The sequence below is a fragment of the Stegostoma tigrinum genome, chromosome X (genome assembly GCF_030684315.1).
Source record: "Stegostoma tigrinum isolate sSteTig4 chromosome X, sSteTig4.hap1, whole genome shotgun sequence".
Classification (NCBI taxonomy): domain Eukaryota; kingdom Metazoa; phylum Chordata; class Chondrichthyes; order Orectolobiformes; family Stegostomatidae; genus Stegostoma; species Stegostoma tigrinum.
The window spans coordinates 6,118,776-6,262,954 of NC_081404.1; the positions used below are offsets into that span (position 1 = coordinate 6,118,776).

The window sequence follows — 144,179 nt, forward strand, 5'->3', positions numbered from 1 at the left end:
GCTGTTCTGGGGTTCGCAGCACATGCACTGTACTAGGGCTCACTACTTACCTACCTTATGCCTGAATGTGGCACAGGTTTGGGACAGCATCTTTAACACTGCATCGAACATGGACAGCTTCAACATTGTACAATCAGCGACCATCCCCACTTCTGACCTTATGATGGAGGGAAGGTCATTGATGAAGCAGCTGAAAATGGTTAGATCTAGGACACTACCCTGAGGAACTCCTGCAGAGATATCCTGGAGCTGAGATGGCTGACCTCCAACAACCACAACCATCTTCCTATGTGTCAAGTATGACTCCAACCAGCAGAGTTTGCTCCCTAATACTCATTGATTCCAGTTTTGCTGGGGCTCCTCGATGCCACACTCAGTCTAATGCACCCCTGATGTCGAGGGCTGTCACTCTCACTTCACCTCTGGAATTCAGCTCTTCTGTCCACGTTTGAACCAAGGCTGTAATGAGGTCAGGAACTAAGTGGCTTTGGCAGAATTCAAACTCAGCATCACTCAGCAGGTTATTGATGAATAGGAGCTGCTTGAGAGCACTGTTTATGATACTTTACTGATGATCCAGAGTGCACTGATGTGCACATAATTAGCTAGGTTGGAGTTATCCCACAGTTTGTGAACAGGATGTACCAAGGCAATTTTCTGTTATTATAGGGTACATGTCAGCAGAAAGGTTTATTGGCTAAATGGTTTCCTTTTGTGCTGTACTGACTGTATGATTATAAAGTATATTTTGAAATTTGATATCTAGCCCGGCCCATGTAAATGCTTACTGTGAGAGATCTGGAAAAATCGTTCACAGTTCCACATCACTGCCCAGAGTGTGTACCACTGTTTTCCAGCTTCCTTTCTTTAAAATGTCAGCTTAGTTCCAGAAAACTTCTGCACTTACGTAAGCATTATTCAACTTTATGGAACATTTTGAAATGCTTCACAACCACTTTTTAAACGTAGTCACTGATTTTTTTTGGGAAATGTGGCAGCAAACCACGTAATAACTATCAGACGGATTTCTTCTCATTTAAATGGTGTTCAAGGCTCTTTCACGACCCCTCTAAACAGTCCGATAAGGTATTGGGTTCAATGCCTCGTTTGGAAGACAGCATCGTTACCAACTTCGATGACTCTCTCCTCCAGCCGTAGTAAATTTCGTACTCTGCCAGCCGTTTTAAAATGTCACCATGGTTTGCTGCAATTTGAAAATTTGTTGACGACCGTGTATTGAGTTTACTGTTAAAAAATGTTCCTCAAACTATCGTTCAGTCGGTATTTCACTGTTTATATCGAGTTCAAATGCATTTTTGAATGGAATGTTCCATCAGTCACTAGGGATATTTTCCAGCTTTATCTATCAGCAGTGCAGGTCTCCTTTCACAAGCAGAGTATGCGTCAGTTTTGCTCTCCTGATATTGGGTCGAAGATGGAAATTGCTCTATCGGAAAAAGTAGCAGTTGAAGCGACGTTATGGTTGTTAAACCATCTAACACTGACTGAATTGACAGGTGAAGAGTAGTCACTTGGGAAAGATAGCAGCGTAACTAACGAGGAAAGCATCTTGGGAAAAAATAGCGCAGGCAGAAATCTTAGAGTTTCTTATTTATTTACGTAATGTGGACATTCCTCATTATTTGAGTCAAACTGTGGAATTATAAAAAACAAAACCCTTTTCTGGTTCGTCACACTATTTAGTTAGAAAGCAGTCAGCCCAGCCTTCTGGCGGCTTGTGATAGGAAGGTTCGTTATGACGTCAAAGAGAGCAAGTAGGCCAGATTCCGACTGGCAAATGACTTTTGATTGACTATGTAACAGCCAATCAGCGTGATGTGTGTCCCGGCCGGTTCCCAGCGGCGCCATCTTTGATGGGTCGGACATGGCGCGCGGTGAGTGAGCAGTGAGCGCGCCCTTCCCTTTGGGTTCAGTAGCTTCTGATTTCCAGGCTTTCACTCAGCCTCTTCCGCATTGGGGAAAAGAACCTTTATTCTGAGCGCTTTTAACTTCCTTCGAGCGCAACTTGTTTCTAACTCGCACTACTGGCCTTGATTTGCGTGTCGCCATGGCCTGGGCGCTGAAGATGCCGATGCCGGATGAGGTGATTGAATCTGGGTTGGTGCAGGATTTCGATGCCAGTTTGTCTGGAATCGGTCAGGAATTGGGCGCAGGAGCCTATAGCATGAGGTATATGCTTGATATGTGCATGTAATTAGAAAACAGTGTTTCTATACAAGAAGTGTAGAACCCTACTCTCTGGGTATTGAGAGTTATATTCCATTGATCCACACCTCAATTTCCACAGGTAGAAGGGCCCGCCCGTGTTTACCAGCTCGAAACCCATTGAAACTTCAAACCCACATTACCAACATATAAGGTATGTCTACTTAAGACGGACCGTGCATGTTGGTAATGTACGTTACCTTTAAACACTGACTCCTGTATTGCCTCAGGGTTCAGCTTCCATTTCCTCCCCAGCATCTATTGTGAGATAATTTGTGCTGTTTTGCGTTAAAATACAACATGATTACCAGCCAATTGGTGCCCGATCTCGTGGGAATGGGTCATCCAAACCTGGTTCAATGAAAGCAAAATACAGCAGATACTGGAAATCTGAAACAAATAGAAAGTGCTGGAGAAATTCGGACCTAACAATATCTGTATAGAAAGCAGCATACTTAACGTTTTGAGACCAATGTGACTTCAGGACTAAATGTTAACTGTCCCTGTCTCTCTACAGATACTGCTAGACCTGTTGAGTTTCTCCAGTACTTTGTTTTTATTTTAAACCAAGTTCTGTTCTTGGTCTGCATGAACTTGTTGATCTTGGCTAGAGTTATGCTACAGTGCAGTATTCTAACTGGTTTCAGTGGACCCTGGGCTTGGGATGGGTATGGATGCTCCAGATCATTTTTCATTGACTTGTGTTGAAGAAAACAGATGTCCATGTTTTACAGAAGTATGCATGTTATTTGGCTGCAATTGCAATCTGCAAAAAAAAAGCACTTAACGTTGTGATAGCTGTTCCACCCTAAGAATTGCTACCTGGGGAGATTGTGTTGGGAATTTGATTTGGTTTGTACCACAAATTGAGTCCTAGTTACCAGCTTCGTCCCTTTTCTTGGCAACTTATCTGAGATTAAATCAGACTGTTTGAAACCTTTGTGTTGTATTGACAGATTCTGATCACACAGTCAAGCTCTGTGCTTATTTTCATCTCTTTACTATTTAGAATGCACCCCTGCATCAGCTCATCTGCTGAAACCATCATCCATGCCTTCATTACCTCCAGGTTTGACTATTTCACTGCATTACTGGCTGGTCTCAGGCTTTACCCAAAGCGCTGCTGCCCATGCCTTAACTTGCAGCGAGTTGCATTGCGTTATGTTATCACTCCTGGCAGTCACTGGCCTGCATTGTTACCTCACATTGTAACCTCTCAGTGTCTTGACTTCAAAGTTCTCCTTGATTTCAAATTATGACCTCATCCCTCCCTACCTCGGCGATTGCCTCCAGCCCTGCACCTTTGTTAGATATCTGTTGTCTTTCAATTCTGGCATCCGATTTGATTTGAACATTTGGTTTTAATTGGTCATGATTTCAATTACATAATCTCCAATTTCTAAAATTCCTCCCTGAAGGCTTCAACTAAGATGCTCCTTAAAAACTATATTTTTTTCTGCCCTAATATCATCATTTGTGGCTTTGTCAAGGTCTGTTTGGTAATCCTCTCGTTGGTGTGAATGTTGCAAAATTTTACTTGCATCTGATCATGTTGCACGGCCAGTAGAATGAATTTTAGTCTCCTGGATTTAAGTGAGCTGGTTCTTCAATGATGCAGTTTTGATATTTTCAAATAACCTGTTCGGATGAGTTGTGACTCACCTTTGCAGCAGGTGTGACCTGAACCTGGGCTTTCTGGTTCAGAGATGGGGTACAAATACTTGGCTGCAAGAGCTCTAAGATGTACTTATTTTAGTAAACGTGTTGGATATGTTATGACACACCTTTTGGAGTAGGCAGGTCTTGAACTTGGATTTTCTAGTTCACAGGTAGGAGCACTTACAGCTGTGCCACAAGAGCCCATATGACAACATTCTTAGCATGTGAATTCCTCCAGTTGCTTCACTTATTTCATGGTACTGGGGGTTTCCATTTTTCAAAGTCTAACTTGTCGGCTTACTTTGAATCTAATGCTTTAGTCTACGCAGCTCTGATCTCTGAAATGTATTATTTGAATATTGAGTCTTTATAAGTACATAGACAAGTACTTTTGGTTGCTGCATGATTTATTCTAGATGTAATTAAATCAAATTCTAGGTATAATCTGCCATTCACCATCTTAAACTGAAGCATTGTTAATAGCTTTTCATTTCTTAATTTATTTTCATCGCTACAAATGCTTTCTGTCATTTTCCCACATTTTCTTTTACTGTTCTGTGTTGAAGGCCCTTGAAGTATACTAGTTATATTAATTTTAATATAGGGGGAGATTAATTCATATGTTGCAGTTGTGAAATGCTTTGTAGTTTGTGTTTGGAGAACTGGTGAGGACACTGGGCTAAGTGGCCTCCTGTGCTGTAGCAATTCTGTGATTTATATTGACTTAAATGTCTATTAAACTGTCTGAATGAATGGGCCTCTGTCTCTTACTTTCCTATCCTTTTGATGCCACATCATGTATTTTGGTATGTAAGGAGCAGTTGATTTAAGTCTGAGTGATACTGATGCACATAGTGAATAAATCATTTATTTTCAGTTGGCATCTTTTGCATATATTCCATTACTGTTTCAATGGTACCTTTCCCAAAAAGAGTGATGGGGATATTTTCATTAAGAGGAAACTGGAGAAAATTCATGATTGTGAAAGTAATTGCCATGTATATATCCAAGATGAGGCCTTCTTCCTCTGCAGGGAAATGGTCACCTGTTATTTTGATTTGATCTTCCAGATCATCTGATACTTTGCTACAATGCATGTGTTTTGGTTATTGAGAGAACAAGCCTAATGGAGAAATCCATTGCATCACAGAGGTATTTAAGTGAGTTTTTTGATGAGTTCTGTTTGAATGGGGAAATAGGATGGAGCAAATGTGATTTAATCCACATTGCTCCTGCATCTGCTCCTAAATGCCCAAATATTTTGTATTGTCAATATTAGATGCTATGAAGACCCATTTTGATAGTCTATATACAGTATTTTTAAAAATCATTTTACCTATATGCTTCCATCTGTAATTAGTTTTATTAATTTCTCTTCCCTGTCCAAAGTTTACCGCTAAGATCAAATAGCTTTGATTTATTCATCACAATGTGCTGTATGATGCATGCTTCCTGTCTGCAAACTTTAGTGTCAAAGCTTTGAACTTCTTGTTTGAGTATGAATTTACAAGAATAAATGTTGACAATCATGACTGAACTCTTGCCCACCACAGCAAGAACATATGAAATAGGAACAGGAGAAGACCATTTGACCCCTTGAGTGTGCTTTGCCATTCAATAGGGTCATGGCTGATCCGACATACCTCACATCTGCTTTCTTGTCCTTTTCCCATAACCGTGATTCCCTGACTGATCAAGAATCTATCTAACTCTGCCAAGGTCTTACCACAGAGAGCTGCTTGGGCAGGAGTTCCAAAGACATTTAAGTATCAGAAGAAATTCCTCCTCGGCTCAGTCTTAAATTGGTGTCACTTTGTCCTGAGATGGTGCCCTTAGGTCCTAGACTCTCCCACGAGTCAAAATATCCTCCCGGCATTTTCCCTGTCAAGCCCTTAAGAATCCTGTATTTTTCAACAAGATCACCTCATTCTTCTGAACTACAGTGAGTAGAGTTCCAACTTGTTTAGCCTTTGCTCATTCAACAATGTCTCCCTACTAGGGATCATCCTAGTGAACCTTCTCTGAACTGCCTCCGATGAAATTATACCTTAAATAAAGAGACAAAACAGCTTGCAGTACTCCAGATGTGGTCTCACCAGCAGTTTTCACAGTTGCAGTAAGATTTCCCTACTCTTGTACTCCAAACCCTTTGAAATGAGGACCAACATTGTATTAGCCTTCCTGATTACCTGCTGCCCCTGTATGCTAGCTTTGTGTTTCATGCACTACTGCCTTTCTATTGCAGCTTTCTGAAGTGTTTTTCATTTAAATAATCTGTTCTTTTGTTCTCCCTTCCAAACTAAACTTTGTATTTTCCTACATTATACTCTTTGCTAACTTTTTGCCTACTTAGCTTATCAATATGTCTCTAAACTATTTGAAAATCCCTCACAACGTACCTTTTACACCTATTTTTGTGTCGTCTGCAAATTTAGACATGGTATGTTGCCATCCTTCCAGATTGTTGCTAAACTCATTTAATTACTGCAAATACATTTTGTAAGAAATGCATGTGTACCCTCTGTGGTTTAATATTCACAATAAAGGACAAGATTCAAAATTCCGCAATCATTGACTTGCATTAACTATTAATTTTTAAAGGAAACTAAGATCAGATGATTTTGGTAACCTCTGCTTCAATTGCCTATATTTTTCCTTAGTCTTGAGAGGAAATGACCAACTGGATCTGTAGAAATTCATCAAGGCTCCTTAGCCAGCTCCCTCTTACAAAATGTGACCACTACCATCTAAAATGACTCCAGTAGGTATATGGGAACACCGCCACCTGCAAGTTCCTCTTCAAGCTGCTTTCCATCCTGATTTGGAAATTCAGTGCTGTTCCTTCAATGCCCCTTGGTGACAGTCTAGGAACTCTTGCACACTTTGCAGCACTGCAGTTGTACTGACAACAAATGGACTGCAGCAATTCTGGAAGGTAGCTCACCATCACCTCAAAGGCAACTACAGGTCAGCACTAAATGCTGTCCCTAACCAGTGAGAAACTCATCCCTGAATGACTGTGTATTTTTAGTATGTGCAGACTGTGCCAGTTCACAATCTGGTTGCCTGTATAACCTAGAGTAGAAAGGTGTATATCCCTCACTCTAAGTTGTTTTTTTAATTTTTCTGCAAGACTTTGAAAGATAAGAATTTTTAATAAAAACCTCTACTCTACCAAAGCTTTGAAGCTTCAGGGTTGTTTTTAACAGGTACTGTATTGAAAGCTAAGAAACTACATAAGTTAACTTTTTCGAGGTAACTCTCTGGACTTTTTTAAACTAAAAGCTAAGTTGCCATAGTTGTACAGTGCAAAATATGCATGTGATTTTCATCAACTAATTTTTAGGAACGTTGTGCATTTTAAGATGGACACGATCTGACAATTTTTTTTTAGTAGGACTGATAATACCTTGAGGCACAGAAGGGGTTACAGGAGGAATCTGATGAATAAAACTAGATGTATGTGTTTGAAAGCAGCCAAAAGACTGTTTAGGTTTTCCTCGTGATAACAGGAACTGCAGATGCTGGAGAATCCAAGATAACGAAGTGTGGAGCTGTATGAACACAGCAGGCCACGCAGCATCTCAGGAGCACAAAAGCTGACGTTTCAGGCCTAGACCCTTCATCTGATGAAGGGTCTAGGCCCGAAACGCCAGCTTTTGTGCTCCTGAGATGCTGCTTGGCCTGCTGTGTTCATCCAGCTCCACACTTCGTTATCTTAGGTTCCAGCAGGAGGGGAAAACCTAATTACACCAAACATTGCTAGATTCTATACCTTCCTTGGCTCCAGGACACTTGGTTCCTGTGAGAATGTAAAGCAAATAAATGATCATGGCTGCTGAACTTGAGTTTTCATTTGCAAATGGGTCGAGTTGTGGAACACAGTTCTGAAAACACATTCTCTAACTCCTTGAAATAAAAACAGTCAGCCACTGAATAATAGCAGCTGTGTAAATGATGTCTTGGTATATGCAGTGGTAGTTAGCATTGCACCAACTATCTTTGAGTCACTACTGCTAGTTTAATGTATGCTAATAATACTTCTGTTTGTTGCTAATAAGTGCGGTGTATTCATGGCTACACATGAAGACTTCCTCATTGAATTATCTGCTTAATAAAGAATGAGTCACTTGATAATGGTCTTACCATCTAGAAATGCTTGACCTTGCACATGTCGTTTCCCGAAGTTGCACTTGCACAAATAATTACTTTCAACCAATGCCATTTAAATCTTGCTGATTTCTCCAAGAAGCAGGTGTACACCATTCGCTCATCTTGAGCCTGCTCTGCCATTCTAGATCATAATTGATCATCTACCTGCAATCTGACCCCACAACCAAAGATATATTTCCCTTCCCACCGTACCCCATCTGCCTTTTTTAGGGACCACTCTCTCCACGACTCCCTCGTCTGCTCCACACTCCTCACTAACCCACCACCCCTGACACCTTTCCCCGCAACTGCAGGAAGTGCTACACCCACCCCTCCACCTCCATTCAAGGCACGAAGACAGGAGTTCACCTGTACATCTGTCAATGTGGTCTACTGTATCCGCTGTTACTGATGCGGCCCCCTGTACCAAGCAGAGGCTCAGAGACCATTTGCGACAAACAGCTTCCAGTTGCAAACCATGTCAACATTCTCTCCTCCCCCACCCACCCACCCACCACACACACAGCCATCGCTGTGTCCATCCTGGGTTGCCTTCAGTGTCACATTGACACCACCCAGAAACCGTAAGCAACACCTCATGTTCCGCTTCGAGAGCCGACAGCCCAATGGCCTAAACGTGGACTTTACCAGTTATCCCCACCTCCTTGGCCTGACATAACCTGAGATGAAGGGTCTAGGCCCAAAACGTCAGCTTTTGTGCTCCTGAGATGCTGCTGGGCCTGCTGTGTTCATCCAGCCTCACATTTCACTATCTTGGATTCTCCAGCATCTGCAGTTCCCATTATCACTGAGTTTAAACATTCCTGACCAGTATTAGCGAATCTCCCTGCAAGGATATCGCCCTGGATCTACTAAACTGTAACTTGTCCTTCTTGATATAAAATATAAATACGGAGAGATGAGTGACATGTCTTCACTGTCAGCTAACAAAATATTGTACCACCTTTGCATTATGAGAGCCTCCAATAATGAATGTTATTTACAGGTAGCAACTCTTACTGGAAGGTGTTTTGTTCTCTCCACTTTAATGGAGAGTAAAATTGACAGGATTTGGATGGGGTAGTAGGAGCTGCAGATGCTGGAGAATCTGAGATGACAAGATGTAGAGCTGGATGAACACAGCAGGCCAAGCAGCATCAGAGGAGCAGGAAAGCTGATGTTTCAAGCCTAGAAGGGTCTTGGCCTGAAACGTCAGCCTTCCTGCTCCTCTGCTGCTTGGCCTGCTGTGTTCATCCGCCGCTACACCTTGTTAACTCAGGATTTGGATGGGCCTGTTTAGTAACTAATCTTATCTGTAAAAGCAGAATGTACTTTCAGCATAGGTAACCTGCCTAAAATTGGAAGTATGGAATGTCCTATCTATGCAAGTTAGCTGTTGCTGAAAATGCACTGTCCTAAACTGGTTTTTGCACTACTTGTTGAATGAACTCTGAAAGCAACTGTAATACCTTTTGCAAAAGTGACATGAGGTACATAGTTTTGACTACTTATGGGTTACTGTGAAAGGGGAAGTGGATGTTTTGGACTGTGAAAATTACTTCTGCCAAATAATGCTGATTATTGAGGAAATTGTAGGATAGTTGTGCAATTCCAGTATCTCAGTGGGTAAAACTTGTAAGACAATTGACTAAAAGTCAGTGATAATGGGAACTGCAGATGCTGGAGAATCCAAGATAACAAAGTGTGTTCGTCCTGCTCCACAATCTCCCCATCCCCCATTTCTGATGAAGGATCTAGGCCCGAAACGTCAGCTTTTGTGCTCCTGAGATGCTGCTTGGCCTGCAGTGCTCATCCAGCTCCACACTTTGTTATCTTGACTAAAAGTCATCCTGGGCCGCCTCCAGTGCCACAATGATGCCACCCGAAGGCTGCAGGAACAGCACCTCATGTTCTGCTTGGGAACCCTGCAGCCCAATGGTCTCAATGTGGATTTCACAAGCTTAAATCTCCCCATCCCCAACCTCATACCAAGACCAACCCAGCTCGCCCCACCTCCTTGACCCGTATGTCTTCCCTCCCACCTACCCATCTTTTTCCCCCCTCACTGACCAACCCCCACCCCCACTTCCTACCTACTAGCTTCATCCCCGCCTCCTCGACCTGTCTGTCTTTCCTCAACTGACCAACCCCTATCCAAACTCGCTACCTACACTCACTTTTACTGGCTCCATCCCTGCCTCCTTGACCTGTTCATCTTCAATCCACCTATCTGCTCCTTTTATCCAGCTTTCATCATCGCCTCCCCTCTATTTATTTCAGAGTATCCTTCCCCTCCTCTATTTCTGAAGAAGGGTCTAGACCTGAAACGTCAGCTTTCCTGCTCTTGTGATGCTGCCTTGCCTGCTGTGTTCATCCAGCTCTAAACCTTGTTTTCTCAGACTCCAGCATCTGATGTTCCTACTATCTCTGATGCCCTAGCTTCATATAGAAGCCTGAGCCTGATGTTGCTTAGTCATATTTGGGTTATTTATCCTCAAGCGAGTTTAAAAAATTGTTCTAAGTGGCTTAGTTGCCTTGGCCTTAGCTGTTTTTCAACCTGCTGATCCACTACAAATTCTGAAACTGCTTATCGTTGGAAGGTTTTCTTTTGCTCATTAAGTGGGGCAAATGACTACAAGTTGTGATTGGATTGACAGATCTGAATGATAATAGAGCTTGCTGAAAGACCGAGTATAGAAAATGTACAGCTAATATTGGTTAGACAGATTGAAATTTACATGTTTTGCTTTGACATTAAAACGCTAGCTCTGTTGGCAGCCTCGCTGACCAATACACTCCCCAGTGTGGAGAATTATCCTGAAGAAGCCAAATTTAAACCCATATTCCTATGCTGAATTTTGATTTCACATGGTGCAGTTAGTGTAAGGGGCCTTACAATTGATCTCCATTTTCCTGTATAGGAAGAAAGAACAACCCAGGGTCTCAGTTCTGATTGTCCTGTAGCATCTACGTGAGTGACTTGGGGACATCTCAAATGTCCTGTGTGGTTGCTTAGCTTGTAGGCCTTAGCTTGAATTGCATCTTGATTGGGTGCAGTACTGCAGTGTCTCAAAAGAGCATGAGGGAAGTAGAAACCTTTGAATGTTTAGGCAATTGGATTAATTCATTTGTCCTCTATTTTCTAGTGTAAACTTGGCTAGATTTTTAACCTGCTTTTGTCTTCTGCCAGCAAGATATTATAGAAGGCAAGTGCCAATCTGACCTTGTAGCAAATTAGCTTAATTCATTGTTTTGACTGGGAAAGCAAATAGAGGCCTTGGCTCGATGGACTGATTAAAGAACAAGAGAGCATCAATAGGAAGGGAAGATGTGTAAAAATCCAGTCATACAAACACACTATTTTGTTGGCTTCCTAAGTGCTAAAAGAATCGATTTTGCAGAGTTGGGACAGGTCATGTGGCAGTGTTAAATGGCTGAGAGCTACTTCTCCAATCAAACTTCATTTTTCCATTCTTATTGTGGCACTGGAGCTTACAATTACTCAGACCAGTTTGGACAGCGCTGATGCCATAATGGGGGCTGTCATTGTCTAAGTATTTTAAATACCCACCCTGCCCTGTGTCTTTGATTTTTCTTTTGCAGACGGAGAGGCTTTTGAGTGTGAATTTGCCTCCTGTACTAGTATTATGAACTTGGCTTGGAGGTGAAATGGAAAGAAAGGGAACCTCGTCTCCATAGTAAATCAGAGTTGCTGGATCTCGGCTGAAGTGGCGAGATCCACAGACTAGCTGTTGCAACTGGGAACCCAAAGGACTGATCTCCTTGGTTACAGTGGGTTCGAGAGGCCGGGTTGAATGTACGCTCGATTGGTGAGGTGGGCTCTGCAAAGAGTACTCCTGTTTCTCTTTGGTCTATGAATAGTTTAAGACTTGCTTTTGACTGCTGCTTTGCACAATGCTTGCATTATGGTTGGCCTGAACACAGTGAGTAATTAAACCTCTGGTGAGGTCAAAATGATCCTATGCCATGATTTACACGTTGGCTAAGATTGTTGCCCGTCTTATTTATTGCGTAATTTGCTGCTGTAAATGTTTCCACATGGAACTGTTCAAGGTTCTTCAAATTTTTTATCCACTGTAGGTTCCACTGGGTGAGCTGCGGGTGGTTAATAGCCTGTTTACGGTCTAGCGATCTGCACTGTGAAAGCCAGTTGGTTGGGGCAAGGACTTAGTGGCAGGTGGTGTTTTTTAACTGAATAGGCACTAGGAGTATCAGTCTACGTCTCTCAGACTGCATACAAAAATGCCCTTGCTGTATCATTTTTTCACCAATTTCCAGATGACTTGGATAGCTGCCAGATTTATTAGTACAAAATGTTCTTCAATCCTGGTGTCTCTTTTGCGTTGCACAATTTGTGTTGGTTTTATTACAAATGTGATTTAATGATTGCAGGGATGATAAGCTAGTTTGGTCCATGTTTAGAGGGGAAAAATGAAATGCTTAGGATGCAGAATAAAATATTCACCAACAGTTGGTTCTTAACTTAGTATGACCTCAGGAGTGTGGTGGGGTGGTGGGAGAAAGAGAGATAAGCATGTAAGATGGAGCGGGTACCACCTATAACAGTCTGTCCAAGATTTAATGGACCTAAATGAAAAATAAATGACTAGAATTTGTCTAACCAGCTGTTGGCCTGGAACTGCTGACACACAAAATGAGCAACATGTGATTTGAAGTAGCCCGAACCCAACCACTGGCTTGAGCTAGTTGGAACTAGCTTGGCTCGGAAGAGAACTAGGGAAGTGACCTAAAGTACAAGCCTTCATTTTGTGGAAGAGCCTTGAGGTAATGCTACTAGTGCTCTTGGGCCAGAGGCTGTAACAGAAGAACATAGGCTAGGTAGACAGGCCAGAGCTAATGAGGTTGAGACAACACAGTTCAGGAAGATAGAGAAAGGATAAAAATGGAGGAATTTGGGTGTGGTGCCACCAAAAACTCTGGAGGCCAACCATTGCAGCAGTGGAAGACTCTACACTGGAAAAGTGGAGACTGCCGTGGACCTATCGTGGAAGGATCATCTGACCAATGTGAACTCCTATTCTCTGGTATTAGCCTTTATATTCTGTGACTGTTCAGGGAAAGGCAGAGAAACCTTGTGGCTGTGCACATTGATTTTAATCTTGTATTAATTGTATGCTTGCTTTTAACTCATAACCAAACAGTAGGAATTGTATGTCTGTTTTAACTAAACCAATAAAGTTAAGTGTTAGCTAATACAGATTTGACTCTCACTTCTTTGTGCCCAGCCAATAACTGTGTCAAGGAAGGTAACCAGGCAACATAGCCTTTTAACCTCTGGTATTAAACACACCCAGCTGTTAGATTTGGTTGGAACTGTATGGTGGCCGTTGCTGCCTCAGAGTGGAGATTCTCATCCATGGGTTGCAAGTCCTGGTTTATTTGTTAACTCCTCAACATAAGGGGGGAGTTTCACAAGGAAAGACTGGGGATTTTTCATGTTATAAATGAGAAACTAAAGGCATTTTGAAGAGCTTTCCAGAAACTGGAAAAATGCATGATATCTTTGGGAGCGGGTGGAGAGCTATATGATTTGAGAAATAGTTCTACCTGGCATCTATAGAATGCGTGGGGTGGTAGGAATGCCTAATGTAAGAGTCTTTATATTTGTATTTAAATGATTTCAAGGGAAAGAAGAGCCTTGGAACAAAACTAAGTTTGCTGATGCAGATCCTGGGAAGAATGGTTACAAATGATTTAAAAATAGAGATGCCAGTTGTAAAGTGAAGTGGAAACTGAAGAAGCGGTTGTTAAAATATTGCCGTGGCAGCTGGGAAAGTGTCAATAGACTATTGGTAGTACTTAAAAAATCTCAAATTTGCGTTTGCCTTTATTTGTAGCCTTGCCATGGATTGTCATGGTTCCAGCGAAATTCAAACTTTTGCACTCTTTTAAAGTTTGTCCTTGCTTTTGAGGTCCAGATAAATTGACAAATTATCCAAGACCATGTTTAGTAGGCCTCTAGGTTCTCAGTCTGGTTTTAGCATCACATTAACCTTGAAATATTATCTGAAATGAAGAAGGCCAAAAGTATCAAGTCATATATTTGTAATAGGCATCTTTCCACCTAACCTCCCAAACAATTGCATGAAGATTGTAACTGTGAGCAGAACCAACTTGCTGTAAAGGAGTAATGTGTTTTTTTGCCATGGAAGCCTAATTAAGCTATTAAGATCAAAATAAGAATGAAGATACATTGGGTCCTTGATCCTGTTCTCCTCTTTGAGATCTTGGCTAGTACTACAACCCAACTCCATACAACTTTTGTTCACAAAAGTCTGCCATCCTCAAGTTCAAAATTAATAATTGCTGTAGTGTCAAATACTCTGGAAAAGCTTTATGAACTTTGACCACGAGTTGTATGAAGAAGCATTTCCTAATTTTATACCTGAAAGGTCTGGCTCTTAGTTTATAAACTCTGGTCCTCTCACCCACCTAGTCCTAGACTTCCCAATTTTGATCAAATCACCTGTAAATCTTCTCAATACCATTGAATATGACCCCAATTTGTTCAATTACTCCTTATAATTTAAACCTTGGAGAGTTGATATCATTTTAGCCAGACCTCAATTATTTCAGCTGGCTCAATGGCTTGTTTGTAATGCAGAGTGAGAGGGACGTGTTGTCTACCATCTTTCGGGTAAAAATACCTGCTTTCTACAGAATTCCAGTTGTTTGCTCCTGCCGGTTGCTGTAATCTGTGGTGATTAATAAGCAACAATGAGCCTTTACAGTTAGTGTACAGATTGCCTGTGTCTCTTGTGAGGAAGTGAGAAGGACTTGGAGAAATCCTGGTAACGTTGCAGCAATTGCTCGGGACTGGTGCTGTTGAGCTGTGGTTCTAGGTAATTGTATCAGAGATAATGGGAACTGCAGATGCTGGAGAATCTGAGATAACAAAGTGTGGAGCTGGAGGGTCAAGGCACGAAACGTCAGCTTTTGTGCTCCTCAGATGCTGCTTAGCCTGCTGTGTTCATCCAGCTCCACACTTTATCTCTGGTTCTCGGTGTTCGTATTTTTGCACCTCCATCCATAAAAGCAATGCTTTTCTTGAGCCTGAATGTGTATGTGAATGGGTTTCAGAGGTTTAGTTTTAACAAGAAGAGTTATGTCATAGAACATAGAACATTACAGCACAGTACAGGCCCTTCGGCTCTCAATGTTGTGCCGACCTGTCATACCAATCTCAAGCCCATCTAACCTACACTATTCCATGTATGTCAGTTGACAGCTTATGGTTGTGTACTGGTTGGAATAATTTATTTGAAATATTAAGTGCAGAGATTTTTTGTTTTTTTTTTAAACCTGGCCTACCCAACAGAGAAACTGGGGACTCTGAAGACTTCGAGTACTTTTTTGATAACATATTATTTTGTGTTTATCTCTGGGAATGCCAGGTTTCAATTTTCCACATGCTGCCTCAGTGAAGTGTAACACCAGCCTGTGTAAGGAAACCCTTTTTTTTAGCAGAATGGAACAGCAGAGAGGGGATTTCTGAGAGATTGCTCAAATTGTGGGATTGGAGGTCTCACGATTCTAAAGCCAACATGGAATTTCTGTTCAACTGGTAGTTGAATACATGTTTGAGCTGCCTTGACATTGCAAGCACCATAGTTTTGAGACTTTGTCCACAAACTGGACATTAATAGACACACAATGGTGAGTTCTTGTGGCATCAACCTGTCTGTTTCATCACCATCCACCATCCAGCATGCCCTGCAGTTTGCAGTCCTTCTCCATCTAAAGAACATTTTGTTTTTCTGTTCTTCCTGTCAAAGTGGGCAATCTTACATTTCACTCTCTCTGCTAAATTTTGCCTGCTTTGTTAATTTTGTGTCCCTCTGCAGATTCTTTGTATTAAAATCATATGATGTAGGCAGAGAAGTAGGCCATTCAGCCCATCAAATCTGCACCATTCAATTAGGTCAAGGCTGATCTGATAATCCTCACTCCACGTTCCTGCCTTTGTTCCATCAACCTTGCCCAAGTGATTAAATATATCTATCTCTGTCTTGAATATACTTAATGACCCAATCTCAACAGTCCTTTGTGGTAAAGAATTCCACAGGCTAGCTGCCATGTGAGAGAAGGAATTCCTCCTCAGCTATTCATTTAAATGGCTGACCCCTTCTTCTGAGGTTGTGCCCTCTGGCCCTAAACACTCCAAGGGGAAACATCTCACCATCTACCAGGTCAAGTCTCCTAAGAATCTTGTATGTTTCAACAAGATTGCCTCTTACTCTTCTCAACTCCAACGAGTACAAGCCCAAACTACTCAACCTCTCCTCATAAGCCAGTGCTTCCATACCTAGTATCAGCCTATTGAACTTGCTTCAGTGATAGTGCATCTTTTCCTTAGAAACCTGTCCTTAGTATTCCAGTTGCGCTGTACCTAGTGCCTCGTATAGTTTTAACAAGATCTTTCTATTTTTGTCTTTAATTTCAAAAGCAATGAAATATAATGTCCCTTTGCTTTCCCTATTACCTCCTGAACTTGGGTGCCAGCTTTTTGTGATTTAGGAATAAGGGCTTCTAAATTCTTCTGTAGTCTTCTGCAGCCTTTCTCCATTTTAAATAATATTTACTCCTCTGTTCTTCCTGCCAAAATACATAACTTCACATTTTCCATCTCTTCTCTTCCCCCACCCCACCACCATTATATTCTCTGTGCCAAGTTTTTCCCTATTCGCTTAACCTGTCTATATCCTGTTACAGATCTCTCTACAGACTGTTATTTTCACCAATTGCCTTCCGACCTAAGTTTGTATCATCTGCAAGTTTGGCTACAATGAATTTGCCTTCCTCTTACAAATAAGTTGCATATTGTAAATAATTATGGCCCTAGCACTAATCCCTTTAATTCTCCATTAATTGCAGGTTGCCACTCAGAAAATGATACTTTATTCCAGCTGTGTCCTTTATTAGTTAGCCAATACTCTATCCATACTAATTTACCATCTCCAACAACACCATGGACTCTTATCTGAAGTACCCTAATGTGTAGCGCCTTTATCCTCAAACTTTCTATCCTAGCTATCTTTTGTATTTCCAGTTAAATTGACTACAGTCCCTTCATCCACATCATTAATGAGGATTATAACTAGTTGAGGCCCCAGCACTGACCCTTTCAAATCATTGCAGTTTTCCAACCTGAGGCAGTGTTTTACAAGATGGAAGGCTGCCACTACCTATTTGTGTCATTTCTCTGCCCAAATCTGCAGTTTGTCTATATTCTGCTGTATGGTTTGACAATGATCCTTACTATCTGCAGCACTGCCAATGTTGGTCAGATTTGCATTGAGCATTGCCTGTGCTGTATTTGCTGCAGAGGAAGGCAATGGATTTGGGTGCGTGATTCATTGGCCCCTGTTTTCTCTGGTCCTGCTTGACCTGAGCTTTCTCACTATAATACAGCACAGGAACAGGCCCTGCGGCCCACCAAGCCTGCACTGATCGTTATTCCTTGTTTAGACTTATTGCTTATTGCCCATACGTGGTTTCTATCCCTCCTTTCACCTCCCATTCGTATGTCTATCGAGATGTGCCTTAAACATTGCCAAAGTGCCTGCTTCTACCACCTTCACTAGCAGTGCATTCAAATTGCCCACCACCTGCTGTGGAAAAATTTTCCCTGCACCCTCTTGTAGTTGACCTGTCCACCTTATCAATGCCTCGTAATTTTGTAGACCTCCTATCAGGCTGGCTTCCAACCTCCATCTTTCCAGTGAAAACAATCCAATTTGTCCTCCTAACTGAAGCCCTCAAGACCAGGCAACATCCTGGTAAACCTTCTCTGCACCCTCTCCCAAGCATCCGCATCTTTCTGGTAGTGTGGTGATCAGAACTGTGCACAATATTCCAAATGTGGCCTAACTAAAGTTTTATACAACTGTGACATAACTTGCCAACTTTTATATTCGATGCTCCAGCTAATGAAAGCAAGCATGCTATGTGCCTTTTTGACTACCTTATCTACCTGTGTTGCCACTTTCGGGGATCTGTGAACCTGTACACACTGTCAGTGCTCCTAAGGGTTCTGCCATTTGTTGTACAATTCGCATCTGAATTTGATCTTCTAAAATGTACCAGCCTGCAACGATGTACCTTATCTAGTACCTTTAAAGTCCAAGTGGACAACATCCCCTGCTCTGACCTCCATCAAACATTCTTGTCACCATCTCAAAAAAAACTGTTGTGTTGGTGAGCCATGACTCCCCACACAAACCTATCCTGCCCATTGTGACTAGTCCATTTGCTTCCAAATGTGAATAAATCCTGAGTATCTTTTCCAACAGCTTCCCCACCACTGATGTCAGGCTCACTGGCCTGTAGTTATCTAGAGTATATCTCTTTCCCTTCTTAAACGGAACAACATTGGTCAATCTCAAGCCCTCTGGAACCTTGCCTGAGTCCAAAGAGGATGCAAAGATATGTTAAGGTCCCAGCATTTTCCTTCCTTCCCACCCCATAGTATCCTGGGATAGATCCCATCTGACTCTGGGAACTTGTCTACCCTAATATATTTCAAGACACCCAGTACTTCATCCTTCGTTATGTTGACCTGCCCAAGAGTATTCACACACCTGTGCCTAACCTCAACATCCTTCATTTTCCTCTTTTGGTGAATACCAAATTAAAGTACTTATTAAGGATCTCACCCATTTCCTCTGGCTCCACACACAACCTCCCTCCTTTATCTTTGAGTACACCTACTCTTTCCCCTTAGCCACTGTCTTGCTCCTAATACAGGTATAAATGCCTTGGGATTCTAACCCTGCTGGCCAAGGATATTTCATAGCCCCTTTTATCTCTCCTAATTCCCAGTTTGAGCTCCTTCCTACTTTCTCAATATACAAGAGCCTCATCTGTTTTTAGTGTCTAGACCTTAGGTATGCTTTATTTTTAAACTGACTGACTAAACTGATAATTTTCCCCTGTCACCCAGTGTTCCCGAATCCTGCCATTTCCATTCTTCATTTTCACAGGCATGTGCCTGTCTTGCACTCAACTATCTGAAAACTTAGGGAATTATGGCCATTGTTTTCAAAATGCTTCCACATTGAAACTTTGATCACTTGGCTGCGCTCACTTCCCAACATTGGGCCCAGTATGGCCCTCTGCTTTGTTCGACTATCTATGTACTGTTTCAAAAAAACCCCCTGGATGCACCTATCAAATTGCTCCCTATCCAAACGCCCAGCACTAAGGGAGTCCCGGTCAATATGAAGAAAACTAAAATCACTGACTCCAACAACCCGAGATAACAAAGTGTGGAGCTGGATAACCCAGCAGGCCAAGCAGTGTTTTAGGAGCACAAAAGCTGACGTTTCGGGCCTACTGTGTTCATCCAGCTCCACACTTTGTTATCTTGGATTCTCCAGCATCTGCAGTTCCCATTATCTCTGATCACTCCAACAACCCTATTATTTTAACATCTTTCCAGAATCTGACTACATATCTCTTCCTCTGTCTCCTGTCAGCAACTGGGAGGTCTGTAGTTACAATCCTGAGGTGTTTGCACCTTATGTATTCCTGAGCTCTTTCCATAATGCCTCACTGTAAGATCTCTCCAGGGTGACCTCCCTCAGCACAGCTGTAATATGCTCCCTAACCAGTAATGCAATTTGCCACCTTATTTTTCTCTCTTCCTCCTCTGTCTCATTCAAAACGTAGATGTTCTGGAACGTTAAGCTGCCAATGCTGTCCCTCCTTCGACCATGTCTCTATGATAACAGCAACATCATAACTGCCTGCATTAATCCAGGTTTTATGTTCATCTGCCTTACTTGTTATACTTCTTGCAAGGAAATAAATCTCGTCCAAGCCTCGTGTTCCACTAAACTCAGCAAGCTATCCCTGACTACTCTTCCTCTTAGCTATATTTGCTTTAGTCTGAAGCACTTACTCCATCTCTATACATAGTGACTTGCTGCTCTGGTTCCCACCCCTGCCACACTAATTCAAACGCTCCCAAGTAGCACTATCAAACCTCCCTCCCAGGATATTGGTGCTCCCCCTGTTTTAGATGCAACCCATCCTTCTTGTTGAAGTCTCTTCTTTCCTGGAAGACATCTGAATGATCTACATGTCAGACGCACATGCATGCCACGTGTTTCTGTTCTTGGCCACAATAGCCCATGGCAAGTGGAGTAATCCCTGTCATTACTACCCTAGGGGTTCTGCTTTTTAGTTTGCTACTTAACTCTCTGAATTGTTATTGCAGGACCTTGTCACTCTTCCTACCTTTGCCATTTGTGCAAATATGGACAATGACTTCTGTCTGTTTACCCTCTCATTTCAGGATCCCTTGTACCTGCTCAGACATCCATGATCCTAGCACCAGGAAGGTAACGTACCATCCTGGAGTCTGTCTGTCAACCACAGAAGCGCCTGTCAGTGCCGCTGCCTATTGAACCAATAATTACTATTGCTATACTACTCTCTCTTCAGCCCTCACCCCCGCCTTTGCTTTGTCCACTGGGGTCAGCCGTGGTGCCGCTGCTCTAACGGCTGCTGCTGCTGCCACCTGACGGGTCAAATCTTCATCAGTATCCAAAATAAAAAAAATCTTTTGATGGGGAAAAGTTGAAGGAGACTCCTGCACTGAGTGCCTGCCCTGTCTAGTGGTCACCTGTCTATCTTTCTGTATCTTGTGTGTGATGGTGTTTCTGTGACATCTATCTGTGCCATGTGTGCACTCCTTAGTCTTCAACTGCTACTCAAAACAATTCACTCGTTCAGCAAGCAGCTGAAGCTGGGTGTGCTTCCTGTGGTTGTAATTATCAGGGATGTGCTGTGCCATGATTGACCATAGCGCTCAAGCAGATCACAAAACCCAATCAACTATTGTGTCTGCGTCTCTATTGGCTCTTAATTTGCGAATTAAAATTTAATTAGCTACCTCAAAATTACAATTATTACTTTCTAGCGAATAGTTCCCCCCGCCCCCAACTTTCTCTCGCTGTTTCTGAGCCCTGTGTCCTAACTGGATGATGAACTAACTGAACGAGCCCTTCAGAAAGACTGAGCCACATTTACCCTGTCATGCAGTGAGATTCCTTTACCTGCAGTAAGGGAATGAACGCATTAACACAACCTAGGACCTGACCAGTCAAAAAAAAGTGCTCCCTTTCCCCCGTGGCATCAGCAGGATGCTACCTTGGAATGGGTGGCCACTGGACCCTCGTGAAAGGAACATGGCCAAGCTGAAACTTGATAAAGATTAACCCTTCATTCCCCTGAATGGGACTGACCTTCATCTCACCTGTTTCAAACAGTCAGCCTCCAGAAGGCTTGGCCATCAGTTTTGATGTCAACCATCTTCTGTCTCGCTTGCAGGCCTCCCCATAATGGAGGTATGAAAACCAGGAGGTTGTTACCCAGTGGTCATTTCACCGTACAGATTGTTGAGAATAGAGCTGTTAGTCATCTAAAATGTGACCGAGCTAGCACAGATGTTATTGGCTCAGCATGACAGAATGCTGATGGAATAGCGTGCTTCAGGACCTCTGACTTGGTGACCTTGTTCTGCTGATATATCTAAGTCAAAGGTGGAAGCTGTTCAGTCTTTTCTGCTGCGTAGCATATGTTGTCCAGGTCTCTCCACTAGAACAGTGCTCTGCAGACCTGAAAGTGTCCTAGTTATCTGAACTTTGCTCTGATTAGTTTAGTGTTAGAAAGGCATTCTTACTCTTGTGCTGGGCTGAGAGTCATGAGGGTCCCTGTATGCACTTTCGCACTTTCTCACTTTCTCATCTTCTCTGGAAGCTGGATGATTGTTTGCCTGACTTCCATATTGAAGTTATCCCATGAAATATTGATTACTTTCCACGTTTCCATGAAACATTAAAATAGAGAGCTGCTTTTTAAAGTAATAAATGGAAGAATTTGATGAGGGGGAAATGTTCTTTTGGAAGAATTTGCTTTCATGTTGCATGTTTTAACTTAGAAAATGCCTGTTTCACAAAATAGAATAAGAGTAGTTGTTCACTTTTTAGTTGGAGGTGACAAAAAATGTTTGAGTTTTAAAAGGTGGAAAGGCATGATTGATTTGGCAGTGAGTGCCAGAGACTAGGGCCCGTTTTTTTTTTGTTTTTTTGTTCCCATGTTTGCATTAATTGGTTTGGCACAGTCAGGCAGAAAAGACAAAGCAAATTAACTTGCAGTTAAAAATGGAAATATAGAGTGAAATATTGCTATCCAATGACTAGCACTCAGCCTCTTAAAATGAGTCTTTCCTCCTGGACCATTTTAAGTCTGCTTACAAAGTAACTCTGAAACTATAAAATATAACCGCACTAAAAAACAATTAAAACTGCAGCATAATTGCTGATAAGTATAACTATTCTCCAAAGAATGTACTGCTTTGTTCAGATTTCTGTAAACTCCACATTAAAAGCAGCCAGTTGGAAAATTTGCGTACAGTCCATTGAGTTGCTTAATTATTAAGCCTATTAAAATTACCTGAGTGATCCTTGTTGGCTGCAGCTTGCTGTAGCAGGATGCTAAGTGTTTGAAATCAAAATGACGTGGATGTTTCTTCATTTGCAACAGGTTATCTATGCAACGGTAAGTGACAAATGCACAGGTGGTGCGCGAATGGCATGTGGTGTCAACTGCTTGATCCACTTAAAGAAACAGCGTAACCCCTTACTCCTGCTCTTACCCTGAATTCTCTTTCCCATTCCCTCCACCCCCCGCCACAACTGCCCATTGTTGTTTTTTTGTGTGGACCTGTCCCCCCCCCCCCCCCCCCGTTTCTGAATTTTGTTTACTGTATGTTTGGGTTAGAGATAGGAGTTGCAGTTACTTCTGTATTTGAGCAAGATAGTGCTCATTTCATCTGCCACCTTCCCTAGAAATGTTAACAGTAGTCACTAACAAATGAGCTGTTTCATTGTTAGGCGGATGGAAATGTGGCTGTTTGCCTAGGAGAGTCTATCATGTAGGATGTTTACAGTACAATTTTTGAAAGGCAATTTTGAAAAAATGTACAGATGGCTTCTTTGAAAATACTAAATTTACAATCAGTTGAATCTTTGGATCAGAACAATTTTGTAGTCTAAATAGAGACATTGATGGTCAAATCACTGGAATCTGGAAGAAAGCTGTTTTGTCATTATGCCTATGCTTGTGGCTGCCGCTTGTTTGAAACTGCCCATTCGAGCTTGTGAATCATTGGATATTAGAAGCCATGTGCAAGTTATCCATGTACTGATGTAAACTCAATCCATCAATATTTAGGAAATTGGGGATGCTTTTGTTGGAATTTGAGGTGCCTTGGGTGGGAATTTCATTGGTTGACTAAATTGTTTCAAACAAATTTTACGTTGGGAAATGTTTTTCCTAAAATATGTTCAATTTTTTTTGAGCACAGGATCTAATGAAATGAGGATCTGAAGGAAATCAGTATTAGTATGGCAATTCTATTGGGGAAATTGTCGAATAACATCACCATATGCTCATAACTGCAGAGAGTATAACTGAGTTTTGTGACTGGAAGTATTTATAGAGGATTATGATCTGCAGGTTGCATTGATCTCTCTTCCTCCCCCCCCCCCCCCCCCCCCCCAATTAATAAAACCTGTTTGCTGTTCTTAAAACTTTTCTATATTCGTGAAACATGGCATTGCTGGCTAGGTTAGTAATTATTGTCCATCCATAATTACCTTGGAGAACATTGGTGATGGAGTGCTGCTGCTTTGAGTCACTGCAGTTTCTGGTGTTGGTACTCATTGCTGCAGAGGACAGTGGAGACCAGGTCAATGAGTGTCCTCAAGACAGAGACCTTTGATTAGTCAGGAGATCAAGGGTAATGGAAGGAAGGAAGGTAGAGGAATGGGGTTGAGAAAAATATTAACTCTAATCGAATGGCGAAGTAGAGTCAATGGGCTGAACAGCCTAATTCTGCTTCTGTATCTTACGGTCTTCTGGTACATCCACATTACTGTTTGGAACTTCCAGAACTTTGACCCAGAGGCACTGAAAAAATTACACATCACGTTCTGACTTGAAATATACTGGCTTGGAGTGGAGCTTGCAAATGCTTCCATGCATTTGTTTTCCTTGTCCTTCTAGGTAATAGAAGTCACGAGAGTGGAAGGTGCGGGATTGGTGAGTTGCTGTGGTGCATTTTGTGGATGTTACACACTACTTCCATCGTTTGTCGTCATTGGGGTGTCAGTCAAGCAAGTTGTTTTGTGCTGGATTGTTAAGTTTCTCAAGTGTTGGAGCTACACCCTACGAATGACAGAATATTCCATCACACTCGTGAATTGTGCCTTCTAGATGTTGGTCGGGCCTTAGTTGGGGGCACAGGTGAGTTATTTGCCATAGAATTCACAGTCTTTAGCATGTTGTCATAGCCACAGTAGTTATGCTGGGTAATGTCAATGGGCAACAGATATATATTCTCTTGTTGGACATCATCATTGCTCAGCACTTGTATGGTGCAAACCTACTTGTGCCGTGCATCAGTCTGAGACTGGATGCTGTCTATGTCTTAGAGTCATAGAGATGTAAAGCACTTGCTGCATTTGGTTGCAGATCTGGTCTGCTGGAAGAATTTAGTTTACAGTTGATTTTCAGTGCTATAGAGCAGGGTATGGGAGCAATTTGCCAGGAATTCTGACTATTTACTATAATGCTTGCTGGCAATAGACATGGAAGGACAAGATTAGCCTTCATTCCTATACTCCAAGTGAAATAACTTGCTGGTGTTTGCATACTTGTGCTGCAGTTATCTGTGTGACTATAATGTAGAAAATGTAGGAGACGTTGCTTTCAAGAAAACAAAGAAATGAGTTGGGAAAAGGAAGTCCAGGAGGCTATAAGACTCTCTCGTATTGATTTTAAATGCTGTAGGAATGTTTTTCTCTGGGTCATATGCAGGAAATCATGCCCTGCTTTCCTGGATTCACACCCAAAACAAAAGATGATAAAATAACCACGCAGTCCCACAATTTATCTGATTTTCAGACCCAGGTTGATTGAGACCATGGACAAAGTTATTGTGCTTAGTAGGGATTACTATTTGTTATAAATAATTTATACTCTGGCTGCAGGTCAATAATGATAAAATACTGGTATAAGCCGAATAGATAAAACGTGCATATGCACTCTGGAGTGGTGCTTGCTGATCTAAACATTTCTTTCTGGCTTCCGTTTTCTGAATTCTTCCACTGATTTACAAGAGGTGTAGGGTGGCTGGTTCACTTGTAAAATGTCTCTGATTTATCATTAAAGGATGATTAAAGGTCACAGCATACAACAATTGCTGAAGGACAGATTAATTGGATTCCTTCAGGTTTAAAGTGAGTTTTATCTACAGAGAAGAGGGCGAAGCAGCCTGAATTGGTGGAACTCAATCTTTCTCTGTAACTTGTTCCCAGCTCCAAACTGTTCAGTTACAAAGGGAAACAGTCACGCAATTGTTGATGAGCAAAAGACCTTTGTCATCAGTAATTGCCATTAGTCCGTAGGCCAGACAACAACTTGACGCCATTGTGATGGGGAAGCACAATACTAATCACATTGAAAATAACTTATTGCGTGAGGAAATGGTACACCAAATCATTCAGATGGTTTCAGTATAACTTACCACATATACACACCTGTGCATTAAGTTTAGTAAAATATTTAAAGATACTGATTTTTTTTAAAAAAGCTAGTCTAGCTTGCTTCTGCATTTACTGAGTCAGATTTAATCAAATGTGCGTTATTGCAAAAACTTAGTTTGAGAAGAAGTGTGTCATAGTTGTTTGGTGGGGAAGGGGATACAAAGCTTATTTAATCTATATTAAAATAAGCCAGCAAGAAAGTATCAATGCCAGTCCGGTGCCATATCCAGATATGAGACAACCAGTTGTGTTTTTTTTAAGAAAGAACCCGTTGTCCATAAAAGAACCTAGCTTCACTTTTCTGTCCTCAGATGCTGCCAGACCTGCTGAGCTTTTTCCAGCAACTTCTGCCTTTATGTTTGGCTTCACTTTTGTTTGTTTGCAAGCTCAATGTGACAAGATGGGTGTCAAGAAAGTTTCTTATTAAATTGAAGGACCAACTGTAGTTACTGAGAAACTAAGGCAGGATTCTCTTTAAAGAATAAATTCTGGCGAGGAAATTATAATTTTAATAGAAGTCCAGATAAAAGAGACACTCTGAAACCAGACTTGGGTCATCTTGAAAAGTGCAAGAGACAGAAAAGCTTGAAGAGCCACGACCTTTAATTGTACTCTAGACAATATGCTCACAAACACAACACAAAATACAAAAAGTGGACAACTGTTAATGTCATGTGTATTGCAGTTTGTGTAAACTTGAGACTGGAACGAGAGGATATGATTCAAAAATAAGGAGTATTCCATTTACTACCGAGATCGGGGATCGTTTTACTTAAGAGTCATGCATTTGGAATTCCCTTCCCAATGTCTGATGGAGGCAGGATCATTGAGTAATTTTGGGCAGAGGTAGATTGGCTTCCTGGTCAGCCAAGAATCTGTACAGTTTTGGGGGTAGCTGGGGTTGTAGAATTGTGGTAAAGGTTACATTAACCACAATCTTAATGAACAATAGAGCAGGCTTGAGCAGCTGAATGACCTGTTCCTGCTTCTCATCTGTATGTCTCTACCTCCCCTCATAAAAAGACTGCACAAGACAGGACAAGCCTACAAATTGAATCAGCCCCCATAGTGACATTTCACTAATTCTGCTAGTTTGCTTCCCATATCTGAAGATCTATAATTGAAGTGATTGTTTAATTGGACATTTTGGGAACATGCCAAAAGATCTTTAATTTTTTGATAATCAGAGCTGGTTTATTGAGCATCAAGTGACTTGACCTGTATTTTAAAAGAATGAAAAAACTGCAAATGCTGTAAATCACAAACAAAAACAGAAATTGCTAGAAAAGCTCAGCAGATCTTGCAGCATTTGTGGAGAGAAAGGGTCGAGTGACCCTTGCTCAACTTGTGTGTATGCTTTGTTAAAGCCATTTACAATGACTTAAATGGGTTAGTGCTGGATTAGGAACTCTTGTTTTTAAAATGATAAACCCATTTCAAATATACTGCTCAAAGCTAACAATATTAGGGAAGTAGAGATGTGCAGCACAGAAACAAACCCCTTTGGTCCAGCTCGTCCATGCTGACCAAACATTCTGTATTAATTAGTCCCACTTGCCAGCATTTGGCCCATATCCCTCTAAATCCTACCTATTCATATACCCGTCCAAATGTCTTTTTAAATGTAACAGTACCAGCCTCTGCCACTTCCCGGCAGTTCATTCCATACATGCACCACCCTCTGCATTGAAATAAAAGTTGCCCCTTAGGTCCCTCTTTGTAATCTTTCCCCTCTCAGCTTAAATCAATATCCTCCAATTTTGGACTCTCCTACTCTTGGGGAAAGACCCTGGTTATTCGCCCTACCTATGTCCCTCATGATTTTGTAAACTTCTATAAGGTCACCTCTTAGCCTCCTGATAACTGTAGGGAAAATAGCCCCAGCCTATTTGACCTCTCCTGATAGTGCAAACCCTCCCAACCTGGCAACGTCTTTTGTCAATATTTTTCTGAACCCTTTCAAGTATAACAACATCCTTCCTACAGCAGGGAGACCAGAATTGAAAACAGTGGCTTGGCCACTTGTAGAACAATGTCCTGTACAGTCACAACGCTACTTCCTAACACGATGCATTGACCAATAAAAGTAAGCATACCAAACACTGCCTCCACTACTCTATTGACCTCCAACTCTCCTTTCAAGGAACTGTGAACCTGCACTCCAAGGCCTCTGCTCAGCAGGACACCAGTACATATGTCCTGCCCTGATTTGCCTTAGCAAATTGTCCACCTGCAGGCTGATGGAGAAAGTGAAGTCACATGGGGTCCAGGGCGTGCTAGCTAGATGGATAAAAAACTGGCTGGGCAACAGGAGACAGAGGGTAGTAGTAGAAGGGAGTTTCTCAAATTGGAGACCTGTGACTAGTGTTCCACAGGAATCTGTGCTGGGACCACTGTTGTTTGTGATATACGTAAATGATTTGGAGGAAGGTGTAGGTGGTCTGATCAGCAAGTTTGCAGATAACACTAAGATTGGTGGAGTAGCAGATAGTGAAGGGGACTGTCAGAGATTACAGCAGAATATAGATAGACTGGAGAGTTGGGCAGATAAACGGCAGATGGAGTTCAATCCAGGTAAATGCAAGGTGATGCATTTTGGAAGATCGAATTCAAGGGCAAACTATACAGTAAAAGGAAAAGTCCTAAGGAAAGTTGATGAACAGAGATCTGGGTGTTCAGGTCCATTGTTCCCTGACGGTGGCAACGCAGGTCAATAGGGTGGTCAAGAAGGCATATGGCATGCTTTCCTTCATCGGATGGGGTATTGAGTACAAGAGTGGCAGGTCACGTTGCAGTTGTATAGGACTTTGGTTCGGCCACATTTAGAGTACTGTGTATAGTTCTGGTCGCCACATTACCAAAAGGATGTGGATGCTTTGGAGAGGGTGCAAAGGAGGTTCACCAGGATGTTGTCTGGTATGGAAGGTGCTAGCTATGAAGAGAGGTTGAGTAGATTAGGATTATTTTCTTTAGAAAGACGGAGATTGAGGGGGTACCTGATTGTCTGCAAAATCATGAGGGGTATAGACAGGGTGGATAGCAAGAAGTCCCCCCCCCGCCAGAGTGGGGGACTCAATTACTAGGGGTCATGAACTCAAAGTGAGAGGAGAAAAATTTAAGGGAGATAAGCGTGGAAAGTTCTTTACGCAGAGGGTGATGGGTCTCTGGAACGCGTTGCCAGCGGAGGTGGTAGACGCAGACATGTTAGCGTCTTTTAAGATGTATCTGGACAGGTACATGGATGGGCAGGGAGCAAATGGACACAGACCCTTAGAAAATAGATGACAGGTTAGACAGAGGATCTCGATCGGCGAAGGGCCTGTTCCTGTGCTGTAATTTTCTTTGTTCTTATCTGAATTAAACTCTGCCACTCCTTTGCCCATCTGATCAGGGCCCTGTTGTGCTCGAGGTAACCTTCGCTGTCCACTACACCTCTAATTTTGTTGTCATCTGCAGACTTACTAACCATACCTCCTATATTCACATCTAAATCATTTATATTTTTTAAAAAATGACAAAAAGCAGTGGACCCAGCACCAAGTGTTGCAGCCTGTGACCAACGGTGTGCCTCCAGTCTGAAAAACAACCTCCCACTACCCTCTGCCTCCTACCTTTGAACCAACTTTGTATCTAAATGGCTAGCTGTCCCTATATTCCATGTGATCTATCCTTGCTAACCAGTCGACCATGAGGAACCTTGTCGGACACCTTACTGCATGCCAGATAGATGGCATCCATTGCTCTGTCCTCATCAATCCTCTTCGTTTCTTATTCAAAAAACTCAATCAAATTAGTGAGACACAATTTCCTGCACACAAAGCCATATTGACCAACCATAATCAGTCCTTGCCTTTTTAAATACAGGTAAATACTGTCCCTCCGAATCCCCTCCAACAACTTTCCAATTTTTGACATCAGGCTCACCTGTCTATAATTCCCTGGCTTTTCCTTCCCACCTTCCGTAAATAACAGCGCTATTGTCAGCTAACCTCCAGTCTTCCAGCACCATGTTAGCTAACCTCCAGTCTTCCTACGACAAATGATAATATAAATATCTCAGTAAGGGGCCCAGTAATCTCTTCCCTAGCTTCCCACAAATTTCTTGGATACACTTGATCATGACCTGGGGATTTATCCACCTTTATGCATTTTAAGATGTCCAGCACCACCATCTCTGTAATAAGGCACTTTAAGGTTGCACTATTTGTTCCCTAAGTTCTCTCGCTCACAGCTCACTGTCCTTCTCCACAGTAAACAATGATGCTATCAGAATTTTTTAAAATACTTAATAAAGATGCTGGTTGTGCTAGCTTTCAGAAGATTTGTTCAGCAACATGCCAATAAATGAGCAGCAACTTCAGCAAATAAACCACCTTTTAAAGCTAGTGTTTTTCACCTGAATTTCAAAATCTTGGCTCCATCCATTGTATATGTATTGTTTGTTGATGTTCAAATGTTGAGAGTATCAAGATTCTGAGGGCAGTAATCAAAATTGTATATTTAATTTCCTAAATTCTGTTCTAAATTTAGTGATGTCCTTGCACTGCCGATCTTCAAACAGGAAGAGTCCAACTTGCCACCAGAGAATGAGAATAAACTGTTACCCTTTCAGTATGTCCTGTGTGCTGCTACCTCTCCAGCTGTGAAACTCCATGATGAAACGCTTACGTATCTTAACCAAGGTAAGGATTAGGACAACACCATGGCTCAATTTTTGTGAATAATGCCAGTGCTGTTACTTGAACAATTTTTAAACCATATATAGTCTGATGCATTCTGGTCAAAGTATCTCGCGGCCTGCAGTGTGTAAATGCAGTTCGCTTCCAGATTATTAATTTGGATTATTGCTCTGTTTTTAATATTCCCTTTTAAGCAAATGAAACTGTTTTTTGATGTGTTCAAAAGTGAATTTGGGTTGAGCGTTCTGGTTTGTTCTGTTTTCAGGGCAGTCGTACGAAATCAGAATGCTTGATAATCGGAAAATTGGAGAGTTGCCTGAAATCAATGGCAAATATGTGAAGGTGGGTAGAGTAGAATATTGGAGCTACACTTGTTGCCTGTTTTACTTGAAAATGCCATTTTTATCATATTGGGTTAAATTAGCAAAATGTGACGTTTTGTGTTGCCATGTTTCCTGTCGGAGTTGGACTGATTTATGCGAGTTTGAAAACCAATCTGGAAGCAAATGTGTAACTGGACCTGCCTAACATGATAGGTATATGGAAAGGCATTATTAAATTAGTATTAAAGAGCAATGGCTATTAATGGTGGTTTTCTATATAAATAAGAGCTCATTAATTGTGATCCTTTGAATATTTATCAGTCTATTGAATGAGGGGGATCAGGTTGCCTGTTTGAATTAAAAATTCTACTTTTAACTGTATTTGTTACATAAAAGGTCCAAACATTCATTAACTGAGCCAAATGAATAGTTTCTGTAAATCCAGCATTGATCAACTTTTTATTGTATGACCATGTTTGAAATGCTTCTGCCTTTTCATGCCCTGGAACACAGTTTTATTAGGTGGTATATTTTGTAGAAGCTGTGGCAATACGAATGTGATGGTAAACAACTGCAGGTGGTTGGAATTGTTAATTGTCAGTGAAATGTGTTTGATTGTTATGTGGGTGTTGGGTGTTGGGCATTAACTGGGAATTCACCTGTGCCCTTGAAAATAGACATGGATGAAAACTGGTTGTTGGGTTGAGGTCTAGATTGAAATGTGTATCGTTTGTGATACATATTGCAAATATGTCGAGAGACTGGATCTAGCTCTATAGTGCAATAATTAACTTGCTGGAATATAACATGCTGCTAGAGGACAGATGCCTAAAGATGAACCCGAAATAGTTCAGACCTTCCTGCCATTCCTAAATATCCTGTACCTTTAAATATTCAGACCCATGTTGTCCTGTGGTTGTCTTCATAATAGCTACCAGATTCTATTTATTGATTTGTTTGTACTCTGTTTATATGTTTTGTTTGAAATGCTGCATGCATTAGTTGAAAAATTTTATTTTGCTTGTAACTTCTAGTCTTGTCTATTGATTTGGTCTCTGATTTGTACTATCTATCCCATTCTTTCGTGGTCTGTTTATAATTTCCTGTAGTAATACCTTACACTGACCGGGCTCTTCACTTCTTGATTTACCAAATCTTCCCAAGTTTGATCCTGTGCCCCCACTGCTTAGTTTGAAATCCTCGCTGCTGACCCAGTTACACAGTTTGCTAGAGCATTGGTCCCAGCATGGTTCAGGTAGAAACATTCCATTTCTACAGAAAGCACTATCACGGCTAATGGTGCTAGTGCCCCAGAAACCAGAACCACTTCCCTCACATCAATCTTTGAATCATGCATTGACCTCTAAATTTTATACACTTGATGCCAATTTGCATGTTCCTCAGGTAATATTCTTGAGTTTGTGACCATTTGCTTTTTAATTTGGCACCTGCTCCTTATACTGATTTATGCAGAACCTTTTCCTTTGTCCTACCAATGCCCATGGTACCTGCATGGACCACAATGACTGTATCTTTCTGCTTCTGCAAGTTCCTCTCCAGCCCTTGAGCAGATGTCCTGAACCCTGGCCTGAACTGTTGGAATCCATGTGCTGTAACTGGATACACAATACCCTTTGGGTCAAAATCCTAAAAATCCTTCCCCTTGACACTGAAGGAACGGCGATATATTTCCAAGTCAGCGTGGTGACTGGCTTGGAGAGGAACTTGGAGATCGTGGTGTTCCTATGGTTTTTTTTTTCTTTATTTATTCACAGGATGTGGGCATCGCTGGCCAGGCAGCATTCATTGCCCATCCCTAAATGCCCAAAGGGCAATTAAGAGTCAACCACGTTGCTGTGGGTCTGGAGTCACATGTAGGCCAGACCAGGTAAGGCTGGCAGTTTCCTTCCCTAAAGAACATCAGTGAACAGGTTGGGTTTTTCTGACAATCGACACTGGATTCATGGTCATCATTAGCTGCTTAATTCCAGTGATTTATTGACTTCAAATTTCATCATCTACTATGGTGGGGTTCAAACCTGGGTCCCCAGAACCTTATCTGGGTCTCTGGATTAACCGCCCAGTGATAATACCACTGGGCCATTGCCTCTCCTATGTTTCTGCTATCCTTGTCCTTGATGGGAAGGGTCTTTTCAAATTTCTGAAGCGCATCTTGTCGATGGTACACACTGCTGCTACTAAACATCAATGGTGGAGGGAATGGATGTTTCTGGGTGAAGTGGGCTGCTTTGTTCTGGAGATGGTGTCCATCTTCTTGTGTTGTTGGAGCTGCACTCATTGAGGCAAGTGAGGAGCATATTCCATCACATTCCTGACTTGGTAGACAGGCTTTGGAGAGTCAGGAGGTCAGTTATGCACTGCAGCATTCCCAGTCTCTGACCAGTTCTTATAAACACAGTGGCTATTTGGCAAGTCCTGCTAGGTTTGTTGTGTGACAGCCCCCAGAATGTTCATTGGGGGAAATTCAGTGATGGTAATGTCATTGAATGTCAAGGGGCAGTGGTTAGATTGTCTCTTATTGGTGATGGTCCATACCTGGCATTTGTGTGGTGTGTGTGTTACTTGCCACTTTTCAAACCAAGCCTGGCTGTTGTCCATTGTTGCATTTGAACACTGACTACTTCTGTATCTGAGTCGTCGTGACTGGTGCTGAACATTGTGTAGACATCAGTGTACATCCTCACTTCTGACCTTATGATGGAGGGAAGGTCATTGAAGCAGCTGAAGATTGTTGGGCATGGGACCGAGTAACTACCTTCTCCTGCGACAGAGTATGAGCCAATTCCTGGAGACTGAAAAAAGTTAGGGAAACCAAATGCGATAGACCACCTCTTTCCCTTTAACTCTTACGAAGCTCTCAATGCAACTTGCAACAGAATGCGAAGTTGCATACGTTTGTATGTTCCTAATGCACAAGGCCTAGCTGACCCAGTTACAGAGGCTCCAGTTTCAGGATCTGGTTTAATTAAGTCCAACTGCTGTACAGTTAAAACCCTTTTTAAGGCTGGGAACCTAAAATTTAAGTAGATTGTGTAGTTTAAATTCAAACTTCAAACAAAGGTTTGTACAAAAAAATTTACCTACTGTTGTTTGATACAAGATAAAGCATTTGCCTAATGCCTGAGACATGGTCAAATTGTGATGGATGTTTTGAATATAGATGTCTGATATGTTCTTGCTTAGAATGATCTCCCTAATATGTTAGCATTCTTCCTTCTGAAAGATGATGGGCATGCAGCAAACTGCTCATCAAACCCCAGTAGGTTTCTTAAATGGGTATGTGCCAATTAAGTAGATTTTAACAGTTTTTACATGTTGTGATCATAAGATTTTCATGAGTTTTAATAAAGGGGTTAGCTTTTATTGTGTGTAACCTAATTCAATGCTCTGATATTTGCATGAACACAGACTACAAAGTAGAGAAGGATAGTGAAGTTAAAGGCATATATAGTTTGGAGAGGCTAGTGATTTGGTTGACTAAGCTAAATTTGTCAATTCCACTGCTTTCACTTGATCAGTTGATCCAAGGTGATTTAAAGATGCAGATGGGTGATTGACTATTTTTCTGAATGTAGTAGTACTGGATGACTTTCAAAAACCTACTCTAGCACCAGTAATAGTCCCAATTGCAGATATGATTCAACAAACTTACAAGTTGGTTGGCAAGCAAGAGACAAAGAAACTGACGCTGGCCCCTGGCTGCTCCTCTTTTAGCATCCTGGCTGCTTGTGCTGTTCTGCAGTGAAAGCAAGTACTCAACAGAAAACATCAGCTTGTCACACAACCTTTCTCCAGTGGCCCAAGGAGCTAAATATGGCCAATGTATTCTAATTATTCTGAAAACAAAGTGCGGGAAATCACAGCGGGTCAGGCAGCGTCCATGGAGAGAGACCAAGCTAACAGTTTTAATCTGGATGACTCTTCAGGGCTATTCTAATTGTAACTTGATGAGATCCTGTATCTGAATCCCTTTCTCAGTCAGGGACACATTGTCATGGTGATAGATAATGATTTGTCTCCATCCAATTATTCACCCATGTGAATGTCTAGATACTGCTAATCAGATAAGTGATGTGGTTGAGGTCAGTGTCTTTGGTGGGTTTTGCACACAGGTGGACTCTGTCTTATTGTTGTCAAAGTGTAGAATTTAATGATACAAATTGTGGAGCTATCTTTGACTGATAACTCAACTGAAGCTACTGGAATTAATACTGGCCCTTTGTATTCTCAAGTATGATGTTACTGTTAAGTAAATGTAGCACAAATGAAACTTGACCTGAAGCATGATAAAGCTTATTTTTGGGAAGTCAGTGAATCTGAAGTTTACCCAGTCTGCCTTTTTTTAAAAAAAAATTCATTCATGGGATGATGACGTTGCTGGCTAGGCCAGCATTTATTGCCCATCTCTAATTGTTCAGAGGGCAGTTGAGAGTCAACCATATTGCTGTGGGTCTGGAGTCACATGTAGGCCCAGATCAGGTAAGGATGGCCATCAGTGAGCCAGGTGGATTTTTTCCAACAACTAACAATAGATTCATGGTCATCATTAGATTCTTAATTCCAGATATTTATTGAATTCAAATTCCACCATCTGCCGTGGCAGGATTTGAACTCAGGTGCCCGGTGATAATACCAGTAGGCCATTGCGCTGTGTCGCGCCCCCCCCCCCCCCCCAGCCTGCTCCACCATTCAATTCAGACCCTGGCTGATTTCACTCATGTCCACTTTTCCTATCTTTTTCCCATAACCCTTAATATCACAACTGATCAAGAATCTTGTCTATCTCAGCCTTAAATACGCACAGGACTCTGCCACCGAAGCTTTCTGTGTCATGGAGTTCCAAAGAGACTCCGTCTTCTGAAAAGAAATTTGCCTTAATCTCAGTCTTAAATTGGGGCGCCTTTATTCTGAGACTATGCACTCTGGCCCTAGAGGCTTTCGTGAGGGGAAACATTCTCAGCATTTTTGCCGTCAATGAGATTATGTTGCACTCTTCCAAACTCCAGTGAGTGCAGTTCCAACCTGTTTAGCTTTTGTTCATGAGACATTCTTCCATACCAGGGATTATCCCAGTGAACTTTCTCTAAACTGCTTCCAATGAAATGGTGTTTTTACTTAAATAAGCGGACCAAAACTGTACACAGCACTCCAAATGTAGTCTCACCAGCACCTTGTTTGGTTGCAGTAAGACCTCCCTACACTTTTATACTCCAACCCCCTTGAAATGAGGCGCAGTATTCCAGTAGCCTTCCTGATTGCTTGCTGCCCGTGTGCTAGCTTTTTGTGTTTTGTGTTGCAGGTTTCTGCAGTTTTTCTCCATTTAAATAATATTCTGTTCTTTTGTTCTTCCTTTCAAAATGAGCAACTTTGAATTTTCCCACATATTTCCTTTGCTAACTTGTGCACTTACTTGACCTATCAATATCTCTTGAAACTGTGATGGCTAGCACGAGGGGGCATAGCTTTAAACTGAGGGGTGATAGATATAGGACACATGTCAGAGGTAAGTTCTTTACTCAGTGTAGTAAGGGTGTGGAATGCCTGCCTGTAACAGTAGTAGTCTTGCCAACTTTAAGGGCATTTAAATAGTCATTGGATAAACATGAATGATAATGGAATAGTGTAGGTTAGATGGGCGTCACATTGGTTTCACAGGTCGATGCAACATCAAGGGCCAAAGGGCCTGTACTGCGATGTTATGTTCTATGTTCTATCACCCTTGCAACCTGCCTTTCCACCTATTGTTGTCATCTGCAAATTTGGCAATGGTACATTCACTTCTTCCTCTGGATCATTCATATATGTTGTGAATAACTTTGACCCCAGCACTGATCCTTGTGGTATTCCAGTGATCACTGGTCACCGGACAAAAAAAGCACCCCATATCCATACTTACTGTTTCTTGCCCATTAGCCAATTTTCTGTCCTTGCCGATGTACTACCCCCAACAATGTGGGCTGTTATCTTTTTGCTTCCTTCCCTTTTTGAATAGGGGAGTCACACAGGCCATTTTCCAATCCTCTAGTAGGTCTGGAATCCTAACAAAGCAGAAAACCCCTGGTAACAGCTGTGACAGTAAGGCAGTACTTAAGCATGGCAATCAGGGTTTATTGTTTGTGATTAACCAGAATTAATTATAAAATGTGAGCAGCTGATAGAAGTCAATGAGGCACCTTGTACCTCAAATGCTCATATGTTTTGTGATGCACGTCTTGAGCTGAATACAGTTGATCAAGAGCTGGATAGTGATCATGAGCTACAGTACAGGGTTATCATGTCCAAGACCAGTTAACGAGAGTGGGTTCTTGGGTGACACTTGTTCTGGAGGTATTTAAATATTGGCTAAATGTTTGAGTAATAGCCAAGAAATGAGGTCTACAGACTCACGGACTAGGATGAGTGTGGAAGGAAGTGCATTGCAAGGACTGGAAGTGACCTGAATTAGAAAATTTCCAGATACCAGAGAAAGACCTTCTGATAGTGCACGTGGGAATCTCATGGTCAGTATCCTGGCAAGCGTAAAAGTGCAGCTAGATGCTCTAATTTGAATAGTTATAAAATGAAATGAAGCCCACAGAAGTCTGAGCCGATCTGGAACCAGGATTCCTCATTCTCATGAAGGTTTTGTGGCAAGCTGTGTACATGTATATAGAATCCCTACTGCATTGAAGCAGGCCATTCAGCCCTTTGAGTCCACAACAACCCTCTGAAGGGAGGTGTAAAATAATGTATCTGTTTTCCTTTATAAATAATCTTATTTCCTCATAAAGGCCTCGATATAATCTGGTTCCACAAGTTCTTGACCGGTGCATTCCAAATCACAATCAATGTGGAGGAGTTTCTCCTCATCTCATGGATGCCAATAATTTTGAGAATAAACTAATGATAGACAAAACTGAGGGAATTGAATAGTTGGTGATAGTTTGGAGTTTATTCTGAGGAGCTAGATAAGGGTGAATCGCTCTCTGTGAGGTAGATTGTACTAAAATGTCCTCACAAATAAGCATTAAAGGACTAAAATTGCCCTGAGGTTTGAAGAGTGATAGGAGTTACGGATGTTAGAGTGGATTCCTTCACTGTTTAGGAGAGCATGTGGAAAATCTGTTTATCGTTTCTGTCATGAGATTATCGATCAGTTGACAAAAAGATTGTTTCCTGATAGTGGGTACTTTTCAGGTGAGATTGCACAATCTATTGTCAGCAAATCTCTTTTTGGACACAATGTTGCTTGTCCTTATCAAGGAAAGCTTTCAGCCACCTTGTTGCAGCTTAATGATTTATTATAGAACACTGAACATTACAGCACAGTGCAGGCCGTTCGGCCCTCAATGTTGTGCCGACCTGTCATACCGATCTGAAGCCCATCTAACCTACACTATTCCATGTACGTCCATATGCTTGTCCAATGATGACTTAAATGTACATAAAGTTGGCGAATCTACTACCGTTGCAGGCAAAGCGTTCCATTCCCTTACTACTCTCTGAGTAAAGAAACTACCTCTGACATCTGTCCTATATCTTTCACCCCTCAATTTAAAGCTATGCCCCCTCGTGCTCGCCGTCACCATTCTAGGAAAAAGGCTCTCCCTATCCACCCTATCTAACCCTCTGATTATTTTATGTTTCAATTAGGTCACCTCTCAACCTTCGGAGGAATGGAATTGTGGGAGATATAGCAGTTTGGATCAGAAATTGGCTTGCTGAAAGAAGACAGAGGGTGGTAGTTGATGATGGGAAATGTTCATCCTGGAGACCAGTCACTAGTGGTGTACCGCAAGGGTTGGTGTTGGGTCCCCTGCTGTTTGTCATTTTTATAAATAATCTGGATGAGGGCGTAGAAGGATGGGTTCGTAAATTTGCAGACGACATTAAGGTCGGTGGAGTTGTGGATAGCGACGAAGGATGCTGTAGGTTGCGGAGAGACATAGATAAGCCGCAGAGCTGGGCTGAGAGGTGGCAAATGGAGTTTAATGCAGATAAGTGTGAGGTGATGCACTTTGGTAGGAGTAACCGGAAGGCAAAGTACTGGGCTAGTGATAAGATTCTTAGTAGTGTAGATGATCAGAGAGATCTCGGTGTCCATGTACACAGATCCTTGAAAGTTGCCACCCAGGTTGACAGGGATGTTAAGAAGGCATACAGTGTTTTAGCTTTTATTAATAGAGGGATCGAGTTCCGGAACCAAGAGGTTATGGTGAAGCTGTACAAAACTCTGGTGCAGCTGCACTTGGAGTATTGCGTACAGTTCTGGTCACCGCATTATAAGAAGGATGTGGAAGCTTTGGGAAGGCTGCAGAGGAGATTTACTAGGATGTTGCCTGGTATGGAGGGAAGGTCTTACGAGGAAAGGCTGAGGGACTTGAGGCTGTTTGTGAAGTTCAAGAAATACTGTTAATAAGATTAGAGTTTTAAATCGGGAATCAAACTACTTGGGGCTTTTGGTTTGGATACTAAGCGGAGTAGGTCTGGAATCGCATTAAATCAACAATCCTATTGCAAATCCCACTCCAGTTAATCATATTAGACCATTAAAGATGGTATACCTATTGAAGGGAGAACAGTTGTGCAGCTTGATATCAACAGACAAAAATAAGGTGGTTATGCTGGAACTGTACAAAATGCTAGTTAGACCACAGTTGGAGTCATGCGTGCAGTTCTGGTTACTACATTATAGGAGGAACGTGATTACAGTAGAGAGAGTGCAGAGGAGATATACCAACCAGAATGCAGTCTGGGCTGTAGGGTCTGAGCTTTGAGGAAAGATTAGGTTGAAATATTAGTTTTCTTTTTCTTGGAGGAACAAAAGCTGAGAAATGACCTGATGAAATATTGAGGGGCATAGTAAGGAAGGCATCTTTTTTTCCATCAGTAGAAGGATCATTAACAAGGGGGCATAGAATTTAAGAAGATAGGCAGAAACAAAGGAGCATTAAAGGTTTTTTTTCACTGAAGTTGGTGGGAGCCTGGAACATTCTGCCTGAAAGGGTGATTAAGTTTGAAGCTCAACATTTAAGCGATTTTTAGATATTTACTTGCGTTGCCTTAGCCTCCAGGACTTACAGGCCAGGAGCTGGAAAATAGGATTAGTGTAGTCAAATCTTTAACTAACGTGGACACTCTGGTCTGACTGGATGCTTCTTGTGCTGCAAACATCTGTCTGTGGTCGGTTCAGCTGGTTGGTTATTCTGCTTAGACATGATGCTAGTTTTGATGTGTTGGAGTTTATACTACTATGAAACAGCCAAAAATTGAGAGGTAAGTAAAACATTAATGACAAAGTCTGAAGAAATGCATTAAATTTCCATGCATCTGATGATCTGAAGAACATGGAGTGAGATATTTTTAGCGTTGCTTCATGTGCTAATTGGTGTTCAAGTGCAGTAGTTCCGTTATACTTTATGGAGGAAAATGGGGACCCCTGCCTTTTGCTCAAGAAGCTAAGGAAATGTCAGGTGTTAAAAGTATTTTAGCTGCTGAAACAATGGCTCTTGTCGCAGCAGTGTCTTCGATTCTGTTTGTCAAAGTATTTAAGATTCTTATCAAGATCACTAATGAAGATGTTATACCTGAAGAATGTTTGGGGTGATGCATACTCAAAAGTGCAAGTAAAAAAAGTTTATAGATTGACCCTGCTCACTTAAAACAATGCTTGAGACAAAAGAGATATAAACAATTGAATTGGTGACTGCAAGTATTCAAGTGCATTTTTGTTTCACTTTAAGAGAAAAGCTTTTGGGAAAACTTGTTAAAGGTCTGAGAGAATTGTTGTCTTGCAGTGTGGTGCTTTGTACAGAATATATGAGGGTTTCTTAAATTTGAATAGCTGTGTGTGTTTTTTTTTTCTATGAGCAGTGAGATCTCTGCAGATCCTGTAAGATTCTTGAGGGCTTCAAGGGTGGTGTTCTACACAATCTGCAAAAGTGCAACTTGTGTTTTTTAGGGTAGGATAAGAGTGGGAAAGGTTTTACTTTGTTTTAAAACAGAACATTTTAAAGGCAAAGATAGATATCAAAGCAGATGGATGTGAGGAGCGACTAACCCTGCAAATAGTACCACGGCAGATCGTTTTGACAGGGAGAAAATTTAGCCCCTCGTTCTCGTCAGCTTTCAAAAACTAAGTTCACACTTGTGAATCATTGTGATGTTGCTGTTGAATCAACCTCATCATTCATTTTAATTTTGACATGAAATTATATTGATTTAAATGTAAGCTAAGAATGAGTGATTGGGGTAATTTCTGAAAACATTGTTTTCCTTTTGTCTCCCCACTAGAGTATTATCCGAGTGGTGTTTCATGACCGGCGTCTACAGTACACTGAGCACCAGCAGTTGGAAGGATGGAGGTGGAACCGGCCGGGAGACAGGATCCTAGATTTAGGTACTTTGAGTGCAGTGCGGACTTCCAGAATTGTTTAGTTTCAGAATTGTCAACATTGTTTTGTGTGCTTCAGGCCAAGGGCATGTTTAATCTAGTGTTTGACTTGATGTATAAAAGTTGATATATTATGCAAAATCCTGAATCAGTTGATTATAGTCTTGACAAACTGTGACAGGCTCTTAATGCTGAATTAATTCTTTCTTAACCTGAATCAGTGTGCTATAGAGGAAATTTTTGTGGTGATTGTGTCACTGCAACATCACAAGATGTCCATGCTTGCAGTTTTCCCACGTAAGTGGAGTCGAATAGATGCATGCCCCTCCTTGGGAGAGAATGATCTGAGGTTTCATCGTACCAGGCCATGTTCAATTTCATCTTAAGATTGTACAGCTATATGAGAAGTATTGTCTGACACTAGATAGAGTGCTTACCTCTAGGTTTCTAAATGATGTTTGGCATGGAATGTTAATTCCCTCAGAAGCCAGAACGTGACCTAAGAAGCCAGACACCAGCCTTTAATTTATAATGGAATTATTCACAGAATACAGCATTGAACATGTATGTTTTTTCCCCCCTTACTCATTCATGGCCAGCATTTATTGCCCATGCCTAATTGCCCAGAGGGTAGTTCAGAGTCAACCTGGAGTGGGTCTGGAGTCACTTGTAGGCCAGACCAGGTAAGGATGCCAGTTTCCTTCCCTAAAGGACATAGTGAATCAGATGGTGTTTTTTGTTTTGTTTGGATTCGTGGTCATCTTTAAATTCTCAATTCCAGAGTTCTTTAAATTATTGAAATCAAATTCTACCATCTGCCATGGCAGGATTCAAACCTTGGTCCCTACAATGTTATTTTGATCTCTGGATTAACAGTCTAGTGATAATACCACTAGGCTGTGGCCGCCTCCTTTGTCAGTACTGTCACAGAAGTGTTCTTTTATTTTTTTTAAAATCAACATTTTTGCGTATGTTATGGCATAACTGCTGGTGGTATTTGAACCTGGGTCTGTTGCTGAGGTATGGCACAACCACCATGCCAGGTATTTTCTAATCAACCCGTTTAGGGAGATGATTGCACACCTTTAGAACAGGTGGGACCTGAACCCAGGCTTGGAAGTAGAGATACTACCATTGCATCTCAAGAGTCCTTAGTATCTTTAATCAACCTGTTTGGATATGACTCATTTCCAGCAATTAATGCACTTGTGTATCCTTAATCTTGATAACAGTAAACAAAACAATATTTCAAAACAAATCGAGACGCAGAAAATAAATTTTCATATTCTGTATAGCATATAATGCGAAACCTTGTTCTAGAATCTCCAGTAGTAGGCATTTTGTGAGAGTATTCCTTTTTGTAAAGGAACCTAACAATTCATGACTTGTGTTGACCCATTGGAGATGTTTTCTTTCCAACATTTCTTTGACGTTAACAAGGTCAATCTTTAACCTTTCTGGAATCGTACTTTCTTTTTTGTCGAATGTACTTCCTCCCTCGGAACAATTCACTAAATGATATTCAGTGGGCAAGCTCAAATTCTTGGACTCCCCTACCCCAGACAGACCTATATAAATTTTCCCTAAAATATGCTGCGAATAGAACATCTTATCTATTGCTTTCATGAGAACAAGTGTATTTGCAGCTGCAGCACTTTCTACTGCCTTTATTTTAGCTTCCCAGGCCAAGGGACAACATTTTCTATTTTTATCTGCCAAGAGTGGTATAATGCCAATGGTACTTGAGCACTGATGTTTGGTGTGAGAATCATCACTGAGAAGGACTAATTTCGTAGTTTATCTTTTAGGTTTCTCAAGGCTTGACTATGCACTGCTGTGTGTTTAATTTTTAAAAAATATTTTATCTCACCATAGATCATCTGTAATTGTAGTGTGTTTCATCACTGTACTTGGTCCCAATACACCAAAAGTGGCATCAGTTCTTGTTTGGATCCATAGCTAAGTCACCCTTCCAGTTGGGCTACATAACACTTTTGTTTCTGTCTCTGTGATAACCAAGTGCTGTTTATTTGCATATGAGTAGTATTTTCTATATTGATTCAAAGTTGCATCAGCCTGTATATATAAGGTACCTAAATCCTGACATCTAATTTTAAACTCCCATTATTCTTGCTTACTACAAATTCCTCAAGTTACGTAGAATCTCTCGACAGAAAAGCAGCATCATGCATCATAAAGATGGCTGTGACTTTCTACTTCGTAGTATGATTAGAACATTGTTAGATCTGCTTTCAGTTGACTATAACCTTTTTAGCAAGATGGGCCTAGCCAAAGAATAACATATCCCAATGATACCATAATCATTTGATTCATAAATGCATTTTTTTTTCTTTAAAGCTTTCTATCACTCATCTCTTGAGTAGGTTTCAAAACACTTCAGTTTGAATTTTTCTTCCTGTGATTATCCTGCATTTTTGTGAATATGTCACCAATAGAACTAAGGAAAGTTTCAGGATTATTTTTCCTACTAGGGGGGATTTTCACTCCTAATATCTTGATTTTTGATTTTTTTAAAATTAGAAAATACTGGAGAAGCTCGGCAGGTCTGGCACTGTCTGTTTCTCTCAACAGAGTTACATTTCAAATCTGGCACAATGATTCATCAGAGCTGAGTTGCAAGTAAGATTCATACTGGACTCAGAGCATTAGCTCTGTTTCTGTCTCCAAAAATGCTGCCAGACCTGCTGAGTTTCTCTAGCATTTTCAGCTTTTATTTCCGGTTTCCAGCATCTGCTGAATTTTGCTTTTATTTTAATTTCCAAGACATTTCAAAATGTTTTCCTTTACTTTTATATGTCCCATCTGGGAGAACCTTTTTTCCCCATCAGTATCCATCTAAATGATCAAACTTACTGGCCCTTATCTGGTGCTTCACCGTGGACATTGAATTCTTTCCAACTATCCAATTTTCTTTGCCGCCTCTTCATTTATCTTCAGATTGTTGGCAATCGGCAGAACTCCTTGATAATAAGGGCTTCTACGTCGCATGATGCGCAATGTTGTTCTGTTGTCCTGGTTTTTTACGTAATCTAGTGAAGTGACAGCTTCTACATGGATTTCTGTTCCTTTCCGGACTGCTGAAGGATGTCTCCCTACTATGATCAGAAGTTCTATTGCAAGTATGTGATTATTTCCTAGCTATCAAATTGGTATGAGAACTAGCACTGTATTTTCTTGTTTTTGCATTTTGACTCACTTTGTCAGTCCATTGTCCTTACCTCTTGTCCATCATCTTGAACATTTAGCCAGTGAGATCGCAATGTGTAGAGCTACATGAACACAGCAGGCCGAGCAGGAAGGCTGATGTTTCGGGCCTGGATCCTTCTTCAGAAATGAAGGAGGTTTCTGAAGAAGCGTTCAGGCCCAAAACGTCAGCCTTCCTCCTCCTCTGATGCTGCTTGGCCTGCTGTGTTCATCCAGCTCTACAACCTGGTTATCTCAGTATCTCCAGCATCTGCAGTTTCTACTATCTCTGAAACATATAGCCAGTGTTTGAATTTGCCAGTAGCTTTCCCTGCTCTGTCTCAATTATACCCGTCCTCTGGACCCTTTTGGTATGTACCTCATTTGAGTACCCAGTCTAGGCAGTTACCCTTTGAATATGATAGCCTTGTTTTGTACATAGGTGTCATTCTGCTTATCACTAGCACTTTAGCTACTGTATTCTGTTCCTTATAACTGCCCGAACATGAATATGAGAGGTATAGAGTCTCTCATCACCTTCAGTTAACTACTCAGATAAATTATAATCACTCCCAATTAACTAAGATAAGTGTATACTCATTGTTTGACAACCTGATTACAGAATCACTATCTTCCCATCTCACCCCCTATCATAGACTTTTCCACTCTTTCTGATGCTCTCTTCTAAATTATTTTAAATTTGTAGGCTTAAAATTTATCGCTAGTTGTCTTCTATGCTTTGGAGCTTTCTCTGAGAATTCTGTCTTGATGAATGCTCTTCTCCATGAGTGTAAAACATTTCAGTTGTGCACAAAAAAAAGTGATTATGGCTCCATTTAAGGCTGAGGGATTATCGCACAGCACAGCAGGTGTTTTGGGATTTCTTCCACAGACCAAATGATCAGGACGATAGCCCTCTGTCATCTGAAGCAAATTCTTTGCGCACACTTTTAGATAGCACTGTCAGTAATCCCTTCCGTCTCTTTGATTGGGAGTAGATTGAGGGTGTTGCTGCTGTACTGGAACTGCTTGGCTAGGAGGTGGCTGTCTAGAGCACAGGTCTTCAGTGCTGTTGGTGGAATGTTGTAGGAGCCTAAAGCCTTTGCAGTATCCACTGTTTTTTTAAAACTATTTCTTGACTTCACATAGCTACAGAGAGGCATCTGGGATGCTGGGAATCTCGCATATAGGCTGCGGTGTGTCATTGACTTGGCACTTCTAGCTGAAGATTGTTGCAAATGCCTTTTAAACTGTGCAGGCCTTCCTATCATTAAGGAAGGGATATTTTTGTTGTTGCCTCTTCCAGTTAGTTGTTTAATTATCCACCACCATTCAGAATTGAATGTGGCAGAACTTGCTGTACTTCAATTGATTTGTTAGTTGTAGAACTGCTTGGCTCTATCGATCACTTGCTAATTGTGCTGTTTGACATGCAAGCTTCACCCAGGTTGACGCCTCATTCTTATGTTGGCCTGATGCACTTCCTGACATGACCACCTGCAGTCTTCATTGAACTAGGGTTAACCCCTTGATGGTCATGGTAGAGTTGAGGGGGATATGCCAGGCTATGAGGTTAGAGATTGTTGTTGAACAATTTGTTGATGGATTTTGTTTTTGTACCCCTGTCTTTTTTAGAAATATTTTCAAACCAGGGAATCACTAAGATGGCTGTATAATTTCGCAAAGGAATCTGATGCCTGTTTTTATTTTTTTGTGAGAGAGAAGGTGGGCTCCTGTAACATGTAGATGATCAAATGCATGAGCTATTGTCTAGAAATTAAGCTGGTTGATTCTCTGCTAACAGAGCAGGTTGGAACTAGAAACCTGTTAAAAAGACAGACACAAAAGGATGTGGTGTCTTCTCCAGAAGAAGCTACCTGTTTTTACAGTAAAATAACTCAGTTTAAACCTCAAGTAAACCTCTTACCTTTCCTACTACAGTTGTTGTGAGCTGTGACTTTTGAATTAATGAGTAAGAGACATTCATCAACTGAAAAACAACTGAACACCAAAGGCCTGGCTGGATCATCTCAACACAGAGTTGAGAAGCAAAAACCACTGACAAAAAAAATTCATTAGGCCACAACCAGGGTATTGGGTGCAGTTCTGGAATCCGCATTGTCAGCAGGATATGATAGCACTGGTGAGGGCGTAGACGGAGATTAATAGGATGCTGCATGGGCTGGAGAGTTTGTTATGGAGAGAGATTGGACAGACTGGGGTTGTTTCCTTCAGAGCAGAGGAGATTGAGAGGGGACACAGTGACAGGGTCACAGTTTCGATCCCACCCTTGGGCAGCTGTCTGTATTCTCCCTCTGTGTGGGTTTTCTCCCACAGTCCAAAGATGTGCAGGCTAGGTAGATTGGCCATGGGAAATTGCCCATAGTGTTCAGGGATGAGTAGATTTAGGTGGGTTATAGGGGATGGGTCTGGATGGGATGCTCTGAGGATCGGTGCGGACTTGTTGGGCCGAAGGACTGTTTCCACACTGTAAGGTTTCTATGGTTTAGGTATGAAATTGAGGGGTATAGTTAAAGTAGACAGGAAGAAATATTTCCCCTTGATGGAAGGGCTCAATGACATAATCAGTGGGGGGAAAAAAAAACTTTTCATCCAGAAGATGGTGAGAATTTGGAACCCTCTAAGAGTGGTAGAGGCAGAAACTCTCAACATTGAAGGAGGTTTTTGACTGTTGCGGACACAGTCAACCAAAAGGCGTTTTTTATATGCTGTAGATCTTTGACTCTGCTTGTTTGTGTGAAATTATAGGGGGATTAGAGTTCTTAGTTAATGTCATATGCTAGTGATTTGCATTTGTTTACTTACAGCTATAGTGTAATTACTTATCAGTAATATTTGTAATTTGTTAATTTTTTTCCTAACTTTTAAAATTTTTGAGGGAAAAATTTCAGTAGCGTACAGAAACTTGATCTGTACTTCACATCATCTGTGGTCTGAATGTCAGGTAAATTGGGGCACCGTGCATTTTTTTTAGAAAAAGCTTTTACGTTGGTACACTCCATGATTAACAGGGCTTGATTTACAGTGCACTACCCCAGTGGTCCAAATGTTGCACCTCATGCTTGTCCAGTTTTGAGTGGTTAGATTTGTTGGAAATCTGTCCTATTCAATAAGGTGGCAGTGCCATATGACATGGTGGAGGCCATCTTCAATCTGAAGATGAGACTTTGTCTCCACATGGACAGATGTCTCAGCAAGTAGATTGGTGAGGATAATGTCAAGTAGATTTTTCCCTCTTGGTACACGTCATGGGTGGCACGGTGGCTCAGTGGTTAGCACTGCTGCCTCACAGCTCCAGGGACCCGGGTTCGATTCTCAGCCTTGGGCGACTCTCTTTGTGGAGCTTGCGCATTCTCCCCAAGTCTGCGTTTGTTTCCTCCGGGTGCTCTAGTTTCCTCCTACAATCCAAAGATGTGCAAGTTAGATGGATTGGCCATGTTAAATTGCCCATAGGGATGTGTAGATTAGGTGGGTTATAGGGGGGATGGGTCTGGGTGGGATGCTCTGAGGTTCAGTGTGGTCTTGTTGAGCTGAAGGGCCTGTTTCCACACCATAGGGATTCTATGAAATTAAAATTCTGTGAAAATCATCTGCTGCAGACTGAGTCTAGCAACAATGTCCTTTTGTGATGCAACATTTGCTTCTTTTTCAACTAGATAATATGATCAAATGCAATATCAAAATACTTGGAATAGTAACTCTTTGACCAATTGTTCAATTTGAATTTGTGTATTTCTGCAATAATTCCTACTTTTTCTTTTCCTTTCAGATATCCCTTTATCAGTAGGAATTGTTGACCCTAGAGCAAATCCAACACAACTAAATACGGTAGAGTTTCTTTGGGACCCTTCAAAGAGAACCTCTGTATTTATCCAGGTATAACGTCTCTTCAATATTCAGGGTTTTTGCCCACCTGGTGGTTTAATGATGAAGCATGCATTTTGCTCATCTATTTCTATGTATATAGGAATTTTGAGTAGAAATTTAAAAATTTTGTGATGTGATTAAATTTATTTTTATTCCTCTACTTCCACAGCAATTGTGTTTTTGTCTTGACATGTTTAAAATATCACTAGTTAATATCATGTTTCCCATTTTTAACCGTGTCCTAGTCCTCAATCATCGAGTCATGAGAAACCCAGTTCATACTGGGTATATGAAAGATCAGCCAGCGTTTCTGCGCTTTTGTGGTTGTGATTACTACGAGGAAATGCAGATCTTGAAGTCTGGTGAGGACAGAATTTGACTTGGCTGTGATGTCCTACAGTCAGTTGGCCTGTTGCCAAACACGATCACTTGTTTGAAGGATGGCACCTTAAACAAAAAAAATTCTTGAACTGGGTTCCAGCATGAATTTGTACATTTTTAAGATACTTGTATAAACAGTGATGTTTGAAATTTGAGTTTGCAATTCTAAACTTGAATACTTGTGTTGCCAAACAACTGTTTTTGTGATAATTCTAATCCTCTCCAATTTCCAGCGAAACTATGCCCCATTTCCTTTCTTGCTGCACTTCAACTTCAAATTAAATGAAGATCACTTCCCACACAAAATAAGACCAAAACAAAATATACACCGCTTATGTTTTCTTTGCAAAATGAAGAGGATAAAGAATGTTTGTGCAAGTTTAAGTCTTAATTCTGTGGTCTGAATCTGAATTTTACTAATAGGTTCTCCAGATTTCACATTAATTTTCAAATGTGCATAGACTCATGGGATGGGTGGCCAAGGATTGGCTGATTCGTACTATAATGTTGCCATCTCCCACAACAGCAACGTTGATTTACTGCTTTTAAAACTGATTTGCAGTGTTCGTCCTCAATGAAGCATGGCAGTACTAATGAAGGAAAGAGCTGGGATGGAACATCTCCTAGAGCTGTTGTAAATCCAATCACGTTTCTGTGTCACTTGCACAGAAATGAGACCTCCCTGATTCCTCTCTCATCCCATGAGCTAAAACCAAATTCGGACATATGAGTGTTGGTGTCAAGGCCAGCATTTGTTGATAACTTTTTTGCCCTTGAGAAGATAGTGGTGAGTTGCTGTCTTGATCTGCTGTAATCCATGTGATATAGGGACCCTGTGTTCGGAGCAGAGTTCAAGAATTTTAACTCTAAGTGATGGCTGTATAGTTTTAAGCCACAATGGTATTTGATTAGGTTGGGAGCTTATAGGCATCTGCTTTAATTTACAAAGGGTCCCTTCCTTTGTGGATACCTTTCTCCCAGCCCAAAAAAAATTAAGAGGAGCCAATTTAACCAGGCTTTTTGAAGTTAATAAAGTAGTTTATTAATTACTGAACACAGGAAATAATGCTGTGCACACACAGATTAGAAATAAGAAGTGAGTCTAAGCAAAGGTACAAGTTGAAAGATCTGCAAATGAGTCTTGAGTGGTCGCTTGTGAAGAGTAGATAGTCGACCATCATAGCCATAGCATTATATCTTACTGGTAACACTGGTGTCGATATTTGATTTTGAGATTCTTGGCTTTGCAGGTCAATTGAAATTCCCTTGACCTGGTTATATTTGATAATGGCTGTCTGGCAGCACTGAGTGTATCTTCCCTTTCTTTCTCTATGGTGCAGTGATATTTAATGGCTGTTTTTAAAGCTGTGACCTTCACAACACAGCAGGCCAAGCAGCATCAGAGGAGCAGGAAAGCGGACGTTTTGGGCTTAGACCCTTCTATTTCGAAACATCAGCTTTCCTGGTCCTCTGATACTGCTTGGCCTGCTGTGTTCATCCACCTGTACACCTTGTTATCTCAGATTCTCCAGCATCTGCAGTTCCTACTGTCTCTGAAACGCCTTCACAACATATTGGTCCCCACATGAAGACCTTCACCTACTAACACACAGACTTGTCTCATTGAAACTTGCTTTTAACCCCTGTCCTTCTATTCTTGAAGGAAGGGAATGCAAATATGTGTCACACTGAAAGGACTGTCTTTGTTTCCTTAAAACTCATGATTACAGTCTTGGATGCTCTCAGGAGATTATGCCTCAGTTTGTAAATGCAGTTTTTTCTCCTCTTAGCTTCTTGTAGGTGTAACATGCCAGAGTACCTCTCCCACAGACTTGTACCTGCAGTCACTTTGGCTGTATTGTTCCTCTTCTTTTTTTCTCTAAAAGCACATGATTGAATTTAAAAGTTCAACATGACCTTGAGTGAACTGGGCTTGTGATCTGTGATAGTGACCAGTAAGAATCAGGCAGGTTATTTTTGCCTAGTTGATATCAAGCTTCAAGTGTTTTTAGAACTGCAATCATCCAGGCAGTGCAGAATATTCCATCACACTTTCTGATTTGTGCTTATAGATGGTAAACAGGCTTTGGGGAGTCAGGAGGTGTTATTTGCTACAGATTTTTCCAACCTCTGACCTGCTTTGTGGATGTAATACTTACGACTGGTTCAATTCAGTTTCTGGTCAGTGGTAATCTTCAGGGTATTGCCCTGTGGGGAGTTCACATGTGGGTGCTGCTGAATATCAAGAGGTGATGATTATATTCTCTTCTTGATGGTCATTGCTTGGCACTGGGTGTTTCTTATCATTTGTCAACCAAAACCTGAATGTTGTCTAATTCTTGCTACACACAAGAGCAGACTGCTTCAGTGTCAATATCAGAGGCGTTGTGACTGATGTTGAACTATCCCCACCTGACCATCCTCAACTGCTTCATCAATGCCCTTCCCTCCATCATAAGGCCAGAAGCGGGTATGCTTATGCAATGTTCACCATTCATAACTCCTCAGATATTGAAGCAGCCAGTGATCAAATGCACCAAGATCTGAATCTGGAAGTAACATTCTCACCGCACAAGTACCAGACCATCTCCAACAAGAGAGAATTTTAAGCATTGCTCCGTGGCATTCAGTGGTAACTATTATGAAGAAGGGGAGGCTAAATGAAGAAAATCTTTGATATTCACTTTATAATTAACAATTAACAATTTATTAATTTAATTTAACCAATGCAGTGAATAAATTAATAGAACTGCTAACAAACCGAACAAATCCCCCCCCCCCCCCCCAACAAACTCCTAACAAATCCCTAACAACAAAATTCTACTGTTATGCTATTCCAATAAACACAAGTCTCACTTATAACCAAAGTAGTAAGAAAAAAGATAAATTAAAACTTAGTCTGTCAGAATCCACATAGAATGTGTCTTCCGGAATGCTCTGCCTCCCTTCAGTGTCTCTCCAATCATGAACACCTTTCTTCCACTGATCCTGTTGTCAGGGATGTTTTCTCTGACTGTTAGTTAGAAGTGACGTGGTACCTTTCATGGATGAGGTGGTGGTTTCTTGAGAGCTAGTTGCTTATTTCTCATGGCAGTTTGCTGTCACTCTGAATTTTTTTTTTAAAACCCTCTTTTACATACCTTGGATGACCTATCAATTTTCTTGAAATAGCATTGGTCTGAGGTTGTCAAAACAATCAGATTTGAATTCAATTGGCTTTCAGTTGCTAAATGCTTGGTTTAAATTAATTGGCTGATTGCAGCTCGTTGCCAAAACATCAGAACAAGCCTAAGGTTTCCAATCACACAGCCAAGCGCTACGTTTCAATTTTAGAACTGACTGCACGTCCATAGCTACATGCAGACACTTCTTTCTGTATAAATCGCTAAACTTAGAAAAGCACTTTATCTCTTAAAGGAGCCACCCACTCTACACAACATGAACACATCTGTTTTGGCGCCCCCCCCCCCCCCCCCCCCCCCGAGAAAAAAATGAAACATCGTTATGAAAAGACAGCTTCATTTTTGTTTAAGCATTAACACTGTTATCACGAGATACCCAAGTCATTAATCTAAAGTTAAGCCCTTCACACTAATTCTGCATACGTATGTAACTTTCGACTGTACCAGTTCGATCTTGTCTGCACACTTTCTTTTAAACGCACAATAACGCATCTGCAGAATTATTTTTACAACCCACGTGTGTAATCCGTAAATTAAAAGCCTGTAACATAAGACTCCAAGGAAATAGTTTTGTATTCTTGTCCTTAAATCATCACAAAAAGGTGAGGGGGTTGTGGTCAGTATACACAACCATCTCCGAAACTTTAAAATCTTTAAAATCAGCTCTGTGCTCCTGAGACAGCTCACTATCCGATCTCATTCTCCAAGGGCTTCCTCATTATTTAATTTATTTTGAGGCACATCAAAATCCAAATCCTCTGGTTTTGATTCCTCACTCTGAGGACCAACAACTGATACCTATTTCCCAGGTTCCCTGTCCCTGTCATAGTAAGATTTCAGCATATTTACACAACCTACCTGAAAGTATTTTCCTATCTGGCATCTTCACCAGATAATTCACCTGACTCGGCTCCTCAATCTGATAGAGACCACTAAACCTTGCTTTCCATTGGTAACAACACCAGTACTTTATCCCCATGAGCAAACATGAATTTTAGATTTCTTATTTGCATCTTCCTTCATTAGTCGCTGTGTCACCTCAGGTACGTAATCCAACAGTGAGCACTCTGACTTCGGACTTATGAACTTTTCCTTGATTAATTTTAAAGGCCCTCGAACTTCGCATCCAAATATCAACTACAATGCAATAAACTGAATCAATTCATTTGGGGCATCTCTAATGGCAAACCATGTAAATGGCATACCTTTATCCCAATCATGAGCCCTCAGTATGGTCTTTAGGGTGTGATGCCACCTTTCCAGTGCTTCCTGGGATTCAGGATGCTATGCACTTGAGTTAAAGTGGTGGATGCCTGAACTGTCCATGAGCACGTCAAATAGTTTGGCGGTAAAATTAGACCCTTAGTCTGATCGAACCCCTCTGGGTAAACCATAATGGGTAAAGAAAGTAAGTAACTCCCCCACAACCTTCTTTGCCTTAATATTCCATAATGGAATTGTCTCCAGAAATCTGGTAGACACATGCATTGTGATTAGTAAATACTGGTTTCCACTTTGGTTTTAGGGAGGGGACCTACACAATCAAACATAACCCCTATGAAAGGTTCTTCAAACATGGGAATTGGCATCAAAGGCACACTATTACTGCCTGTCGCTTTCCTGCCATTTCACTTGTATGATCGGTATGGCAAATTCAAGCGCATCCCTGTGTAATCTAGACCAATAGAGATGTTTCTGTATGTTAGCTTGAGTTATCTTCATGCCCTGGGGGAAAAGCTGTTAGCTATCTACCTTATCTCTGCCTCTCATGATTTTATAGACCTCTGTAAGGTCACTCCTCAGTCTCCTACGCTTTGGAGGAAAAAGTCCCAGCCTATCCAACTCATTTATAACTCAAACCTTCCAGTCCAGATAGAATCCTAATATATCTTTTCTGCAATCTTTCTGGTTTAATAATATCCTTTCTAGAGTAGGATGATCAGTGCTGCATGCAGTACTCCATATGTGGCCTCACCAACAACTTGTACAGCTGCAGCAAGATGTCCTAACTCCTGTACTCTATGTCCTGACCAATGAAAGCCAGCAAATTGAAAGCCTTTTTCGCTGCTTTCTCTACCTGTGATTCCATTTTCAAGGAGCTATGAACCTGTACGCTTAGATCTATGTTCTATAAACAATCTTCAGGGCCCTACTGTTGACTGTAAGTCTTACCCTTGTTTGCTTTACCTTGAATTTATATATATTTAACTCTATATGCTATTCCTCGGGTCACTGGCCCAGTTGATCAAGATCACAGTACATTCCACTATATTACCAATCTTGGTGTCATCCACAAACTTCCCAACCATACCTCCTATATTTACACCCAAATCATTTATATAAATGACAAAAAGCAGTGGACCCAGCACCAATCCTTGTGGCATATTGCTGGCCACAGGCCTCCAGTCTGAAATACAACCCTCTACCACCACCCTCTGTCTTCCACTGTCAGGCCAATTTTTTTATCCACTTGGCTTAGAAGGGGTGGACGCTGGGAAGTTGTTTCCGTTAGACGGGGAGACTAGGACCCGTGGACACAGCCTTAAAATTAGAGGGGGTAAATTTAAAACGGAAATGAGACGACATTTCATCAGCCAGAGAGTTGTGTGCTTGTGGAATTCATTGCCGCAGAGTGCAGTGGCAGCCAGGACGTCAGATGCCTTCAAGGCGGAGATTGGCAAATTTTTGATCTCAGAAGGAATCAAGGGCTATGGGGAGAGTGCAGGGAAGTGGAGTTGAAATGCCCATCAGCCATGATTTAAATGGCGGAGTGGACTTGATCGGCCGAATGACTTTACTTCCACTCCTATGTCTTATGGTCTTATGGCTAGCTCTCCTTGGGTTCTGAGAGATTTAATCTTAGTTGACAACCTACCATGCAGTAACGAGTTAGAGGCCTTGGTGAAGTCCATGTAGACAATATCTACCACACGACCCTCCTCTACTTACTTGGTCACCTTTTCAAAAAAAAGTCAGTCAAACTCATGAGACGATTTCTTGTGCACAAAACCATTTTGACTATCCCAAATGAGTCCTTGTCTCACCGAATGCCTGTAGATCCTGTCTCAGAATCCGCTGTAACAAATTAATGCACCACAGATGTTAGGCTCACCAGTCTGATGATCCTTGAAAACATCTTGCATTCTAACCATTATTCACTCCTCAATATGAATGCGGAATAGGGATCTTCTAGGAAGGCCAGCCACACTCAAAACTATAGCACTTGGTATTTCAGCTGTAAACGGAGTGAGGAGAAAGGTGAAGAGAGCAGTGGATACCTGGAATTCTGTAGTTTGGAGAGAAGATGTGATTGTATGATTTTGCCCCATCCTGGGATATCTCTGACTGTACAACGGTTTGCAGAGTCTAAGGTCATGGCCCGGGTCTGTGCCAACGGCTTGCATATAAGGTTGATTGCAATCTGGCAGGTGGGTTTAAAAGATTTAGAAACACAGTTAAGAAGCACAACCTTGAAGGTAATAAAGAATTGCTCCTGGTGCCACCTGCACATCAGTACAACAATAGGATTGTGAGCATGAATGCATTGTTGGAAAGTTGGCACAAGAGGTGTAACTTCTGGCTTTTTGCGGGGGGAAACTGCTACCCTGGGGAAGCATGGGTGTGGTTTGTATACAGGCTTGGTGGTTTGTATCTCAATAGGACCTGTTAGAGGTTTCTGAGTGCTGTGGGATTACATACATCAGCTGTCCTTGGATTCAAGGATGCCATCTGCTTCATATTGAGAATATGTGGCATGAGTCTTCATTTGACTGAATAAACCAATTCTCAACTCTCATCTTTAGTAATGTGGGCATGATGTCGTGGGGTTATAAGATTTGCTTCCTTCAATTTTCCTCTCCTCTGTCACCAATAAAATGTGACTTTTAAGTGTGCAGCTTGATGTAGCAGTCTTCTCCCAGTCATTACTGTTTGATACTCCTGCATTTTGAGGTGAGTTTTGGAATGTCTCTGCAGCATTTTCTTTGGTCTTCCCTAGAATGCTAGCCATTTCATACCTGAGAAAACCGCATTTGTCCAGGGAACACACTTTGGCCATTGGGTCACAGTGTTCAGTCCAACTGGGTTGGTTTTGCAGGAGGTTTCCCTGAATGCTGGTGCAACTGGCTTCAGGAAGGTTACCTAGCATTTGGTTAATGGACCTCTGACATTGCTGGTAGAATTTTTTAGGAACTCTTGTGTTGATGATACAAAGTCCAAGTCGAACTTCCATGTAGGAGTGCAATGACAACATTTGTTGTGAACTGTGGGCGTTCTTTACTCAAATGCTGGCTGCCATGGATTGTAGAAAGCTGAGTCACCACAGCTGATCTCATGTCGGATCTCCTAGTTAGTGGTGGCTGCCCAGGTGTGGGAAGTCCTCAGCATATACCAGGTGTTTTCCTTCAGGCTTATACGGCTGGTGGAATATTTAGCTGACCATGTGCAGGTTGAAGTGAGTTTTGTTTTGGCAGCATTCAAGAACTGGCTAAATTTCTTGTATGCTGAATTGAAGAGATTGAGAGTGGCTTGCCAATGTGGAGCAGAGTGGGCAACCACACTGCAGTCATCCTGTAATTGTAGATCAGATGTATCTATGGTGGTCAGGTTAGTTTTGGCACACAATTGTTATATACTCGAAGATAAACGTTTTTGAACTGAGTTCAAGTCCGCACTTCTGTAGTGAGAGCTTTATTTCAGTTAATTACACTACATAAAACTCTTATAACCACTTATTATGAGCTCCACACATTTATACATTCCACTTTTCACTCAATTAACTCTCAGTAAATACATTAATAGGATATGGGTGTTATTGGTTCGGCCAGCATTTATTGCCCATCCCTAATTGCCCAGAGAACAGTTCAGAGTCGACCGCGTTGCTGTGGGTCTGGAGCCACATGTAGATAATAATAAAGGTGACTGATGTTCAGATGTTTTCCATCTGCCCAGCAGTTAATACTGAAACCAGAAGGCAGTTCACCTTTTGAGCTGAATAGCCACTGTCAGGTAGATTGTAACTCCTTTTGGGGGCTATCACAGCATTGCTTGACCCTGGTCTGGAGTTTGAAGTCTGTTTCAGAGGTCTTTCTTCAAGACATTACAGTCCTGTCATCATGAAGCAGCTACAAGATTATGATCGTGTTTTTTCTTTTGGGATATCTAAATCTTTTTTAAGCATGATCTACTGAGTCAAGTATTTTGATCAGGTTGATGAATGCAATGAAGAGCTCTGCATGTTGTTTTCAACGTTTTCTTTTGACTTTTCTGTTAACAAAAACCATGTTGGAGGTTCTTCTGGAAATTCTAAAATAGAGCTCTCTAGGAGGATTATCTGAGCTAGAGGAAGTAGGTGATTCAGGAGAATGTGTGTCAAGACTTTCCTACTATGGACAAGAAGAAAATAACTTAACTGTTTCCACTGTTTCTTGAAGATGGATGTGAATATCATATCGTTGCATTTGGCATTGGAGTGGTGGCAGATGGAGTTCTTTTTCTTTCCAAATTCATAAGATGACTGCTTGGAGTCTTCTGTGAGAAAAGCTTATTAGCATCACAGACCTCAGTGGGAACACCATCAGGGCCGCAGGGTTTGTTAAATTTCATGATTGCTTGTCACAGCTCTCCGATTAATGTTCACCCATGGAATTTACCACAAAGTACTGGCACATAGTTGTCTCTATGGCTTCATGGTTGAGGAGTCAATGAAAAAGTTCTTTCCAGCACTGAGAGATGGCACAGTTATCATCTTAAGAGAAGCGTCATCCTGTGAGTGAAGGGGAATCTGACCATTTGACCTTGATCTAAAGATGGCCCTGGTAGCTTCCAAATAAGCTTCAGAGATCTCTTGTTTCACAAGCATTTTGATTAAAACTGTACTGGTCATGACGATGCTCAAACCCAATGACCTGCACACAGCTGATTTGATCTCACTGTTTGGAATGGAGTTGAAATATAGAATCTCATAATCCAGTTGGTGCAAAACAGGCCCATTCAGCCCATCGAGTCTGCACTGACCCTCCAAAGACCATCCCACTCAGATCTAGTCCCCGACCCTATCCCTGTGACCCTGCCTTTCCTGTGGCTAAACCCCCTAGCCTGCACATCCCTGGATACTGGGACAGTTTAGCATGGCCAATCCACCCTAACCTGCACATCTTTGGACTGTCGGAGAAAACCAAAGCACCTGGAGGACACCCACGTAGGTGCGGGCAGAGCGTGCAAACTCCATGCAGTCAGTCACCAGAGTTTGGAATTGCACCTGGGTCTCTGATGCTGTGAGGCAGCAGTGCTAACCACCTGAGCTACTGTGCTGCGCAAACGTGTGAAGATTTTCTAGATTAGTCTTGAGCTACACTTGGGAGTCCTCTTTTTATCTGGGCTGCTTTAAGGCTGAGAAAATTTGATCATCATACTCCTGAATTTTGAATGTGAAATGTTGATGCTATGTTCGTCCCTTATTGGGAACAGTCAAAGATCTGTCGCGGCACTCCATGTGGGCCAAGGGGTGACTCTCTGTCTGTGGGATTGTCTCATTCTCCCCATGTTTTCATGGGTTTCCTCTGGGTCCTCCAGTTTCCTCCCACAGTCCAAAGATGTGCAAGGTGGATTGGTGATGGAAAATGCAAGGTTACAAGGATAGGGTAGGGTGAGTGGGTCAGGGTGGGATGCTGTTCAGAAGTTCAGTGTGGACTCGATGGGACGAATGGCCTGCTTCCACACTGTAGGAATTCTATGATTCTGAGTGATGCAAACATTGTTTAATCTTTGATTTGAAGAATGACCTAATCCAGGAAGTGCCAATATTTTGAACTCTGATGTCTCGTTGTGGTTTTGTTTGCTCTTCTGTAGGAAGAGGCTTTTATTACAACGAAGCCATGCTGAACACTCAGTTCCTCAGAAGGATGATCTTTGCCTGTTTTTGGGAACGTAGTAAGGGCTATATCAAGGTCGGAATGAAACTACTTATAATGTCTTTGTTGGAATGGAGGATCAAGTGTAAGTGCTGCTGACTGGTAGCATGTTGATTTGCAGCTGAGCTGTAAGTGAAATGTTTTGAGTCTTTGTTATGCAGTTAAGAGTTCTGGGGATACGTCTAGGATCCTATTCCGAGTAGAAGTAGTAATTCTGTAAGAGGGCCGTTGTCGGTGTCTCCCTTGCTTGTTCTTTCAGCTGTCTCTCCCCAAGAAGGCATGCCTCCTTGAGTGCTGCAATGTCAGTTTGTAGTCTTAATAACTTGTATGCTATAGTTTCTTTTCAAATGGTTAATTAAGGTTGTCCAGAAGAATTCTAACATTTCAAGTTACAAAATTTAAAGTTTTCTTTCATCCCCTAAAGATTGCAGTCCTATCAGGTGTGGTTCCCCAGTCAGGCACATGTAGGGTAACCTATTTTTAGGGAATATTCTAAGCCCCACTCTAGGGTGAGCAGAGGTTATCCTGAAGAGCACTGCTCAGTCACTGATGCTTCTGCCCAAAGGATCTCTCTCAACACATGTCCAGTGACCCAGCTGCATCTGTCAGATTCATGTCCAGGAGCTCCCAGGTTCACCGCCCTATCGCCATCACCAATTCTCTATCATTGCGGCACTTGGCAAACTGATGCTGGTAGAAGCCTGCAGTTGATTGTTGAGGGTCATTGATCGGGCTGCTGTTGTTGTCCGTGTTATCATGACTGAATGGCAGTCAGATTTCAGTGATATGCCAAACCATAATGACTCGTATCCCTTTGCTTTGCCTGTTTTTGCCTTCACAGCTAATGATATCCCCAGTCTTCCTTCGTTTCCGTCTGCTGTTGAGAAATTGTGGATTGTGCAAGGTAATGCACATTCGCCTGACCATAGATGGTCCTATCAGGGGCAAGCTCACAATGGCATCATGCAAGGGATCATTGAGCCTACAAACCTCCACCACATCAATTGGCGGCCTTCAGAAGGGTTACAGACATGGGATGTATGGTATAGAAACGGTGCATTTGATCCAAGCCATCTGCATTAGTGTTTGTACTCTATTTGAGCCTCTGACCATGATTGTGATCCAGAGTTTCCTCCTCCCAGCCTGTGCTTGTATAAGGAAGGGTTTGAATTTACTAGTTAGTGGGATAGGAGACTGAGCATTAACTTAGAAGAGAGAAAAGCAGGGAGGTGGAAAATTGGGGTGTGTGTTGGAAAAGCAGAGCAAACTAAAGATAGGAAAGTAGCCAGTAGAGAGGAGTCTTGTGTTAATGATATATAACAATATTTTAAGGCTCTTGTGGTGCAGTTATAGTGCCCTTCCTCTGGGCTAGAAGGCCAAAGTTTAAGTCTCATCTGCTCCAGGGGTGGGTCATAACCCATCTGAACCAAATGATCAGAAAATAGCCATACCTGAATGCAGAGTTCAGTGATTAAAGCAGAGGAGTTTAGAAGAGGAGGAATGGCATTTTAATATTCCTGGTTACGGGTTTTTCAGACAGGATAGGGGAGGGAGGGTTGGTGCCAGCAGTGGTTTAAGTAAAAGCTTTATAAGTACACAACTGGGATTTTGATTGCTAAATGTGAGGAAGTCAGAGTGACCTTCGCAGTAAATTTTCTAGAAAATGCAAAAGCAGGGTGATTGTGGGGTTTTTTAATTACCTTAACTGGGATGCACTTGATGTAAAATGTACAGAAGGTACAGAATTACTGAATTGTCTTCAAAAGAACTTTAGTCATTATGTAGCAAGCCACACAAAGATGGCTTAAAAATGAAACATGAACCATTGAAAGAGGTATATGGCGGTGATTACAATTCAGTTTGATTTATCGTAGTTCTAGCAAAGGACAAGGAAAGAATAGAGGGCACAAAGAATGCAGAATAAAAGATACTGAGAAATGGAAGAGCTGAAGGAACTTTGACAGGTTGTTGAGCGCATGCGAAGGAGGCCATTCAGCCCAATGAGTGCTCCACCATTTAGTGAGATTGTGGCTGATCAGATAATCAACTACACTTTGCCTTTTCCCCATAACCCTTGATTCTCTTGTTGATTTTAAAAATGTGTCTATCTCAGCCTTAAATATACTGAACAACTCAACCTCGACAGCCCTTTTGTGGTAAAAATTCCACAGATTTATTACTCCCCGTAGAGAAGAAATTCCTCTTTTTTAAATTCTCTTTTTAATGTGCAACCCCTTGATCTGAGATTATGCCCTCTGGTCCTAGACTCTCCCACAAGATTGCCACATCTACCCTGTCAAGTTTCTTAAGAATCTTGTATGTTTTATTAAGATTGCCTCTCATTCTTCTAAACCTCAGAGTACAGCCCAATATACTCAACCTCTCATCATATTAAAACAAATCCCTTCATCCCTGGTTTCAGCCAAATGAACCTTCTCAAGGCAATGTCAGACTGTTTCTCCTTTGAGAGGACAGTGATAAGGTGGCCAAGAGACCATAGGGCATGTTTTCCTTTAACTAAGGCATAGAATAGAAAAGTATAGTTATGCTGAAATCAAATACAAAACTAGATCACAGCTGCTGTGTTCTTCTGGTCTAGACATTACATGAAATATGCAATCGATTGCACTTGGATTATTTTCCTTGCAGTAGAGGAAGCTGAGGATGATATTATTCAGGCCCAAAATAATTTACACTGTTTAGTAAATAGTTCTGACCAATTTCTTATTGTGAGAGCAGATATAATTTTCAGTAATTCGTAGAAGGGGGATGAGGAAATGTTCTTTTACCTGAAGGAAATCATTGCCTGAAAGCGTGGTAGAGGCAGGAAAGTTGCACCACGTTTGAATTTTTACTTTGATTTTTACTGGAAAAATTGTGACCTGCAGATCTCTTGACTTGGCACAGAGTGGTAGGATTAATAGCCATACCTTCCTGTTGAGAATACGCTCCACAGGCTGTGGGGCACCGTGACTATGCTAAATGTGATAGATTCTGAACAGAATTACCAAATCAAATCTGAGGATCTGTATACCATCAGCATCAGAATTGTGTTCAACCACAATCTGTAACCTTGCAGCTTGGCATATCCGCACCCTACCATTACCATCCAGCTAGGGGATCAGCTGCCAGGAGCAACACTAGGTACTAAAAATGAGGTGATGGCACAGGACCACTGGCAATGCTACGCAAAGAGCTGAGTGATCCTGTAGCTAATAGGTCAGCTCGAAGTTCTGCTGCACCCAATCCCAGATTGTGGTGGACAATTAACTAGCTAACAGTAGGAGAGATAATGGGAACTGCAGATGCTGGAGAATTCCAAGATAATAAAAATAATAATAAAATTCCAAGATAATAAAATGTGAGGCTGGATGAAATAAAATGTGAGGCTTGGCCTGCTGTGTTCATCCAGCCTCACATTTTATTAGCTAACAGTAGGAGTTGGGTTTCCATTTTCCATGATGGGAGAACCTAGGAGCACAAAGCAAAAGCCAGAGTGGATTCATCTTGACCCACCACCCGAGATCCCTAACATCATTAGATGCCAGTCTTCAGCCTACTTGATTCACTGCTTTGATGTTAAGAAATGGCTGAATGCATTAGCTACTTCAAGGGCTGTGCACTTGACACAGTATTCTGACTGTAATACTGAACACATGCTTCAGATCTAGCCATCCCCCGAGCCAAACTGTTCCACTATAATTTGAACACTGGCATTTACCCTGGACAATTTGGACAATTGCCCATTTAGATGAGGGTAGTGCTGTGAATGTTGTATTTTTGGACTTTTCTGAAAGTATTTGATATAGTAACACATGGCAGGCTGGTTAGCAAAGTAATGTTTGGGATTGATGGGTTCTTGACAGCATGGATTAGAAGAGAGGAAATAGAAGATAGAAGGTAGGTATATATGGGCATTTCTCAGACTGGATACAAGTTGAAAGTGATATTCCCAGGGATCAGTGTTGTGACCTGTGATTTATGTAAATGTTTTGGAGATGGGTGTTAGGGCAAAATTTCTAAATTTGCAAATGATACTAAGCTAGGGAGAATTGTGAATTGTGAGGATGATGCTGAGCAACTTGAGGGAGATATTGACAGTTGGCCAAATGGACAGACACCTGACAGATGAATCTCAAAACAGAAATGTGAAACAATACATTTTGGTAGCAGAAACCTGGAGAGAAAGTGCAGGCTTAATGGTACAACTTTGAGAGGCATACAAGTGGAGGGGTCTTCGGGATTGATGTACATAATTCTCTGAAGGTAGCCAGGCAACTTGAAACAGATGTTAAGGCTTAGAAGATCCTTGGGTTTATAAATATAGGAGGACTTTCAAATCAAGGAAGTGATGCTACATCACTACAAATCATTGGTCAGACCACATTGGTGTTCAGTTTGGGACACTTCATTTAAGGATGGATGTTCAAGCCCAAGAGAGTGCAGAGGAGATTTACTAGAATGATAAAGAAGGGTATTCTGTTTCCACTAGTTGGTATGCCTGTAAGTAGGGCTCACAATTTCAAGGTTTAGTGAGAGGAGGAGAAACTTTTTTACTCTGTTAGGATTTGGAATGTGCTGCCTGGGGCAATGATGGAGGTGAATTCCATGGGCCGTTTCAAAAGAGCTGGATATATATTTGAAGAGATGAAGTTAGAGGGCTGTGGAGTTAGGGCTAGAGAATGGGACCAGCTGGGTGGCTCTTTTCAGGGGTGGGTACTGATGTGTATGGCTGCCTTCTGTACTGCGAAATTCTATAATGCTGTGCATGTCTTATTCCCAGCACAACCCAATTACCACTTAATCAAAGTGATAGTAGGGGTCCTTCAACACTGGTATTTAAAAAAAAGTACTAGTATCAAACTGTTTAAATAACCTGCTCAGTTTGGGTTCCATCAGGGCCACTCAGCTCCTGATCTTGTTAGAGCTTTGGTCCAAACGTGGACAGAAGGACTAAATTCATGAGGTGAGAGTGACTGCCCATGATGTCAAGGTCGCATTTGAACTAGTATGGCATCGAGGAGATTTAACAAAATCGAAGCTCGTGGGAATCATGGAGAAAATGCTCTACTCGTCATATCGAGCAGAAAGGCCGATGGTTGTGGTTCTGGAGGACAATTGCCTCTGCCCCAGGTTGGCACTGCAGGAGCTTTATAGGGTAATGTCCAAGGCCCAACCAAATTTAGTTGCTGCTTCTGAGGAAGGGTCACTGATATGTTAACTCTGTTATGACCTGATACGTTAACTGTTTTTTCCTTCACAGATGCTGCCAAACCTGCTGAGCTTTTCCAGCAACTTGGTTTTTTTGTTAGTTGCTGCTTCAATAATCTTCCCTCCATAATAGCCACCCATGTGGGTGCTCCTTTTGTACCTTCCATCCTGAATATGGCCATTTATCGGAAACTGAACTAGACCAGCTGCATTAATACTAGTAGCAGAAACAAGGCCCAGCAACTGGGAATTGTATGATGAGGACTTGCCACCTTATTCCCCAAAGCCTGGCCACAAGGCGCAAGTCAGGAGTGCAATGGAATATTTTCACTTATCTAGATGAGTGCAGCTCACCAACACACAAGAAGCTCAGCACCATCCAGGACAAAAGAGCCTGCTTGATTGGTACCCCCTCTACCACCTTCAGCATTTGCTTCCTCCACCGCTGGCATACACTGGCAATAGTGTGTACCATCTGCAAGATGCACTGCAGAAATTCATCAAAGATACTCAGACAGCACCTTCGAAACCCACAACCACTTCCGTCTAGAAGGATAAGGACAACAGTTCCACGGGAACATGCCCTGCCGGTTCCTCTCTGAGCCACTCGCCATCCCGACTGCGCAATATATCACCATTCCCTCACTGTCACTGGGTCAACATCCTGGAATTCCCTCCCTAATAGCATTTTGGGTCTACCTACAGCACATGGATTGCATTGGTTCAAGAGGCAGTTCACCAAACACCTTTTGTAGGATGAAAAAATAAGACTGATGTTAGATTCATTGTAATTGTTTTATGTTAGTTTTTTCTTTGCAATAGCTATTTGGTAATGAAGCATTTGATTATTCCAGCATCTCAGTCAGGTAATAAAAATGGCTAAGAGAAGGGAGGATTGATAGCTTAATGTTCCAGGATACAGAAGCTACAGGCGTGACAGAAGTACAAATAAGCAAGATGGGGTGCGTTGCCCTTTTGATAAGGGAGGACATAACAGTGCTTAGAGAGGATATTCTTAAGGGGTCATCAAATGAGGCCATATGGTTAGCACTTAGAAAGAATAAGGGGATAGTAACTCAGTTGGGACTGTATTATAGACCCCCAAATAGCCACTGTGTACAAGAGGAGCAGATGTGTAGAGAAATTGCAGATACCTATAGGAATAATAGAGTAGTATTGGTTAGAGATTTCAGTTTCCCCTGTATTGACTGGGCCACCCAAAGTATAAAATCCCCGGATGGGGTGGAGTTTGTTAAATGTGTTCAAGAAGGTTTCATCAGTATGGAGAGGGCCCTGCTCGGGAGGGTGCAACACTGGACATCATCTTAGGAAACTAGGTCGGGCAAGTGACTGAAGTGTCAGTCAGAGAGCGCTTTTTGGGTCCAGTGACCATAGCTCCCTTGGTTTTAACATAGTTATGGAAAACGATAAGACAGGTCCACAGGTTAAGGTGCTGAACTGGAGCAGTGCCAATTTTGGGGCCATTAAGCAAGATCTAGCAGAAGTTGATTGGGTGAGTCCGTTTGAAGGAAACTGTACAACTGGCAAATAGGAGGCTTTTAAAAGTGCGATGTCAGAAGTTCAAGGACAGGTATGACCAGAGTGTCTGGTCAGGAAAAAAAAGACATACATTGGGTTTAAGCTATCAGCTTCAAGTGAATCCTTCGACGACTGTAAAAAGTGTAAGAACACAGGGGAAAATCAGAAGATCAAAAAGACGGTATGAGGGGGATCTGGTAGATAAGGTTAAAGATAATCCGAAGAAGTTCTATAGCTATTATAAGAGGGAGAGAATGAGTCCTGTTGAAGATCAGCATGGTAGTCTACATGTGGAGCCACAGGAGAGGGGGAGACTTTTAATGAATATTTCTCCTCAGTGTTTACTGAAGAGAGAATCATGGATGCTAAAGAAATAAGGGAAATAAATGAGATTGTTTTGGACTGCATTCATATTAACAGAGAAGTGTTTGTAGCCTTGAAGCGCATTAAGGTGGATAAATCCCCAGGCCTGATCAAGTCCATCCTCCGATGTTGAGGGAGGCTGGGATAAAAATTGCAGAGGCCCTTGCCAAGATTTTTGCTTCACCTTTTAGCCACTGGTGAAGTTTTGGAAGACTGGAGAGGGGCTAATGTTGTTCTATTGTTTAAGAAAGGTAGCAAAGACAAGCCAGGGAACTACAGGCCAGTGAGCCTACCATCAGTGGTAGGCAAATTATTGGAGAGGATACTGAGGGACAGGATCAACATTTGGATAGTGAACGTCTGACTAGGGATAGTGAGCATGGATTTGTGTGTGGGAGGTCACGTCTGACAAATCTTCCGGAGTTCTTCGAAAAGGTAACCAAGGGGATAGATGAGGGTAGAGCAGTGGATGTTGTCCATATGGACCTTAGTGAGGCCTTTGGCGAGATCCCACACGGCAGGCTAGTCGTGAAAGCTAGGTCGCGTGGAATCCAGAGCAAACTGATTGGATTCAAAATTGGTTCGATAGTAGGAAGCAGAGTGTGAAGGTTGAGGGTGGTTTCTCGGACTGGAGGCCTGTGACTAGTGGTGTGCCACAGGGGTCTATGCTGGGACCTTTGTTATTCATTGTTTACGTAAATGATCTGGATGTGAATTTACAAGGCATGATTAGTAAGTTTGTGGATGATATAAAATTAGGAAGTATCGATAGCGAGGAAGGTTATCCAAAATTAGAGGGATCTCGATCAGATGGGGAAGTGGGCAGAGGATTGACAAATGCAGTTCAATTCAAATAAGTGTGAGCTGTTGCACTTTGGAAAGTCAAACCAAGGTCAGACTTGTACAGTAAATGGTAAGGTCCTGACGAGAGCTGTGGAACAGAGGGACGTAGGATTACAAGTACACAGTTTGCCAAAAGTAGCGTCACAGGTAGAACAGGTATAGGATTTGGGACATTATGTTTCAGTTGTAAAAGTAGTTGGTAAGGCTGTACTTGGAGTATTGTGTACAGTTTTGGACACCCTGTTTATAGGAAAAACATTGTTAAATCTTCTTTGCACACTCTCTCCAGTTTGCAACAACGCTGCCAGGACTAGTAGGTCTGAGTTACAGGGAAGAGGTTGGCCAAGATAGGACTTTATTCCTTGGAATGTAGGAGAATTAGGGGTGACCTTATTGAGGTGTGTAAAATCATGAGAACCGTAGACAGGATGAATGCAAACAGTCTTTTTCACAGGGTTGGGCAATTGAAAATTACAGGGTGTAGGTTTAAGGTAAGAGGGGAAAAGATTTAAGAAGGACCTGAGGGGCAACTTCTTCAGAGGGTGGTGCATATATGGAATGGGCTGCTGGAGAAAGTGGTTGAGGCAGGTACAATAGCAACATTTAAAAAACATTTGGATAGGTACATGGATGGGTAGGGTTTTGAGGGATATATGGACCAAATGTGGGCAGTTGAAGCTAGCTGAGTGGGCACCATGGTCAGCATGGACCAGTTTGAGCCAAAGGGCCTGTTTCCATGCTGTATTACTCTGACTATGACAACTTGGTTTCCAGAGGAAGTTCCTTTTTTAAAAGCTGCAATTGTTTACTGCCTTGTTTTTATTCTTTTTCTGGTCCTACACCTTTCCTTAGGTGCACTGTATCAGTACTGAATTCACAACACGGAAACATGGAGGAGAAAAGGGTGTGCCTTTCCGAATTCAAATAGATACATTCAAAGAGAATGAAAATGGTGAATACACTGAGCATCTTCATTCAGCTAGCTGCCAAATCAAAGTGTTCAAGGTATGGAGAAAAGACTGTTTTGCTCTGGTGAATGACCATTTACTTCAATTCTTGCTGTCAAGAATGTGATTCTGTTGATTCTATATATTCTTCTAAAGTTAACGCCTGCAAGGCTTATACCTCAGTAGTAATGATTGTTTTCATTTATTATGTAATATAATTAGTAGCTTAGCATTCATCTGAATGATGCAGGCAGTGTAATTGTTTTGAAGTTTCACCATACTCTTAAGTAACAAATGTGTCGTCCTCCAGTCAGAACACTTTTTTTTTTCTTGAAGAAAATCTCTGGAATTATTTGTGACTGGATTATAACCATGAGTCTTTCCTCCAAGTAAGATTTGCTTGCAAATGGAACCCAGAAAAGCTGACCTGCTCTTGGAGTTTGGATTTCTGCTCTCTTGGCTCCAAATTACAATGCAAGTCAATACCCTGATGATCAGTGGCTGCAGCAATTTGGCAACTGGCACCAAAAGCAACAACCTACAATAACACCTACTAACCCCTTCATATGCAGAATTGCGGTTGAAACTACCCCTCTGATCTCTTCAGCCATCAGGGAAAGTATAAAGTTACTCCCTTCCCAACAAATTTGAATTGCTGTGTCCATTATTTTACACACATGATTGGATTATGACACAAATGCTAATACATTAAGCCTATTTAAAGCAAATTAGCACCCTTTCTATGTAACATTTTCTACTGCTTCTATTTTTTCTCTCTTTCTGTCTTGCTGTTTTTGATAAAACTAGTGTGTAAAGTTCATGATTGTGAACTTGCTGCAGAAGTATGTGGTATTTTGGTATACGAGAACCAATTTCTTACATGCCATTTCAAGATGATTCCCGACTCAAAATATGTATCTCTTAATTGTTATGTCATGTTATTGAAAGTGATATGGTACTGATTTCAAAAGATTATTCTTTTTAAATTGATTGATTATCATGTGAAAACTGTTATAATCCTAGGCAGTGTTTTTACTGGTCATGTCAATCCCTGACCAAAACCTGGCTTGATAGATCATCTTTTGGCTTTAAAGAAGTGGTGTCCCACTGAAACAAACACAATGCTACAGACTTTTTTAAAAATAAAAGAAACAAAGATCGAATAAGCCAAGCTATCTACTTATAACAACAATTCAATGATTATTTTTAAAAGCACAGCAGAAGTATGACCCCAGTAATCTGAAAACATTCATTTATGAAAAGTAAGAGAAACAGCTTTTGTATTGCACCCAGAGTTGTTATCTTGAACACCTCAGCAGGCTTAAGCTACTTGCAACTTCATCTGCAAGTGGCTTCTTCCTAGAACTACTATGCACCTGAGCTTAAATGTACTTAGATTTAAGTAACTTGCAGGATTTTTATCTAAATACTTCTGGCCTGGGACCATTGCTAAATCTTTAAGGCAATCCAGTTTCACTATTATCATTTCTGCTCAAGCGTACTGACCTATACAGACATCTTCATCAAAGGACTTCACAGGACTGCTGAAAAATCAAAGTCAGACTTGGGGGGTGGGGGGGTGGAAAACTGTCCATGCTATGTTAACCTTAAAAAAAACACTCCCAATGTTTTAAAGTACAGCTTGTTTATCTTGCTCAGCTGTAAAACCCTAATTAAAAATACACACAAACCCATTAATCTAAAGCTAGACCTCAAATACTCTTTTTTAAAAGACTACAGAATTGCTTACAATGCTTCAACACCGTTGAACTGACAATTTTATGCCAGGTATTGAATGCAGAGATAGCCACTGAATTATTAATAAATCTTTATAACAGTCTTTTAAGTCATGCTGTTGGTACATTTGGTTTCATAGTTTGCACTCTGCGTAATGAGGTTTAAAATTAGATTAAATGTTGTCCTGATGGAGTAGCTGTTTAGCCTTAAGACTTTGAAGCTGGTGCCCTGCTCCAAGTGTTAGGAGTATTCTGAGATGCATCATGTGGTATTGCTCAGTGTAGGAAATTGCATTCCGTTTGCATGCCATTGCCTGCAGATTTGCTAACCATGAGGTCAGTCATAGACTCTTTGCCTCCCCCCACCTCCATTTGATGTGCCCCAACAGATCATGCAGTCCTTTGTGGGTAGTTAGGGGATTTCTATTATGGTGCCAATAACCTGTGTTCTTCAAGCTTTTGCTGCCCTAGGATAAAACGTGGGCACTGAAGGTTGAACTGGTATTTTTAAATTTAAAAAGCAAGTTTTTGCTCAAATGTTAAAGAACTGGCATTAGTGGTCCTTCAGGATTGCAATCGCCTTTAAAGGGAGGCACCCATCCAAAGATCTGAATATGGGCAGTCAGCTAACCAAATGTACCTGGGGTCAGTAATATCTGTTCCCAGTGGGAGGTGTTTGTCTGTGGGAGAGACAGAGGAGGAAACTTATTTTTAGGGCAGGTACACTGTGTGTCTGAGATACATGCATGACAGATGTTAGGATGTTTTGTTGCTGTGGTGTGATTTGAGAGGAGATCAGAATTTGGAAGTGAATTTGCAGCATGTGGTATTTCGAGATAAACATTTGTAGACTTGTAACCAGTGAAGAAGCAGGAATATGTTTGCATTGTGGCTGACTCAAGTCAAGTTTTTGCACGTTGCCTGGGAAATGACAGTATTGATCTGTGGAACATGGAGGGGAAATCCTAGGGAGCATGCCATTACTTAATTTTAAATTAAGTAACGTGCCTTTCTATGGTGTGTTCTTGGCAGAAAAGTGGCACAGATTTTTAATGATGAAATGCTACATTTTGTTAATACTTCATGGCATTCTAGAATTGCTATTATGTTTTGGCTGTTAATTTCCATAACTATCCTCCTTCCTGCTATATCAGTTGATCAGCAGCTGATGCTGACATTTGTGTCTTTTTCACTCCGGCTTCCTTCGATGTTCGTCTTGAGTGAAATGACACTTTTCTCCCACATACACTTTAGGGAACGCTGTTAACATGAGCTCATTGAGTTGAAGTCACGGTGGGCTGAAGAAATAGAAAATGCTCATTTGTAGTGATTAGCTTGTGTGTAGAATTGTAGCTAGCTGAGTGGGGGAGGAAAAATTGCTTTTTGAAATTGTGTGCAATTAAATTATGAGTACATTACTTAGTTATAGAGTTGTTCTTCAGTCCAACTCATCCATATCAACCAGATATCCAAAATTAATCTCGTCCCATTTGCCAGCATTTGGCCCATATCCCTTTGAACACTTCTTATTCATGTACCCATCTAGATACTTTTTTTAAATGTTGTAATTTTACCAGCCTCCACAACATCCTCTAGCAGTTCATTCCATGCACGCACTACCCCTGCGTGTTCCTTTTAAATCTTGCCTCTCTCACCTTAAATCGATGTCCCTCTAGTTTTGGACTCCCCTACCCTGGGGAAAAGACCTCGGCAATTCACCCTGTTCTTGCCATTCATGATTTTATAAACCTTTGTAAGGTCACACCTCAGCCTCTGATACTCCAAAGAAAATAGCCCCAGCCGATTCAACCTCTCCCTGTATCCCATACCCTCCAACGCCCATGTTATGGACCAAACCAGACCACTTCAAAATATTTTAAGAAGGTAGCCTAGACCCTAACTACTTATTTTTAAATCAAATGTGAAATGCCTGTTCCAGATGCAATGCAACTGCTCAAACTAATCGATGTTAAGCAAAACAATTTATTTTAATTACAGTGTTTACATACAAGCAAAGAAAGAGGAATTTAGAATAGCTTAATTCTATTGGAAAACTTAACAGAATAATAGATACAGTCACTGTTACTACTAAACTGTTACAAAATAGTAACATCCCATAAACACTCCCTTAGCAAAATAGAAAATTCATACATATTCTTCCATTTAATTATAAAGTCATTGGGTCGTACAGAGTGGAAACAGTTCCTTTGGTCCAACCAATCCATACTGAATATAATCCCAAACTAAACTAGTCCCGTTTGCCTGCTCCTGGCCCATAATCCCTTCAAACCTTCCCTATTCATGTACCTGCCCAAATGCCTTTTAAAGTTGTAATTGTAACCACACTGACCACTTCCTAGACTTATTCCACACGCGAACCACCCTTTGTTAAAAAGAAAATCTGCCCCTCATATCTTTTTTTTAAATCTCTCTCACCTTAAAAATGTGCCCCCTCGTCTCTCCAATTCGGGAGGTTTAAAAAAAGGGAGAAAATCCAAGAGACAGTAGTAGCCAGGAGACATTCACTGAAGCTACCAATTTTGTTGAGACCCCAGTAGCTTCTGGTTAAAGCTAAACCTAACAACAAATCCAGATCTGGGAGCTGGCCACACCATTCAGACTGCTTTCAAAATAAAACCCAAGGCTTCCCAAGCTGTTTACTCCAATGGTTCTGGTAAACTGCTTCCTACCTCTGCTCTTATGACGTCTTCAAAAAAAATCCCAGGACAAAATAATTTCTTAAACTCACAACATCATCACACTGCCACCACCCTTGTTAATTTTTTCTGGTCCCTTTGAAATTTAACACGGGAGACCAAATTTGAACGCAGTATTCCAAAAGTGGCCTTAATGACCTGTGCAGCTGCAACATGACGTCTCAACTCTTACTCAACGCACTGACCAATTAAGGCCAGCATACAAATACCTCCTTCACCTCCCTGTCTATCTGCAACTCAATCTTCAAGGAATTATGTCCCTGCACCCCAAGGTTTTTTGGCAACACTCCCCAGGACCCTAGGATTAACTGTATAAATCCTGCCCTGATTTGCCTTACCAAAATGCACACTTTATACTTATCTAAATTAAACTACATTTGCCACTCCCCGGCCCATCTGACCAAGGTCCCATTGTACTCTAAGGTAACCTTCCTCGCTGTCCACTACACCAGTAATTTTTTTGCTATGTCCGCAATCTTACTAACCATACGTCCTAAATTCGCATCTAAATAATTTATATAAATGATGAAAAGCAGAGGACACAGCACTGGTCCTTGTTACTCTTTTGCCCTTAATGTACTTGTAGAATCTCTAGATTCTCCTTAACCCTATCTACCAAAACTATCTCATGTCCCTTTTTGTTGTTCTTCTGATTTCCCTCTTAAGTATACTCCTACTGCCCTTCTACTCCTTGAGGGAATTCACTTTCCAATTGCACCTTTACCTGTGACTAGCCCCTCCCATTCAACATTTGAAAGCTGTTACTTAATTTAGTCAAAATTGGCCTTCCTCTAATTTAGAACGTAAGCATTTAGATCAGATCTATCCTTTTCCATCACTATTTTGAAACTATTAGAACTGTGGTCACTAGCTCCAAAGTTCTCCCTCACTGACACCTTAGTCACTTGCCTGGCCTTATTTCTCAAGCGATGGTCAAGCTTTGCTTGTTTTCTGGTAGGTGCATCCACATGCTGAATAGGAAAATGTTCTTGTGCAGATTTGACAAATTCCTCTCCATCCAAGCCCTTAACACTATGGCAGTCCCAGTCTATGTTTGGAAAGTTAAAATCCCCTACCATTGCAACCCTGTTATTCTTAGATCTCCTTACAAATTTGCTTCTCAATTTCCCAGTGACTTTTGGGGACTCTGTAGTATAATCCCAATAAAGTGATCAACCTTTCTTTCAGTTCCACCCAGATAACTTCACTGGGCGGAATCCCAGGAGTATCCTGCCCAAGCATATGTATAATATTATCCCAAACCAAAAATGCCACTCCTCCTCCCCTTTGACACCACCACCTTTTATCTTTCCTACAACACCTGTACCCTGGAGCATTCACTTCTTTAAAGACGAACGTATAAAATCTAAACAAGGAAAATTAGTAACAGTAGGTATTGGTTCTAAATTCAAGTGAGCACAAAGAATTTAAAATCTGGATATTAAACCCCTATATCTTTTCTAAAATAAAGAAAAATGGTAAGCATGAAGCTCTGATTTTTGTAAAACCCAGGAAGTGGCATAAAGACCTTTTTTTCAGGGTAGGAGACCTGGCATTTACGCTACTGTAGTTCCATACCATTGCAGTCCCCTCTGAAGTGGCCTGACATTAAATACAGGACCCTCAAGGGTGAGCAATAAATGCTGATCATGCCAGTTCCTGCTACACCCATATCCTCTGAGAATTAATAGCTTTACACAGAATCCTCATACCAGTAAATAATTGTAATGTTTGTGTCTGCACCTCTCCCCTCCCCCCCCCCCCTCCCCAAAACGTCTTGCTCTTTCTGTTGATTGATATTGAGTAGTACACGTTGATGTTACTAATAGGTACTGGAAAAGTACACACTTAAGCATGAACTGCAATGTTACTGTGTAATCCTGCTCTTGGTAATAAAGCACCAGCTTTTGAGAGAGGATGATGATACTCGGACACAAGACATCTTTATTATGTTACCATTTTAAATTGGAAAGGCTTGTAGCATTATTGACAAGCATTATTTACCTAGGTTGAATAAGTGCATTTTTTTGAGCAGTTTTGTGTTTATTTACTTTTCCCTTTAAGTTTTGTTCTAAAGTTTAAACTAATTGTTACATGTTGAGTTAACTGATAACTTTAACCCAATTGTAAGACAGAAGTACAGATAACCATGGACTTATGATTTTCCTTTATCTCTTACTGTCTGTCTGTAATTGCAGCACTGCTTTTGTGAATGAAGTGTTGGTACCAAATTCTTGCTTGAAAAAAAGGGAGAGAGTCAATTGATAGTCAAAAATTTAGGTCACTCATTAATGATTTCAATTTATGAAGTAGTTTTTCTTGGTCTGTCTCAAACATTTCATTTTTGAATCTACTTTGTTGGTCTTGAATGCTGAGTGTGGCTGTAATTTATTTTGCTCGTCCCCATTAGAGAACTGGACATAATAAATGTGTGATGATGAGTTAATTATTGTTTTATTGGGAAATAACAGCTGTAGTACTTCCTAGCTCCCAATCTTAAAGTAGGAGAATGGTTTTTTTTTCCCCTTGGTCCCTCGTATAATTGATTCGTCATACACTTGGCTGACAACATTGTGTATACTATCTCGTGTGGGATTTTCATTGTTGCATGTGATTGCTTTGCAGCCAAAGGGCGCTGATAGAAAACAGAAAACAGATAGGGAAAAGATGGAAAAACGAACTCCTCAGGAGAAGGAAAAGTATCAGCCTTCTTACGATACGACCATTCTCACAGAGGTAAGACTGCACGAGTTTGTTTGAGATTGGCACTTGTTTTCTCAAGTCTGCAGATGGGTTTGGTGTCATATTTTGCATTTTAAATCAAAATTTGGAGTGTTGAGGAAGCGGATAGAAGTCCAATTGACTTGTTGTCAATGTTATTTTGATTTCTATTTTGGTTCAATCTAGGATTGGGGGGGTCATGTTTTTTTAAAAAAATGTTTACATTACTCAAAGTTGAAATTTTTGTAAATAGTTATGAATCTGCTAAGGTGACTAATGCAATTAAAAATATGTAAGCATCAATGTACAGTAGACTGTAGGAAAGTTGTGTAACAGCTAGAAAGAATCTAAGAATACTTGTACAACTACCCCAAAATTATGCACATCACATTTTGATTGAAGTGTCTAACTGACTTTTTTCTCTCTTCCCCCTGCCCCCCACCCAGTGTTCTCCCTGGCCAGATATCTCCTACGTTAACAATACAGCATCTCCTGGCTTCACCAGTTCGCAGGGCAGTTATACCATTGCTGAAGGGTGGGTCTCATATCGCTATTTTATGATCCTCATAATTTTCAGCATTTAAAAAGGTTTTTTTTAATAGAAGCAATTGATCTAATTTCAGAAATGGATCCCCTCATCATCAGCCTGATCCGGTTCCTGCAAGCACTGATGTAAGTGGCTTTTTCCACCATTATTCATAAAGCTATCTCTATCAATGCAGTGATATGAGAATAATGTGTCTGATGCAAGCCTCTGATTCTGAGGAGGAGGCTAGCTTGGGCTTTTCATTAGATGAGTTAATTCTTGTTCACTTTTATGTTTTTGTTATTTTTTCCTGCTCTATTATGCTGCTAGTTCGCCAGCTCAACTACCTGGCCATCTTCGTTCCAAAGTAATTTATGGAATTGGCTTTAAGTATTTTTTTGGACAAAGTGCTCCAGATTCTGGTGATTCTAGTGGGAGGAATATATTTCTCATTTCCCTCCAATCTTTTTTCCAGTGTTCTTGAATCTACAATCTCCACTTATATGATCTCCAGTTATTGACCCATTTGCCATAGAGAATGTATTTTCCTTTATTTACTCTGTCAGGACCTCTTTTCGTCTTAAACTCTCTTAGGTCACATCTTGTTCTTCTCTATTCCAAGAAAAATACCCTACATTTTTGCCCCCCCAACCAGAGTCCTTTCTACCTGTTGACATCCTGCCAAACCACCTTTATGCTTTTGAATGCTTTTACCAAAAAAGGCAGGGCTGGTACCAAAGGAAAGAAACCTAACAGTAATAATTTCAAGAAAACGTTACAGTGCCTTGAGAGAGAATACGCTAGAAGGGCCATGGCCTTGAATCTATTTGGTTAGAAATAAGAAACATTAAAGAGGTACCATTACCTTGCTCCGTGTATTCTTATAGGTCAACAGCTTTATGGAGAGAACTTGCTGGAGGAACTTAGCAGGTCCAGCAGCATCTGTGGAGAAAAAGCAAATTTAATGTTCAAAGTCTGGTGACTCCAGGAGCAAATTAAAGAATACACAACTTTAGAATGAAACAGTGTTGAGCGGAAAGCAAGGATTTACTTGATCTGCATGCTAACCTTTTGTGATTCAAGTTCCAGCACAGCCAGATACCTCTGTATCGCTGAATTCTGCAGTCTCTCTACTTTAATATTCTGCTTTTCTATTTTCTCCAAAAAGGTGGGCAAACTCTCATTTTTGCATTTTGTACTCCATTTACCAAGTGTTTGCTGACTCACTTAACCAAACCAAAGATTCTTTTTGCTATTGTACTGATCTCATCTTTCCTATCCTTCGAATTTCCAGTATCCTTGAATATTCAGTTCCCAGTCTGTGCATTTGGTGACCATCTGTGTTATGGTTGCCGGTTTGCATCCATTTATTTCTACTTATAAATCAAATGTAACTTGTTCAGGGAAAAAGACTTCGATTCTGTTTTGTTTTGCCATCTTTCCCTCTGATTTTAATTACTGGTGCATTCTACCTTGCACGCTACTTACCTTTCTGTCACGCTCTGATTACCTTTCACCTTATCAGTATCATGCACTATTGCCTTGATCTTTCTTGTAATGTTTTAAATTTCGACTTGCATGAACCACCTGAGAAAGCACTGACCAGGTATCTATGTTTAACAAAGACTACTGTTTCCTGAAAAAAACAATATATTCTAAATACAGGGAAACAAGTTTGAACTGTCAACGTATAACCGTATCAGTTGAAACTCTAAACCACTGTTAAAATCCCCACATGTGTACAGGCAGACAGAGACAAAAAAAAATTTGTGTTATGAATGGAGGAAAAATTACTGGGAATCACAGTTTAATAACACCTGTCCATAGGCATCAATGAGGTGTTGCTTTTTTCTCTGAGACCTTATATTCTCTGCTCCTCTTCCTTCTAGATTCTCAGTTCTTTGCTGAGGACATTAACTGTTCAGTTTCCAATTAACTAGTTTAACAAGCTGAACTTCTGAAAGGCGACAATATCAATACTTCATTTCCTGCTTGAAATACTCTGTTTATCTGCCGACTTATTTTCATTCATGAAACTTTCAAATTTTCTACATGTTGATGAGTTTTTCTATGAACATGACACAGTCCAGTATTGAAGATTTTAAGAATTTTCCCATCGATCAATTCAAATAGACCAAACGTTGCAAGTTCATCTGGGGAAAATCTGCACATATTAAGAAATCAGACTCTTGTGGCTTTGAGAGTCTGGCAATCCATCCAAAGCACAGTGTGCTTTAATATGACAATACACAGTTGTCTTCAGTTGTTTTATAAACACACTGCTGCTGATGTCCTGGAAAACTTTAGACATAAAGTTAGAGCAATGATCAGACTATATTTGAACAGTAGTCCATTATAATTTTTTAAAAATCTAAGCTCTCATTTCTACTGCCACTTTCGCTGTTATAGTCCTTAAACAAATGACTTCTTGAAGTTCGTTGTCATTTCCCTTAATTGTAACGATATTTTGTGCTGCTTTAATCTTTGTTAATAATCCTACACATTCTACTAACCCTTGACTGAAACTCCTCTTCACAAGCTGGTATGGGTTTTGAAAGTTCTGGTTTGATTACATGTTGAGGCTTCCCTCCCAACTAACACCCATGGCATGTTTCACAGAACTGCACTGAGTCTTAATAAAGTCTGAGCCTTATAAAATACTTGCTTATCAGTGCCTATGTTTACCATATACCTACGTCGCCTGCCTAGGCATTTCCTGTGCTGTGCTCTATCTTAGAATATCTGGGCAGTACCACTGTTTGATGAGCAAGTTTGAGGATGTCTTCGCTTCCTCATCAGAACTTTTTAGTATACAGCCCCGTAAATGTTGTGACAACAAGAGCTAGGAATCCTGCAGTGAGTAACTCACTGACTCCCCAAAGCCTGTCCACCAACTACAAGGCGCAAGTCAGGAGTGTGATGGAATACTCCTGGTTTGCCCGAATGAGTGCAGCTCCAACTATACTCGAAGCTTGACACCATCCAGAACAAAGCAACCTGCTTGTTGACACCATATCCACAAACATCCACTTCCTCCGCCACCGATGCTCAGTAGCAGCAGCGTGTGCTATGTACAAGATGCACTGCAGAAATTCACTGAACATCCACAGGCGGTATCTTCCAAACCCATGACCAGTTCCACCTAGAAGGACAAGGGCAGCAGCTGCATGGTAATACCACCATCTACAAGTTCCCATCCTGACTTGGAAATATATTCCTTCGTTGTTGCTAGTTCGAAATCCTGAAATTCCCTCCCTAAGTCCATTGTCGGTCAACCCATAGCAGGTGGACTGCAGTGGTGCAAGAAGGCAGCTCACCATCACCTTCTCAAGGCCAACTAGGGATGGGCAGTAAATACTGGCTAGCCAGTGAATGCCGCATTCCACAAACAAATTTAAAAATATCAATAACAGCACTGGAATTCCTTCAATTTCAGCCTCAGTGAGAGCTATGTGTGCTAACTGATCTTGGATCTGTTTCTTGAGCCTCAGTTTTAAAAAAAACATGACAATGCTGCTTTTGAATTATTCCAATTCTTAAACAAAGTTTTGGCTCCCCTCATATCTACTTCTGGTAATACTGTGGTAACCTCTGGTAATGGACTTTCTTTAGCCAGTACACTCTTTTTATAAGGCAGAGGTCAACCCCCGCCCCCTCCCCCTCTGATAGCTAATATTTGAGTTTCAGTTTTAGTTATGTGCTGCTGTACCTTTTAGTCAGACGGTTTTCTAAGAACTTAAAGAATTCTGTGAGAGCTAGTGAGTTTTCTCTTTAGGGGCTGCTAGTTATCTCTAATCGACGACGGCTGCTCTCACACTGCATTTCAAATGCCCTCTTATACCCTTGATGACTTACTAATTTCTTACAATAGGATTGGTCCTGGGTTGTCAAAACCTTCCGATTTAAATTAAATTTGTTTTTTAGTCGCTTAGTGCCTAGTTTAAATTAATTGTTTGACATTCAAACTGGGGGTTGTCTTGCTAGCAAAACCAACTTACTGCCTGGGTTTCTAACCATCAGCCTTTTGGTACAATCTTTCAATTTCAAGAGCTGTGTACGTCTATACACTTTTTAAAATCTCCAAGCCCAGAAAAAAAAGTCTTTTAAAGGGACCACACACTATCATTTTACAAACATCTAATCCTAATGCCTGCCTTCCAATCCACAAGTACTATATCCAACTTCGCACACTCTGCTTACTGTATACGATTGGAAAAATATAAGTAACCTCTCTTCAGTTGTACTCCAGCCATTTCCTCCGATTCCTGTTGTCTCCAGTTTTGCTAGGGTTCCTTGATACCATGCTGAAATGTGACCTTAACATTGAGAGCAGTAACTCTTACCTCAGCTCTGGAATTCACTTCTTTTGTCCATGTTTTGTCTAAAGCTGTAATGACATTGAGCTGTGTGGGCCTGGCAGAACCAAAACTGAACGACAGTGAGCAAGTGACTGCTTTGTAGGTTTTGCTTGATTGTACTACCAACCAAACATTCTATTAAATTGCTCAAGATTTAGCATACACAATATGGAAATTGTCTGAATTAGATTTGACCTACTTTCTGAGAGTTGGGCATACTAGTATTTTGTAACTGCACCAGAGCAACTTGGCTAGAGGTATGGCTAATTCTGGAGCGCAAGTCTATTACTAGGATATTGTCTGGGCCAATAGCCTTTGCAGTGTCTTGTGCCTTTAATGCTTTCTTGGTATGTGATGTGAATTAAATTGTGGACTAACGTGGATGACCCACTCATGATCTTATAGCTGAAGATGGCTGCACAAGCTTCAACCTTATTGTTTGCTGTAGCTTTCCAAGTTTCTCCATAATTTAGGATGGGCATATTTGTGACGCTGCCTCCTCCAGTTCATTGTCAGGACTGAGATAGACCCATTTTTAATCAAAAGGAAATCGAGGATTATAGGGCTAAGGCAAGACAGTGGAGTTGAGGATTATCGGAGAAGACTTGATAGGCCAAATGGCCTATTTCTCCTCTGAGTCTTATTGTTTTATTATCCACCTCCATCCATGACCAGAAATGACAGGGTTACTGAGCTTAGTTCTGAACCATTGTTCCTGGGCTCACTTTGTTCCATCTGTTTAATATGTATGGTTCCAGATCATCAATTCAGTAATGCAACCATGCCTGTGTCTGTTCCTTTAGCTTGCAGGGCAACTTTTACTTTAAAAGGAATATATCCATATTGTATCTTAATTATTATCTTCCTCGGATGGATTTATTGCTCTTTTAGTGCTTTTCCCTACAGTCGCCTTTCCAATCTGCTGGATTGAATTAATTCTAACGCTCTTGACTTTGTATTGCATGTTGTGTTTTCTGGTCTGATTGCCTAATTATTTTAAACCAAATTGTGTTCTTGTCCTCACTGTCAAGTTCATCTCCTTCAGTCTCTGAACCAGATCTAGATCTGACACTGTTTTGCTTTTGGGATAGGAGGCAAACTGGTCAAGAAAGTCATCTGTGTAAATCAAAATTTGTTCCCTTCCATACACCTCGCACTATTTTCTTAGCACTGATTCATTCAAATCTCCTACCGTCACTGTTTTTCCCGCGTACCATTGAAATTTGTTCGTCTCTCTCCTTGATCTTTGGAACATTTTTTTTAATTCTACCAATAAAACCACTCTGTCCCTCCTTCCTGTAGTCAAGTTAAACAAGTTCAGTTGTGGATCCATCTGTAAATCTTCTCAGTTTCAGTGGTGGGTAAAAATGTGGAGTAATCAGATTAGCCATGATTTTATTGAATAGGCTTGATGGGCTGAGTGGCCTGTTTCTGCTTCTATTTTGTATGTTTGTAACAGTAACATTGCCTTTCATCAATATTGCCCTGTCCCCTCCTTTCTTGCTTCTCTGATGCTTCTTGGTAACTAAGGCATATTAAAGTTTGTTGAGATACACTCTGACCAAAGGAAAGAGTTCAGAAACCTGGACCAGAAACATAATCATTCAGTGATATTATCCATCTCCTCATGGTCCTACAGAGAACTTCCGACGCTTACTCCTTGAAAGCAATTCAAGCTGGGATATGAACCCAAGCTCTTCAATATGCAAGTTTACCACTTGATTTTGCAAACACTTGGTTGGCTGTCTAAACCCCTGTAACTTTTTTCAAATTTAGTGTAATTACACACATGCTTTAATAGCTTTCGCAGTCAAACGACTGGGGGAGAAAAAAAGAGCCTTCAAATAGAAAGACATGAATTTTAAATCTCAATATTACTAATTATTCAAAATGAGTTGAACTGACCATTGACATATGGCTAATTGGTAATGAGACAATTAATTTCTGAGCAAAGAAATTGTTACAAAAGACATAATTTTCCAGTTCAGCGTATGGCCCTGACCATGGAAAAGATTGGTGGCTTAAGGTACAACATTTTTATATTTTGGGAGAGGTGTGGTGCTTGTGTGGAGACAGACAGTACACAAAAAAAGTGAAAGTCAATAGTTAAGACAAAAAGACGACTTTTGCATTCTGATATACCAGACATTTACACGCTCAAAATGTTTGAACAAATCTGTACGAAAGAAAGATGCGACTCCCATTCCAAAATAACTACAGGATTCTAGTTGATTTTTTTGGGGGGGGGCTTTTTTTTTAATTTCTACTCTTGGCTAACTGAAATTACTACTTAAATTACAAAGGAGGTATTAAATTTTACTTCTTCAATCTGGTTTTTTTTTGACTTTTTGACTTTACTACTCTTTTTACCTTTTATCGTTTTTGACCTAGTTTCTGCTTTCTGGTTCTCCTTCCCCTGTGGAGTTATTTAAACTTATAGTTAACCTTTAGTGAAAATCTTTGCAATTGAACAATGCCTGGATCAATCTGTCCCTTAGAGGTGCCCCTTTCCCCAGACTGGTCTGAAAAACTTCCTTACTGCAGTGCTGCTCCAGCCACATATTTACCTGCAAAGTCATCTTTGTGGAGCAAATTGCTGCAGATGCTGGAATCTGTACTGTAAATAAAATGCTGGGGATCACAGCAGGTCAGGCAGCATCCATAGAGAGAAAGCAAGCTCACATTTTGAGTTGCCATGAATCTTCATCCAGAGCTGATGTGGAGCGAGGTCTGACAAGCCATCTAGATCAAGTTAGCTTGCTTTCTCTCTATGGATGCTGCCTGACGTGCTGTGATCTCCAGCACTTTTTTGTAATCATCTTGTCTCTGTACTCACTAGCACATGGCATTTACACTGGTATCAAAAGTAAAATACCATTTGAGGATTCTCATTTGTACTTAATGAAACTTAGAAACGTAGGTACTAACATTCAGGTGTGTTGTGTACTGTGCCAGGTTGCTATGATCCCAGTTATTTCGGTTTTAGAGGGTAACCTGTTCCAAATCCTTTTCTTTTAAAAAAAAAAGTTCCAAAGTGCACCCAAGTCTAACACTCACCTTGGTGTTCTAGAACAGTTTGATCAACTCTTCCACCTGCCTTCTGATCAACCTCTCCCTCCCTCAACCAATGAACAGTTTGTCAGCATCTGACCTTTGTTTGTAAAATTGTGGTGGAGCTTTATTATTAGAGGGTTGTTATTGAATTCCCACCCCATCATAATCTGAAGCATTGTTTTGGTGTGGTTTTACAAACACATCCAACACTCAACTCAAATTCTTTATATATGAGCAAAGGTATGCCCGGCACCAATGAGTCTGTTTGTCACCGAGACAACCGGTAGTGGGTTTTGTCCTGAGAATCATCGTACCTCAGGCAGGGGTGCGGTTGAGAAGACTGACCTTCATGGTAACCTCAACCAGCGCAGGAACTGAATCCAAGCTGTTGCCATCGCTCTGCATTGCAAACCAGCCAACTGAGCTAATCAGGACCAACAATACCAGTTATGAAAAAGAATTTTGTACTTAGAAGTTTTAGTTTAGGTTGGGAAAGAGTATTTTACTGAGTGCTTTGCCTTTTCCTGGGATTTCTTCACCCTTTCAAGTTGAAAATATACATGGATGAAAGAAACCAGCTGAAACCTGTAAAAGTTTCAGTTGACTAAGTTTACTTTGAAGCTATATTTGGCAGGGAGAAGAAAAGTCTTTTAAGAAATCTGTTTAAAGTAATTGTTTAAAAATGTTTTCAAAATGGCATGAGAGATGAACATGGAGCTCTAGCATAATTCAGATTTTGGGGCGACAGTTGGATCTAAATCTCTGATTGAGCTTTGATACAGCTACTTGGTAGTGATTTCAGATTTGTAGTGGAGATTTCTAATGTAGAATCAAAATCTAAACAAGTGATTGCTTAACGTTGCCATAATCTAGCTAGACATTACTCCATATCCCAGTTTATGGCTCATCTTCCAGCCTAAGAACATTAGATATAAGAGAAGAATTAGTCCATTTGGGTCTGCTTAACCATTCAGGTTTGCAGCAAGGAAACAGGGCCTTCAGCTCAACTTGTCCATGCTGCCCAGTTTTCATAACTTAAGCTAGTCCCATTTGCCTGTGTTTGCTCCAGATCCTTCCATACCTATTCCATCCATGTATCTGTCCAAATGTTTCTTAAATGATGAAATTGTACTCCCCTCTGGCAGCCTGTTCCAGATACTCCCCATCTTCTGTGTAGAAAAAATTACCGTCTGGCCCCTTTTGTATCGTCCCCTCTCACCTTAAACCTATGCCCTCTAGTTTGAGACTCCCTTACCATAAGGAAAAGCTGTTAGCTATCTACCTTATTTATGCCTCAAACATTTTATATACCTCCATAAGGTCACCCCTCAGTCTCCGACACACGTAGGGTGGGGGAATCGAGAGTGGCGAACGTCCCAGCCTATCCAGCCTGTCCGTTATAACTCCAACCTTCCAGTTCAGGTAGCATCCTATAAATCTTTTCAGCTCCGTTTCTAGTTGAATGATATCCTTTCTTTAGTGGGGTGACCAGAATTGCAGGCAGTACTCCAAATGAGCCTTACCAATGTGTTGTACAAGACAGCTGCAACAAGACATCCCACCTCCTATACTCAATGCTCTGACCAATGAAAGATGGCATGCTAAAAGCTGCCTTCACCACAGTGTACATATGGCTCCATTTTCAATGTGCTATGAACCTGAACCCTAGATCTCTTAGTTCTATAACATTCCCCAGAGCCCTATCGTTGACTATGTAATCCCTACCAAAATGTAACACCTTGTATTTATCTAAATTAATCACCATCAGCCATTTCTTGGCCTACTAGTCCAATTGTTTAAGATCTCGCTGTATTCCTAGATAACCACCTTCAAATCCACTATACCACCAATTTTTGTCATCTGCAAACTTACTAACCATGCTACTTTAATTTTCATCCAAATCATTCATATAAATGAATAACAGTGGACCCAGTGGCACACTGCTAGTCACTGGCCTCCAGACTGGAAAACAACCCTCTACGACCACCTTCTGTGTTCTACCTTCAAGCCGATTTTGTATCTATGAGATTTAACCGTACTCAACAACCTGCCAGCCTGTCCTTGTCAAAGGCCTTGCTAAAGTCCATGTAGACAACATCTACTGCACCGCCGTCATTTACTTTCTTGGTCACTGTTCAAAAGCTCATGCTCGTGAGACACTATTTCCCATGTGCAAAGCCATGCTGACTGCCCAAATGCTTGTAGATACTAACTCAAATCTGCTCTAACAACTTAATGTGCCACCGATGTTAGGCACACCAGTCTGTAGTTCTCATGCATTTCCCTTTGGCCTTTCTTAAATAATGGCGCAACTTTAGCCACCCTCCGATCTTCAGGCACTTCACCAGATCATAAGCTGTGTTTCTCAGTCCTATTCTCCTGCCTTCTCCCTGTAACCCTCAATCCCCTTACTCATCAAGAACCTGTCTCTCTTCTCTTAAATATGCTCAATGACTTGGTTTCCACAGCCCTCTGCAGCAATGAGTTGCACAGATTCACCGTCCTCTGGCTGAAGAAATCCCCCTTCATCTCTGTTTTAAATCATTGTCCCTTCACACTAAGGCTGTGACGTCCGGTTCTAGCCTTTAGTGAAAACGTCTTTTGTATCCGCTTTATCCAGGCCTTTCAGTATTCTGTTAGTTTCGATTGGATCCTTCCTCATCCTTCTAAACTGCAGGTGCAGACACAGAGTTCTCAACTGCACCTCATGAAAAGCACACCTCAAAGAATACTTGAATTAATCCCAGTATGTTGTGTAGAAGTTGGTACTGAAATGTGTTTGCATCTTCCATATTATATTTATTCCCAGCTCTGACCCCTTGATCCAATTTGACTTGTACATATGTGTATATAATATACTTCAGTGTTTAATAAGTCTTCAGGTGCTGATGGAGTTCTTTTGAAAGGGAAAAGTGAGGAAGAAATGTGCGGCAGACTTTGAGGAACGAAGTTATCGGGTGCAAACGTGCAACTGCAGAGTGAGCTTTTCCCCAAACTGGAACTTGCTCCAGTTGAGTAAAGGAGAGGCTGAAAGTGAACATTTGCAAACAGTGAGGAATATTACCATCATCTCAAACTTGTTAATTATTTCATACAAGAGTGTCTTCTCTCACAGTAAGATAGAGAATAAGAATCTAAAGCAATTTTGAAAATCAGAACAAAGCCAGTTAGGTATGTGTCCTGAAGGAAATACACTCCATCGATTTGAGAATGTGGGTGCACTGCTGTAGAAGGCTGTCAAAACAAAATTAATGGTGGTAGTTAAAATGGACTTGGGTACTCATCTGTTTAGAACCGGTTTAAAGGGATATTCTTCCTACCTCTAGAAATGATAGATGTCACATGATTCTTAACTAAGCAAGTATCACAAGAAGGCATGTCTGACAGTGGAAATTAGTGTTAAATCACCTTCCTGCAATGCACTTAATTTGATAGCTAAGCAGTAGGTCTGTTTTACTGCATAGGGTTTTGGATTAACTAATTAGCCTGTTCATAAGTGTTCCAGCATGCCTCTGGAGCAGGGAGGACTTGAACTCTGCCAGCTTATGCAACAGTAGAGACACTACCACTGAGCCATAAGCACCCTCCAGCCTTATTACTGGAAATTGGAATGGGAACCTTGCCATGGGGTCCAGATAAACCTGAAAACTGCTGTAACTAGGAGAATCCTGTTTAGACAAAACAAGTGGAAAGCAGACTAGCGCTATGTGCTGCTGAACTTCGGCTTTTATTAGCAGTTAACCAATAGCAGTACAGGTGTCATTCTTTGGGATTCTTAAGCCTAGGCTTTTGCCCAATTGAGTTTTAGCTCTTAGACTGATATCCCACTTGCACAAATCCGATGATCTAGCCAAGGAAAACATCTCATCTGCTGTATGTTTAGATGACACCACAGTGGTCCTGAAATGTTCTGTTAGCATAGTGGGCGGGTAGTATTAGTATTAATATTTTCACATTTATACTCACGTCTCAGACCTCCATTTTCCCATTGTAATGAGAAGCCTATTGGATCAAAATAAAGTATTTGAGGCATAATCATATTTTAACTCCTCTAAATCTATAGCAGGTTTTAACCTTAGGTTAGGATGTGAGCATTTAATCTTGCCTGATCCAGGGCAGTACTTGGAGTGCAGTGCAGCATTATTGTAAGCTGTTAAAGTTAGCCCTTGTCTGCCTGTTCAAGGGGATTTGAAACCTCTAGGGTACTGTGTACAAAAGAACCTCCGGTTAACCTGGTTATTCTTGTATTTGTATTTGTGGCTTCTTGTGCGCAAAAATAGCTAATTACCACGTGGACGATGACCATTGTGCCTCAGTGATCAATTGTATGTGGAGATTGAGATGTAATAAATTTTTTGAGTAAAAGGTGTGCATGTCTAATTGCTTTAATGACCAGTGTAACTTTTTTAAAAAAATTGTTCGGGAACATGTGATAGAACTGCATTATAGATACCTTTGCACTCTCATAGATGTCTGGTTCTTTCAGTAGCAGCATTCTTGCTTTTTGAGACTGAGACTGTCCATGGTGATTTGAAGCCTCATTCCAGGAGTCAGGAGCATGTAACATAGGCTGACACTTCAATGCAGCACTATTGCAGTGATGGCTTTCAGTCGAGTGATTAAACCGTAAACGCTGTTTCCCTGTGCAAGTGGGTGCAAAAGCTCCCTTGTGCTATTTGAAGAGCATAGAGTTCTCCTGGTGTCCTGGCCATCATTTATCCCTCAAACAATGCCAGCCAAACAGTTTGAATGTTTATTGCACGTGCTGCTTGGTACCTTGCTAAGCGCAAATTAACTGCTGCATTTACCTGTCTATATTTCAGAAGTAATTCATTGGCTAAGTGCTTTCAGATTTCCTAAGAAAATGCCATAAAATGCTATATTTCTCTCTGCCTCTGACCCAATTTATAAAACAGTCCTAATCCAGAGATTTTCGTAAAGATGCTACAGAGAATCTGCATTGAGTCAGTAATTACTGTTGTCTTGCTGTTGGGAGAATTATTGAACTGGTAATCCTATTTATTTGTCCATTCGCATTTTCATTTCTCATGCTGACAAGAATTGGAATCGAAATTTGCATAAACATAATCAACTTCTCTGGCTATTGGATGTTTTTAAAAAAAAATCATGTTTAACTCCTCATGCTCTGTACAATTTCAGCTCAATAATTCTACTGAATTTTCACTAAATTTGGTAAGTGATTTTTGTCTCCTCAGATTTTTTGATTTCTTTCAATTTATATACAAAGAAATTGTACATGCATGTGTACGTGCATCCAAAGTGAAAATCAATTTTAGGTTTTTGCAGAAGTTCACAAGTAACTTTTTCTTGTCAGACACTGGGATCCTTTCGCAAGTGGGCTTGTCGGGAACTGTCCGTGTCTCCCGTCTCCGAAAATCAGGTAGGGACTTTTGTTGCCAAGGTGCAAACGGACTCCGTTTTGAGGGTTATGTTTAATGTTGCCCACAAGCAATGCACTGAAGTTGGAACAAAACCTGACCTCACACAATTTTGAGCAACTTAATGAATTGGCAGTGTGACCAGACAGGAAAAACTTATTCAAGCTATCGCTGTTTAAGTGGAATTCCAATACATTTAAGTGCTGACTTTATCAATTTGTCATTATGGCCAAGGATTCCTGTTCTTTCACTCCCCAAATATTAGGGTGAAGTAGCTAGTGTGGTGATTATGTTAAATTTTCTATGGAGCAAATGTGGACTGTAGTCCCCCACCCCCCCCACCCCTGAGTTCAATAGTGCACCAAATGGCTCAGCTTAGGACCAAGGAAAGCCGTTGACACCCATAGGTATGTGTGACTGAGTATCTCCAATGGAGTTTGCACTCCCCTTGGCCTGCAGCTGATGTACTCTTGGGTCATTGTATCTGTGTGTACATTTCAGGGCTCTTGTCTAAGACTTGCAACTTTATTTTTGCAGAATCTGTTGCCAACAGCCACACCTCAGGACGCTCAGCAGTGGTTACACAGAAATCGATTTTCTCCATACTGCAGGCTCTTCGCAAACTTCTCTGGTACCTTTTGCTTATTAACTTATTGGGGTGAAAATATTTAGCACAATTACCTGGGATGCTGGAATGGGTTGCAGCACGTTCTTTTCATCTTGAGGACCTAGGTTCAGATTCAGTTGGGCCAGAAGAATAAAATCGCCGCACAGCATGATGATCCTTGATCTATGTTCGCAGGCTCTGCTAAGTTTCTAATAGTAATATGCCACAACACCAACTTACTTTTTCCAATTTAGTGTCAAGTTGAGGTCTTTAGTGGGATTTCAGGAGTAGCTTGTGTGAAAAATGGGCATGTTGCCTCTGTCACCAGGCAAGCACCCCAATGAACTCCAGATTATGAGGAGAAAGAATACTTGTTAAAGTGTCTCGGGGCCACCTGGTGAGATTTTTGTCCCAGAAAGGGGGCCGAGCCCTGGGCTGCACAATATTGCACAAATCGATAAGAGTGGTGGAGGGAAGTAGTTAATAGTTAGTACTAAACTCTGCCTTTTTAAACTGTAGATTTTAGTTGGAAGAATCAGTGGCTGAAGGGAGGAGAGGAATTTCAGTTTTTAAAAGTTAAACTGAAATGACGAGTTCAGAATAGATGTATTAGGTTCTAATTTCAACCTTCGTAAGTCCGAGAGGAGACTGTACAAGTAGCAATTTGGGGCCGAGAAGAAACTAAAGTAGTATTGACTGAATGTTGACGTAAAGTGAGAGATTTGAAAGGTTAAGGTGAGGCGGGGAATTGAAAAGCTTGAAGTATGAGAGAAGATTCGCTGCATTATCAAAAAAAGGTGATTACATAACTCTGGTGGGTTGGGCAAGATGAACTTATTTTGGACTGCAGTTTTCTTTCGAGGAAGGCAGTGTGGGGGCAAATATAGAAACACAAAACATAAATTTAAAAACTTAAATTTTTACAAAAGTGAACAGTTGTAAGAAGTGTGATGACAGTATTCAAAAAGGGCCAACAAGTCAGCAAAAGTATTGTACCTCAGTTAGACCACATTTGTATTGTTATGCACAGTACTGATTTTTTTTTCATATTGTATAAAGGCTAGACAACGTGGTTTGGGAAAAGCACAGCTTAAATTGATGTCAGAACCGAGCGTATACTGATTCTCAAGAAAAAGGAGAGAAGGCTAACAGAGTAACTTAATAAAGGTTTTTAAAAATTAGTGTTTGATAGTGAAGATGTTTCCATTTATGGAGTAGTCCAAAACTAGGAGTCTCAGATCTACAAGTATACGATGGCCACTATGAAATCAAAAGGAAACTTGGGAGAATGAGACTGAATGTTCTTGCAGAGCATGAACTAAATTGATACCTTCGGTTCTACACTCTTCTATGATGCTAGGAGAAACTTCTTTATCCGGAGAATGGGCAAAATGTGGAATTTACTGCCAAGTGGGCAGTTGAAGCAAATTGTGCAGATATATTAGAGAAGTAGCTGTGGAGCACATGAGGGAGGCAGGAATAGTTTATGCTGAAAAGGTTGGATCAAAAGGAATGTTGGAGATTTTTTATAGAATGTTAACGTTACCATTGACTAGTTGGAATTAAATGGCTGATATGTGCTGTACGTTCTAAGTAAAACTATTCTATCTTCAAGATTCTTGCTACAGGTTCTCTGAGCTAGTCTGGCTGCTAAACCATTCTAACTGTCAACTTGGTTGAGTTTGTTTTGTGAAGGGAATGTTGCAGTCTTTGAAGATGCTTCGTCAGAAGAGATGCCAGTCAGGTCTCTTCTGCCTTTCTAGGTGGATGATACTCACTACTCCCATGGTGTTGGAAGCAGACTGCAAAGTAATCCACTATGCTAGCCAAAGTAATTTCTCCAACTAGTGTTACTAAAAAAAATTTATTCATTTTGGCATGTGGCACCTTGTGAAACAAATGTACAAAGTTGACCGTTGGGTTCGCCTAGCTGTTCTTTTTAAAAATACTTAGTTGCATCTATTGAATGTCATTTAGGCACTATATAAACTCAGTTTTTTATTCCATCTTGGACTACAAGGTTTCCAGTATTTTGGAAAAGCTGCCTGGTGCTACCAGGGTTTTGGAGAGGTAGGAAGTTCAGGAAGCTGCTGTTTGATGATGAACCTCGTAGCAACTCTCTTCAGCAGAATATGCATTCTTAAAATGTTCATGTAGTGCTTGTTCAAGTATTTTGTGTCAATGTTGCACTACTATAAGCATCCTTTACAAATCAAAGTTGAGTTGAAGCCCCAAACGAGCCAATTTAACGCAATATAAAAGCGGTGCATAATGTGTCATTGCCATCTTTCGGATGAGATATTAAGTGATCCCTCGACTGTCAGCTCAGGTGGCATAAAAGGTTTTATGGCATTATTTGAAGAAAGGGGAATTCTCCACAGTGTTCTGGTTAACAGTTGACAACATGCACCACACAAACACAATTTGTTTTAGCTGCTGTTTTTAAGTCTTCGCTATGCGCAAATTAGCGGCTGCATTTGCTTGCATAATGATTGCACTTGAAAAATAACCTTTGGTTGCAAAACACCTTTTTGGGCTGTTCTGAGGGTGTTATGAAGCACTATGTTGATGTATGTTCATTGTTCTTTCCATCTTAAGGGTTAAGGAACACCTGACAGTTCAGTGCTGTTGACCAAGCACTCATCTGACCTGGAGATTTTGGTTGGTTTGAAAGCTGATCTGTATGCATGTAATGCACCGGATTTCAAAATAAGTTGCGTGTGAAATAAATTGAGCAATCTGGCTCCACTTTTTCCCATTACTAGCACTGCCCTGAGTCAAAGTGTTGTGCCTTTAAGCCCTACATTAGAGCATAAGCACATAAGCTACGTGGACTTTTTGTCTGGTTCTGGGTGATTACTGCATTTTTGCAGTTGCAGCATTATAGAAGGGATGATAGACCAAGGGTCTATCTCTGTAGTTTTGTATGCAATAGACTGCAACACTCTTTGGAGAATAGAGAGATTTCTCTGTCCTGACCAGCATTCTTGTTTCAAATCAATACAACTAAAACGATATTGTAATTCATGGTACGACTTTGTGCGCAAATTGACTGCTGTATTGCTTGCAAAGCAACATTGATGGCACTCAGTGTTAACTCAGGCAATGAAGTGTAGTGTTTTGCAATGTCCTGAGAATGTGATGAGGTGCTATGTAAATGTGGTTTTCTGTGTTTTTTTTCTATCGGGACATATTTTAAAAACTTGAAGTCTTGGGTTTTCATCTCTTACTTTTCTCCTTTTCCCTTTTCTCAACTCAACAAGAGTAATGTGAACAATTCTTCAGTCTTTTGCTGACTGTCTTCTGACCTGCTCAGTAAGCCTATATGTGGAATATATTTTTAGAATTTTATTCAAATTCAAATTCAAAAAGTGGTCACAAAACATGGAGACTTAAATTTGTTCTTCGAACCTAAAATCTTTAGACATAATTCAAGTGGAATTCATTTTCTATTCCAGCTTGAAACTGATTTTTTTATTTGTTTAATTTGTAACATTGTAGTCATTCACATTGATCTGAATGGCATATTTGGTAACATATCTTATGGTAACTTTTATTTTCCTGGAGGTTGTTTTTGATCAGCCCCAGGGGTTAGAAAGGAATATTTCAGGTTTGCCTACATATTTCTAAATACTTGCTCCTAGGAGGTTACATGGCTGCAAGGCAAAGTAAAAATCATTGCAATGAGGTTGGCTAGTTGACAATCAATAGACCAGCCAGTCTTTCTCTATCAGTGTTTTTTTTTGATTTTGTGTAACAGAATTAATAATGTGTTCAGGGCAAGTATAGCCCCAAACCGGTATTAATGTATCATGGATTTATGTCGACCTACTGAAGAATAGAATTTGTATATTTAGATGAGTTTTTTTAATATAGTATGTTTAAAGTGATTGTTTTACTTGAGCATTTAGTTGAAGGAAGATACAGTGGCTTGAACTGGATGAGCAGGAAGCTAAATCTAAGTATGCTAGTCCATGAGGTAACTGACTAGGCATGCTAATTATGCAACCTGATGAATAATTCTTCCATACTTTCAGTTAGACAAGGCTATAGCAGTATCTCACTGGAACTTCATGCGATCAGTAGTACTGTGCAAATTTCCTCCATTGTTGCTACATCCCCAGGAAGCTTTGAATTTCTATTGCCTCCATTCACAGGTGGCGATTTGTTAAAGCTGACTAGAGATGATGTTATCCAAATATGTGGCCCTGCAGATGGAATCCGACTCTTCAATGCCCTAAAAGGAAGGTAACTGTGTCTTATGCTTCAGCTTCAATATATCGTACTAAGCATTTAACATTGAATGTGTAACAGGCCTTCACTCCACCACATCTGCGCTGACCATGATGCCATTTTAAACTAATCCCATTTGCCTGCACATTGGTCTGTATCCCTCTATTCTCTGCCCATTCATGTATCTGTCTAAATGCCTCTTAAACATTGCCATCATATCTGCTTTTACCATCTCTCCTGACAGTACTTTCCAGAGACCTATGACCCTCTGCGTGTTTTCAAAAAAAAACAACTTGCTTCACATTTCTGCAATAGCAAGAACTGCAGGTGCTGGAGTTAGATAACTGTGTGGAGCTGAAGGAACACAGCAGGCCAGGCAGCATCAAAGGAGCAGGAAAGTTGACATTTCGGGTCAGGGCCCTTCTTCAGAAATGGGGGAGGGGGAAGGGAGCTCAGAAGTAAATAGAGGAGGGGTGGGGCTGGGGAAGGTGGGTGGGATGGTGACAGGTGAGTGCAGGTAGGCAGTGGTGGGGATTGGTCAGTGAGGAGGGAGCGAAGATGGGCAGGATGCCTCAGGTCAAGGAGGTGGGGGTGAGAGGGAGGGTTGGACATGGGCTGAGGCCGGGATGGGTGGGGAAGACTTTGAAACTGGTAAAATGCACGTTTAGGCCATTGGGCTGTGGGCTGCCGAGGCAGAATGAGAGGCATTGCTTCTCTAGTTTCCAGATGGCATCATTGTGGCACTGGAGTAGGCTCAGGATGGACATGTCCTCCAGGGAGTGGGAGGGGAAGTTAAAATGGTTCGCAACCAGAAGATGGTGGTGTTTGTCATGTACAGAGCGCAGATGCACCCAAGGTGGCCTCCTCTACATTGGTGAGACCGTTTTGTAGAGCATCTACACTCTGTATGCGAAGGTAAATTGAAGGTTGACCTAGCTTTGTCATGGGGTAGCAGTAGGAAAGTCCTGTTACAATTGTCCAGAGCATTGGAGAGACTGCACCTGCGTACTGAGTTGAATTTTGGCCTCCTAGTTTAGAGAACGATATACTTTTCGTTATAAGCAGTTCAGAAGAGGTTGCATCAGCTGATTCGTGGGTTGAAGTGATTGTCCTGAAAGAAAATGTTGAGCTGGTTTGACCTATATTGATCTGAGGTGTAATCTTATCGCAACACTATATTCTGAGAGGGATTAACAAGAATATTTCCCTTCATGGGATAATCTCAAACTTGGAGGCACAGTTTTGAAATAAGGGATTCTTCAATTAAAATGAAAATGAGGAATTTCTTCTAGGCATGGTTAGTCTCTGCTCCCTGGAGTAAAGAATTCCAAAGTGTATGCTCATGCACTGTCCAATATTATTGCTGGTGACTTCCAATTGTGAAACAACTTGGGGGAAAAAAAAATAGGTATTTACTGAAAATATTCCTTCTACCCATGCAGGAAAGAAGCTAGGATTGTGCTTAAGTTCCAGAAATCTGCATGACTAGAAACATGGCAATTCAAAATAATTTAAATGACCTTTCTCCCGCTCACCCAAACTGAAGGGGATGGTCAAGTGGGCCTTTATTCAAAGTGATATGCCCAATTTTTCACAATTATTAAATCACTTTTCGTGCTGGGCAAGGCTCCCATTGCCTCCAATCTATTTATGACCAATTGAAAGTTCAGATTGCTCACCATTCTGGTGAGTACTGAACTAATTTTACAGCAATTTTGTACAAGATACTGGGGCTTAGTCTGACCTACTTAACAGTATGCACGTTGAAAGTAGAACAGTTAAACATTACAAAGCTTAGGGACAGTATTTGTTTCAAGCTCATTCTCTGCATCATTGGCCTCTTGCATTGACGTGGCGTTCACATTTTATAGGGATGAGCATGGAGATAGGTGGGCATGCCAGTTTCCTGTCACTATTTTGGGAAAGGGTAGGTAGGCTGCTAATGCAAGTTCCTAGCTTATGGGCTCCTTGTGGCATTGGGAACAAGACTAACTGCTGGGAGGTGATCTCCCAGTGATGGTCCAGGAGAGCCAGTGCTCCAGGCTGCTTTGGGGTCCTTCCCATCTTGCCCCAGTTGCTGAGGCCACTATTTTTAATTTAAGATCAATAAAAGTTTCTGAAAGGGTGCTGCCATTTTGCCACATTCTCTCTCCAACAAGCTGAATTTCATCTTGCTGCTTTTACCAGACTGGATATCCCCTAGTTTTGAGAACCTGCCCAAAGCTTTAATTGAACAACAGAGTCATGCTCTAACTATTGTCTAACCACTGCATGGAATATCACTGCTAGGTTACTGTACCATGTGGGAAAGTCAGAGTCAAGATCCTTGTTCAGCTGTGACTATCAGGTCCATCCCCAAAATTTTGTTCATGAAGTTCAAATTCATGAACTTCATTAAAGTTAAAGATCTTTCATAGGACCAGGCCGAAATTCTCAATAAATTGTCAAAGTTTTTGCCATCAGTATGAATTAATACTTCCTAATCTGAGGATTATCCTTCTTTGTTTTTAATGGCTTTGCAGACAAAAGTGCGTGTAATGCTGGAATGAGTATATTTCCATCTAGGAAGGTGGTTTGACTTGATCTCTCCTTTTGAAGCATTGTAATACTGGAATGGTGCTTTATGAAATTTATTAGTGGCAGCCTTTTGATAGGAATTGGTAAGAACATTGTACTCTACAGGGATAATGAGTGAGATAATAGAGGGAAAGAAACATTTGTATTCAGTAGCCCTTTACACTACGCAACACAACCACAATATCCTTGTACGCTTCACGACCAGTGAAGTACTTTTAGAACATAGAACAGTACAGCACAGTACAGGGTCTTCGGCCCACGATGTCGTGCTGAAGTTTTACCCTAATCCTAAGGTCTATCTAGCCTCCACCCCTACCTTATGCTATCAACCATATGTCTATCTAATCGCCGCTTAAATGCCCCTAATGAGGCCGACTCCACTACCCTCTCCGGCAACACATTCCACACCCCGACTACTCTGAGTAAAGAACCTACTTCTGACGTCTCCCCTATATCTACCTCCACTCACTTTAAAACTATGCTCCCTCGTAATAGCTACCTCCACCCTAAGAAAAAGTCTCTTACTATCCAAACTATCTATACCTCTGATCATTTTGTACATCTCTATCAAGTCAAAAACATTGTGTGTAGATGGGAGCTGAAAGTTATATTTAGTGAGTGTTTGAAACTCTGACAGATGGGGTTCATGTGGGGGTTGTAAGCTGAGCCACTTCAGACCAGCGAAAGACTTGGTATTTTTCTTTTTAAATGCTGAGCTGTTCAGAATTATGGGCAAGCAGCTAAGTGTTGGGGCTCATATATAAAAGAAAATCACTACACATCAGTGAACAAGTACAAAGAATAATGTTGAAGAAGCAAGTTGGATATTGACCTTTTATTCAAAGAGGGCTAGAATACACAGGGAAGAAATGAGCATTCTGGTGGTGTCCCATCTGGATTTACCATGTTCAGTTCTGGCACCCAGCCCTAAGGGGAAATAGCAGCCTTGGAGGAGGTGCAGTACCGATTCACCAGAATGATCCTGGAGTTTAAATTATTTTAATCAGGGCAGTTGAGTAGACCAGGTTTGATTTCCTTTTGAATATAGTTTAAGGGATACGCAAAAGGCAGTGGATATCTGGAATTTACTTTCTCCTGCTTCCCCAGCACAACCCACCCCACATATTCCAAAAAATATATCTGTTGAGACTGGGTCAGTTGAAAATTTGCAAACTAATATTTTAGCCTGAAGGTGGTGGGAAACCCACCTGGTTGTAACAATCATTTTAGATCAGAACATTAGAGTTGTAGAACCAAGGCAGATAGTATGTATTAAGGTGCAGACCAGCCAGGATCTAATTGGTGGAACAACTCGAGGCTGCAAGGCTTATTCCTAGTCCTATTTTATATTATTTGGATTTAGGTGTGTCTTGTGATGAGTAGCTTGGGAGTCAATCATCTTCGTGCAATAATTCTTATTGCCAAGCTTTTCATGTTTTGTTATTGTGAACATTTTTGTCAGTTTATTATATTCCAGTGTAATAAGTATAATTCATATTCTTCCCTTGTGCATTTAGGATGGTCAGACCAAGGCTGACAATTTATGTTTGTCAGGAACTGCAACAAATTCGAGAGCAGCAACAGCACAAACATGAAAATGGTGATTCTGTGAGCTGTTCTTTCTATGGTAAGTAAACTTGTGTTCCACACTTTACGCAATGAAATTAATTTAATTTGCCATGCTTTGTACAGGCTTATCTGGTGGGGGGAAAAAAGCCCTTTCTTTTGTGTGTGCATGTACAATGTGCACATCTCTGTTTCAAAAGAGGCTCCATAAAGGTTTATTGATCTGGGAGAGACAGGTACAAGCATTGACTAGAGAGCTGTCGAATGTCAATTCCTTGTCCTTATTTTTTTAAATTTACTTCATTCAATTTCATATGTGATGAGCCAATCACTCAAAGAATTAGTAAAGCCAATGACAGTGTTCAGCATGATAGATTAATTAATCAAGTTAGATCGCATGGGATTCAGGGAGAGCTTGTCAGTTGGCTCGATGGTAGGAGACAGAGTGGTGGTGGAGGACTGTTGTTCAGTCTAAAGGCCTGTGACCAGTGGTATTCAGCATGGATTGGTGCTGGGTCCACTGTTTTGTCATTTTATGTAAACAATTTGGACGTGAACATAAGAGGCATGGTTTGTCAGCTTGCGGATGACACCAAAATTGTTGGTATAGTTGAGTGCAAAAAGTTATCCAAGATTACAAGGATATTTTCATCAATTGAGTCAATACGTTGAGGAGTGGCAGGTGGAATTTGATTTGGATTAATGTGAGGTGTTGCATTTTGGTAAGACGAACAAAGGCAGGACTTATACAATTAGTTATAGAGCCCTGGAGAATGTTGTCCAACAGAGGTTCAGAAACATACTTCTTTGAAAGTTGCATCACAGGTACACAGGGTGGCTTTAAAAATAGTTGGCATCTGACTTCATTGTTCAGACCGTTGAGTACAGGAGTTGGGATGTCATGTTGCGCTTGTACAGTTGGTGAGACCACTTTTTTTTTGGATTACTGTGCACAGCCCTGGTCGCCCTGCTGAAGGAAGGGTATTAAACTGGAGAGGGTACAGAAAAGATTTACAAGCATATTACCAAGAGTGAATTGAGTCAGGAGAGACTGGATATGCTGGGACTGTTTTCAGTGGCATGTAGGAGATTGAGGGGTGACCTTTTTAGAGGTTTATAAAATTGTGAGGGCATAGATAAAGTAAATAGCAAAGGCCTGTCCCCAAGGGTAAGAGTGGTCAAAACTACAGGGCATGATTTTTAAGGTGAGAGGAGAAATTTTTGAAAGGGACCGGAGGGTCAACTCTTCCCACGCAGGGTGGTTCATATGTTGAATGAACTACCAGAGGAAGTGGTAAATGCGAGGACATGCATTATGCATGCAAAGCTCTTTATGCAGAGGGCGGTGGGTGCCTGGAACGTGTTGCCAGCGGAGGTGGTAGGCGCAGACACGATAGTGTCTTTTAAGATGTATCTGGACAGGTACATGGATGGGCAGGGAGCAAAGGGATACAGATCCTTACAAAATAGATGACAGATTTAGACAGAGGATCTTGATCGGCACAGGCTTGGAGGGCCGAAGGGCCTGTTCCTGTGCTGTAATTTTCTTTGTTCTTTGACAGCTGCAACATTTAAAAGATATTTGAGCAGGTACGTGAATACGAAAGGTTTAGAAGGATATGAGCCAAATGCAGGTAAATGGGACTGGTTTAGTTTTGGGGAAGTTGGTCAGTATGAATGAGTTGGACCAAAAGGTGTCTCTCCATGCTGTATGACTCTAAGAATTCATTGCTACTTTTTGACTTACTCCCTTGCCGCAGGCCCATTTCTGGCCGTCAGCTTCCAAGTGCACAGTTCGGAAGTGTTGCGACTTTCTGCCTTAAAACTATTCATCTGGAACATTTCATTTTGCTAGTGTGTTTACCCTTGTGCTACTGTCTCGTCTGTTTGAATTTGGAAGGCTCATTGTTTTTCCATGTCTATTCTTAACTCAGCTCCCTGTTATATTTCGGATTTTGCCTGACTGCAAGTGAGAGTAAACCCAACAACTCAGCATAAAAGCTAAGTGAAAAATAACAGACTGGAGGTGAAGAATCCAGAATGTTTATAAATCTCATCTATGTTATCTTGGAGTTATTGTCATTGGTTCCATACCCAATCTACAGAGAAGTTGATTCACTGATATTGGACAAAACATCTACCCACTGAGACACTACAAATACTGTCTTCAGGGTGCTTGTATTTAAAACATGTATTGTCAATCTTGTTGTTTGCCTTGGTAGCAGTTTTGATTGAGTTGCAATGCTCTTAGTTCCACGCTTTTTGATCTTAACACATTTTCAACTGATACTTCAGTGTGGCACTGAGTTTGCTGCATTGCTTGTTCTTCTGATGCAATAAACTAAAAATCTATTTGCCTTTGCAGGTTGATGTTAAATATCATGTCACACAAATCAAACAACAAGGAGCTCTTCCCATGCTCCTTGCCAATATTCCTTCCTCAAACAAGGCAAATAATCCAGAGGCCATGCTAATGTCCTGAGCCAAGGAATTCAAGACCCACAGCAATTTGGCTGGCTGTCTGTTTTAACTGTCCTCTGGCTATAACAGATTGTATCAATCATTTGGCCTATTAATAAAATCAGATGAAAACCTGGCATTGATCTGGGCACAGAAATGACAAAGACCGCCCCCTGTCCAGTCACCTCTACAAAGTGGTCCTCCTAACATCTCAAAGTAACTTTGAAGTGATAAAAGCATATGTCTAGTATAACTAGCTTGAAGATTATCAACAAGTATGAAGCTGCTGGTTAGAGACAATTGAGCAACCCAGGTAGTTGTTGAGCAATTAATGGTATGTTAATGTGAATTAACATCTATTAAGTGAGATCATCTCTGAAATAGGGAGCACCTCGAGGCTGTAGACTTGCTTGCCGAGCCAGTCTGTTTGTTTGCAGATGTTTCATCACCCTGCTAGGTAACATTTCTGCACCTCCAGTGTAGTGTTGGTGTTCTGTCCTGCATGTTATTTAAATTCCTCAGTTTGCTGGGGTGGTTGGCATTACTTCCGATTCTGTTTTTGTGGTTTGTATATCGGGTCTAGTTCAATGTGTTTGTTGATAGAGTTCCTGTTGGAATGTCAGGCCTCCAGGAATTCCTTGGCATGTCTCTGCTTGGCTTGTGCTATTATGGGCGTGTTTGTCCCAGACAAATTTGTGTCCTCCTTCACCACTGTGTATTGAGACCGGTGAGAATTGGTCGTGTCTCTTGTTGGCTGGTTGGTATTCGTGTATCCTTATTGCCAGTTCTTTCCAGTTTGGCCTATGTAACGTTTCTCTCGGTCCTTGCATGGCATTTTGTATATTACATTAGTTTTATTGTTTGTGGCTCTGGGATCTTTTATGTTTGTCAGTAGCTGTCACAGGGTGGTTGTTGACTTGTGGACTACCCTGATTCCTAGGGGTCTGAGTAGTCTTGTGATCATCTCTGATATGTCCTTAATGTACAGTAGGGTGGCCAGTGTGTCTGGCCGTGTTGTATCATCTTGTTGTGGTCTGTTGCGGAGGTAACAGTGGATTGTGCTTTTTGAATGTCCATTCCTTTTTATAAACACCGTATAAGTGCTCCTGTTCTGCTTTGTCCACTTCTGGATTGCTGCAGTGTGTTGTGGCCTGTTTGAACAATGTCCTGATGCAGCTCCGTTTACGGGTGTTGGGGTGGTAGCCAGTGTAATTAAGTCTCCTGTCCATATGTGAGGTCTTTCTGTATAAGCTAGTCTGGAGTTCCCTGTTGTTCTTACGTTCTACCATTATGTCTAGGAAGGGTCGTCAATTATTGTTCTCCTCTTTTGTGAAGTTAAACAACATCCTCCACCAGAATTATGTTGGTGGGTTTCTTCTAGCCTTGTGCATTTGATAATCACAAAGGTGCCATCTCCATAGCGGACGCAGACGTTGGATTGGATAGTGGGGAGCGCTATCCATTCTAATCTTTTTGCATTACCACTTCTGCTATAAGCCCTCATTGGGGATCCTGTTGGTGTTCCGTTGATTTGATTTGTTTGATGTTCAGTTGTTGAAGGTAAAGTGGGTTGTGAGGCACAGATCCAGCAGTTTCTGTCCTTGCTGATGCTGTGGAGCTCCTGCCTTCCTATTTCGGCCAGTAGTGTTGCAATTGCTTCTCTGGCCAGGTCAATGTTTATGGTTGTAAATAGTGCTGTTACATTTGAAGACTATCATCATCTTGTCATCTTCTATTCTGGTGGCCTTGATGTTGAGGAATTCTTGAGAGCACTGGATGGAGTGGGTATTTCGGTTTCCATTTGTAGTTTTTTGGCTAGTCTATATGTTGGTGTGCCTGGTAGTGAGACAGTGGGCCAGAGGGGGACCTGTAGCTTGTGTACCTTCGGGAACCGGAAGTAATGCCAACCACCGCAGCAAACAGGCATATAAATAACAGCGGGACAGAACACCAACGCTTCACTGGAGACACACTGGCGATGTCACCTGGCAAGGTGATGAAACATCTGCGACCAAACACACCAGCTCAGTGAACAAGTCTACAACCCGAGCTACTAATCTTCTCAAAACTTTGGAGAGCTTCATGCAATGAAATATGTATCCTGTGCCCTGTGGGATTCTAGGATGTTTCCTGTGTCTTAAACAACCCCAATTGCAGAAAGTGCCCTCAGCTTGGGGAGCTAGAGCTCTGTAGTTTGGAGTTTGACAGCAGCTGTTGGATCATTTTGAGGAGGAATGTTTCGAGTGGCACAATTAAGGAGTCGGTCACTCCATAATTCGGTGTGTGCGGACATAAAATGGGTGATTGTCAGGCAGACAAAGAACAACCAGCAGGTAGTTCAGATGATCGCTGAAAGCATCATGCATTCTAACCAATATTCAGTCCTCAATATGAATGAGGATCGGGATCTTCTAGGAACGGCAGTCAGATCCAAAACTATAGCACTTGGTGTTTCAGCTTTATGGAGAGAGAAGAAAGGTGGAGAGAGCAATGGATATATGGAATTCCATAGTTAAAGGAGAAGATGTGATTGTAAGATTTGTCCCACCCTGGGATATCACTGACTGAACAACGGTCTAAAGAGCCAATGGTTTATATCAAGAACTTTTGTAGAAAAGTTTGCAGTCTTGCAAGCAGCTTTTGAAACTTTGATACAATTAAACATTGCTACAATAAAACAAAGAACTGGATGTTCGGGATTTGAAACAAGCATAAATTGCTGGAGAAACTCAGGAGGTCTCGCAGCTTCTGTGGGAAGAAAGCAGAGGTAATATTTCAAGTCCCGTGACAACTTCAGAACTTGTTAGTAGCTCGGAAAAACTGGTATTTATGGTGAAGCTGAAGTGGAGGGAGATGGAGGCTAAATGGTGGGAGGTGACCAGATAATCGGAGACAACCCAGAGAGAGAGCAAGATGAAAGGGGTAGGTCCAGAAAGAGGTGATGGATCGTAGGCAAGGACAGAAGACAAGCTAAATGATCTCTCACTCACCCGTTTTCTCACTTGTTCTCGTGTTCGCTCTCTCGTTCTCACTCTTTTGGCTCCATCTCCCCCTATCTGCTCACCTTTTCCCTTCCACTCCCACCCCTCCACATTTTGCCTTCAGCATAAATACCACTTGCTTTTTTCCCCTAGCTGCCAGCAGCTCTGAGTCACCGGGCTTAATGTTAACTCTGCTTTCTTCCCACGGATGCTGCTAGATTTGCGGTGTTTCTCTAACAGTTTGTTTTTATTTCAATTAAGAAACCTCTTCAAAGGTAGGAAAGGATTGCTCTTGGTGCCACACACACCTCATCAGCATAAAAGAAGGATCATGCACCTCAATGTTTAAAATAGGGGGTAGTGGGCAAATTTTTTCCATAAGCCCTTTTTGTGAGGGGGGAGATTTAAAAAATAGGCCTGGAAAATTCCATCACAAGATTTTAATTTCCCAATAAGTGAGACACAGCGTGTGTAATAGGTACAGTGGTTCAGAATTGCTAAATTGCTTTCAGGAGAGCCATTTTCAGTCATGGTATGGCAAGTCCAACGAGAGGGGTGGAGTCTGGGTTTAGTTTCAGGAGATGAAGTTAAATGGGTGCAAGGGGTATCTGGGATCATGTTTTTTTTGTGGTGATCATAATTCAGTTTTATGACAAAAGGCAAAGATGAAATAGGAGTTGCAGTTCTATATTGGAAGCCGAAGTCAAAGCGAAAGCGATGTTTCTCAGCAGAGAGACAATTTCAGGAAAGTAAATTGGGAGCAGCGAATTAGAAGTATTAGCATAATGAGATGCATTCAAGGGGTTCAGTGTGAATATTTCCCCACAAGGGAAAGGTGGGAACAGCTTAATCTAGAGCCTTGAATGATGAGTTGCAAAGTGAGTGAGATGAGGCAAAAATGATGCTTGCGTCAGACACCAAGATTCCAGCAGCAGTAAATGTGAGGGTGAAATTTCAATGGAAGTTAGGCAGGGGGGCGGAAGCTTAAAGTTCTGCCAAGTGAAATGAAGATACATCCAAATGCTTTAAATGTGTGCAAAATGCAGGACAATAAGAAAAGAATAAGACTTATTAAGAACCAAAAAAGATGGATGTAGTTGAGGTTTCTAATGAGTACAGGTTGCCTTCATGATACGAAATTAATGATTGCATTGAGGAGAATGAGGCTGAACTATGTTATAAAAAAGAAAACTTTGTATAAGGGTGAACATTACAAACATGAATTGGGAGCAGCAGGAGGCCATTCAGCCCCTCTAACCTGCTCTGCTGTTCAGTAAGATTGAAACTGATCTGAATGTGGCTTTAATTGCATGTTCCTGTTTACTCATGATAACATTTTGACGACTCCTTAGTCAAGAAGCTACCTATTTCTGCCATAAATATATATTCAATGACTCCCACCTCCATTGTTCTTTAGGGAAGAAAGTTCCAAAGTCTCCCATCTTTGAGACAAAAAAATCGTATACATCTGTGTTAAATGTGAGGCGCTTAATTATAAATTGTGTTGTCTAGTTCTACTCTCTGACATCCTTTTAGTATCCAGTCTGATAGGCCCCCTCAAGATCTTGTATATTTAAGTCAGATCATCTCATTCTTCGAAACTCCAATAGATTCAGGCCCAGTCTGGGGACAGGGGAGAGATGGCTGGCACACAAGGGGGTGGCCTCTGAAAGCAGTTCTCCTACCCTTGATCCCCACTGTGCAAGGAGGGAAAGAAACCTTACTACTATGTCCCCTGAGGAGTCAGCCTCAACTGGTAGACTTCAGGACTTAGAAACTGTGGCTAGCAGTTTCTGTGTCAAGTTCTGAAGTAGGGTGAGATACTCGACCTTTCCTGTCAGCTTTTGGCACACTGATTCCATGAGTCTTCTCAGCAGTGGGTATGGCCTGTTAGTTGCCTCCTGATGTACTCAATTCCGCAGTTGGAAAAGTTTTCTCTGAGTGTTAGGCCACATCTTTATACAACTGCAACAAAACATCCTTATTTTTCTGTGCTGTTCTGTTCCAATGCAATAAATGCTCATATGCCATTTACCTTTCTCATCACTTGCTGTACCTGCAGCTAGCTTTGAATGTACCAGGATGCTCAAATTACTCTGTCCCTCACAGTTGTGCAATCACTCTCCATTAAATAATATGCCCCTTTTATTTTATTTGTCCTGCCAAAGTGGACCAGTTAACATCTTCCTGCAGTTTGCTCCATCTGCCAAATTTTTGCCCACTCATTTAGTATGTCAAAATCCTTCTATGGAGTCCTGTTGTCTTCACAAGTTCCCTACTATCCTTTTGTTATTAGCAGCTTTAGTAATCATATGTTTGGTCTGTCCATTTAAGCTGTTGATGTAAAATGCAGATAATTGAGGCCCCACAGTGATCCCTGTGGCACACTATTTGTCTCATCCAGCCAACCTGAAAATGACCAACTTATGCCCATTCTGTTTATTTGCCAGCCCATTCTCTGTTAACATTTTATTTGTGTCATAATCTTTGTGGCACCTTGTTGAGTACTGTCTGGAAATCAAAGTGCATCACATCTACCGCTTCCCCTTTATCTGTGTAGCCTGTTACTTCAAAAAGCTCAAATAATGTTTGACTAACTTATTATCCATTTACAAGGCTGTGTCAACTCTATCAGATTGCATTAAGGTTTTCAAAATGTCTGAACATAACCTCCTTAATAACAGGTTCTAGTGATGTTAGACTAACTGACCTATAGGTTCTTGATTTTGAGTCTCCCACTTTTCTTGGATAAAAGAATCACATTTGCTATTTTTCCATTCTAATGGAACCTTTATAGAATTTAGGGAATTCTAGAAATTGAAAACCAATGCACATGCTATCTTAGCAGCCACTTTTTTTTTAAACTCTAGGATACAGGCCATCAGGACTAGGGGACTTGTAAAGGATTTGACATCTTTGAAAGTAGATAAATCAACAGGCCTGGACAAAATATGACCCAGGTTGTTTGAAGAAACAAGGGAGGTAAGTGCAGCAGGTCAGGTCATATGTTTCAATCTTCCCTGAATGTAGGAACATAAGGTTTGCCAATTTTGTATCATTCAAAATGGGAGGGAGAGATAATCAAAATATTATAGTTCAGTTGGTTCAACTTTCTTTCTTGTCAAATTATTGGAATTAATTTTGAGGGACGCTGTAAAACTCAATTTAGAAAGACAGCTGAATGAAGGTAAATCAGCCTGATTTCAAGGAAAGTCACTATCTGACAAACTAAATTTAATTTCTTGGGGTGGTGACATGTAGGTTGATGAGGATAGTGTAAACTTGGACTTGGGCTTCAGCAATGTGTTTCATAAGTTCCCAGATGGTCATCGGGTCATTGAGATTTACAGCACCGATAAAGGTCTTTCAGCCCTTCATGCCTACACCGGTCAAAAACAGCCTCCTAACTATTCTAGTCACATTTCCAGCACTTGTTCCATAGCCTTGTATACCTTGGCATCACAAGTGTCCACCTCAGTACTTCAGTGTTATGAGGGTTTCTGTCTCTACCACCCTTGTGCAGTAAGCTCCAGATTTCCACCACCCCCTGTGTGAAAAAGTTTTCCGTTACTTCTGTTCTAAACCTCCCTTTTATCTTCAATCTATGTTCCATGGTCATTGATCCCTCCACGAAGACGGAAGGTTTCTACCCTCTCTATGGCCCCCGTAATTTTATTCATTTCAATCGTGTCTTATCTCTCCCCTCCTCTCTGTTCTCTCTCATCCAAAGAAAACCCCATTCTGTTCAATCTCTCTTCTTAAGGGAATCTCTCCAGCCCAGGCAGCATCCTGGTAAATCTCCTCTGTCCAGTGCTGCCTCATCCCTCCTGTGTGATTCCAGAACTGCATACAATACTCCATCTATGGCTTGACCAATGTTTTATATGGTTCCAGCATAACCATCGTGTTCTTAAACTCTGCCTTTGTATTATGTATGCCGCCTTAACCACCATATCTATTTGTCCTGCTATTTTAAGGGAATAGTATGCATACGCTCGAAGGTCCCCCGAACCTCAGTGTTTCTCGGGGTCTTAACATTCATCGTGTATTCTCTCCCTTGTTTGTCCTGCCCAAGTGCATCACCTCATATTTATCCGGATTGAATTCCATTTCATTGGTGAGTCCGTCTGACCAACCACTTGATACCTGCTTGTAATCTAAGGCTGCTATTCTCTGGTCAAGTCTAATTTATATAAACTACAACAGCAACAGCCCTGACACTGATCTTTGTGGGACCCCACTAGATTCAGGCTGCCAGTCACAAAAACACTCAGTGACCATCAGCCTCTGCTTCCTGCCATTCAGCTAATTCTGGATCCTGTTTGCCACCTTCCCTTGGATTCTATGGACTGTTAACTTCGCTATTGCATTGCCTTCACCTGTACACCTTATCACATCTTTGAAAAATTCAATCACATCATTCCCCTTAACAAAACTGACTGTTCTTGAGTGATCCCTACCTCTCCAAATATAGATTAATTTTGTCCCGCAGAATTGCTTCCAATAACTTCCCTACCATGGAGGTTGGACTGAGCAGCCTGTGGCTTCCTCGTTTATCCCTTGTTCTCTTCTTGAATAATGGCACCATGTTGGCTGATCTCCAGTCCTGTGGCCAGAGAGGAGTTGAAAATTATTGCCAGTACTCCTGCTATTTCCTCCCTCGCCTCACTCAACAGCTTGGAATGCATTTCATTCAACCCTGGAGATTTATCTACTTTTAAGCCTGCCAGACCACTCAAAACTTCCTCACTGTCAATGCTAACTTGTTTAATTATCTCTGTCCTTCTCGTGATTTTGGTACCCATATCATCCCTATCACTCATGAACACCGGCACAAAGTATTCGCTTAGAACCTTACCTATATCCTCTGACTCCATGCACAAATTACCATTGTGATCCTTAATGGGTCCTACACTTTCTCTACTTTTTTTTATCCTTAATGTACTTGTAAGTCAACTTAGGATTTTCCTTTATTTTACCTGCCATTATCCTTTCATGTCCCACTTTGCGCTTCTAATTTAACTTCTCACATTCTTTACTCCTGTAAGGACTTCCTGATTTTTGAGCCCTTGAATTCTGCCATAAGCCTCACTTTCTCTTTATCCAATCTTGAATCCCTCAACATCTGTGATAATACAGACCATGAAGTAAAAGTCCTTTAGATTCTAGAGTAGGTGGCAAATTTGTTGTAAAGTTGACTTAGTGGCAGGAACCAAAAGATGACTTGTACTTTCACAACCAAGAATCTGTAATGCTTAGGGCTCGGTTCTTGACTCTTGCATTTTGTAGTTATACACTAAAAGATCCAGACAAAAATGTAGGGTACATGACAACCAATTTTTGTATAATCTGAAAATTTCTTTATATGGTTGACAGTGAGGAGGAAAGCTTTAGCCTGCAGAAAGGTAGAGATGGCCTAATCAGTTAGATAGAAAAGTGCAAGATAGATCTCAGTCTGAAAAATTGGAGGTGCAAAGAGGTTAGGCAGCACAAATAAACGAGAGATGCAAGAAAGTGGAAGAACTGAGGAATTTTGGACTGTGTACCCACCAATTCATTCTTGTAACAAGAGCAGCTATGAGGCTATCAATTCCCGTAGAGACCAATAAATTGAAAGAACCAAATTTACAGGACATTGGTTAGGCCGCTTGGAATATTGTGTTCAGTTCTGATGTTCCTGCCGTAGGAAAGACACTGTGAATCTTGAAAGAGTTCAGAAAAGATTCACAAGAATGTTGTCGGGGTTGGCAAGTTTGAGCTGTAGGGAGAGGCTGTATAGATTGGGGATATTTTCCCTGGAGCATTGGAGGCTGAGGGGTGACCTTTTTTAGAGGGTAATACAATCATGAGGGGCACGGATAGGATGAATAGACAAGGTCTTTTCCCCAGGATGGGGGTGGGGGGGCGAAGTCCAAAACTAGAGGGGCATAGGTTTAAGGTGAGAGGGGGAAATTTAAAAGTGACCGAAGGGGCAACATTTTCACAGAGCGGGTGGTGTGTGGATGGAATGAGCTACCAGAGGAAGTGGTGGAAGCTGGTGCAGTTACAACATTTAAAAGGCATCTGGGTGTGTATATGAATAGGAAGGGTTTAGAGGGATATGGGCCAAATGCTGGCAAATGGGACTGGATTAATTTAGGATATCTGGTCTCAAGGATCTGTTTCTGTGCTGTACCACTGTGTGGTTTGATTGTTAAACTAAAAATTAAATGTTGCTTCTCATTTTCATCTATTGGTCACACGATCTGCATAAATGGAACACGAAGTGACAGGCAAGTTGTTTAATAGAAGCTATGAATTTGTGTAAATAGTTGATTCAACAACTTTAGATATCACGGATTTACTGTAAATTCCCCAGCATGCGACACCATCAGTAACTCCAAATCCTTCAAATCTGGCTTCCTCAGGGGGAGTTGAGCTCATTTCCCTCAGTCGGACTTGTTTATCAAGCCATATCCAACAGCAATTATAATCTATCAAAATTTCAGGGATTTGATTGTTGTCAAAAAAAAGCACAGTTCTGCAGAACCACCTCAGCTTGCTTCACAGATGTCCTCAGGTTTTAGTCTTTGACGAGATGAGGAATCCCGAGTAGTGGAGCTACTGGTGAACACTTTCAGATCGGCAGCTCTAGTCATCCTTCACGTAGCCACTCATCAGCCTCGTCTGTCAGCTATCCACAGCCTTGAAGAAAGGACATTCTCTGGCAAGAATCATAGAACCATACAGGACAGAAGTCCTTCAGTCCATTGGATCTATACTGCCAAAAATACATCACTACCTGCATTAATCCCACTTTCCCACACTAGCTTTGTAGCCTTGAATGTTATAGCACTTCAAGTGCTCTTCCAAGTACTACTAAATGGTCGAGGTTATCTACCTTAACTGCTCTCCCAGGCGGTTCATTTCAGACCCCCACCACCACCTAGGTGCAAAAGCTTTTTTCAAATCCCCCTCTAAACCTTCTGCCTTTGGCTTTAAAATTATGCCCTCTTGTTATTTATTGACCCTTCAACTAAGGGGAACAGCTGCCCTCTATCCACCCTCCTACACCCTTCATAATCTGATCCGGCGCGATCATGCCCCTGCCAACTTTGTGTCTCCAAAGAAGAAAACCCGAGCTTATTGAGCCTCTCTGCACAGCTGAATTGCTCCAACCCAAGCAACATCCTGGTGAATCTCCTCTGTGGCTGCTGTAGTGTAGTCACATCGCTCCTATAGCATGGGAACCAGAACTGCACAGTGCTCCAGCTGTAGTCTAACCAAAATTCTGTACAGCTCCAACATAACCTTGCTCTTTATAACCTACACCATGACTCATAAGAAAGCATACTGGATGCTTGCCTTTAAGCACCCTATCAACCTGCCCTGTCACCTTCAAGGATCCCTCTGTTTCTCTGAGCTTCCCAGTATCTTGCTATTCATTGAGTACTCCCTTGCCTTGTTCCGTAAATCACCTAACATTTTTCAGGGTTTAATTCTATTTGCCTCGTTGAACAATCTGCCTATATCCTCCTGTAACCTAACACCTTCCTCCTCACTGTTAACCACCCAACCAATCTTTGTGTAATCCACAAACTTACTACTTATCACTCCCACGTTCTCATTGTCATTATTTATCAATATCACCAACAATGAGGTACCCAGCACTGATCCCTGTGCTATACTACTGCGCTCCAGGAGCGCGCACAGCCTCCTTCCACCACCCTCTGTCTCTCATGTCACTAAGCAAGTGACATTGTGCAATATGTTACTCTTTCGGACTATTAAAAACATTTTATTTTGAGCATCAGAAATTGGAGTTGGTCAGGGTACATGTTCTGAATTGGATGTTTTTATAAATCTGGCTTTTTATTTTGCAGTTTAGTGGCAACATCCTGCATTTTGCTTGATATGTTTAGACTTCAATTGTGTAACTATCAAAATGATTGATCTGTTGTCAAAGACTCTAAGAGGATGACTGGAGAAAAGGTTCATTCTCTCTGATTTTGTAGGTTGTATGTATACAGTGTTTGTGGAGGATTAGATACTCTCCTGTAATTTCCATATTTTGTATTGTCTGAAATCTGAAAATAAATGAGTTTATTGCAACAGACAGCTGAGAAACATGAGGATAAATTCATAAGTTCCATACACCAAGGACGTATAGTCAAAGGGAATATGGAGCACAGATGACCTGCAATACTGCAGTGCTGATGATGTCCTGTGCATCTAGTGACACCTCACAGGAAATCGTTGACATCTTCCATCTTCAGTGTTTATTTCATCATTTTACTTTGTATCTTGTGGTTGAATGCAAGTGGAAAAATGCTGAAGTCTTGTTAACTTAAAAGATCTGTTTAAAGCTACATCACTCACTTGGTGCATTCTTCTGTTTCAGTGTACCATGCAATTTATTTTGAAGAATTAACAGCAGTTGAAATGACAGAGAAGATTGCTCAACTTTTCAATATTTCTCCTCGTCAAATCCATCAGATTTACAAGCAGGGACCCACTGGTATTCACGTGCTTGTGAGTGATGAGGTAAATACATAGTGAATAAAAGTAAAATACTGTGGGTGTTTGAAATCAGCAACAAATACAGAATGCTGGACAAACTGAACAGGTCTGGAAGCATCTCTGGAGAGAGGAACAGTTAGTTTTAAGTCTGGTATAACTCTTCGGAACAAGAATACTCACTTTGAGACCCTTTTGAGATTCACTCTGGCCTTTTGCTGTCTAAATCTTAGGTTAATGCTCGGTATTCAATTCTTGTTTCAGATACACAAATTGCATACATTGTCAATCATCCCATGATTCATCCTTGGTGGAAGATCCATAATAAATAATTGAAGATTTATTTGGCATTTGTAGGCAACAAGAATTGGACCCATTTTGTCTCTGTCTCTGTAGCTGAGCACTCGTTCACTTTCTTGCTCAAATTCGATAATCTTTCCTGCAAGGTCATGAAGGCTTATTTGCATTTGTCAGGGAGGATTTCATGATGATTGTGAAGTTTGTTGCATCCAAGATATCACTGTTGATCTGATTTATGTCACGCTAATTCTTAATTTGTGATTTCTTTCCCTGCTGCAAGGTACTTTGGTTAGATCTTGCAGGGCATTACAAACTGTGATTAGACTTAAAAAGTATTGCATTGGCTGGAAAGTGCTTTTAAGGCTTTTGAGGATGTGACTGGTAGAGTTGATGAGGGGGGACCCAGTGGATATGGTTTATTTGGACTTTCAGAAGGTTTTCGACAAAATCCACCAAAAGATTAGCATGTAAAATTAAAGTGCATGGGACTGGGGAGGATCAACCGGGATACATTTTTGCTCCTTCAGTATGCATATTTCCTTAGTTCCTATAAAATATGCAAATAAGCCTTCATGACCTTGCAGGAAAGATTATCGAATTTGAGCAAGATAGTGAACGAGTGCTCAGCTACAGAGACAGGTGTATAGAGAACTGCTTGGCAGGCAAGAAACAAGTAGTAGGAATAAATGGGTCCCTAGCTAAATGAAAGGCAGTGACTCGTGGGGTATTGCAGGGATCTGTGCTAGGACCTCAGTTACACTCCATATTTAGATGACAGAACCAAATGTAATTTCTCCAGCCTTTCAGATTAAACAAAGCTGGGTTGGGAGTGAGCTGAGGGAAGGATACAGAGGTGGTTTGGAGTCATTTAGAGAAGCTTAGTGAGCAAATACATGGTAGTTGAAATGTAATGTGAATAAATGAGGTCATCAACTTTGTTACCAAAGACAGGAAGGTAAATTATTACCTGAAAGTCTATAAATTGAGGGGAATGTGCAGCGAGACCTGGGTGTCCTACACCGCCGAGGATGATGAAGAAAGCAAATACGGAGTTTGCCTTCGTAGTGAGTGGATCTGAATACACAAACGGGGATGTGTTGCTGCAATTGTACAGGGCCTTGGTGAGACCACGCCTGGAGTATTGTGCGCCATTTTAGCCTCCTTCTCCGAGGAGGGATGTTCTGGTGATGGAGGGAGTGCAGAGAAGGTTTACCATACTGATTGTTGGGGTGGCAGGACTGACGTATGAAGAGAGACTGGATTGGTTAGGACAGTATTCACTGGAGTTTAGAAGAATTTCATAGCAACCTATAAAATTCTACAGAACTAGACGGGGGCAATGCAAAAAAAGATCTTCCTCCTGATAAGGGAGAGTCCAGAACCAGGGCCCACAGTCTTAGGATTTCCAGGCCATTTCAGACTGAGATAAGGAGAATTATCTTCACCCAGACAGTGGGGAGCTTGTGGAAGTCTCTGCCACAGAAAGCGGTTGAGGGCAAAAAAATGGAATATTTTCAAGGAGTTAGATATAGTTCTTGTGGTTGAAGAGAAATAAGGGTATGGGGAGAAAGCAGGAATAGAGTACTGAGTTGGATGACCAGCCATGATCATAACAAATGGCAGATCAAGCTCAAAAGGCAGAATGGCCTACTCCTCTTTTTACTACATTTTCTACATTTTCACTCCTCCAAGTCCAGCCCTCTATGTTGCTCCTTCATTGGTGGCAAGGCCTTTTGTTGTTCTGCCCATCCTCACTTGTATCAGCGGTGAAAGGAGGATTGTTGAAGGGTGCCAGTCAAGCACACTGCTTTGTCCTGGATGGTGTCAAGCTTCTTTTATTGCTGGAGCTGCACCCATCCAGGTCAGAGGGGAGTATTCCATCTCACTCATATTTGTTATATCTTTAAGGTGTTTCCAAGACACATCTCAATAGAGTTCTAACTGATAACGTGCATATGCTTTTGTCACATTCCTGACATGTTTGTCTGTATGTAACCTACAGTACAACACTGCTTTATAAATCAACCTGATTGGTCTTAATGCAACAGCAGAGGCCACGCCTTCCTAAATTAATGCAGTGATATGAGGCAGGCTGTAGTAGATATCATGTTTTAGTTTTTAAGTGATGTGCATCCTTCACATGCTATCATTCCTATTCTTAATGGTTTAGTAGTACTGAGAATTTTGGAGGAGTGTTTATTTTCAGTTCAGCTTTAGGTTGAAATTAATTGCCATGGTGTTGCTGTTAGTCCTGTCCACGTTCCCAATGTGGTTTTAAGAGCACATCAAACAAGGCTACAGCACTGTTTGATAAATGTGTACTATTAAAGCATGTACTCTTTGTATTAGATCAGTTATCTTTCATTGTTCGTGATTTTGTGAATGGCAATTCTGTGGCTTGTACAGTTTGAGTCCTTTTTTGTTTTTCAGATGATCCAGAACTTCCAGGATGAGTCTTGTTTCATTTTAGACACATTAAAAGGTAATGTCTTCAGCACTAATGTTCAGGTTCAGTTCTCTCCTGAGCTTTTTGGGATGGTACAAACAGTTAGAGTAGTCGTTAAATCAAAAGCTAATCCTCCCGAGCACATAAACAAAAAAAAAACGAACTTCACATGCTGGAGTTCTGCAACATCAGGCAGAAATTGTTGGAAAATTCAGCAGGTCCGGCAGCATCTGTGGAAAGAAAGCAGAGTTAATGTTTCAGTTCCAGTGACCCTCCTTCAGAACAAACCACTGGGGTGGAAATCTTTCTTTTCATGGATGCTACCAGACCTGAGGTCTCCAGCAATTTGTTTTTATCTCTCAAGCACGTGCTGGGTAAAGATCTGACTGAGCTGCTTCAGCCATCTTTGAATACTTTGAAATTTCTGTATTTTTCGAAAACAGTTGTACTCCACATTGTCTACAGTTAAGCTCTTAGACTGCATTTGTTGATATTTTCCCAATCATAGGATGTGTTAGGCCTCTTGTAAGGTTATCATTTATTGACCATCTCTCCTTGTAAATTGATTGTGAGCCATTTGTCTTAAATACAACTGAGTGGTTGGTTCGGGTAGTTGAGTCAACCATATTTCTGTGGGCCAGCTGTCTCAATAGTTGCAAATTAGTATGACAAATTTCCTTTTGTCAGGGAACAAGTTAGGTTTTATGGCGATCCAGTATTGAACTTCACTACTGAAACTCACCTTTTTTTTATTCCACATTTACGGAATTCTTCAGCTGCTGGGATGTGAACTTCTTTCCAGAGCGTTCATCCAGTAACATAAACATTATACCGCCACACTATGGTTGTTAAAACTATACAAAAAAACTAAATTTGTCAGCCTCTTTTTAAAAATTCATCCAGTAATGAAATCTTTTTATCAATCCAAATATGTGAAGAGATAATAACTATTTATTTGTAGGTGGCTTCAACTACTGCAGCTTTTCTCGATGACTTGTCCTGTTCCTTCATGCAGTTCAGTGACTGCCACAGCCCTTCTCGTGATGATTCCTGTTATGGCAAATGCTCATTAGTCATGGTGACCATTGTGTGATAAGAATGATGTTCACATGGACTGATTATTTATCATTGCATGCGATTTGAGAAGTAAAATTATTTTATGACCACATAGCAACTTTACACTGTTCCTTCATCTGAAAATTGTTTCCTTTGGAAATATGAAAATTATAAATCCCACTTTTGGAAGAGAGACTGGGCTAATTTTGTTTTAATATCTTTCCCCCATTTCTTTCTTACAGCTGAGGGCAGTGACAGTTACCATATAATCCTCAAGTGAGTACTTTCCATGGATAGCATCTTCAGTGAATGACTTTACCCCTCATTTGTGGTTCTTGCTCTTGGGCAAAAAATATTTACAGGCCCTTAAAAAGATAAGAGGATGTTGCTGCCTATCTTGCTCATGTTGGAGGAATCACGATGGAATTACATACATGTTCAGCAGCATGACACAAGTGACTAAAGTTTGTTGAAACAAATTCTTACTGGCAGTTAGAGGCACAAGATTGTGTAATGGGAAAGAAGACCATATGTGAGCATGTGTTTCTGAGAAATTGGATTTTCCTGTTAAACTATGATGGAAAATTGCTCCTAATGACCATATGTTAAAAATATATTCACTGCTGACCTTGATTGGAGAGATGAATGGGCTGGTTAGAGCCTAACAAATCTACTGGTTGTTTTTCATGCTTGATTTTACACTTTTTCTCTTTTTCTGTTCACCATGAGAGTGCCAAGGGAATGGAAGCTAGTTCAGGCATGCATTTTGAATGATTTAGCCTGGTCAAGAGTTCCACTTGAGCTGCTTATACGTGCAGTAACCTGCACATGTTGAATCATCTAAATTTCAGTTCATAGTGAGTAATCTGGCCTAAACCTTTTGTGCAACTTGATGTGATTGAACCCTGCTTTGGGTGCATTGCTTTGACTGAGAATAGCTGGCTTGAATCATAACTTATTTATTTACTTGGGCTGTACTTGGAGGTTGAGTATCTCTCCAGCTGGTTGTGGATTTCCGCTAATTTTATGTTGTATATCTGGTTCTGGTTGATCACTTATGAAACAAGATTGCTCACCACATGTGCTAGTGCTCTCTATAGTCCTACCCTGCCAAGTGAAAACTGAAGTTAAAAAAGGTGGCTAGTAGAACAGTTTAAAGTGATTTCTAAAGTGTGTAAAATCAGACTGGTTTTTAATTATGCCAGCAGTATTGAAGATTGAATATCAACATATTCTTAACTTTTTATTTGAACACTGTAGTTTAATTTGTCTAATACTTAGGACAGTGCATAAATTAGGTGTTCCTATCATAGTTCACTGAAGTGCTCACCCATATTCTGTCCCACATATGGCTGTAACAACGTGGGAACCTGCATCGGGTACACTATCCAACGAAGCATTTATAATGGAAAAATCTACTGTCTTCTGCCTGATGGGAAACTTTTTTTTACTTTTCATTTCCAATGCTATAAAGACTTGCAATTCTTCAATTTCTACAAAGGCACTGAATTTGATTGTTCTGTGCATGTCTGTAACAACTCAGAGAAACCATGGAACCTATAATGGTGAGATTCTAAATAGGCTAGTTTGTAATCCACCTATTATTACACACCTCTGGAGAGCCAGAGATCCCAGTATATTAAAAGGAGTGGAGATTAACAATGGAAGCTCGTCCAGCAAAAGAATGTTTCACATTCCTCATCCTCAAGTACAGCTGCACAACTGCTAAATAAGCTCTTTAAGCCTTTTTTTAAAATGTAGATATTGGTGGAATTTAGCCACTCAAAGTAGCATCATTTAGGATTGGGGAACGTTGGGTGCAAATATCTAACTATATACTATTTTTACAAAAAGTCAGCTAATTGCTTTCCCTGCCAGTGACAATTAGCAATGCCCTCAAACTCCAGTTGGTTTCCCTTTAAGAAATATAAGGAAATGCATCAAAATGGAAGTGCTGAGAGGTTTGGACACTTAAAATTGAAACAGGGCTTGCAACTGAGGGAGTGGCTGAGAGAACCAGTTCAGTTCAGTGAAGTTGGACTCTCTCCATTGCATACTTTAGCATAATTTTTTTGTTTAATCAAACTTTTTCATGGTTTCCCCCTTCCTCTTTTCCTCCTCCTTCCTCCTTTCACCCCCCCCCCCTCCCCCATACTTAAAAATAGATTTTTGGCTGTGTATGGTATGGCAGACTGTCTCAGCAATATATTTTATATTGTGGGTTGAGACTTGAGAGCATCTTGTAGACCAATTGCAACAATATAGAATTGATGATTTGAAGGCATCCCTCTCAGTTGTAGCTGCTGTACAGCGGCATGTTTGCAGACCTTGAATGGGCTGGCACATTTTAATTGGACCTCTGAACACAAAGCATTTCCAGAGGGAATTTGGGGAAGAAAGCAGTGTGGTGATGGCTAATATCCTTTTTATTAAGGTGACATTTCATGTAATGATGTCACAATAAAATATGTTGACAATTTTTAAGTATTTTTCCTATGCAAGTGGATTACAAAATGTAATAAAACTGAAACACAATGACAAGCTTGTTTATGCATTGTACAACTTAACGTGATATGGCAAAGTATTGCCGTCACTACCTGTGACATTTTTCTATACGTGTATAATCCATAAAATGTGCAATTCACAATATGTTGGATTGATAGTAAATTGTGATTTTAATTTTCTAGCTGTCTCTGGTTTATGACTGTCGGGGTTCTGTCTGGAAATTGAGTAATTGAGGACAAAATTTTGATTCCCTTAAAGCTGTTTAATTTGTATTTGTTGTAAAGTTTTTGTGTGACCTGTGCCCTGTGGAAATATAATAAAATTCAAGAGTATCCTTTTTTATTTGATTTGTAAAAGTGAAACTCTTTCAAAAACTGGGAAGAAGAAGAAATGAAAACTGGATATATATGCACATTAGGATATCCAACTTGAGACCAGTTAAGGCTGAATCAGCTAATTAGTTCACTGCTTTACTTCTCAATGTAATTTTGATGTATGAAATTTGTTGTGGTGTCCTTTGTTCCGCCCTTTGTCAGTGTGTGGACAGGAAACCTAAAGCAACGTTCTGAGAATTTCACATCAACCACAGAATGTGTCTTTGCATTTGTTTCAGATGAATGTCCTTTTACAGTGGTGTTCACGTTAATTAAAAACAGCTTTTGAGACTTTCACTTAAGCTGTAAGACATCTTCACATGTCACTGTCAAAGTAATACAAAATCAAACCAAGAAGTTGATGCACAAAAAGAAAATGTAGTATTTGGTGTACAGTTGAATGAGCTGAAATGGTCACTTAGTACTTTGGTTGCTCTTGTCTGGAAGTATACTGTGTTTTGATGCACAGTCTGCTATACATACAGCCCCTGGTTTGCAGTGGGTTCTATTACCAAGTCCCTACGCAAGTCAGAACACAATGCAGAACAATACAAGCATTTGTAAGTCCAGGAAATGTTTGTATATCAGGTCTTTAACATTATACCCCTGTTTGTAAATCGAGAACCCATGGAATAAGGAAGGGATGGCAATTTTTGCAGAGAAGTAATGGAAGAATTGGCGAGTATTATTGGCCCCAGTGAGCTACTTCTCACTCTGAACCCCCCCCCCGCGCCTCCAAAATCTTATTCAGGGATTGCCATAATTTCTTCTGTGGAAATTTGTTTCCATGAGTCTGTGCCAAGGCAATTTACACCAACACCAGGGCCTACCTTCAGTTCCTTCTACCCACCACTATATTCTGAATAGAATTTGGGTTTGGGTAATGTAAAATGGTCCGCATATAGTGATAGATGACTGCATGTTTCAGCCAACCAACTGAAATAAGTTGCAAAAATACCTTGTTTTGAATGCTGCGATTGGTATTATGAAATTTGAGAAGATCGATTAACCCTTGGGTGAAAATATGAAGCTGAATTCTGCATTAATATGAGAACCATTGTTGTGACGGTAAGTTTTGAAAGCGCATTCCCATTTTATGAAGGTAAACCAGAGGAGCGGCGGTGGTCTTACAGATCAATCACGAGTCCACAGTGCTATTGCGACATGCATTTTTATTTGCATGCTTTAGCCAAGAGTTGCAGATACTTATGGTTGAGGCTCCAAGGTTCTTTCCATCCTATGTGGAATCTTACTAACTGCTATTGGTGTGTGTTGGAAGGCTTTCCAGATAATCATGGTGTTTGGCCACATTATGAACACGTCATCTTTGGACATCAAGTCCAGGAGTGGGGCTCAAACAGTCGCTGCTCTGAGGCAGTAAGGTGCCTCATAGGTGGGTCAGAGACAAATCGGAGAGAAATTTTTTTTAATGGTGGCAAAGAACTCGTGGTTGTAAATGGTTCTTTCAAATTGAAGGATGGTAGGTAATGGTGTACCCCAAGGGTCAGTGCTCAGGCCAATTTTTTTTAAACCATCCGATTCCAGCCCCGGGCGACTGTCTGCAGAGTTTGCACATTCTTCCTGTGTCTGCGTGGGTTTTCTCCGGGTGCTCCGCTTTCCTCCCACAGTCCAAAAATGTGCAGGCTAGGTGGATTGGCCATGCTAAATTGCCCATGGTGTTCGGGTGGGGGGGGGTGGGATGCTGCAAGGGGCGGTATGGACTTGTTGGGCCAAAGGGCTGTTTCCATACTGTAGGGAATCTAATCTATCCAATCAAATTGCTTGGATGTTGGAATGCACAGTGAAATTTTGAACTTGAGCTTGTGGAAAGTAATAAGCATGATCAACGACAACAGGAGATAGGATGGCAGAATAAGCAGTCAACTGGCAGACAGAATTTCATTAGAAAATTCAGAGGCTGTGTCTTTTGGGAAAAGAGATAGGGAGAGGCTCTGTAAACATCTGAAGAGTGTGCAGAGGCAAAGGAACCTAGGGGTACATGTGCATTGATCTTTAAAGGTGACAGGTCATAGTGTGGTTAGCAAAGCTCATGTGATCTTGAACTTTAGCGATGACACATCAAGTACAAAAGCAGGATTGACCCCAACTGGAGTATTACATTCTGTACTGGCCACTACACTTTAAAAAGATGCAAGGGTCCTTGAGGGTACAGAGATTTGCTAGAATGATTTTGGGGATGAGCAATTTTAGCTGCACGGTTAGAATGGCGAATCTGGGGCAATTTACCTTAGAAAAGGAGTTTGCGATTTGATAAAGTATGACATTACTTTGTAGTTTTTATTTCACTCAGGTTGCAGGCAGGACTAATATTTATCCCTTATTCTTCTTGAGAAGGTGCCTTGAACTGCTGCAGTGCCCAGACTAAAGCTTGACCCACGATGCCATTAGGGAGGGAATTCCAGGATTTTGACCATGACATTGAAGGAATGGAGATATATTTCCCAGTCAGGATGGGGAGTGGCTTGAAAGAAAACTGGCAGGGGCTGGTGTTCTCATGTATCTACTGCCCTTCTTCCTTCTAGGTGGAAGTGGGTGTGGGTTTGGAAGGTGCTATTTAGGATCTTTGAATTTCTGCAGTGCATCTTGTAGACAGTACACACTGCTACTGAGTGTCGGTGGAGGAAGCGGATGCTTGTGGATGTGGCACAAATTGAGCAGGTAGCTTTTGCCCTGGATGTGTTCAAGGCTCTGACCTGATTTGATTTATTATTGTCACATGTACGAAGATATGATGGAAAAGTATTGTTTTGTGTGCTGACCAGACAAATGCTACCTTCCTTGTGTATGCTGCCTGATCTGCCGTGTTCCTCCATCTCCACACTGTTATCTCTGACTCCAGCATTGGCAGTTCTTAGCATCTTTAATTATGCTAGTTGTTTTCCCAAGCCAGCAGGATTTGTATTTTGCAGCTGGTGGGCACGTTTCTGGGGAGTGGAAGGTGTTACTCACCGCAGTACTCCTAGCTCCTGACCTGCTCTCGTTGCCACTGTGTTTGTGGTGAGTCCAATTGCGTTTCTGGTCAATGGTGTCCCCCAGGATGTTGATAGTGGGAGATTCAGTGATGGTAACGCCATTGAATGTCATGGGGCAGTGGTTAGACAATCTTATTGGTGATGGTTGTAGCCTGGTGTTTGTGTGGTGTGAATGTTACTTGCTATTTGTTAGCCCAAGCCTGGATATTGACCAGATCTTGTTGAACATTGGTCTGAGGAATCACAAATGGTGCTGAACATTGTGCAATCACTGGCAATCATCTCCACTTCTGACCTTAATGGAGGGGTAGTCGTTGCAACTGTGAAGGCGGTTGGACTTGGGACACTACCCTGAGGAGCTCCTGGGCTTCCCCCATCATTGAGGACGGGAATGTTTGTGGCGTGAGTTGTTTAATTGTCCACCATCATTCACGACTGGATGTGGCAGGATTCTAGCTTAGATCTGATCCTTTTGTTGTGGGACTACTTGGCTCTGTCTGTCACTTGCTGCTTATGCTGTTTGGCGTGCAAGTATTCCTGTTTGGTGGCTTCACCAGGTTGACACCTCATCTTCAGGTATGCCAGGCGCTGCTCCTGGCATGTCCTCCTGCACCCTCCATTAAACCAGGACTGATCTTCTGGTTTGGCAATGGTTGAGTGGGGTATATGCTGGACCCTGAGGTTACACGTTGTCCTGGAGTACAGTTCTACTGCTGTTCATGGCCCACAGTGCCTCATGGATGCTCAGTCTTGAATTGCTAGATCTGATGTCTGTCCCGTTTAGCACAGTGACAGGGCCACACAACACAATGGAAGTTATTCTCAATGTGAAAGCAGGACTTGGTCTTCACAAGGACTGTGTGATGGTCACTCTTACTGATACTGTCATGGACAGATGCAACTGCAGCTGGCAGATTGGTCAGGATAAGGTCAAGCATGTTTTTCCCTCTTGGTTCCCTCACCACCTGCCACAGACCCAATCTAGCAACTATGTCCTTTAGGACCCGACCAGCCTCAATGTGTGGCACTGCTGCCGAACCACTCTTGGTGGTGGACATTGAAATCCCCCACCCAGAGTACATTCTGCACCATTGTCACCCTCCAGTGCTTCCACCAAGTGTTGTCCAACATAAAGGAGTATTGATTCATCTGCCAAGGAAGAATGGTATGTGGTAATCAGCAGGAGGTTTTTAACCATGTTTAACCGAAGCTATGAGACTTCATGGGGTCCAGAGTTAATGCTGAGGACTCCCAGAGCAATTCCCCTCCTGTATACTACCGTGCTGCCACTTCTGCTGGGTCAAGCCCTGCCCCAGCAGCGGGACGTATCCAGGGGCGATGAGAGTGGTGTTGAGCACGTAATCTTACTCATGGAATAATACCTTACAGCCAAGTTCAGGGTTGATAGGGCTGTTTCTGCCGGTCTTTTCCGGTGCTCAGGTTGATGCCAGGTGATCATTTCTTTGAGACTTTGTCGCAATTGATACAACTGAATGGCTTGCTGGGCCATTTCAGTGGGCATTTGAGAGTCAACCCCATTGCTGTGGTCTGGAATCACTAGGAACATACTGCCCACAAGTGTGGTGGAATATTAATGATTTTTAAAATGGACTTTGGAAGGAAATAAGCCTTCAATGTGTATGGAGCAGGGAAATGGGACTCACTGGATCTGGGCAGAGAGCTGACAAGAACTCAAAGGCCTTTATTCTGTGCTGTAAGTGACTCTAGCTCTCTAATCCCTTGGGCGTCACACCAATTGTATCTTGCCAACAATTTATTAGCTTTTGTGCTCCTGCGATGCTGCTTGGCCTGCTGTGTTCATCCAGCTTCACACTTTGTTATCTTGGATTCTCCAGCATCTGCAGTTCCCATTATCACTGAAACAATTTATTCTAACAGTTTTCTGTTAGGTAAACAGTTCTTTATCTCAGTCAACACCAAGGGCTCTTTATCACCTTTTTTATGGTGCACATCATTGCGTGTCTTTTAAATATTTGAATGAGAATTGCTTTATTTGGCAGGAGGAATGCGATGGGACAGCATAGGATAAAGGGTAGAATTCTAGGTGCGGTATTAGGTGTATCTGCAGAAGTCATTGAAGGTGACTAGGTCAGATTGAGAGCACTTGATAAGACTTGCAGAATTCTGAGATTCATACATCAGGGCATAGAATACATAAACAAGGAAGTTATGATGAATATTTATAAAATATGGGTTTGGCCTCAGTCTATCATCACAAAATTCTGGCCACTGCTTTAGGAGGGATATGAAGACATCAGTGGGGGTGCAGAAAACATAATTCAAGGGTTGTGAAGAATTGATGAAGTTGGGGTAGTTTTCCTTTTGAGAAGGTTGAGAGGAGACTTGATATTGATATTGATATTCAAATCCTGAATGGCCTGAGCAGGGCAGGGAGAAACCTCCCATTGGTAGAAGGATTGAGAATTACAAGTCACAGGTTCAAGGTAATTGGCAAAGGAAGTAATGGTGACATGAGGAGGCCCGATTGGTCAAAATCTGGAATGCACTGCCTTGAGTGTAGCGGAGGCTGATTTAATTGATGCACTTATGAGGGGTGGGGATTGTTTGAGAAGCAAGTGGGAGTGGTGCTATCTGTAATCCTGTACAAACTTCCACGTTAATTGCACCTTATGGGAGCCATCACAGACATGACGGGCCAGCTGGCAATGGACTGGGTGAATGGGTTTTGTGATGCCTATTTGGTTGATTACAATTAGCCAGAATATTCAGGGAAGTGTCATGAGACCATAAGACATAGGAGTGGAAGTAAGGCCATTCGGCTCATCGAGTCCACTCTGCCATTTAATCATGGCTGATGAGCATTTCAACTCCACTTCCCTGCACTCTCCCCGTAGTCCTTGATTCCTTGATCAAGAATTTATCAATCTCTGCCTTGAATACATTTAACGTCCCAGTCTCCACTGTGCTCTGTGGCAATGAATTCCACAAGCCCACCACTCTCTGGCTGAAGAAATGTCTCGTCATTTCAGTTTTAAATTTGCCCCCTCTAATTCTAAGACTGAGCCCACGAGTCCTAGTCTCCCCGCCTAATGGAAACAACCTCCCAGTGTCCACCCTTTCTAAGCCATACATTATCTTGTAAGTTTCTATTAGATCTCCCCTCAACCTTCTAAACTCTAATGAGTACAATCCCAGGATCCTTAGCTGTTCATCATACGTTAAACCTACCATTCCAGGGATCATCCATGTGAATCTCTGCTGGACATGCTCCAGGGCTAGTATGTCCTTCCTGAGGTGTGGGGCCCAAAATTGGACACAGGCCCCATTTAGAATACTAACTAGAGCTTTATAAAGTCTCAGAAGCACATCATTGCTTTTATATTCCAACCCTCTTGAGATAAACAACAACATTACGTTCACTTTCTTAATCACAGACTCTACCTGCAAGTTAACCTTCGGAGAATCCTGGACCAACACTCCCAGATCCCTTTGTGCCTCTGATTTGCGAATTTTCCCACCGTTTAGAAAATAGTCCATGCCTGTATTCTTTTTTCCAAAGTGCAAAACCTCGCATTTGCTCACATTGAATTTCATCAGCCATTTCCTGGACCACTCTCCTAAACTGTCTAAATCTTTCTGCAGCCTCCCCACCACCTCAGTCCTACCTGCCTGTCCACCTGACTTTGTATCATCGGCAAACTTTGCCAGAATGCCCCCAGTCCCTTCATCCAGATCATTAATATATAAAGTGAACAGCTGCGGCCCCAACACTGAACCCTGCGGGACACCACTTGTCACTGGTTGCCATTCCGAAAAAGAGCCTTTTATCCCAACTCTCTGCCTTCTGTCAGACAGCCAATCCTCAATCCAAGCCAGTAGCTCACCTCGAATGCCTTGGGCCCTCACCTTGCTCAGCAGCCTCCTGTGAGGCACCTTATCAAAGGCCTTTTGGAAGTCTCGATAGAAAACATCCACTGGGTTTCCCTGGTCTAACATACTTGTTACCTCTTCAAAGAATTCTAACAGCTTTGTCAGGCACGACCTCCCCTTACTAAATCCATGCTGACTTGTTCTAATCTGACCCTGCACTTCTAGGAATTTAGAAATCTCATCCTTGACAATGGATTCAAGAATTTTACCAACAACCGAGGTTAGGCTAATCGGCCTATAATTTTCCATCTTTTGCCTCGATCCTTTCTTAAACAAGGGGGTTACAACACCGATTTCCCAATCATCTGGGACTTTCCCAGACTCCAGTGACTTTTGAAAGATCACGACCAAAGCCTCTGCTATTTCCTCAGACACCTCCCTCAGAACTCTAGGATGTAGCCCATTGGGGCCAGGAGATTTATCAATTTTTAGACCTTTTTAGCTTTTCTAGCACTTTCTTTTTTGTAGTGCCTACCATATTCAACTCTGCCCCCTGACTCTCCTTAATTGTTGGCATACTAACATCTGGGAATTGTGCAATGGAAGATGTGAACAAAGGTAACCCTGACATTTTTTTGAGAGTGGAGAGTAGAGTTTAGGGTTTCTGAAAGCAGCTTGTTTTATCAGGTGGCTACAGTAGTTTATGGGAAGCTGTTTGAGGCTCAGCTAAGTGATGGATGGGGATTCGTTCAACTATTTGATCATGTACATCAGGAGCATGTTCCTGCTGAGAGTTGGTAGGGGGACTGGACATCAATGATCAGAATGCAGTTCTTTGATCATTTTGAATTCTGCAGATTTATGTTAGAGGATGACAGGTAAACTAGAGTTGCAAGAAGAGGAAATTTGTTCTGAGAGATAGTTTCAGCTATCAGTCTGCCTGCCCAGTTCTGCTTCTGCCTGCTTGGGATGGAGGTAGAACCAGGATATTGGGGGTTAGGAGTTATGAGGCAGAAAGGGAACAAAGCAATCACACCAGCAGTCTGGTTAACAAATGATTGTGTTCAGCAGTACTGAAATGACCTGAGGGGTGATTACATAGCAAACAGCACAGGATTGTAAGGTCACTTCTGCTAATTGGAGAGCTAATTGTTCAAGGACTGAGAGCAAGTGAGAATTTTGTATTAAGCCCCTGAGGTTGAAACATGCTGAATTTTGTTGACATTGGCAGCATTCACAGGGGTCACAAACACCTTAATCTCAAGGTTAAGCATAAATAGCTCATGTTTGCTGATGATCTTATCTGCTGTTCTATGACTGAGTTAGATTGTATGCTTCATTTAATCTAAATGCCAGCAGTTCCCACCAGGCCTCAGGACCACAAATGATAGATGTTCAGTGACTGGAACTTCTTGCAAAACACCTTTTTTACATGTGCAAAGTGAATAAAGGCCATTGTGGTTAGAAAGATATCAAAAGATCTAAACTGAGCTGTATAATTTAGAACGACAATGAATACCTGGTAACTTAATCATTTTGCAGGTTTAATGCATGCTTTGGGCAATTTGTGAATATTTTTGTTTAAATCTTAGTTGAATGGTAAATGTTTTGAATCCTTAATCTGGAGCACTCAGTCTTGGTAAATTTCTTACCTCTTGTAAGCTGCACGTTAGCTGGTACGTTAGCCATTATTGCAGCAAAGAATGTGACACCTGGAGTATTATATACAGTTCTGCTCCTATTAGCTGAACCATATATTTGCCATAGACAGACTGTAATGCAGCATCACCATACAGATTGCTGGGATGGTAGTGTTACTCTTGGTGGGAGAGAGTTGAGGAAAGAGCTTGGAGAAGCATACAAAATTCTTAAAGGGATAGACAGAATAGAATTATACCATTCATACAGTCCAGAAAGAGGCCCTTCAACCCATAAGTCTGCACTGACCTTCTGTGTCGTATCCTTTCCAGGCCCAGCCCTGATCCCTATCCCTGTATGTAGTATAGCCTGTGCATCTTTGGAATGTGGGAGGAAAGCAGAACATCCTGGGGAAACCCACACAGATGTCAAGAGAATGTGCAAACTTCACTAGAGTCGATGAAGGCTGGAATTGAACCTGGGTCCTTGGCACTGTTAGGCACCAGTGCTAATCACTGTGTTGCCCACCAGAATAGATGCAGCAAGGATGTTGCCCCTGGGTTGGGTGTTTGCGGGTGGCGGTGTTCTAGAAGTAGGCAGCACAGTCTCACAATAAAAGTTCCCAGTGAAGCCTAAAACGAGGAGACAATTGCTCAAGTGTGTGGCTGAATCTTGGCAGTTCTCTACTCCAGAGGCCTATGGAAGCTCACTCATAGTCAGTTCAAATCTGAGATTGACAGATTGCCGCTTACTGATGGCATCAAGGGATTTGGGGATAATGTGGGAGTATGGTGTTCAGGCAAATGATCAGATATGGTCTTGAATGCTGGAACAGACTCGATTGCTTATTCCTGGCCCTGTGTTTGTATGTTTCTAGGTCAAATCCAGTCCTGCTCAGTCCACCTCTCCTTACCTGAAGTGCTTTAGAGCATTTCCTGTAGTTAAAAGTACCACAGCAGAAGAATCTTTACACCACCCAGGATAAAACAGTGTTTGATTGGCACCACATCCACTCTCAGCACCACCGATGCTCAATAGCAGCAGTGTATACTATCCACGAGATGCACTGCAATAATTCACCAAAGATCCTCGGACAGCACCTTCCAAATGCACGACGACTCCTATCTAGAAGGACAAAGGCAGCAGATACGTGGGAGCATCACCCTCTGCGAGCCCCACACCATCCTGACTTGGAAGTATGTCACCATTCCCTTAGTGTCGCTGGGTTAAAATCCTGGAATTCCCGAGCTAAGGGCATTGCGGACTGCAGCGGTTCAAGAAGGCAGCTCACCACCACTTTCTCAAGGGGCAACTAGGGATGGGCAATAAAGTGATGCCCACATCCCACAAATGAAAGAGATGCTCCCAGACTTGACCAGAGGGAGTTGAAAACTCCAGAGCTCATCCAATGCCTCTATCTTAAAGTTCTTATTCACATGTTTATAGTTTCACCTGTTGCTTAGTTCTCTGTGAGCTCAAACATTCCTGACTCTAACTCTCCACTGCACTGACTCTGGACTCTGGACTCTTCTACACCATTCTGTTCCTTGCCGCACTCAGAAATACTCTTCTCTATTGCCCTCTCCTCCTTTAAACATATCTTTAGTTATCCCTCCTCATAACTCCTCCTTTGACAAAATATCCATTTTCTTTCTCCTTCAATTTTGGTGAGTCACCTTGGTGCATTTTGTTTTGAGTTGAAGGCAGTGTGGTGTGTGGTGATGTCCTCTGACAGCCTGCACTATTGGTCTTTGAAAGGGCTGTTTGCTTTTGTGGGAAATGGTTAATGTAAAGGAAAAATCAATTAAGTGCCCAGCCATTCCAGCATAGCTTATCATGGAGAAAACCTGCTTAAGAGTCAAAAACTTGATAATCCAAATAAACCATGAAAGACTTTACAATTATTTTTGTTCATGTCATACCTGTTTGGACCAGTCTTGATGTTGTCTGTCACTTACCAGAGAGGAACACACCATTCAATCTGACTGTTTTGTGCCAGTGTTTACATTCTACTTTCTCCCATCCCCTCTTCATATTGCCCTATCAGCATATCCTTCAATTTCTTTCTCCCTCAACTTCTCATCTAGTCCTTCCCTCAGGTTCCCCCCACCCTGATACCACTACATTCTCAGCACTCTTTTACATTAAAAGTAGTAAGCTTCAGGCAGCGCAATTGAATCTTATAATGTGTTTAAAACTTCTGGAATAACAGCAAAGAGGGAAGAAGAGACCGCAAAGGGATTCTAGCATGATTGAATTCATTTGTGTTTTATTTTGAATGAGTCGCTAGAGCTGCAAGTTTTAGATTTAAACTGTATGAAAATCTAGCTGACAACTAATGTCATTGGAGGAATATGCTAATAATCTAACTCATATTGATGAGCCATATCATTCATGCAAAGGTTTTAATTCATTCACCACAATGGCCAAATTGTTTCCCTTCATTACTGTTATCCCAAATCAAAAAGGCCTTCATTGGAAGGGGCATTGAGTATAAGGATAGGCAAATTACGTGGCAGCTTTATAGAACTTTAGTTAGACCACACTTGGAATATTATGTACAGGTCTGGTCACCGCACTACCAGAAGAATGTGGATGCTTTGGAGAGGACATATAAATGACTAGGAAGGAATCAGAGGGACATGGATCCTGCACGTGAAGACAGTTTTAGTATGGAAGGGCAAAATGTGTTGGCGCAGGCTTGGAGGGCTGAAGGGCCTGTTCCTGTGCTGCCGCTTTCTTTGTTCTTTATTAAAGAAACCTGCTGACAGCCTTTTTTTAAAGTAAGTAATTTGTTAATTATAAACACAATTTAATCTTTAAATAAGTGGAAAATCTGGATCACAACTAAGCCAGCATTGGGAATTAAGTTGCATCCCCTTCATTCCAAGCAAACACATTTCCCCAACAAACAAAGCAATGCTGTTCTGAAGAAATGACGTATGTTTTTCAGAAAGAAGCACCAGGTGGCTCGAGTGTATGAACTCAAAGAATAATTCAGGGTGATTTCTCACGGTTCCCTGAGTTTCCTGTCGATGAGACTGACATGCTGACTGCTGTGGGATGATGGCAAATCTTCATATTAGGCTTTAGGCCAGTTAGACCTAGGTCTTTAAACAGAAGCAACAGTTCAGTTTTCATAATTTATGAGGTAATCAGAGATACTGGTGTCTGTGAGCAGATCTGGACACCACACTTTAGGAAGGATATTTCCTCCCTTCAAGGCTGTTAATGTGTGTTTACAAGAATAATATCTGGATTTTCAGGGATTAAGTTGTGAGGAGAGATTATTCAAATAAGGCCTACTTTCTCTAGAATTTACATGGTTAAGGGATGATCTGCTTAAAGTCTTCAAGCTATTAACAAGAAAAGCAGAAGATAAAGACAAAAGTGGCAAGTAACATTCATACCACACAAATGCCAGGCAATGACCATCTCCAATCAGTCACAGTCTAACCACTGCCCCTTGATGTTCAATGGTGTTGCCATCACTGAATACCCCATGATCAACACCCTAGGGGTTACCATTGATTAGAAACTGAACTGGACTTGTCATATAAATACAGTAGCTACACGAACAGGTCAGAGACTAGGAATCCTGCGCAAGTAACTCACCTCCTGACTCCTCAAAGCCTGTCCCAGCATCTACAAGGCACAAGACAGGAGTGTGTTGGAATACTCCCCACTTGCTCTGGATGGGTGCAGCCCCAACAACACTCGAAGCTTGACACCATCCAGGACAAAGCAGCTGCTCGATTGGCACTGCATCCATAAGTATCCACTCCCTCCACCACCGACACTCAGTAACAGCAGTACGTACCATCTACAAGATGCACTGCAGAAATTCACCAAAGATCCTCAGGCAGCACCTTCCAAACCCACAACCACTTCCATCTAGAAGGACAAGGGCAGCAGATACATGGGAACACCACCCCCTGCAAGTTCCCCTCCAAACCACTCACCATCCTGACTTGGAAATATATCGCCGTTCCTTCAGTGTCTCTGGGTCACAATCCTGGAATTCCCTCCCTAAAGGCATTGTGGGTCTACATACAGCACATGGACTGCTGCGGTTCAAGGAGGCAGCTCACCCCCCGCCTTCTCAAGGGGCAACTAAGGATGGGGTAATAAATACTGCCCAGCCTGCGACACCCATGTCGCACAAATAAATATTTAAAAAGGGTGGAGGTAAAAGGTTAGCAGGGCGGGTGTGAATATGGTGTTCCAATCAGGTCATCTAGAATGCTGGAGCAGGGTTGAAGGGCTGAATGGCCTAATGCATTCTTGTTTATTTTAAAGACTCTTTAATGTATTTGTTCCACAAGATTGTAAAGGCCTTCAGTTGTATTTGGAGTGCATCCTCTCTGCTCAATTGCCTGTGGCAACACTATTAGCCTGAGAGTTTCACCGAAGCTTTCATCGGAAAGCAGTGCGAGCTGTCCACCTGAGGATTATTTCTAACAGTTCACTAAGAGGTGGCTTATCCAGGAAGGTCCCGACAAGGGGAGGCAGGCTGGAGGAATGGAAGTTTCAGCGCTGGCACCTTTCTACAGTAAGGTTCCCCACACACGCGCAGCTATAAAACCTCGTTTCACACGATTGATTCCAAAGCAAAATCTGCAAGAAGGAATTAAAATGCAGTGACTTCTGCAGAGCTCTGGTCTTGAAAAGAACCCACGTTTATGCAACCTTGTTGCTTTCACAATCCAGCGTTAGGCAGTCTGCCAGTTTTGAGCTCGTCTTTTACTCAATGGGGAGTGTATCCCATGAGAAGGTAAAGGTAACTCATGTTGATGTTTCAGCTGGAAGAACTTTTTATTGTCACATGAGCTAGTTTAAAGAAAATTGACGTTCATGAACAGTTTAAAACTCTGTGGCTTTTAACAAACATTTGAAAGATTTAAATGCAGGTGCAGGGCCACAGGATGGTAAGGATGATGCCCACAAGAGGGGCAGGTGTAATTTAAGAACCAGTGGTGAGAGGATTATTTTTTAAATTGTCCTCGGAGACCCCAAGAAGTGAAGTGTTCCAGCCTTGGCACCAGGTTTACCAGCCTCCCAGTAAAATGTCCGAGTGCCAGATCCTGTTGTCTGCTTGGCACAGTGCCCACTGGGAAGGGCATTTCTCACCAAAAGGCACAGCAAGGGCAGATGGCCAATTTGAGCATGCAAATGCTGAATGAGAGGTGGTTGACCATTGTTGCTGACACTTAGACATCATGCCAGCCATACACAGAGGGGAGTTGGTGGGGGGGTATCATTTCCATGATGTGGCAGCCAGAAAGCTCCAAGGTGCAGGAGGTGTGCTGTCAGCAGCTTATGGCACCCATGAGGTACTGATCTTTGACGAAAATGGTGCCTATTTACCTGCTTGATGCAAACATTAATTTCAGAATCGCCCATCTAAGGGCAACTCGAACTGCAAATAGAGACTGTTAGGAGTGCAGGATAAAGTTCCTTGAAAGTGGAGTCACAGGGAGGTAGGGTGGTGAAGAAGATGTTTGATATGCTTGCCTTCATTGGTCAGACCATTGAATACAGGAGTTGGGAGGTCATGTCGCGACTGTACAGGACATTGGTGAGGCCATATTTGGAATACTGCGTGCAATTCTGTTTGCTTTGCTACAGGTAGGATATCGTTAAACTCGAAAGGATGCAAAGAAAGACTTACCAGCTTGTCAGGACTGGACGGTTTGGGTTATAAGGAGAGGCTGGATAGACTGGAATGTTTTTCCCTGGAGGCTATGGGGTGATCTTATAGAGGTTTATAAAATCATGAGGGGCATGGATAGGGTGAGTAGACAAGATCTTTTCCCCAGGGCACAGGAGTTCAAAACTCAAGAGGCATAGGTTTAAAGTGAGAGGGGTAAGATTTAAAAGGGACCTGAGGGGTAACTTTTTCACACAGAGGGTGGTGCGTGTATGGAATGAGCTGCCAGAGGAAGTGGTGGAGGCTGGTACAATTACAGCATTTAAAAGGCATCTAGGAAGGTACAGGGATAGGAAGGGTTTAGAAGGATATGGCCAAACACAGGCAATTGGACTAGTTCAGTTTTAAGAAACCTGGTCGGCATGAACAAGTTGGGCTGAAGGGTCTGTTTCCGTGCTGTATGACTCTATGACTCACTACTGTGTTTCACTTAGTGCCTAAGCAGTGCCCAGATCCCTCAATGCCCAACTCGATCAGTGCCCACACCTCACAGTGCCTGCTGCAACTCCCAATAGAGAATGCCAGTCACCGGTCCCCAACAACGTACAACAGTGGGTCAAGCTTCTGGGTAAAATTTGACAAATCTTGGTGTCCATTCACTGAGCATGTGTAGAAATGCTGGAAGTGTCCAAAGGAGGGCTGCGGCTCTGAGCAAACCCCAAAGGCAGCTTCCAAAAAACAACAAATCAAAGGGGGCGAGATAATGGGAACTGCAGATGCTGGAGAATCAGAGATGACAAAGTATGGAGCTGGATGAACACAGCAGGCCAAGCAGCATCTCAGGAGCACAAAGCACTGGGAGATGAGCAAAGGACAAACTCTGGCAGAAGAATATTCCACGTGCCAATCCATCTTTCAGTTTCATTCTGTCTATGACTTGCTGGGGAGTGTTTGAGGGGGGAACAGAGTAGAGCAAGCTGTACCCTGTATCAAGCCCCATGCTGTGTCTGTCCTGGGAGTGTTTAATGGGGGATGTTGTAGCGGGAATGTCACTCTTTTTCCAACCCAGTGCTGACCATGTCCAGGGAGAGTTTGATGGGGGCAGTGTAGACAGATCATGACTCTGAAACGAACGACATGCTGTCCTTGGCGCAGGAGGATTTGATCACGATTGTGATTATCAATGCAACACACTGGGATAGAGTACTGGCAGGGACAGGTCTGTCCCTGTATAACACTGGGGTACAGTACCGGTGGGGACAGGTCTGTCCCTGTATAACACTGGGGTACAGTACCGGTGGGGACAGGTCTGTCCCTGTATAACACTGGGGTACACTACTGGTGGGGACAGGTGTGTCTCTGTATAACCCTGGGTTAGAGTACAGATGGGGATAGGTTTGTTGCTGTATAACACTGGGGTACAGTACCGGTGGGGGACAGGTCTGTCACTGTATAACACTGGGGTACAGTACCAGTGGGGATAGGTTTGTCACTGTATAACACTGGGGTACAGTACTGGCGGAGACAGGTATGTCACTGTATAACCCTGGGGAATAGTACCGGAGGGGACAGGTCTGTCACTGTGTAACACTGGGGTACAGTACCGGTGGGGATGGGTCTGTCACTGTGTAACACTGGGGTACAGTACCGACGGGGACAGGTGTGTCACTGTATATCCCTGGGGAACAGTACCGGTGGGGACAGGTCTGTCGCTGTATAACACTGGTGTACAGTACCGGTGGGGACAGGTCTGTCACTGTATAACCCTGGGGTCCTGTACCGGTGGGGAGAGGTCTGTCGCTGGATAACCCTGGGGTACAGTACCGGTGGGGACACGTCTGTCACTCTGTAACAGTGGGGTACAGTACCGGTGGGGACAGGACTGTCGCTGTATTACACTGGGGTACAGTACTGGTGGGGACAGGTGTGTCACTGTATAACGCTGGGGAACAGTACCGGTGGGGACAGGTCTGTCACTGTGTAACACTGGGGTACAGTACTGGTGGGGACAGGTCTGTCACTGTGTAACACTGGGGTACAGTACCGTTGGGGACAGGTGTGTAACTGTATCACTCCGGGGTACAGTACCGGTGGGGACAGGTGTGTAACTGTATAACTCTGGGGTACAGTACCGGTGGGGACAGGTCTGTCACTGTGTAACACTGGGGTACAGTACTTGTGGGGACAGGTGTGTCACTGTATAACAGTGGGGTACAGTACTGGTGGGGACTGGTCTGTCGCTGTATAACCCTGGGGTACAGTACCGGTGGGGACAGGTCTGTCACTCTGTGACACTGGGGTACAGTGTTCGTGGGGACAGGTCTGCGAGTGTATAACTCTGGGGTACAGTACCGGTGGGGACAGGACTGTCACTGTGTAACCCTGGGTTATTGTACGAGTGGAGACAGGTGTGTCACTGTGTACCACTGGGGTGCAGAGCGGTGGAGACAGGTCTGTCACTGTGTGACACTGGGGTACAGTACTGGTGGAGACAGGTCAGTCACTGTCTAACACTGGGGTACAGTACCGGTGGACACAGGTCTGTCAGTGTATAACACTGGGGTGCAGTACCGGTGGACACAGGTCTGTCACTGTCTAACACTGGGATACAGTACCGGTGGAGACAGGTCTGTCACTGTATAACACTGGGGTACAGTACCGGTGGGGACAGGTCTGTCGCTGTATAACACTGGGGTACAGTACCGGTGGGGGACGGGTCTGTCCCTGTATAACACTGGGGTACAGTACCGGTGGGGACAGGTCTGTCGCTGTATAACACTGGGGTACAGTACCGGTGGGGACAGGTGTGTCACTGGGTAACACTGGGGTACAGTACCGGTGGGGACAGGAGTGTCACTGGGTAACACTGGGATGCAGACCAGTGTGGACAGGTCAGTCGCTGTATGACACTGGTGTACAGTACCGGTGGGGACAGGTGTGTCACTGTATATCCCTGGGGTACAGTACCGGTGGGGACAGGTGTGTCACTGTATCACCCTGGGGTACAGTACCGGTGGGGACAGGTCTGTCGCTGTATAACCCTGGGGGACAGTACTGGTGGGGACAGTTCTCTCACTGTATAACACTGGGGTACAGTACCGGTGGGGACAGGTCTGTCACTGTATAACACTGGGAAACAGTACCGGTGGGGACAGGTCTGTCGCTGTATAACACTGGGGTACAGTACCGGTGGGGTCAGGTCTGTCACTGTATAACACTGGGGTACAGTACCGTTGGGGACAGGTCTGTCGCTGAATAACACTGGGGTACGGTACTGGTGGGGACAGGTCTGTCACTGTATAACACTGGGAAACAGTACCGGTGGGGACAGGTGTGTCGCTGTACAACACTGGGGTACGGTACTGGTGGGGACAGGTGTGTCACTGTATAACACTGGGGTTCAGTACCGGTGGGGACTGGTCTGTCACTGTATAACACTGGGGTACAGTACCGGTGGGGACGGGTCTGTCGCTGTATGACACCGGAGTACAGTACCGGTGGGGACAGGTCTGTCGGTGTATAACCCTGGGGTACCGTTCCGGTGGTGACAGGTCTGTCGCTGTATAATACTGGTGTACAGTACCGGTGGGGATAGGTCTGTCACTGTATAACACTGGGGTACAGTACCGGTGGGGACAGTTCTCTCACTGTATAACACTGGGGTACAGTACTGGTGGAGTCAGGTCTGTCACTGTGTCACACTGGGGTACAGTACCGGTGGGGGCAGGTGTGTCACTGTGTAACACTGGGATGCAGACCAGTGTGGACAGGTCAGTCGCTGTATAACACTGGTGTACAGTACCGGTGGGGACAGGTGTGTCACGATATAATCCTGGGGTACAGTACCGGTGGGGACAGGTGTGTCACTGTATATCCCTGGGGTACAGTACCAGTGGAGACAGGTGTGTCACTGTATCACCCTGGGGTACAGTACCGGTGGGGACAGGGCTGTCGCTGTATAATACTGGGGTACAGTACTGGTGGAGGCAGGTCTGTCACTGTGTCACACTGGGGTACAGTACCGGTGGGGACAGGGCTGTCGCTGTATAACACTGGGGTACAGTACTGGTGGAGGCAGGTCTGTCACTGTGTCACACTGGGGTACAGTACCGGTGGGGGCAGGTCTGTCACTGTACAACACTGGGGTACAGTACCGGTGGGGACAGGTCTGTCACTGTATCACACTGGGGTACGGTACCGGTGGGGACAGGTCTGTCGCTGTACAACACTGGGGTACGGTACTGGTGGGGACAGGTCTGTCACTGTATAACACTGGGGTACAGTACTGGTGGGGATAGGTCTGTTGCTGTATGACACCGGGGTGCAGTACCGGTGGGGACAGGTGTGTCACTGTGTAACACTGGGGTACAGTACTGGTGGGGATAGGTCTGTCACTGTATAACAGTGGGGTACAGTACTGGTGGGGATAGGTCTGTCACTGTATAACAGTGGGGTACAGTACTGGTGGGGACTGGTCTGTCGCTGTATAACCCTGGGGTACAGTACCGGTGGGGACAGGTCTGTCACTCTGTGACACTGGGGTACAGTGTTCGTGGGGACAGGTCTGCGAGTGTATAACTCTGGGGTACAGTACCGGTGGGGACAGGTGTGTCACTGTATAACACTGGGGTACAGTACCGGTGGGGACAGGACTGCCACTGTGTAACCCTGGGTTATTGTACGAGTGGAGACAGGTGTGTCACTGTGTACCACTGGGGTGCAGAGCGGTGGAGACAGGTCTGTCACTGTGTGACACTGGGGTACAGTACTGGTGGAGACAGGTCAGTCACTGTCTAACACTGGGGTGCAGTACCGGTGGACACAGGTCTGTCACTGTCTAACACTGGGATACAGTACCGGTGGAGACAGGTCTGTCACTGTATAACACTGGGGTACAGTACCGGTGGGGACAGGTCTGTCGCTGTATAACACTGGGGTACAGTACCGGTGGGGGACGGGTCTGTCCCTGTATAACACTGGGGTACAGTACCGGTGGGGACAGGTCTGTCGCTGTATAACACTGGGGTACCGTACCGGTGGGGACAGGAGTGTCACTGGGTAACACTGGGGTACAGTACCGGTGGGGACAGGAGTGTCACTGTGTAACACTGGGATGCAGACCAGTGTGGACAGTTCAGTCGCTGTATGACACTGGTGTACAGTACCGGTGGGAACAGGTGTGTCACGATATAATCCTGGGGTACAGTACCGGTGGGGACAGGTGTGTCACTGTATATCCCTGGGGTACAGTACCGGTGGGGACAGGTGTGTCACTGTATCACCCTGGGGTACAGTACCGGTGGGGACAGGTCTGTCGCTGTATAACCCTGGGGGACAGTACTGGTGGGGACAGGCGTGTCACTGTATAACACTGGGGTACAGTACTGGTGGAGGCAGGTCTGTCACTGTGTCACACTGGGGTACAGTACTGGTGGGGGCAGGTCTGTCACTGTACAACACTGGGGTACAGTGCCGGTGGGGACAGGTCTGTCACTGTATAACACTGGGAAACAGTACCGGTGGGGACAGGTCTGTCGCTGTACAACACTGGGGTACGGTACTGGTGGGGACAGGTGTGTCACTGTACCACCCTGCGGTACAGTACTGTTGGGGACAGGTCTGTCGCTGTATAACCCTGGGGTACGGTACTGGTGGGGACAGGTCTGTCACTATATAACACTGGGGTACGGTACTGGTGGGGACAGGTCTGTCGCTGTATAACACTGGGGTACAGTACCGGTGGGGTCAGGTCTGTCACTGTATAACACTGGGGTACAGTACCGTTGGGGACAGGTCTGTCGCTGAATAACACTGGGGTACAGTACTGGTGGGGACAGGTGTGTTCCGATATAACCCTGGGGTAGAGTATCGATGGGGACAGGTCTTTGGCTGTATAAACGTGGGGTACAGTACTGGTTGGGACAGATCTATCACTGTATAACACTGGGGCACAGAACTGGTGGAGACAGGTCTGTCACTGTGTAACACTGGGGTACAGCACCAGTGGGGACAGGTCTCTCACTGTGTAACACTGGGGTACAGTACCGGTGGGGACAGGTCTGTCACTGTATAACACTGGGAAACAGTACCGGTGGGGACAGGTCTGTCGCTGTACAACACTGGGGTACGGTACTGGTGGGGACAGGTGTGTCACTGTATAACACTGGGGTTCAGTACCGGTGGGGACTGGTCTGTCACTGTATAACACTGGGGTACAGTACCGGTGGGGACGGGTCTGTCGCTGTATGACACCGGAGTACAGTACCGGTGGGGACAGGTCTGTCGCTGTATAACCCTCGGGTACCGTTCCGGTGGTGACAGGTCTGTCGCTGTATAATACTGGTGTACAGTACCGGTGGGGATAGGTCTGTCACTGTATAATACTGGTGTACAGTACCGGTGGGGATAGGTCTGTCACTGTATAACACTGGGGTACAGTACCGGTGGGGACAGTTCTCTCACTGTATAACACTGGGGTACAGTACTGGTGGAGTCAGGTCTGTCACTGTGTCACACTGGGGTACAGTACCGGTGGGGACAGGTCTGTCACTGTATAACCCTGGGGTCCTGTACCGGTGGGGAGAGGTCTGTCGCTGTATAGCCCTGGGGTACAGTACCGGTGGGGACACGTCTGTCACTCTGGAACAGTGGGGTACAGTACCGGTGGGGACAGGACTGTCGCTGTATAACCCTGGGGTACAGTACCGGTGGGGACAGGTCTGTCGCTGTATAACCCTGGGGTACAGTACCGGTGGGGACAGGTCTGTCGCTGTATAACCCTGGGGTACAGTACCGGTGGGGACAGGTCTGTCGCTGTATAACCCTGGGGTACAGTACCGGTGGGGACGGGTCTGTCACTGTATAACACTGGGGTACAGTACTGGTGGGGACAGGTGTGTCACTCTATAACCCTGGGGTACAGTACCGGTGGGGACAGGTCTGTCGCTGTATAACACTGGGGTACAGTACTGGTGGGGACAGGTCTGTCGCTGTATAACACTGGGGTACAGTACCGGTGGGGGCAGGTGTGTCACTGTGTAACACTGGGATGCAGACCAGTGTGGACAGGTCAGTCGCTGTATAACACTGGTGTACAGTACCGGTGGGGACAGGTGTGTCACGATATAATCCTGGGGTACAGTACCGGTGGGGACAGGTGTGTCACTGTATATCCCTGGGGTACAGTACCGGTGGGGACAGGTGTGTCACTGTATCACCCTGGGGTACAGTACCGGTGGGGACAGGGCTGTCGCTGTATAACACTGGGGTACAGTACTGGTGGAGGCAGGTCTGTCACTGTGTCACACTGGGGTACAGTACCGGTGGGGGCAGGTCTGTCACTGTACAACACTGGGGTACAGTACCGGTGGGGACAGGTCTGTCACTGTATCACACTGGGGAACAGTACCGGTGGGGACAGGTCTGTCGCTGTATAACACTGGGGTACGGTACCGGTGGGGACAGGTCTGTCGCTGTATAACACTGGGGTACAGTACCGGTGGGGACAGGTCTGTCGCTGTACAACACTGGGGTACGGTACCGGTGGGGACAGGTCTGTCACTGTATAACACTGGTGTACAGTACTGTTGGGGACAGGTCTGTCGCTGTATAACCTTGGGGTACGGTACTGGTGGGGACAGGTCTGTCACTGTATAACACTGGGGTACGGAACCGGTGGGGACCGGTCTGTCGCTGTATAACACTGGGGTACAGTACCGGTGGGGACAGGTGTGTCACTGTATCACCCTGCGGTACAGTACCGGTGGGGATAGGTCTGTCTCTGTATAACACTGGGGTACAGTACCGGTGGGGTCAGGTCTGTCACTGTATAACACTGGTGTACAGTACCGTTGGGGACAGGTCTGTCGCTGAATAACACTGGGGTACGGTACTGGTGGGGACACGTGTGTTCCGATATAACCCTGGGGTAGAGTATCGATGGGGACAGGTCTTTGGCTGTATAACCGTGGGGTACAGTACCGGTGGGGACAGATCTATCACTGTATAACACTGGGGTACAGTACCAGTGGGGACAGGTCTGTCGCTGTATAACACCGGGGTACAGTAGCGGTGGGGACAGGTGTATCACTGTATAACACTGGGGTACGGTACCGGTGGGGACAGGTCTGTCGCTGTATAACACTGGGGCACAGAACTGGTGGAGACAGGTCTGTCACTGTGTAACACTGGGGTACAGTACTGGTGGGGACAGGTGTGTCACTCTATAACACTGGGGTACAGCACCAGTGGGGACAGGTCTGTCACTGTGTAACACTGGGGTACAGTACTGGTGGAGACAGGTCTGTCACTGTGTCACACTGGGGTACAGTACCGGTGGGGACAGGTCTGTCGCTGTACAACACTGGGGTACGGTACTGGTGGGGACAGGTGTGTCACTGTATAACACTGGGGTTCAGTACCAGTGGGGACCGGTCTGTCACTGTATAACACTGGGGTACAGTACCGGTGGGGACAGGTCTGTCGCTGTATGACACCGGAGTACAGTACCGGTGGGGACAGGTCTGTCGCTGTATAACCCTGGGGTACCGTTCCGGCGGTGACAGGTCTGTCGCTGTATAATACTGGTGTACAGTACCGGTGGGGATAGGTCTGTCACTCTGTAACAGTGGGGTACAGTACCGGTGGGGGACAGGACTGTCGCTGTACAACCCTGGGGTACAGTACCGGTGGGGACAGGTCTGTCGCTGTATAACCCTGGGGTACAGTACCGGTGGGGACAGGTCTCTCGCTGTATAACCCTGGGGTACAGTACCGGTGGGGACAGGTCTGTCGCTGTATAACCCTGGGGTACAGTACCGGTGGGGACAGGTCTGTCGCTGTATAACACTGGGATACAGTACTGGTGGGGACAGGTCTGTCACTGTGTAACACTGGGGTACAGTCATGTTGGGGGCAGGTGTGTCACTGTATAACACTGGGGTACAGTAGCGGTGGGGACAGGTCTGTCACTCTATAACACTGGGGTACAGTACCGGTGGGGGCAGGTGTGTCACTGTATAACCCTGGGCTACAGTACTGGTGGAGACAGGTGTGTCACTCTATAACCCTGGGGTACAGTACCGGTGGGGACAGGTCTGTCGCTGTATAACACTGGGGTACAGTACCGGTGGGGACAGGTCTGTCACTGTAAGACCCTGGGGTACAGTACTGGTGGGGACACGTGTGTCACTGTATAACCCTGGGGTACAGTACCGGTGGGGACCGGTCTGTCACTGAGTCACACTGGGGTACAGTACCGGTGGGGACGGGTCTGTCACTGTGTAACACTGGGGTATAGTACTGGTGGGGACAGGTGTTTCACTGTATAACACTGGGGTACAGAACCGGTGGGGACCGGACTCTCGCTGTATAACATTGGGTAACGGTACTGGTGTGGACAGGTGTGTCTCTGTATAACACTAGGGTACAGGACCAGTGGGGACAGGTCTGTCACTGTATAACACTGGGGTACAGTACTGGTGGAGACAGGTCTGTCACTGTATAACACTGGGGTTCAGTACCGGTGGGGACTGGTCTGTCACTGTATAACACTGGGGTACAGTACCGGTGGGGACGGGTCTGTCGCTGTATGACACCGGAGTACAGTACCGGTGGGGACAGGTCTGTCGCTGTATAACCCTCGGGTACCGTTCCGGTGGTGACAGGTCTGTCGCTGTATAATACTGGTGTACAGTACCGGTGGGGATAGGTCTGTCACTGTATAATACTGGTGTACAGTACCGGTGGGGATAGGTCTGTCACTGTATAACACTGGGGTACAGTACCGGTGGGGACAGTTCTCTCACTGTATAACACTGGGGTACAGTACTGGTGGAGTCAGGTCTGTCACTGTGTCACACTGGGGTACAGTACCGGTGGGGACAGGTCTGTCACTGTATAACCCTGGGGTCCTGTACCGGTGGGGAGAGGTCTGTCGCTGTATAGCCCTGGGGTACAGTACCGGTGGGGACACGTCTGTCACTCTGTAACAGTGGGGTACAGTACCGGTGGGGACAGGACTGTCGCTGTATAACCCTGGGGTACAGTACCGGTGGGGACAGGACTGTCGCTGTATAACCCTGGGGTACAGTACCGGTGGGGACAGGTCTGTCGCTGTATAACCCTGGGGTACAGTACCGGTGGGGACAGGTCTGTCGCTGTATAACCCTGGGGTACAGTACCGGTGGGGACAGGTCTGTCGCTGTATAACACTGGGGTACACTACCGGTGGGGGCAGGTGTGTCACTGTATAACCCTGGGCTACAGTACTGGTGGGGACAGGTGTGTCACTCTATAACCCTGGGGTACAGTACCGGTGGGGACAGGTCTGTCGCTGTATAACACTGGGGTACAGTACTGGTGGGGACAGGTCTGTCGCTGTATAACACTGGGGTACAGTACCGGTGGGGGCAGGTGTGTCACTGTGTAACACTGGGATGCAGACCAGTGTGGACAGGTCAGTCGCTGTATAACACTGGTGTACAGTACCGGTGGGGACAGGTGTGTCACGATATAATCCTGGGGTACAGTACCGGTGGGGACAGGTGTGTCACTGTATATCCCTGGGGTACAGTACCGGTGGGGACAGGTGTGTCACTGTATCACCCTGGGGTACAGTACCGGTGGGGACAGGGCTGTCGCTGTATAACACTGGGGTACAGTACTGGTGGAGGCAGGTCTGTCACTGTGTCACACTGGGGTACAGTACCGGTGGGGGCAGGTCTGTCACTGTACAACACTGGGGTACAGTACCGGTGGGGACAGGTCTGTCACTGTATCACACTGGGGAACAGTACCGGTGGGGACAGGTCTGTCGCTGTATAACACTGGGGTACGGTACCGGTGGGGACAGGTCTGTCGCTGTATAACACTGGGGTACAGTACCGGTGGGGACAGGTCTGTCGCTGTACAACACTGGGGTACGGTACCGGTGGGGACAGGTCTGTCACTGTATAACACTGGTGTACAGTACTGTTGGGGACAGGTCTGTCGCTGTATAACCTTGGGGTACGGTACTGGTGGGGACAGGTCTGTCACTGTATAACACTGGGGTACGGAACCGGTGGGGACCGGTCTGTCGCTGTATAACACTGGGGTACAGTACCGGTGGGGACAGGTGTGTCACTGTATCACCCTGCGGTACAGTACCGGTGGGGATAGGTCTGTCTCTGTATAACACTGGGGTACAGTACCGGTGGGGTCAGGTCTGTCACTGTATAACACTGGTGTACAGTACCGTTGGGGACAGGTCTGTCGCTGAATAACACTGGGGTACGGTACTGGTGGGGACACGTGTGTTCCGATATAACCCTGGGGTAGAGTATCGATGGGGACAGGTCTTTGGCTGTATAACCGTGGGGTACAGTACCGGTGGGGACAGATCTATCACTGTATAACACTGGGGTACAGTACCAGTGGGGACAGGTCTGTCGCTGTATAACACCGGGGTACAGTAGCGGTGGGGACAGGTGTATCACTGTATAACACTGGGGTACGGTACCGGTGGGGACAGGTCTGTCGCTGTATAACACTGGGGCACAGAACTGGTGGAGACAGGTCTGTCACTGTGTAACACTGGGGTACAGTACTGGTGGGGACAGGTGTGTCACTCTATAACACTGGGGTACAGCACCAGTGGGGACAGGTCTGTCACTGTGTAACACTGGGGTACAGTACTGGTGGAGACAGGTCTGTCACTGTGTCACACTGGGGTACAGTACCGGTGGGGACAGGTCTGTCGCTGTACAACACTGGGGTACGGTACTGGTGGGGACAGGTGTGTCACTGTATAACACTGGGGTTCAGTACCAGTGGGGACCGGTCTGTCACTGTATAACACTGGGGTACAGTACCGGTGGGGACAGGTCTGTCGCTGTATGACACCGGAGTACAGTACCGGTGGGGACAGGTCTGTCGCTGTATAACCCTGGGGTACCGTTCCGGCGGTGACAGGTCTGTCGCTGTATAATACTGGTGTACAGTACCGGTGGGGATAGGTCTGTCACTCTGTAACAGTGGGGTACAGTACCGGTGGGGGACAGGACTGTCGCTGTACAACCCTGGGGTACAGTACCGGTGGGGACAGGTCTGTCGCTGTATAACCCTGGGGTACAGTACCGGTGGGGACAGGTCTCTCGCTGTATAACCCTGGGGTACAGTACCGGTGGGGACAGGTCTGTCGCTGTATAACCCTGGGGTACAGTACCGGTGGGGACAGGTCTGTCGCTGTATAACACTGGGATACAGTACTGGTGGGGACAGGTCTGTCACTGTGTAACACTGGGGTACAGTCATGTTGGGGGCAGGTGTGTCACTGTATAACACTGGGGTACAGTAGCGGTGGGGACAGGTCTGTCACTCTATAACACTGGGGTAC

General features: G+C 42.6%; 1 protein-coding gene across 6 annotated transcripts; it reads left to right on the plus strand.

The window, feature by feature from the left end:
* The first annotated feature begins 843 nt into the window (after positions 1–843).
* On the plus strand, positions 844–117,628 carry tfcp2 (transcription factor CP2). 6 transcript variants are annotated; one of them, XM_048523510.2, is made up of 17 exons: positions 844–907; positions 30,225–30,376; positions 30,639–30,715; positions 40,990–41,095; positions 48,084–48,190; positions 67,464–67,616; positions 74,637–74,747; positions 75,179–75,267; positions 75,356–75,404; positions 87,831–87,863; positions 88,006–88,071; positions 88,607–88,700; positions 92,834–92,924; positions 97,004–97,113; positions 110,874–111,016; positions 113,720–113,771; positions 115,034–117,628. In XM_048523510.2, the coding sequence occupies exons 3-17, from the start codon at positions 30,659–30,661 to the stop codon at positions 115,069–115,071; spliced, it is 1,299 nt and encodes a 432-aa protein (XP_048379467.1). In that variant the 5' UTR covers positions 844–907; positions 30,225–30,376; positions 30,639–30,658; the 3' UTR covers positions 115,072–117,628. The 6 variants fall into 6 exon arrangements, 5 of the variants coding, with proteins under 5 accessions (XP_048379467.1, XP_048379466.1, XP_048379463.1 ...); XM_048523509.2 differs by lacking the exon at positions 844–907 and adding an exon at positions 1,821–1,895; XM_048523506.2 differs by lacking the exon at positions 844–907 and adding an exon at positions 1,862–2,190.
* The last annotated feature ends 26,551 nt before the right edge of the window (positions 117,629–144,179 follow it).

Excerpts from the sequence above, each read along its gene's own strand:
- tfcp2 (XM_048523506.2), top strand. The coding sequence starts at position 2,069 with ATGGCCTGGGCGCTGAAGATGCCGATGCCGGATGAGGTGATTGAATCT. Across the intron at positions 48,191-67,463 it reads GAACCTCTGTATTTATCCAG|GTGCACTGTATCAGTACTGA; the intron begins GTATAACGTCTC and ends ACCTTTCCTTAG. Across the intron at positions 75,405-87,830 it reads CGGTTCCTGCAAGCACTGAT|CTCAATAATTCTACTGAATT; the intron begins GTAAGTGGCTTT and ends GTACAATTTCAG.